Source organism: Sturnira hondurensis, unplaced genomic scaffold (assembly GCF_014824575.4).
Source record: "Sturnira hondurensis isolate 20B ecotype Veracruz unplaced genomic scaffold, ASM1482457v3 Scaffold0004136, whole genome shotgun sequence".
In the NCBI taxonomy this organism is placed as follows: domain Eukaryota; kingdom Metazoa; phylum Chordata; class Mammalia; order Chiroptera; family Phyllostomidae; genus Sturnira; species Sturnira hondurensis.
The window spans coordinates 27,309,728-27,435,843 of NW_028076767.1; the positions used below are offsets into that span (position 1 = coordinate 27,309,728).

Below are 126,116 nucleotides of genomic sequence, written 5' to 3' on the forward strand. Positions count from 1 at the left end.
AAAGAGAAAAGAGCTACAAGAGCCTCAAATGGGCTTAACCTGGGGGAGGGGGTGCACAGGGTAGATCCCCAAGGCTCTGGGGGCAAAAGGAGGGCAATGGGCTTGCAGCCTGGGCCTAGGGCTATTCTCCACCAGCCTGTGACCTTGAAAAGCCTAAGCCCAGATGTCTGGACGTTGGGCTCCAGCCTTGCTCTCATGGGACCAGCTCAGCCTGCTGGGGCAAGGTACTGCCCCCGGGCAGCTTCAACTTTGAAGGGGAAGGACACTTGAGCCCCAGATCTCATCCCAGGACATGGGGTCCTGTTCCTTGTCCTTGGGTCTTGAGCCCACTCCAGAACCAGGGGGCCATCAGGACCGCCTTCAGGGCCGGGTCCATGCTGCTTGCTAACCTTTGAACCACCCATCAGCTCACCCAGTGCTGCAAGAGTCGCCATTTTCATAACCCAGTTGGGGAGATTGAATTAAGATTGGGAGCCTCCTCTCTCTTCCAGGGAGGCCTCACAAGGGGCGTTTTCTTCTGCAAGCCAATGAGTGGGGCCCTTTGCAGGGCTTTTGTACAGCAAGCGGCACAGCAAGAGAAAAAGAAGAAAACAACTTTGGCTCAAAGATGCCAGTAATAGGGGACTTCTTTTCCCTGTTTCCCCATGGAAGGTTGTCAACAGTGCGGGCGTGATGGGGCGGCCGGCCGCCCTGCTCAGAGAGTGAGACGTGTGCTCCTTTGTTGCGAGGGGCTGAATAGGATGTCCCTGCACCCAGACCTGGCCTCCCAGCTAACAAAGGGCCCCTTTGTCACCCCAGCTGCAGAGGTTGCCACAGCAACTCAGGGACACAGACTTAACGCGCAACTGACATTTCAGATGGGAAGCGGGCTTTCAAAAATTCAAATGTCTTTATGGATAATGGTTTCCTTCTCTGGATATTTTAAAGGAACCGTAAGGCAGACAAAAGAAAAAAAATAAGCCAACGATAAACACATAGCCAAGCGAACAAGCATCATGGCAAGTCGGCAGGCTGGCTCTCCTCCCCACCCCGTGATGAAAAACTTGGGTGAAAAGCCTTATCAAGGGCATCGCTGAGGCCCCTGGGTGACCTGTGGGTTCTTCCTTTCCAAAAGAAAATCGGACCTCATGAAAGGAAGTTTGGAAAAAAATCTGTAATTCCACCTGCTGGACACAGGACACTTGTCCATCTCTGTGTTTTTTCTAGACAGTCCTGGAAGGTCCACTGCACGCCAGGCCAGGAGCTGAGGCAGGGGACACAGGTAAATCAAATTCTTCCTCTCCAGGGTGACTGTATAGTGGGGCTCTTGTGCCCGTGTGCTCCCCACACAAGGTTGCGCAGCTTTCAGGTGAGGTCTCCGCAGTTGCCCACCAGGAGGAGTAACCCATCCTACATGGGGCAGGGAGGGGCTGAGCCGTGCTTGATGGAGTGAAGCGGGGGTTGGTAGAACCCGAGGGATTTGCTAGCCACCCAGTGTTGGCACTTTGTTGCTTTTTGCTGGATGAAATGAGGGAGAAAGGCAGAAAAAGGAAGAAAGGATTATTTTAAAGGGAAAAGCATCATAAATAGGATGCAGGCAGAAGTGTCAGGCACAAATGTTTGTACACCACAAGATTCAAAATACTTCCCTTCGACACTGTAATGATAGCTGAGTAAACAATGGTGAAAGAATGTGACAGGGAGCACCTGCATATCCACCACCTGGATTCAGCATTAACATTTTCCTCTCCTGGCTTTATCGCATTTAGCCACTCAGCCATTTCTCTACCCATCCATCAGTCCATCTTTTTTTGTTTTTTTGATAAATTTAAAAGGCAGATGTCCTTTAACTCCCCCTAAAATACATCAGCCCACGTTCAATGTTTGTTTACATTTTTCCTTTTGATTTGAAATTTATATGCAATGAAATGTACCAATCTTACATGTACATTTGCTGAGTTTTGACGGCTCCATCTGCCTGTGTAACCCACAACTTTATCAACCTTAGGATCACTCCAGAAAGTTCCCTCATCATCCTTCCTGGTCAGTCCCAGACATACATAAGCACACACACACACACACACACAAGTACACACCATTTTGTCATTTGCTTTTCACTTAGCTTTATAGTAAAATAATTTTCCTATGTTGCTTTATATATAGATAGCCATTGAGATTATATATTTTCTTATATATATTAATTAATATTTAGATATTATGTGAATATGTAATATATATTATATATATTTCTCAATGTGTAGGAATACTAATACAGTTTCAAATGTTTATTTTACATCCAGGGAGCTTATTAAACTCTGTTATTTTTAACAGTTTTCTGTAGATTCTCTTGGATTTTCTGCATGGATGATTATGTTATCTGTAAAGAAAGTGTATGTGTGAGAGAGAGAAATAGGGAGGGAGGGAGGGAGAGAGAGAAAGATTCTGCTCTTCTTTTCCAATCATCTTAGTATTTCTTTGTCTTTTCTTATTGCAGTGTCCAGCACCTCTAGAATCAATGTGAAATAGAAGTATTAAAATCAACCATTCCTATCTTGTTTTTTTACTTCATTAGATATACTGCTTACATAGCACCATTAAGCCATTTAGTAGAATACATATTGTAAATTTTTGGTAATACTCTTTATGATTTAATAGAGTTCATTTTTATTCCTAGTTTGCTAAGAGATTGTTTTCCTGCATAAATTAGTTATAGTTTACAATGCTTTTTTAGCATCGATTCAAATAATCTGTATTTTATCTTCTAACTTATTGATATTGCATATGATGTTAATAGGTATTAGGTTGAACCATCCTTGAATTCCTGAGATAATTGTCAGAATTTCTAATGGGTCTACTTTTTGTTTTAATATGCTGCAAATCCATGTGTAATTATCTCATTAAGAATTTTTTTGTGTCTATGTTAATGATTAAAGTCAGTCTTGAAGTTTTGTCCTGCTGTTGCCAAGGTTTGTATGTCAAAGTTATATGGATTTTTGCCTGAGTTGGGGAAGAACAAGTTTGACAACTGATTCAACTTCTTAAAGTATAATTGGATTATTATGTCTTATGTTTTTCTTCAGCAACTTTTGGTAAATTATACTTTTCTGGAAAGTTGCTCATTTCCTCTAACTTCTCAAATATATCAATGTGAAGATGTTTGTAGTGTTATCTTATGGTTTTTAAAACTCTCCTGTATCTATTAACTAAGCCTTTTCTCTTCTTTTATAATTAATCATACCCAAGTTTTATCTATTTCATTCGGCTATACTTTTCTATATTCTATATTTTCCTTGGTTTTCCAAATTGTTTTACAGTGACTGGCTAAAAAAATAATTGACATTATCTTTGAACAAAGATAATGTATATAAAGTACCTGGCACTTAAAAGTGTTTGGCAAATATTGGTTAAAGTAATATATAAAAAACATTTTTGAGACTAGAGATTCAACTATGATCAAGGCATAATTTGGGCTCTCAGGGAGCTCACACCTGAACTGGGGAGACAGGTAAGTAAATAACCAACTAGATAGAGTGTAATAAACATAATAGAAGTGAGTGCAAAGTGGAATGGGAAGACGGAAGGGAGCTTTCTGGAGGAGGTGATGTTGAGCTGGTCCCTGGAGGGTGAGTGGTAGGAGGTAGGTAGGTGAAAGAGCTGGGTGCCTCTTGGCCCTACCCTTGGGTCAGGTTGGAGTGCTGCTGGAGGGGAGTGAAATGGACAGGGCCCCACAACTGTCCACCCACTGCCCAAGGCAGTAGCCACACACTCAACCGAGTACCCGAGGGAGATGCATGCATGCATGTGTGAGGCGAGACTGCCTAAGAAAAGCAGAGTTCCAGTCTGTTATTAGATGGAACTGAGCCCTGTTGCAGATACTACCGGTGCTCCATCCACATTCACACAAACCTCACCATTTCGGCCCATTAAACCCCAACCTCTGACTGTTGTTACCTGCTCCTCTGTGTCTAATGCCTTCTGGTGGACAGGGTCCTGATCGGCCAAGCAGGCTGAATTGTCAGGGAATTAGTGTCCTCTGGGAGCAGTCTTAGGAGCTGGTGGGTAAAGACCCCAACTCCTTGCCCTTCAAGTGGGATAACTCTGGGTGTGTGTTTCACCTTGTTTTCCAGAATTCCCCAGTGGAGTTAAGCTCTAATTGTCCACAGTAGTAATTGTTGGCAGTTTTCCTTTCCCTGTCTCACTTGCCCACTCCCCTACCTATGTCTTGGGTATCACTCTCCAATACGCTATTTGCAATAAGATCCTTGTCTCAGGATTGGCTTTTGGAGGGCCCCAACTAAGAGAGCTGAGGACCCCCAATTTCTGCACACTGATCTAACTTACTATACCATACCTCGACTTAACCTGAGTCAGCTCTTAGGCACACTAGCTACTAGGAAAGAGGAGACAGAGGGGAAGATGTGCTTGGCTTCACTGGCTAATTTATGACTACTCTCACCAAACGGGCCCATCTGTGCCCTGAACTGTTCAGAGGCTCCTTCTTCCTGAGCTTGTGTGTGTGTGTGTGTGTGTGTAGATAGGAAGGTCCTTGAAAGTTCCACCTCCTCTGGAGGAGGGCATGAAGTATCCATGTGGTATTAGCTCCTGTGCTAGTCACTGGAGGCACCAAGATGAGTGAGCCATTGTCCCTTCCCTGGAGCTACTCATAGGGCAAATGTGTTGTTATGGTTTGGTGGAATTGACACTCATAGTCCAGTATACAGATGGTCATTGAGGCAACAAATAAGAGTACTGAGCTGGAGTCTTGGAGAAGTCTCCACCAAAGAGGTGTTATTTGAATCGGGACTTAAAGAATGTGTTGGAATTTACTAGCATTAAAAGAAAAGAGAACAGGGTTAAGTACACCCAGACCCTTAAGCTCCCACCTGGAAGTGACCATACCTCTGCTGCTCATGTTCCCTTGGCTAAAACAAGTCACGCAGCCACATCTAAGTTCAAATGGGAGAAGCACATCTCTACCAGGAGGCAGAGTATTCACGATCAGACCTAGGGACTCTCACAGTAGGGTGTTTAGCTCTTCTGCCACAGCTGTTCTTTAGGAGCTGGTCGTTTGGTTTAAAGCCAAGACTTTGCCCAGGTAAGGGGCCATAGTGGATGGAGGACCCATGGGTAAGTGGGTACCTCTTGTATTAACCATATCTTTTCTGTATTTGATGCTTTGACATCTGGGGTCTTACAGACTCTGGAAGGACTGCCCCTCCTAGGTTAGCCAACCCTAGAGAAAGTAACCTGTGCACTGGCTTTTCAAATGCAAATGAACCCATCCAGAGCCCACACCACCAACCACTTCCTTGACCCACCTCTCACACTCCAAGCCACCTGCCCTAGCCACCCAGGGTCAAGGGCCAGATAACTATCGACAGCCCCTAGGCCTTGGAGTGTGCTGGAGTTCTTCAAACCAGCCAACCCTATGTCTGCTTACTCTGCCTCATCCATTCTTCCCTGCCGAAACCACAGCAAATGTTCCTTCCCACAATTCTGCTCTCTCTGTCCAGACTGACCCTGGGGCCCTGCTGGTGTGGCATGCCCCTCCTCATTGGGACTCTAACAAACTAGCTGTTCCATGGCCATTGTCTCCCGATCTGTTTGCCTTGCCATCCTAAACAATAATAGAACATATTAAGCTATCTCTATATTTTGATACCTCAGCTATTTATGATACCAGAAGATGAGAGCTGGAAAGATGAGCAAGCAGATATTTCAGGTCCCGTCACACTGCAAGGTTGCTGCAAGGAAGGGCATGACCAAGCTGTCCCAAGTCTGCTGGTCACTGGCTGAGACCTGAGACTCCCCTCTCACAGATTCTGCCTTTGGTCAAGAGGAAGAGAGAAAGGCTTAAGCCCTACTCCTCATCCTGAGGACAATAAATGTGGCTGGGTGTGTGTTTGGGAGAACTGAGTCATAACTTCCTATCTGATCAACTGTCCCCAAGATTTGAGATCTGCATGGCTTCCCTAATGAGCTTCACTGCCGGGCTTCCCAGAGACCTCCTTGGTGCTAGGCTCCAGGTGGGATTTTCAGATGTAGCTACTGCTAATTAGTCCTGATGTTGTGCATTCCTCCCTGGGCCTTCTTGATCTCATCTGTAAAATGGCTACAGTGCTCCTATTTCCTAACACAGAGGATTGCAGTGAATATTGAACTCCCCAACTCACAAGAGAGGCGACATCTACAGAAAACAAAAAGAAATGAAATGGTCCCCCCCACACACAAAAATAAAGACCTCACAAGTTACAGCAAGGATTATAATTATGGTGATAAATATGATAAATATTGATAGCTTTTCTCTGAGACCAGGAGTGAGACAAGGATGCCTGCTACCATTCCTTCTTTCCAAAATCGTACTAGCAATACTAGCCAGTGCCACAAGCCAAGAAAAACAAATAAAATGTTTAAGGGCAGAAAGGGAAAAATTAAAACTCTCATTTTTACAGATGAGATACAATATGGTATATATTTTATTTACTTATTTAACTGTTGTTCAAAGTACAGTTGCCTGTGGTATATATTTTTCAAAAGCCAAAGAATCTGCAGATTGTTAGAATAACTGAGTTTGGCAATGTTGCCAGATACACGGGCATATACAAAAATATACTTCGACATGTGTTCCAGACCTATATTGCTGAGTAATAAATCACTCCAAATGTCCTGGATTAAAATAACAATAATTCTTTATCATCGCTCATGATTTCTGTGCTTTTGGATTCAGGAAGGGCTCAACTGGATGCTTCTAGGTTTTCCATGAAGTTGCATTCAGAAAGTAGGTGGAGCTAGAACGGCAGGGGACTGGCTCCCAATCATTTTCCTCTTTATTTTTTCTCAGGGTCTCTGCGTAGTGACTTAGAGTTTCAAAGACAAATGTCCCAAGAAGATGTATCAACTTTCTTGACCTTGAGTCAGAAGTCACGTCTGCCACACATGGACTACTTGATTTGTGACACACTTGACCATCACTTCTGCCACATTCTACTTGTTAAAGGAAAAAGAAGACATTCACTAAGACCAACCTGTTTTAAAGGGAAAGGGTATTAGACTCTAGCCCTGGAAAGGAGCATCAGAGAATTTGTCAGCTTTATTTTTAAAGCCATGATGCAGTACTGGCAACAGAGAAAACACCATGTAAGAAAACCGTGTGTAATAGTACCAACCCCAGAAAACCCAGGACTAAATCTAATAAAAGATGCACAAGGTCTCTACATAGAAAACTACAAAACATTTCTGAGAGAACTTAAAAATAAAACCCCTAAACCAATGAAGGGACATACCGTGTTTATGGGTAGAAAGACAATATTGAAAATGTCAATTTTACCCAAATTGACCTACAAATTCAATGTGATAGCAATAAAATTCCAGCAGGATAGTGTGTGCGTGTGTGTGTGTGTGTGTGTGTGTGTAAACAGACACGCTGATCTTAAAACTTCTATGGAAATGCAAAGATCAAAAACAGCCAAGGCACTTTTGAAGAAAAAAGCAGGTAGACTTTTCTACAGGATATTAAAACATCCAAAAGATACAGTGATCCCAGCAGCGTGAAAATGGCACAAGGAGAGAAAAACAGGCTGTGGGAGCAGAGGGGAGCATGCATAACAGCCCCATGTGCGTGCAGACTACTTGATTTATGACAAAGTTAACACTGCAGAGAAATTGCAAGGGGCGTGATCTTTTCAATAAATAGTGCTGGGTCAGTTGGAAAAAGAGGAAAGGGGCCAGTGGGAAATTCCTTCTGATGAGATATGGCACTGTATTTCTAGAAACAATGACTGCTGACATTTATTTAGAAGTTCTTTCCTTTCTGAGCTGTAATTTCCCTCTGTTGTTCTCAAATCTTTAGTGAAAGCGTTTCTCACACTTATCTTGTATTAATGGATCCTTATGGTCACTGTTGACAAAGTAAAGTCCAAACCTACAGAAAAATCTTGGAAGAGTTTCTTTGAGCCAAATCTGAGGTCCGACCCAGAAGCGAAATCTCAAAGTATTAAGAAACTGCTTTGGAGAATGGCAGTTTTGCAGTTGTTTTGTTTGTTTACTTGTTTGGTTTTTGTTTTTAGAATCAAAGGAGAGAATGTAAGGAAAATTACGTAAAGTCTCTTGGTAGTATAATAATAGCTTAAGGAAGTGGAAGAAAGCAAAGAGGGGGAAACTCTAGGACTGGTTAAAAAGTAAAATGGAGAGATACATGCTTCTTTTACATTGCTGGGTATAGGATAGTTTACAGTCAACAATTACAGTAACTAGACATGGTGTGTGGGCAAGATCACCCTGAGGAGTCTCACCTGGTTTTGTGCCCTGGCGCTGGTGGCTGTGCCTCTGAGAGATCTGGAAACGGAAATTGCACCGGCATATCAAAGGCGTGCTATCCTAGCTGCATAACAAGGGACAGGGCTTGCTGAAGGTAAAGACTGGCCTTGCTAAGGAAGCTATGGGCCCTGAAACGTGACTACCCACCATAACCTGATCAGTTAGGAATTTATAATCGTACCGTCCTGCGTCGTTACGTTCTGTCACCGAGCTTCTCAGGCCGGCCATGGAGCCCCCTGAGCCTGTTGGGTCTCCTCTGTAGCCCCTTTCTATGTGCACATCACAAACAGTGGTTTTTAGCGCAAGCCCAGCACAACGCACGGAGCGAGCGGCTGGGAGCTAAGTTCCAGGCAGGCTCCTGAGTGAGCAAAAGGCTCATTCCCTTCTCTCCGAGCGGCATACCAGGTTCCACCCTGACCCACTTCTGCCTCCTGGCCACTTGGCCCTGCCCAGCCAGGCATCCTGGGTGTGGGAGAGCCAGGAGCCAGAGAACAGTGGGGGCGCAGTCAGCAGGAGGTGAAGGAGTAGAGAGACTGCTGGTGTAGACAATTCTTGGGTGGAAAGGGGAGGGGCAACAGACCAGGAGTGAGGGGGCTTTTCTGTGCTGCGCGGCAGAGGCAGTCTGTTCAGTCACCTCTCTGCCCCACCATGGCAGCCATCCCATTTCTGTCTAGGATACCATGGGGTGGGCAGATTCTGGACCCCTCCTCAGAGCCCCAGGTTATAGGCCATTCCTATGGCCCTCCCTCTCCCTCTCATTAAAGAGGGCAGAGTCCTGCTTTCTCCCAGTGGTTTCAGTCCTGGAAACTCTGGGAGCAGCGGAGCCCGCGCATCTGGAGCTCCAAAAGTGACCACACAAGTTCTTGCCTCAGTTTCCTTTTATGTAAAGTGAGAGTTTAAGCGCAGCCTTCTCCCAGGTACTTGGTTCAGTGGGACTAGCAGGGAGGAGGTCCCTCCCCTCCCCTCCCCACAACCCGTAGGACAGCACCCAGGAACTCCGAAAGAGTTCCTGTCACCACTTTCCTTTCTCTTCTCGGACGCTGCGTGGGGCTTATTGTCAGCCTAAATGTTCAGGACGAGGAGTGTCCCACTTCTGGGGGGAGGTGTCGTACAGGCTTCTTCCTCTCACCCTTGGTGGCGAAACGTGGGACAGGAAAGGGTCTCCTGGACAGGCGCAGGACCCTCCCGGGCTCCCAGGGGCGGACAGCCTGGCCCGGAACCCAGGGACGACCCGGCCTGAAGGAGGGACCTCCTCCCCTGGGCCAGGGCCCCGGGCCCAAGGCTGCGCCCGCGGCCGGAACAATAGCGCGTGAGGGCGGGGCGGGGGCGGGGGCGGGGCGCTCCGCCGGGCGCCGCCCCCGGCCCGCCCCCCGCGCTCGCACACCGGCTCTCACACTGACTCCCACCCGCCGCCCGCCCAGGCACTGCCCGCGGGAGCCGCCGCCGCCGCGCCCGCCATGGACGTCCGCTTGTACCCCTCGGCGCCCGCGGTGGGAGCGCGGCCCGGGGCCGAGCCGGCCGGCCTGGCGCACCTGGACTATTACCACTGCGGCAAGGTAGGCGGGGGCCGGGTGGGGGCCTAGGCGGGCGGGGCCGGCCCGCGCCTTCGGACCCCGCGCGGAGGCCAGAGCGTCTCGGGCTGGAGCGCAGGCGGAAGGAGTCACCCGGGGGCGCAGGACGCCGGCACTCTCGGGGGCACCCGGGGGGAGATACCGGCGGCGCCCAAGCTCGGGGACACGCACGCCTCAGCCCCGCCGACGGGCACACGCCACTCACACAGATGTGCTTGCTGCTACACTCCTGCCCCGAGTTGCTCGCATCCCAGGCAGAAGTCACCCCGACAGTCACTCACACGATGTCACAGTGACACTCACCCTCACCCGCGTCCCTCTGACAGCCACTCACAAGCTGACCCACTGTTACACACAGCCACGCAGCTACTCACACTGTCTTATCGTCCCACACCAGTCACCGTGACAGTCGTTTATACACAATGACACGCAGGCACTCGCCCACGCACCCTGTCACACCGCCGCAGACAAGTCACCCATTCACACACCGCTGTGTCACACACCCGGTTACAAGCCCCCATCCGCTGTCACACCCAGTCACAACTGGGGGCAGCCACACAAAGAAGTCCCTCTGACAGTCACAAGCTCGCACTCAAAATGACTCACACAGGCGCACACTGCCACTCACAGCCACCCGTGGACCGTGAACCTCAGACACACTAATCACTCTGACGGCCACGCAGTCACACTCGGTCACCCAGGGGCAACCGCAGCCCCCGCGCCGCCCCTCCCCCATCTGGGTCATCCCCACTCGTGCGTCGGGGTTTAACTTCTCAGGCGTCGCCGCGCACTAATTGGGCCGTTTACTAATTGGCCGTCACTACCCGGCTGGGCCTCGGATTTCGAGTTTGCAATGGCCAATCCAGGCTTGTTCCTCCAGCCCGGGCTGCCGTGAGGGACACCGCCTTCCCTCTCCCGGAGCGCCATTCTCACCCGCAGCCAGGTTCCCGCTGCGCTGCGCTGCGCGGGTCGAGACCGAAGCTCGCGTGCTTGGAACCCAGGACAGCCGGCTCCCAGGACTCCAGCTCCCCACGCCGAGCGGAGCCCGGACCGTTAGGTGCACCTGCCCTGCGCCTCTCCTCCTTCGCCCTGGGGGGAACTTTCAAACTTTGTTAGGAGAGAGACTGTCCGCGTGTCCCCTGGTCGGTGCGTCCGTCCCGGGGCGCCTGGAGCCGAGAGGGGCTTTTCGTCACTCGGAGCCCGGATTGAACGGCGCGCGTGGGTTTCCCCGCGGCCCTGGCGCAGACGCGAGGGCTCGGTGGCGCTGCCTGGTGAGTGCGCATCCGGTGGTTGGATCGGCTGCCTGCCCCCGCCCCCCCCCTCCCCCGCCGCAGGGTCTCGACCTCACCCCGCCCCGTTGGCTTTTCGTCGTGCCCCTTGCTGTGGGGATGGGCAAAGGGGCGTCCCCGCACAAAACGCTGGGCTTCCGGGGCTGGGCCTCTGAGTTCGTCCTCAGGCCCTGGGGGGCGGCTCCTGGAGTGGCCTCTGCAGAGCTCTCTACATTCTGCCCCGGGCGAAGCGTGGGCTTTGGGGCTTTGGGGCTACGGGCCTGGGGCGCCGTGGGGGCGGTGGTGGGCTGCAATTGGGGTCTCCCGGAGAATGGGGATGATTATCTTTTGTCCCGTGCCCAGCAAAGTTGGAAGCCAAGGAGGGGGATGGTGCATGTCCTCCAGAGAAGGCTGGTTCTCTGGCTGTTTCTAGTCTGTTGGAGGGAAAATTGATTAAAAGTAGCAAGTGGAGTCTTCGGGGATGAAAAGACCATTAGGTGTGGGAGCAGCTGGTCTGTCTTTTGCCCTGCTTTTTTTTTTAAATATGAAGTTGGCAAGGCTCCAGGCTCTGGTTTGGGGACATGTCTGGACCTTGGGAATTTGTGCCTCAAAGTCTGGGGGGATGGGTTCCCTCAGTCCAGGGAGTGCTCTTTTTGGGGCCGTGTTGCTGTAGATCTCTCCAGAGTGGGGCAGTCCCAGATGGGGGCCTTCGGGTGGTGGCATTCGGCCAAGGGCCCTGCCTTATTCTGATGCTCTGTAAAGCTCTGAGTCAGCATCGGGAGTCAGAGAGAAAGCGGGGCCCAGGGGGGACAGGCACAGGGATTGAGAAACTGGTGGAGCTGGGGGTGCATCCAGGTGGAGGAGGGTGGTTGTCTGAGGATGGTTGAAAGAAAGGTCTGACCTTGCACTTGGATGTGGGACAAGCTTTTCAGTCCTTCAGGTTGTGGCATGGTGAGACAGAGTCACTGAGCTCAGCTAGGGGTGGGGGAAAGGCCTGCGAGAAGCGGATCCTAAGTGGAGAGTGGCCTTTAATAGTGGTGGTTGGGAGATGGGGCACGTTATGACCAGAAGCCGACAGTGAGGGCCTGGGGAGGAAGATGCCCAGGCTCCGTCCTGCAGCTGGTCACTGTCAGAAGTGGGGGGAAGCCAAGGTACAGCAGTCACCACACTTAAGGCCTGGAGGCTGGGCTGTAGAGCTAGGGCGGGCCTGTGCATCGGGGGGTGGGTCTCTGGAGTCCAGGCAACAGGCTCGTCCCCACAGGGACCCAGGCCTGAGAAACACAGGGCAAGCATTAGCCCAAGTGATGAGGGACAACCACTGTGCGGTTGACCTGGAAGGGCCCTTGGCGACCGTTCCCTTGGTGACTGTCCCCTTAGCGATCCTCTCCACAGAGATTCCAGCCTCTTTAAAGCAAAGTCACGAGCAGTGGCTGTCCTTTTGGTGTCTTTTGTTTGAGGAAACACACAATGGCGAGAAGCTGCTGTGGTTTCATTTCTGCTTTGAAATAGATGTGTGTTTTATCAATCACACTAACATTACCACACATCTGAGGAACAGCTTACCAGGGGTGAAGCAGGCACGCGACTCATTTTGTGTAACAGTGGTGCGTGATGAGTGCAGGTGCCTGTGGCCCTGTGGCCCCAGGGTCTGTGGCACCATGCTGGGAACCACTGACCCCTCCTTCCCTGTTTCACAGAAGGGGAAACTGAGTCACAGAGTCATGCCCTCGGAGGTTATATAGGAAGCAAGGAACAGAGCTGAGGCCTGAACCCAAGTTTCTTGACACTCATCTGGGCTCCTCACAAGTCTCTGTTGTGGCTTGGGGGGTGGGGGGCTGTGACACCCTTCCTAGGGTAACTGTGAATACCTTTCGCTTAGATTTGGGCAGGGCACTTTACCACGCCGGGGCATTACCCGTGGCTCCCTGCTCCACTCTGGTAGCCTTGTGTAAACTGGCTGTTGGTTTGGGCAAACCCGGGTTCAGATCTCCATTTGTGGCTTTGGGAACCCAGGGCAAATGATTCCCTAGCTCCTTTTTTATTGGGATATGATTTACATATAATAAAATGCACATTTTAAGTTCAGAGTGGTTTTGATGGTAACCAGCATCCCACTCCAGATATAGAGATATTCCCACCACTCTCGAAAGTTCCCTCGTGCTCCTTTCTAGTCAATACCCATTTTCCCCCCTCCAGAGGAAACTGCTGATTGGATTTCTACTATCAAGCTTTGTGCAAGTTCAGTTTAAGTGCATTAAATATATTTAAGTTTTAGAACTTCATATGCAGAAGATATATTTTTGTCCGCTTCTTTTTGCTCAACACAGTGTCTTTTAGATTCATTGTGTTGTGTATATCCATGGTGTGTTCCGTTTTATTGCTCAGTTATATTACATTGTATGATGTAGCACCCTTGGTTCGTCTATTCACTTGCCGATAGATGTCGGGTTTGTTTCCAGACTGGAGCTGTTATAAATAAGCTGCAGTCGACATTCCTATACAAGTCTTTTTGTGGGTGGGACAGATAATCTAATGTCTCTGAGCCTCAGCGCCCTCTTGAAGACAGCACTGCCTACCTCGGAGGTTTGGGAGTGCTCACTGAGGTGAGGTAGGCTGGGATAGTTCTGGAAACATACCAGCTATGAACATAGTGATCACCTCAACCATCTGGAACCTCTCCTGGTAAGAGGCTTAGCATCTCTGTGTTTCAAGCATCCTTCATCACTGGTCCAAATACCCTTCAAGGCCAACCTGGGTCTCGGTTTCTCCATGCAGTGCTCCAAGGCCAGCCACCTTCTTTCTTCCTCCAGGCCACACCCAAACTGGTACTGCATGGGATTTGGCATGTTCCACCATCCGTCAATCAATCAACACTTACTGAGCCTCTCTTTATGGGGGAAATATATGGAATTGTTCCCAATGGCAATACAACTATGGAGAAATGAAGCCAGGAAGAGGGTTAGGGCCGTCAAGGCCAGGCGCTGGTTTGCAGATTTAAGTGGGGAGTTTGGGGAAGGCCTTATGGTCTAGACCAGTGGTTCTCAAATGTCTGTACACATGAAGAATCATCTGGCAAGATTTTAAAAACAGATCTCTGGGCTCCGCCCCCAGAGATTCTGATTCAGTTGGACCAGAGCCCTGAGAACTCGCATGTCCAATGAGCTCCCGACGGATGCTACTGTGGGTCCAGCAACCACACAGTGTGTGGCAGTGGTTTGGCTGTTTGTGTACAGGTTTTGTGGGCTCCCAGCAGGCAGGAACCATGCCCAGCACCTGGCACAGTGCCTGATCCGTAATTACTCCGGAAATGTGTGTTGGAGCGTGAATGATTCAACTCCGTACCCACCCACCCAGCTCTGGACGCAGCATCTGGTACCTGGCTGGGGTTTAGACGAGCTTGGTTATGAACAATTGGAGTCTCCTTGTGATGGAGACCCATGAGGTAGGAATTGCTGTGCCCACCTCTCCTGCTGGGGGAGGTCCCCACAGCTCCTTTCTGCAGAGCACAGATGGGTGTGGGCAGATCCTGGGGAAAGAGCCTGGGCCAGGTGAGCTCCGAGCTGAGATGGCTGGTCCCGGGGAACTCCGGAAGGATGCCTGCACCTGTGTCAGGGACTTCTTTTTGCTTTCCATCTAAATGTGTTCCTTATACACCCTCCCTGTCCTGAAGCATCCTCTAGGACCACGTCTCTGTACCTTACCAATCTCAGGAGGGACAGCTAAGGCCTGGCACTGCTGCCCCCAGTCTACTGGGTGACCTTGAGCATGGGAGTGGCCTTTCTTTGAGCAAATCAGTGACCAGCGGCCTAGAGCGACAGGGAGCTGTGGTATGGGAATATAAGGCCATAAGGCTGAGCATTTCCTTTGTAATTGTAGAGTGTTGTGCACCCAGCAAGGAAGAGCATGATGCTTTTTTTTTTATCCTCACCCAAGGACGTTTTTTCATTGCTTTTCTTAGATAAAGAGGAAGAGAGAGAGAGAAATATCTATGTGAGAGAGGCATTGACTGGTTGCCTCCCGTACAGGGGGATTGTACGTGCCAAGACCAGAGATCGAATCCACAACCTAGGTATATGCCCTGGCCGGGAATCGAACCCGCAATCCTTCGGTTATGGGACGATGCTCCAACCAACTGAACCACACCGGCCAGGGCGAGGATGATGCCTTTTGAGGAGATGGACCCTCACAGGGCAGTCACCACTGTCTCTTCCTTCGCTTTCCTGTTTCCAGAGCAGGTCTGGTGCACAGGTGCTTGGTGAGTACAGTGTGGGGCAAACACAGGTGCACAGTCATCTGTAGGGAGAGTAATGCAATCATTAATAAGTACCAATACAAGGATAAACTTTGTGTTTGCATACTCACAACTGTAAACCTGCATTTGCCCCACCCTGTATTGACTGAACGAGTGAATTCGGGGTGGCCTGTCGTACCCCGTGGCTTGAGGAGCTTAGCATCTGCCTGGACACAGTCTGGTCACCTTGTGGTGAGCACGTCAATCCCACGGCAGGGCAAGGGCCAGGCGTGTTTTGGCTGATGGGTCACTGCTAGAGGGCCGTCCCTCACAGAGAAGGCCCGAGACAGAGCCCAGCACAGGGAGTCGGGGAGAGCAGGTTCGAGTTTGTGCACCCAGGACAAGGCCCTGGCTACCTCCTTGTCCCAAGGACTCGCCCACAGTGTGACTGTCAGCTCTCTGTGATTCTGTAGGGCCACCTGTTTTGCTTCTCCGATTTATTAGAACTGGTCACGGGATATGAAGGCAGCACAGAGCCTGGAACCCGGCAGACCTGGCTTCGAATGCTGCCTCACCATCCTCAGCACAAGCAGGTTGATAACTTCCCTGAGCTTTAGTCTCCCCGTCTGCAGAGTGGGCACATCAACCCCCCTGTCTATCCCCAACTCCTCCACGGGGTGGCCTGCAGGAGGGTTAAAATCAGGCATATACAGCACTCAGCCCCAGCAGAAAAGGTGTTCATTTCTATTTACAAAGAGCAGCACGATTCAAAGGTAAAATGTGGGGGGAACCCAGTTTCAGCAGGGGGTGCTGGAGGATTGGCCATCTCCGCAACACCTGGGGGGGTCTTTCTAATTCAGGTGCTTCCGTGCCATGGGCTCTGGATCGGACTTTCCTGAGCCTCCGATTTGGACTGTTCAGGATTATGAATTGACAGAGAGCTGCTCATTTCCTCTGCAACTTTCTCTTTCCTTCTTGAATCTGTGTGGGAGGGGAGGTGGCTTTAGGCACCGAGAAGGCCGGTGCACATCGCAGCCGCACCATTCACTGGCGTGGGCTGGTGACCTCGTGCACCTCGTCTAAACTAACCGCTCCGGGGGGGTCTCAGTGGCCTTATCTGACCAAGGGGACCTCGTGCCTTTGTCACATTATTACTAGGAAGCTCAGACTAAAGTACCAGGTACGAAAGTTCCCTTTAATTTAGAATAGTGCTTCCCCACCTTGACGCGCCGGCAGTTGAGACCCGATCACTCCTTGTGGTGGCGGTTGTCACACGCAGGGTAGGATGTTTTGCGGCTGCACCCTGGCCTTTACCAGCTGGATTACCAGTGACAGCCCCTCTCTGGTCATGAAAGCCAAAAACGTCTCCAGACTGTGTGAAGTGTTCCCCGGGGGAGAAAACTACTTGAGAACCACGGACCTAGCAGGGGTGGTGCAGGCTAACTAGGCAGGGGTGGTGAAGAGAGCGGACCTTCAGGGGTCATGCCTTTCCATCCCATCGTTTAGTTCTCTGTGTCCCTGTCCGTAAATCCTGCAGCCGTGTGGTGGGCAGGCCTCCGCTTCATGTGGACCAAAACCCTTCACAGTGATTTCCCAGCCTGGTTTGGGTGCAGTGGTAAAAGCATATGGTAAGTAATTATTAACTTAATGAGTCATGGTAAACTGTAATTTTATGTCTTAGTGAAAATGTGTTGTATAACACTGGACAATAAATTCCAATCAATTGTCCTGAAGCTTAAACTTGCTACTGTACAATTGTGATTTCTGATGCCTGCTAGTTACGAAGATGCAGTTTCTCCGCATGTAATTACCTGTTTGCTGCTGGTTTATAGACGCTCAGCAGGTTTTTAGTGAGCGCCTGTTGTGTGCTGGCCAGGGTTCCAGCCCTGACCTGAAGGCTCAGGGACTCCGTGGGAAACTGGCCTTCACTGCATGAGAAAGACTGTGAGTCTGTAACATGTTGACTCAAAATGTAATTCATAATTAAATATATAATCGTCTGGGGAAGTGACAGCGCCAGGCTGTGACATGGCTTCACATGGCAGAGTCTTGTAGGAAATTCCCGGTGGCTGCCTGGGGAGAGGGGGGGGCAGGTGTCGAGTAGAGGGAGGACATTCAAGATAGAAGAGGAGGCTTAGAGGGTGGTTTGGGGCTCCTATCAGCCTAGGGTGGGGAGGCCTGCCTGTGGGGGAGCTGGGACACCCGCAGAGATAGTCGGAAGGAGTGTCGCAGACCAGCCTGTTGGGCTTTGAGCAGTGGAGTGCCTTGGAGCCCGAAGGGTGGTGGAGAGCAGGGAGTGTTTCCCGCTGCTGGAGTCGGACCTGCGTCAGCAAGGGCATCTCTGTCTTCCGCTGATGGGAAGGTTTCGCGACTTGTGCTTGATTTTCCCCAGTAGCTGGGGATGCTCTGCTTCTCAAAGTCAAGTGTAACAGAATCAGCTGGAGGGCAGTTACAACACGGATTGCTGGGGGTTCTCTTGGAGCTCTCTGCATGTGCTCTGCTAAGAAGTCAGTGACGCCAGGGCTGCTGGTCTGGGACGCCCACTTAGAGAACACAGCTCTAGCTCGATTCCGGGAGGGTTTTCCCTCCTTGGCGCAGGACCATGGGGATGCACTGCTGGCTTGGGGCATGCCGCTCTGGCTGGACATGGCCAGGTGTCCTAGAGTCCTGCCTTCTTCAGGCCCCCTGTAGGTTATGGGGGAGTCTCCTTCACCTTGGAGAGAGTCTTACCTTGGGTTCCCTGGACACAGACTCAGTTGGAGAATGGCTTGTGGGAAGTTTCTTTGGGGAGATGTTCTCAGGTGGTTGACCGTGAAGGGGGTGAGGGTGCATAACTGGGCAGAGGGAGGGGCTGGCCTGGAGCACAGTTACTGAGGAAAGCGTCTCCCAGGGAGCTCTGCACCCGGACTGGCTCTTCAGACGTGTGCAGGGGGATGCCCATGCCTTTGATTTTTGCCCCGCCCCGACATTGGCTGTGGTAGTTCCCTGTGGAGGCTATAGCCGTGAGCCCAGCAACGGATATCCCAGCACTTGGGGGATGAATGTGTAGAAAGGGAGAAACGCACCGTGTCCATTTCAGGGAGGTGCATCTGGGGGAGAAAACTCATCTTCCTCTTGTTCCCAGGACAAGGCCAGCATGACTTTCAGCAACTGCAAGTCACTCACTGAGGGTTCTTTATCTCATGATATGAGTGAGAGCTGCAGGTAATTGCTTCTTAGCGCCAAGCGGAGGGAAGAAAAGTCGGAATTAATGGAATTTTCTGGGGCCTAAGGAGATTCTCCTGCACATCCCCCAGTAGGACTCGAAAGTTCTTGGGCTGTGATGTCACACAGTTTCCTGTGTGGTGGGGAGGACTCCAGACTGATCTCCGAGGACCTTCTGAAACATGCCTCCTGGAGTCACCTCTGGGCCGGGGGGCCATGCGTTTCTCCTGGAGTCCTGTCATGTTCTTCGACGAGAGGCCCTGTGCCCTGCCTTCACCTTGATGTAGGTCAGTGACCATGGCTTTGCTCTTCACCATCTCTTCACCTTCTCTGAGCTCCCAGGAAGCTCAGAGGCAAAAGAGGTCACTTGCAGCCATCACGTAAGAGTATCATAATGTCCTTTGCTCATTTACTCACTCCCAATTTTATTTCTATCATTTCCTCCCTTTATCTTTAGTACCCCCATTCTTTATTTTTAAAATTATTTTTTGTTCTCTGTAAGATATACGGAGATATATTAGACTGTGAAGGAGAAAAGTAGGGATCCAGAGAGAGAAGTAAAAAGTGTGTGCTCTCTCTGCCATCTTGAGCAAAAAGTCCCCTCTGACGGACTTTTATTTTTAAAATGTTATCTTTTAGCCCTGGCTGCTGTGGCTCAGTGGATTGAGTGCTGTCCTGCAAACCAAAGGGTCACCAGTTCGGTTTCCTGGGTTTCAGGCCAGGTACCCAGTAGGCAGCACGTGACAGGCAACCACACAGTGATGTTTCTCTCCCTCTCTTTCTTCCTCCCTTCCCCTCTCTCTAAAAATAAATAAATAAAATCTTTAAGAAACTTAAAATGTTCTATTTTATGGAGAAAAGTGGGATAGAAATAAGCATAAATTATTCTCTGAACTCTTACCACGATCTCAGGTGCATTCACTCATATCATCTCATTGAGTCTTCACAGGAACCATGCTAGGCACCCGCGTCCCCATTTTATAGGTGAGATGCCAACAGGTCAACTTACACAAGACGGCAGAGGAGTGAGTCGGCAGAGCTGGGCTTGGACTGTGCTGCTCTCTCTGCCCCTCTGTCCCGAGGCCTCCACCTGCCAGGGGCCAGGAGCTCCGCCCTCTGCAGGGGCAGAAGGGTGGGGTCAGCTTGCCCTTGTTTTTCCTGTTAATGCATTGGCTCTTTTGGGGGCCAGGGGGCTCCTAGCTGGGCCTCCTGCCTTGGTTTTCAACTTCAATAATAGAATGCCCTCACATTGTAGCTAATTAATGCACGCTTATCTCAAAGTAGGGCCTAATTTGCACAAATGATTCAGAGACTTGCTGGAAATGAACCCAGCTCAGTAGCATCACTCAGGATCAACCTCATGCATAAATTCTGTTGCTTCATTGTGCTGCATTTTGACTTGAACTGAACTTGATCATGTGGAAGATGGACCCTGGGCCTTTTGTTGCTTATTTATTCTGCAAATATTTACTGAGTGCCTATTAGGGGCTACCCACAGTCTTTAAAAAGGTCCCTCCACCGCCCCCATGCTTTCTCTGTTCTATAAGATCTCCTGAGCTCTAAGTTGGTTTTTATGCAAAACCAGATAGTGGATTCAGATATGACTTTTGAGTTCAATGGAAGGCCTGGGTTCCTGTCCTGGCAGGTATAAGCTGCATGACTTTGAACTTGTCACTCAACCTCCTTGAGCCCCTGTTTTCTCACATAAGCTACACTCGTGTCTCAGGTTGTGGCAAGGCCTCTGGGAGACCCAATGAGTCATCCCCTCCCTCCTTCTAGCTGCCAGGTGTTCTTCTGGTCCTCGGGGCCCCTTGTAGGGCCGGGCGCGCAGGCGCCCACCCAGTTTTTAAATGCCTTTCATAAACAATAGGGTCTAAGGTGCTTTCTAGTCCAGAACAGGTGTAGTGGTTCTGGTTGGGAAGGTCTCTTTTCTCTCCCGTATCAGTTCTCTTTGCCTCATTGTAGCTCCCACAGGGACTCTTTAAGCTTCCATTAAACATTCAGACTCACAAGACTCACACAGGTGACACTTGGTACCTGTCTTCTGGAAGGAGCAGGGACAGGAATCACAACCTGCTAGCAGAGCACATGATCTGTCCCTTCATTTCCACAGAACGCTCCTGTTTTCCGGACCGGCCAACCCCACCCCAGGTTTTAGTTAAAGTGCCAGGGAGTGAGATTCACAGAGGGTGAGTTTGAAAGCCACCCTGGTTTAGAAGACTTATTCCCGAAAGAACTCATATTGCTGGTGGCAATTTCATACTCTTCGCTTCAAGGGTCCCCGCTAGGGGACCTGGTAACCATGTTAGTTACCAGAGTCAATGTACTCAGGGAAATGTAAAGCATGGCTTCTTTATCAGATATTTATAATTTATTTATGGTTTCTTCCAGTCTAGATGCAACTTACCAATCAGGGGTCATTTTCACCATGAACAGAGTTGCTTAGGAACAGTTAACATCCTAACTTCTTCAGCTTTCCAGGGGAAACATACTCAACAGTTCACAAAGGTGAAATTCTCATGCAAAAGGGAAAAGGGTTTGGTTAACTCTATTCATATTCACTTTCTGTTTCCCCTGAGGGAAATAGAAAAGAATGGAGGAGAGACTGAATCCCACAGTATGTTTTGTGGTGTAGTTCGTGTTTCTGTGTCTTCTCTGATTGATCTGGATAAGACACACATATACACTCTGGCCAAGAATATGCCTTGGAATCGAGAGCTATGCCAATGCCTGGGCTCCAATCCTGGCTTCTCAACTCATTAAGAGTTCATTCATTCATTCATTCATTCAGCCATCCAAAGAGCATTCACCGCCCGCTGTCTGCAGGGCTTTGGGGGCATGCCAGGCACAGACAGGTGATTACGACCTTGTCCTTGCCCTTGTGGAGCCACTGTCTTAATAGAGATACAGGCACAAGCGAATAATTCCAAATGGGTGTGGGACCATCAGGCCAGGCCACAGGCAGTCAGGGAAGTCTTCTCAGAGGAGGAGGCACCAGGCCTGTGTTCAAAGGTGAATTTGCCACATAAAGAAGGGAAAGAAGAACATTCCAGGTAGAAGGAACGTCAAGGGCAAAGGCAGAGGGAGAGATGACAGTGTGATGTGACGAGGCTGGAGAGAGGAGCACAGGCATTGGGAAAGCTACTTCGTACCACTGGACCTCAGTTTCCTCAGCTACAAAATGGGATGAACAGTGCTTACCTGGTTACGAAATTAAATGAGCTAATAATGCATGTTCAAGCACCTGGGACAATTCACTTTAATTTCCTTTAGAAATCTGTCTAAGAGCCAGGCTTTGATTTTATTTTTATTTTTTTAGTCCTCGCCCAAGGACATGCTTATTGATTTTAGAGAGAGGGGAAGGGAGGAAGAGAGAGTGAGAGAGAAACATCTTTGTGAGAAACACCGATTGGTTGCCTCTCATACACCCCAACTGGGAACCAAACCTGCAACCTAGGCCTATGCCCTGACCAGGAATTGAACCCATGACCATTTGGTTCATGGGACGATGCTCCAGCCAAAGGAACCACAGCGACTGGGGCCAGGCTTTGATTTTAAATGAGACAAGAAAAAACAATACTCGAAGGGCCTGGCCTCCCCCTTGTCAGTGTGTGCACTGCCCCCTGTGGCCTCTCCCGGCCACCCCCAACCTCTGGGCACTGTCCCGGGCTCTGTCTTACCGTACTGGGGACGCACATAATTGTGTTTTCCTAACGGCGTGACATTAACCACACAGCGCGACCCTGGTGAGGCGCTCTCCTCTCGAAGGTGGTCCCTTCCCGCGTACCAGCTGCGGATGCTTAGCTTTGGGGGACATTTACTCCTAGCGACTGCGAGTCACACATCAGCATGAGCTGAGGGGCCACCCCGGCCATGACTGAGATTCTTCTGATATGTGAATTGGATCCTGTCATTTCTCTGGGCAAAACCACTCCGGGGCCTCCCTTGTAGCTTGGTGAACTCTTACCGACCTATCAGACCTCTGTTTAAAGCTTCAGTGGCTTTCCCTAGTGTGTAGATAACATCAGATGCCTTTTTTGGCTTCTGGGTTCTCATGTGGTCTAGCCCCGGCCCGCTTTTCCAGCCTGTCAGGCTTTGGGCTGGGGACGCGGTGCTCAGCAAAGCCAGCCTCCCCGTTATTGATTCCAATCTAGCACCGCCCCCCCCCGCCCACTTTGTCATTTCCCAGGTCCTCCCCCCAGCCCCCACCCCTGCTCTTTTTTGCCTGAGGGCTTTGCACCTGTTCTTCCCATGGCCTGGAATGTTCTTGCCTTCATTCTTCACATGGCTGGCTGCGGCTCATCCTTCTGGTCTCAGCTTTATCCTTGGGTTCTCCAAGACTCTGGCCCCTAATCCGTGTAGTTACCCCAACACTGGTTATTGTTACAGCCTCTGGCGTATTTTTCCCCATGGCATGACGCGTCCCTGAGATTCCTGGAGTGTCTGTCCCGCCTGGAGGACGGTGAGCTCCCAAACCGGTGGAGTCGAGTTTGCTTCCTTCCCCCGAGTCCTGGCACCCTAGCACGGTGGCCGCCGGGCCATGCGTGTTCAGCCAAAAGTCGTTGAAAGGGTGAAGCAGTCAGTGTGGCGGTGATGTTTTCCAGAAGTGGCCACCACACCATATCTCGGGCTGCGTTTCCGGGAGTCATTCACTCCCCTCTCTGCACCTCTCTTATTTGGCCATCGTTGCCAGAGACTTAAACACACGTGTGTGACGAACACAGTGCCTGCGGGCTGCAAGTGCTAATCACTTGTTGTTCCAGTGGGATCAACATGCCACTGGAACAACACGCCACCCTCCCCTCCCCCCCAGCCCTAGGAGGAAAGTCGAGATGGCAGTGGGGGGTTGCTGTTCAAAGTCCTCCTCATTACGGTTCCAGGGTGACCAGCGAGGGCTGGCGGACCCCAGCGCAGCCACCCTGCTTTGTCCTCTGCCTGGCTCCGTGTGGCGGCGACCGTGCCATTGCAGGAGAAAGGTGGCACTCCCCGTTGCTTGGGTGGGGACATCAGGCACAGCCAGCATGGCCTTCAGAGGTAACAAACCTCTCTCTGGTCAGTGGGGCTGTTTCTACCGAGGAAGCAGGACTTCGGGGTGACTTCTCCCCTGGAGTTATCACCCCTTCCTTTCTACGAAGCTGTAAATTGTGAAGACTATGTTTGGGAGATGGGGAGAAATCACCTGCTACTCTCCCCTCATGGGGCCTCAAGAACCGTGTTTATTTGGGCACTTGCCTTCCTTAGTATTTACCGCTGCAAACCGCTCCACCCCGGCCTGGGTCCCCAGAAGATCCTAACTCGTCTTTCTCTTTTCCCTTCTAACACGTGTAACTTACCTTTTCGTACGTTCGGGGTTTTGTCCCACCTCCGCCTGTGGGTGTTCCGCTTCCTGAGGACAGGGGCTCTGCTGATTGCTCGTGGATGTGTCTATCTGCCATGCCTCTGGTTTTGGCATTTCCCACCTACCTGGAAAACTCCTACATATGTGTCTTAAATTTCTGCTCAGGGGCCACCCCCTCCAGGAGGCCTTCACCGCTCTCCTCTGTGCCCTCTCCTCACCCTCACCCCAGCACCTGGGGCATCGTAGGCTCCCTGGGAGCTGCAGTGCCCCCTGCCCCCAGGAGAGGGGGCCTTGAGGGTCATATCTGGGAGTTGAGGTGTACTGCATTTCAGAAGAATCTTTGTGGCTGTCTTATGGGGAAAACACTGGGTGGGCTAAGAGTGGATGTGGGAAGACAGTTGGACGGTTTAGGAGCGGCTTGAGGCTGCCCTATCCAATATGGAAGCCACTAGCCACACACAGTGATTTAAGTTGAAAACCAAATCAAATCGAATTGTATTCCTCAGTCACACAAGCTATATTTCCAGTGTTCTGTAGCCTCCATTGGGCAGTGGAGGGTAGAACTTTCCCACCATTGCAGAAAGCTCTGCTGGCCCATCCCACCTTGGAATGTAGTGGTGGGGTGGGAATGGGGAGAAGTGGAGGGGCTTGGGAGGTGTTAGGAGGTAGAAGGTATGAGATTTGGGGATGGGCTGGCTGTGGGGTATCATAGAGAAGGGGTGTCAAAGGCAAGACCCACGCTGTTGTCGTGGCCAAAGTAGAACTCCTTTGTCGAAGGAGTGAGTGTTTTTCTGACTCTTACTAAGGTTGTCATGTCATATTCTGAAAGGGTCACACCTGTTCACCAACAGCACAAGAAAGCGCCCGATTTATTGCACCTTCCTGGCACGGTTTACCGTCTTTCGAAAAACCTTCACTTGTGTATATACTTCTTGCCAAATCTGCCTTCATCTGGGGTCTGACACATGGACCGTGAGGTCTTTGTGATCAGGGAATTACATGTGTATTAATGCAGATATTAATGCAGATTTCAATAAAAAGAGTTATGTTTGCCATTGTGGTATGGTCTGGTGCTGTTTAAATGCCTTCGGTAATATCTTCAATCAGATGGCAAATAGAAAACAGGAAAGCTCATAATAAAAAATGAATTAGGGCGATTAGCAAAAGGTGAACCACTTCCCTCCTTGGGCGACAGGCAGAGTTGACCGAGCTTTGTAGGGTGCCCCTTGTCCAAACACATGTCTGGATTATTGCAGGCTCTGAGGCTGGCCCTGGGGCATGCTCGGCACGTAGGACTTGGTTATTACATTTGGATTTGCAAAGGTCATGAGCAACCCCTTGGAGGGGGCTCTGAGGGGCTCCCACCCTGGGGTAAGCTGGAGTAAGGTCTCTTGAAGAGGAGTTTCTGGCTCCAGGCAGGCCAGGAGCTGCTTCTTCCAAGGTGGAGACACCAGTGGCCTTGCTGTCCCTCCCTGCGTCCTCCAGGGCTGTGGAGAATCCCATCTGCCCCTCTTGCTGGTATCTTCCCCTGGGGTGCCCTTGGGGAACATTTCCCAGTTATTTGGTGTTGGGGGTGGGGTCCTTTAAGAAGGAGGCAGAGGCAAAGGCTTTGACAGATGAATGCAAAGGTGAGGACTGGTTTCCATGGCATCAAAGAGAAACAGAATTCTCCTGACCAAGTGAGGCGAGCAGGGTTGGGGCTCAGACCAGAAGGACACAGAGCTGCCACCTCGGTGATGTTGGAACTGGTGCTTACGCGGAGCTGGACTGCGGAGACAGTACCACTGGAGGTTGTGTCCATCTCAGCTGGCTCAACTCCACAGTCCATGGTTGGGATTGATTGACAATGACGTTAGCTACTGGATTCTGCCATGTATAGTGTGCACTGTTTTGCCTAAATTTTTAAGGGAAAAATAAGGATGCACATTATGCATGGGTACACATGGGTATAACATACCATGGGTATAATAATCCTGTGTATAATGTGCACAAAAATCAGGTGCGCATTATACACGGCACAATACGGTATCCGGTGGATGGGTTAGTACCATCCTAGTGAATAAGCACCACAGTGGGCTGGTAACAACCTGCTTTGTGTCGGAGCTTCTCAAGCTTTGATGCGCATCAGAAGCACACGAGGTCTTGTTGAAATGTGGATTCTGGTGCAGTAGGTCTGGGGTGGGGCCAGGGATTTTGCATTGCTAATAAGGTCCAGGTGATGCGGAGCCGCCAGTCAGTCAGTGGGTCAGTCAGTGGGGCGCAGCTTGGGAACCAAGGCCTTTGTGTCCTGTCTGTGTGCAGTCGAGGACAGTGTGGGGACCTCAGTGACTGCACAGTCAGAGTGCAGCAAACACTCCTCTCTACCCTGAATATCCGGGAAGCTGTCTTCCTCAAAATAAACAGAAACCATGGCAACCGGGGTGTATCACGTGGGTCTGGCAGCCCATCCCGCTGGCCAGGAGAAGGGCCTTGACAGATGCCTACCAGTGGTGGGACCACCCACGGGGGCAACCTTAGTCCTCCCACCCTGCCTGAGGCGGAGCTGAGAAATTCCAGAAAAATGACTTCGGGTTTCTATTCACCCTCAAATTTCCTCAAATTTTATTAGTTAATTTTATTTTTCAGTCCTGTCCCAGAAAGCGTGTCCTGAAAGAGATAAGTTAGAGCAAACCTCCCTGTCCTCTGCGTTCCTCTGTCGTCTCCTGATTGACACCTGGAGGGAGCTGCCAGGACGCTGCTGGAGGCAGGCTGTGAAAGGCGGGGAACCTGTGGAAGGGAGGTCACGAAGCTGGTGGGCTCTCTGCAGTCTCCACAGATGTGCAGACAGGTGGTGGCATTAATGCCCCACTTTACAGAGACACTCACCCTTACCTAAGGGTCAGGGTTCGTAACTGGCAGAGCTGGGATTTGAACCAGGGTCTTCATGCTTCAGAACGCCTTTGCACGTTCCCTTTGGCGGAAGCGCTACTGTGGCAGGGAAGAGTGAGGGTGGAAGGAAGGAAATGGTACTGGTGGGGAAAGCACCGGAGAGAGCCCTGGGCTGGCCGGGGGACCTTGGGACGCCCACTGAACTTCCTGCCTTTGGCAGTTGCTTGTTTATTTGTGGTCACTCATTCACAAGAACACGTCTGAAGACATGAAAGTATATATAATGCATTACAAAACTAGAGCCAAAGAAAATATAAAATTGAACAAATTCTAGGTGGGAAAAGAAAACCTATAGGTTGGCTCTGGGATCTACAGTTGTTGAAACGGGCCTGCAGATCTCTCTGAGCTTCCTGGCGGCTAAGTGAAAAGGGAAAATAGATTTACGCCGTGGTTTGTTCATTTGGGAGAAGAAGCTTGGCAGCTTCGCATAGGAAGCAGCCTTAAGTGGCATTTGGAGCTAAATTTAAGAAATTTTTCTCACCAGCCTCCAAGAAGTTCTCAGACCTCAGTGTCCCCGAATGTAAAAGAGGGGATGAGACCCGGGCCTCTGGCCTCTCCGGCTGATCCGGGGGATTGCGTGAGTGTGAAGTGCCTGGTGCGTGCCTGCTGTGTAGTGGGTACCGCAGGGCACAGTTCTCGCCCTTCTGCCCCATCATAGCTAGTTCCCGTCGGGTTCTGGGTAAAAGCCGAGGTCAGCACAAAGTCAGCCCAGACATACCCAGCCATGCCCAGGGCGCAGTTCGGCTGTCAGAACCCAGGCAGGGGGAGGGTTATGTGTGCGTTGGCGGGAGGTGGGGGGAGGGCTGGAAGCTGCTTAGTGATAGGACAGATGCCAAGGCCAGTGGGGCAGTTTGACAAAATGCAGCTGAAGCTGGCACATGGCATGGGGCAACGCCCAACAGAGTAGTGGGGTGGGAGGATGAGTGGGGGCCCCTTTGGTGTGGCCGCCTACGCAGTCCCATGTGAATTCAGATTCTGGGAGGGTTGTGGGGATGGGGTGGGACGGGGGGGGGGGCAAGTGACCAGGGAGGGAGAAGAGGGGTGAGGCTCCTCACGTCCTCAGGTCTGCGGGTGGTCCTGTGGTGCGCAGCATTTTCAGCGAGGGGGCGCATGGGATCAAGCAACCACCCAGTCCCAGTGGGCACAAGATCCCCTTGGGGCACCTCAGCAGCGCCCAGTGGCTTCATTCGCTTTCACTTCCCCCGGGTGAGAGTTGTTTAATAGGAGCTCCTAGCTTCTCAGCACTTACAGGTGCTGACGGGGGCATCACAATATTGTGAAATTAAGCAGCAACGCCGACTTCATTACCAGCTTACTTGGCAAGGAAGCAGCCACCTTAGTTAGCACCGCTGGTTGGGTATGACAGAGCTAAAATTGAACTTGGCAATTACCGCCCGAGAGCAGTTCTCGGGGCTGTGAAAGGAAGGTTCCATGGAAATCAACCCTGGTAATCACAGGGTTTAAAATTAGTCAGTTACTATTAAGGTGGCTCTGTCAGTGTATGCTTCAGGGTGTGCAGGGGGTGGGGAGGGAAACGGGTTTTGACTGTCTTGGGTTCCCTTGTGTTCATCTGCACCAGCTCCTTTTAAAAAAGAATTGCATTCGTTGCAGGACAAAGGTTTGAGAGACCCTGTGTTAGTGTCATGGTGCGGGGTGGTTTTTCAGTGATGTCTCATTATAAAGTCCTTTTTATTTACGTGAGCTCGCACCTCTGCCTCAGCCTTCCGGTTTTAGGCTTGTGAGGGGTTTTCCACACAGCAGCGTCGTGCCTCCCCTTAGGTTGTTTAAGGTGAGGAACTCAGCTTTTGGTTGACTCTTCCTTGTCCCAGAGGAAAGGATGGTGTGGTATTATTGAAGGTTTCTGAGCCTGTCAGGGAATTATTTTTTAAAAGATTTTATTTATTTATTTTAGAGAGATGGGGAAGGGAGGGAGAAAGAGAAGGAGTGAAACATCAATGTGTAGTTGCCTCTAGCACACCCCATACTGGGGACCTGGCCTGCAACCCAGGTACGTGTCCTAACTGGGAATCAAACCGGTGATGCTTTGGTTCGCAGGCCTGTGCTCAATCCACTGAGCTACGCCAGCCAGGGCTGGAATTATTTTCATTGAGCCTTCACTAGAATTTTTTTGAAGATTTTTAAAATTTATTTTTAGAGGGGGGGAAAGGAGGGAGAAAGCCGGAGAGAAAAACATCAATGTGTGTTTGCCTCTCACGCGGCCCCTGTTGGGAACCTGGCCTGAAACCCAGGCATGTCCCCTGATCTGGGAATCGAATTGGCGACCCTTTGGTTCACAGGCTGGCGTTCAGTTCACTGAGCCACACCAGCCACGACTGACTAGAATATTTCAACGGCTTCAGAATATTGTCCCTATTTTGCAGAAAGGCAGTGAGAGCCTGGCGTGCCCTTGGCTGCTGGTGCAGAGAGGGTCAGCCACGAAAGAACAGCTTGCACAGATTCAATGCTAAGTTGGCCTGGGGTGCATGCATGGGCCTCGTGAACAGGGAGCTGGAAATGCAAGTCAGCTCACTGCTTTGAGCCTCCATTTCCTTACCTGTAAAATGGGAACTGGTGCTGGGCAGAGGGAGGGTTGAATGAGATGGTCCAGGCACAGGAGAACCTTAGCACAAGTGGCCGTGGTTACTGAGAGTGGTTATTTATTGTCCATCGACTCTGGGCCAGGCACCCAACCAGGCAGAAGCAGACCCCCTGCTTCACACGGAGACCCTACAAGGAAGCCTTGAGCTAAGTCAACGCAGGCTCAGAGAGAGCATACCTTTGTCCAGATCCCCAGTGGGTAAGGAATAGGGCCAGGGTTCCAGCGCAGGCAGGCTGCCACCCCAAGCCCGGCTGCCGCCCCCACCCCTCCCCTCTCTCTGCGAGCAGAGGACATCCAGAAGACGTGCAGCCTGGATGAGCGGTCTCTATGGCCGAGAAGAGAGAAGCATTAGAACAGAAACATCTTTTCCAAATGGCTGTGGCTCCTCCTCAGGAAGCTGAGTCATCGCTCTTTGTTTTGAACCATAACCAGCAAGCTGCCTCGAAGCCCAAAAAATAAAAATAAAAGTAAAAAATGCCGAGTTCCGACAGGGTGCTGTGGCCCCTCCCCACCTTGTCTCCAGAAAGGGCTGAGCAGGGAGGGTCCATGGCGCTGAGACCCCCTCCACGCAGCAGCAGCGGGCACCTTGGCCCAAATAATGCAAAATGAAGAACCCCCCACACCGGGGCTGGCCCTGCTGCCTCAGTCACCCAGCCTGGCAAGTGGGTGCACCTGCCCCCCCCCGCCCCCCGCCTGCCCCATGGGGCTGTCACTATCCGGGGGAGTGGCTCCTGGTCAGGAGACACTGCTCCATCACTGCACACTGGTGACAGCATGGTCACAACCCCAGGATGCCTCCTTCCAGCCTGTGTGGCAGAATCACATCCAGAATCCTCTGTTCTCAGACTCAGCTCCCATGAACTCCCTTTCCTGCACATGGTAGCATTTAGTGAGTGATGGAGAATGCAGGGACTTCTTGCACTTGTCCCAAATTGTCCCACCTCTGCCTCTGAACGTGCTTCCTTCCTGCTCTATATCCTCAAACTCTGCCGCTCCTTTGAATCCCAGCATCAGTGACCCCGGGGCCCATGGCTGTGGGCACTTCTCCCTTCCATCACAATTTCTCACCTGCATACATGACTGGAGATGTCCCTGGGGGCAAGGGCCGTTCACATGTTGCCCCAGCACATACGAACCCTGCCCTACGGAGTAGGGAGTCGGCAGAAGGAAGAGGAGATACTTGTTGAGTGAATGAATAAATGATAATTGAAGGAAGGTTACCTTCACAGTTTCTCTGTGACTATCAGTTATATCTTTACTTGTCAGTTTGTGGTTCCCAGTGAGCACGTTTAGCATTGAGCACTATGGGCTTCCTTCTATATCAGCAAAGGCTGGTCATTTTTTGTGGCTGCATAGTATTCCATTGTAAAGAGAGCTGTGATTTGTTTAACCAGTCCCCATCAATGGGTCTTATTTTCATTTCAGGTTTCTTATAAATAATGTTGCAATGAAGAAGTAAATGTCCTTGTCCATACAAATGTACACCTAGAACATCTTTTCCCATCTTAAGCTGATGTGAGTATTCGTAGATGGTTTCTTCCAGCAGCCTTGCAGCTGTGTGTGTCTGTGTGTTCGTCCAAATCCCCACTACGTCTGACATTTCCATCCATCTTCCTATCCGTGCAGAATTCTCCCTCTCCTTTAGACAGGCTCCACGTGCCTGCGTCTTGGCCTCAGATTGATGGATTATGTGTCCTTCCCATTCATTGAGCATCTGCTGTGTGTTGTGCTCTGTGCTCAGAGGCAGGACCTGAAGGTGAACTAGGAAGGTTCCCCGGGCCAGCAAGGAGCTCACTGCCTCGTGAGGAAGATGAGCAGCAGACACAGAACTAAAAACCATCCAAACAACCCACTAGAAACCACCTGCTGGAAGTGTGTGCCATGGGGAAAGTAACTCAGGTGTGGGTGAAATCGGAGAGCCCTCTCTGGGGAGGGCGGAGATCTTTGAGCAAGGAGCAAAGCTGGAAAGAGTCAGTGGTGCGAAGGTCTAGGCAACTGCGTTCCAGGCAGAGGGAACAGCATGAGAAAAGCGCAGAGGCACCGAAGCAAGACTTCTTCCTTTCTGGAGCGTTTTCTAATTCCCACCACGACCCCCTCACACAGACGCGCTGGGGGTCAGCTTTTCTCACTTGGCGTTTGCTGTTCGCCAGGCCCTTCTCTCTGTCACTTCATGTATTATTGTTACGAGTGCTCAGTGACGAGATGATCCCCCAGATCTATCACCCAGTCCTGACTGCTGGCAGATCTGCGAGGCTTTTGCATCTGCTGTTTCTGAAATATCCAGAGAAATAAAATTGGTTCGGTGGTGCCCGGCACAATACCTGGCGCTTCATAGGTACTGTCATCCACATCTTACAGGCGAAGAAACTGAGGCGCAGGGAAACAAACTGGTCCGGCAGGCAGGTTGAACCTGGCAGGATTAAGCCAAGTTCTGTCTTCTTCCAAAATCGGCCTTTGCCGGCACCATCCCAAGACCAATCCAGCCTTGGGTAGGTGACCTTGGCTCTTGGCCGACCGACTTCAGAGGAGTGGGAATGAACCAAGGGAGGCTTTTAAGTTTTTCTTTTCAATTACAAATGTAATACATGCTTGCGGGAAAACTGTTAAAAATGAAACAAGAGAGAAAGGAATAGCCTCTGAAGATACCACCTTCTCCTACTCCCCAGGGGAGCTGCTACTAACAGTTTGGAATCTTTTATGGTGCATATCCAAACACACAGCTACTGTTTTTATACAGATGGGATCATGCCCTTGACTGTCTTCCAGGTGGTTCCAAGTAAGCAGCTACAGACCTTCCTCATTCTATCATATTCCACAGGATGGATGTATTTCAGTCCATTCCACCTGACCCGGTTTTCAACACGTAGCTTGCCTTTATTTCTTCTCTATAAAAGTATGTGGGCGTGCACCGTGCACACAAATGCAGGTATTTCTGCGGGAAGGATGCTCAGAAGTCTGGTTGCCAAATGAAAAGGCACACAAGTTTCACACATTGACAGGTGGTACCAAATTGCCTTCTGGAAGCCTTTCCAGTTCAACACCCACTCGCAAGACGGTGGGTGAGTGGGGCAGGCTCGGAACCACCAGCGATGATGCCAAGCTGGGCTGCGTGTACAGGCTGCCTCCCCTTCCACCGCCAGGGGCTCTGAACACACGGGCCCAAACTCGGATAGAAGATGGATTTTATAAGAGAGGTTAAATAACAGGTTCTTCCATTTCACCTTACAGGAATGGGATGGAGGGTGGGGGTGCTGGGCCTTCAGCCAATAGAGGACCAAGAGTTGTCAGGAGGCTTATAAAGCTTGCTATTTCTGGCATTTTTTCTCTTTCTCTGCTGATTATGCAGCAGAATTGCACAGAGGCTGTCGTGGGTGCGTTCTCTGGCTGCCTGGGCTTCTGTGGAATGAGACTCGGGCTCCTTCCGTTTGCAAGACGCTGGTGCATTGCAGGTGTGTTTCCGCAGAAGGTAATCAGGGGATGCCTACCACCTCCTGGCGTGGAGGTGGCGAGGGCATGGCTGTGGGGTGGGACCTGGACTGGGCACATGGTAGAGAGAACTTGCTTTGGAAGGTCTGGGAGGGCCTGTACTTGGCAGCTCCTTCCTGAAGGTCCGGAAGGCCTTCAGTTGCCCCTGGACAGCAGTGTGTTGATGGTCAGAGCATCACAGGTGCCCAGGGTGCTCAGAAAGCATTGGATTGTTCATTCATTCATTTATGCATTCACTCACCCGTTCAGCATACCCTGCAGTGGGCCTGGCCAAGTGAGGGTAGGGAGTCTGGCCCACTCAGAAGCAACCATGGGGACAGCCCATGACATGGTAGGAGCCCAGCAAATACCTGGGCTGAGGACCAGAAAGAGCACTTTCTTAGGAGGCACGAGGAGTCGCTGGGGGCTCGGCCAGGAAAAAAGTTCGAGCTGCTTCTCCTATTGGATTTTGGAGTTTGTGGAATCAATAAAAATTGTCCACAAGGTTTGGTTAGTGCCCCTTTTTCCCTTTGTCCCTTAAGGATATTGAAAAACAACCTGGTGAGATCGCCAGTCACCATTTTTGTAGAAGAAAGGACAGCCAAAAATGAGGAAGGACATTGGCACGTATTTGAGGAACAAACACATCCACCCATCACAGGAGACAGATTTTGAATGCCGGGACCCAGCACGAATGGCATTTTCCAGCTGTCCCCTGTGGGAGATTGTCTTTGTGACAGGACTGGCCTGCGTTGGGGGTGGGGCTTCTCGCAGTGGACAGGGCTGCACCCAGCCCAGCAGGAGGCCCGACCTCTTCTGGCAGTCTGCTGTATCACAGTGCTTGTCGGGAATCGGCTTTGCGCCTGTGTGTCCCAGAAACGGGAACTGCCTGCTCAGGTCTGCTTTTCCTCCGTTGGACTCTCCCAGGTGAACCGAGAGACACCGAGAACAGGAGTTTCTTGCCCCTGTGTGATCTCTACTTTCTCCACCCTGGGTCTTGGAGCAAGAGGCTGCAGGTCCCCAGGTCTGCTGGGGATGGCTTTGGAGCCAGCCAACCAGCCAGCAGGGAAACAGTGACTGAGTGCCTGCTGGGTACCAGGTCTGGGTTAGGTTTCAAACCTCTGTGACCCAAGTACCTGTAGTGACAAAGGGCAAGATTCTTGAGCCTTGCAAGTCTCATCCTCTTCATCCATAAATGGGGACATGGATACCCTCTTCCCTCTGTTGTGATGACTGTGTGTGTGAGTGTGCATGCTTGTACACACATGCACATGCAACCTAACACGTTGCCTGATCAGTGGTAGGACCTCTGTAAATGTTGAGGGAATGAATGAATGAACAGATGACCCAGAACATCCAGCTCTTCTCAGGAGGATTCCATGGCTCACATTGTGTGTGCACGTGTGTTCTTGGGGACTTCCTCTTGTGCGTTTAGCTGGAGACCTCGAGTTCTGGTTCTTCCCTTAGGGAGCTTGACTCTAAAGTCACAGTCTGCTTCCCAGCCCTGGCTGATGTGATTTTCCCTGCTCACTTTCACAGGCACCTGACTGGGAGAGGGATCATTAACAGGGACTTACTGGCTGCCTTGAAACAAAACTAACTTTAGCTTGCGTAATACTGGTCACCTGCGTGGTGTTGATGGGGGTCTTGGGAGAACAGCCAGCCAGCAAAGCTGTGTTTGCTGAGAGCCCTGGGCTGGCCAGGGAGGAAGGCCTTCCAAGGTGGTGGTCTTGGAAGGGAGGACATGGAGTCTCACCACCCCTTCACACCCCCCTGAACATGGTGATCAGAGGCCGAACCCAAGCTTAAGGCTTTCTTGGCTCTGTTCCTGGAGTTCAGTGTGACCTTGGCAGGTCACCTTACCTCTCTGAGCCACAGTTTCCTTGCCTACAAAATGGCAGATTGTTGGGCGGATTAAGTGGGAAAAGATATCGAAAGCATGCCCACCAGCGGGGTGCTTGCTCCGTAAAGATGCCCACACTCGTTGTGAAGGGGCCCAGGGTGTCTGCTGGCACACAGGGTCTGGCACTCAGCAGGCATCCTGGAATGTGGAAAGCATGAAGGTGCCCAGGGAAGCTGGAGTTATGTGTGTGTCCTGCTAAGTAACTGCTTTGTGATCCTGGGCAAGTTCCTTACCTTCCTTTGGTCCCTGATTCTCTCAGGAAAGTGATTCAGGCTGTTCCCACCAGCCCCGACTATTCTACTCCATGTTGGAAATCAGGGCTGTGGGTGGGACCTCTGGAGGATGGGGAGCGTCCTGTTTGAAATGAACTTCCTTTCGAGGTCAGTGGTATCTGCAAATACTTTCTTCTCCCGGCTGCCCCGGGCATTCACAAGCCAGTAATTAGTGCAATGGTGAGCAGAGGGAGGGAGGCGGTCTCCCGAGGGGGCAGCTCTGACACAGCTGTGACGGCCTCAGAGGGGTCCGAGGGCTGCCCGGCCTGGCACCTGTTCCACGTGTGGACAACCACAAACGAAGCCCTGGCATATCGTAGATGGGGGGTGGATGCCAGCTTCTCCCAGACCCCGAAGGCCAGTTCCCAGGGAGGGCTTGGGGTCCCCTGCTGTTGTGGGTGTTGCGATGGGCCCTGGAGTGGGAATTGGGGGGTGTGGACCGGCAGACTTCACCTGCTTGATTTCCAGCTGTGAGACTTCCAGCCATGTACCCACCTGTCCGGGTCTTACTCGCCGCGCAGGACAGCGGAGCACAGGAGCAGCAGCCCCTTAAGAGTGGGGGAGTCATGTAGAAAGACAGCTTTGATTGGCACGTCCCTGCCCTAGAGGGTTCATCGGAGGAGACAGTGGCTTTAACTGGTCCTTGTCTTGATTCACACTTCCTCCCCCGACATGCCCTCCACCGCCATGCCCTGTCTCAGTAAACACCACGACTGTCCCCTCCTTGGTTTAAGTCATCCTTGACTCCCCTCTCTGCCTCATTCCCTGCAGGTTGTCTCACTCCCCACTGGCTCCACCTTCAGGGCACAACCATTAACTCCCTAATTCGCCTGGGTGACTACGGGTGGGGCAGGGGGCACTCTCCTAGCCCCGCCCACCCCACCTTCCCCCTTAGAACCTGCTCTCCTCACAGCAGCCAGTGGGATCTCTGAACCACGGCCCTGCTCAAAGCCTTTTATTGGCTCTCCCAGGTAGCCTGGTGGATCTGTTTGGATACCCTCAGCATGCCCACCGGAGGGGCCAAGGCACATGTCCGATTTCAGTTTCTGCAGCCAGCAAGCCAGCTTCTGCCTCCTGCCTCCCAGGCAGAACCACTGCCCTCCCGCTTTCAAAGCCCCCTTCGCCACTGACCAAGTTACCATGCTTCTTTTTGTTGCATAGGCAGCCCCTTCTGTCTAGAAGCAGGAGTTTCCTCTACCTACCAAGTTCCTACTAATTCTTGTAGACAGAGATGGCATCATTGCTTTCCAGAAGCCACGGTCTGAGCCAGGGACTCTTGCATGTGCCCACTCTGTCAGTCCTGTGATGCCCTTGAGGGGCTACACCCGTGTACAGTGCAGCATTATCCTCCCGCCTTCTGGAAGTCTGGAGAGCACAGAGTATTTGCTTGGGAAACAGTAATTTAGGCAGTAAGTGCAAAGATCCTTGCAAATTACGTACAATACCTTCAGACCTAGACAGACTGGATTAGAATCCTCAGCCTGTGGTTTCATTTGGCTGTGTGATCTTGGACAAGCCGCCTAACCTCTCTGAGCTTGGAGGGCCATGAGGAGTGATAAGATGACACCTATAACCAGTGCCTTTTTTCCCCTCACTTGCTGGGCAATAAATGTCTCCAAAGACACTTGGGACACTTAAATGGCCCCTCCCCAAGAAGAGCAAACCCAAAGAGGGGCCACGCTCAGTGCCCTCCCCGCCACCCAGTACTGTCCACAGTGGAGCCCTGCATAGAACCCCAAACAGGAGCAAAAATAGCAGCCTTCGGGCAACCAGAGACGTGGAAACCACAGGAAGAAGCCGCAGGCCGAGCGGATGTCAACAGCTCTGAAGCCCCGCTGAGGTTCTTCCCGTGAGCAGGGCCGTGCGGCCCTCACCCGTGCCCTCGCGGGCTCCTCTCGCCACAGCATCAGATAAGGTCTCGGAAAAAGTGCTAGCTTCCTCTCTCTGGGGAGAGGGGGTGGTAATCACAGTGCCATCCGTGGGGTGTGCTCCATGCCCGCTGCCTCTCTGGCTTCTCCTCCCCCTGCCCCTTGCTTGTTCTGCCCACCCTACTGGTCTCCACCGGCACACTCCCACCCGAGGGCCTGTCCACAGGTTGTTCCTCCCCCACATACCTGCCTGGCCCACTCCCTCACCTCCTTCTAGCCTTGGCTCAACTGTCACTTTCTTAATGAGCCTCCCTTGACCGCCCTATTGAGTGCCCTATGAGTGCCCTATGAGTGCCCTCCGCCCTGGCACTGTGGTCCACTTCCGCTGCTTTCTGTGGTTCTTAGAACCTTCTACCCTACTACGTAAGTGACTTATTCACCACGCTCCTTGTTTGTTTTCTGTCTCCAATGCGAGAGGGAAGCTCCAGGGATCTCTGGTCACTACTGTCTCCTGGGGGCCTGGAGCAGAGCCTAGCACCAAGCAGATGCACAATGAGCCTTCCTCTAGGCCACAATGCACGAGTGAAGGGAGAAGAGTGGGCCCAGCGGGAGAAGGTCAGGCTAAGGTTGTTTGGTTCTTGTTTCGTGTGTCTGCACACACCTGGGCCCATGCACACGTGTATGCACATGCTGTCAGGCATGTTTTGAGCCTCTAAGAGTTCAGGACAAGGCCAGCCCAGGGCTGATGGTCATCCAGTAGCTTGTAGGAAGAACCGATGGCAATGCCAGGTTACAGGAGACCTGTGCCCCAGGCCAAGGGCCTTAGCAAATCCAAGAGTGTTCCAACCGACAGGAGAGGAGTGGTCTGATGGGAGCGGTGGGGCTGGAGACATCAGCAGGACCTGGAGACCAGGGGGAAAACGTGGGCCTTCACCCCGAGGACAGCAGGAACCTTGAGAGGGTTTTCAGCAGGGGAGTGATTACATGGTTTAGGACAGGCTTCTCTGGGTTTGTAAGTAGGCGCCAAAACCCCATCTTTGTGCTCCTACCTTCTGAGAGTCCACTCTGTGGCAGGAACCCCTTGGCAATGCTTTCTACAAGGTTTCTTATGAACCCATTACATAGATGAGAAAACTGAGACTCACGGAATGGAGTCCCACAGAATCCATTCTTCATAGGGCAGCCTGAGTCACTTTTAAACAAAAAATCAGAGCATGTTTCTCCTCTGCAAAAAACTCTCCAAGGGCTTCCTGTTTGGGATAAAATCCAAGTGCCTGTGGTGGCCCTCGGACCCACGTGCTTTGACCCCTGCTGACCACTCCGCTCTCCTCCTTGCCCCACCCCTCTGCTTCCTATGCTCCAGTCACATGATTCCCAGATGAGGGCTACTTGCTCACTGACCCCCAGGACATGGCACTCGCTGACCCTTCTGCCCACAGTGCTCCACCCCTAGTCAGCTCGCAGCAGGTTCCTTCTCCTCCCTCACAGCACCCTTGGTTTAACTGCCCTCTCAGAAGACACACCTTGCCAAGCATGTTTCTCCCCGTCTTCTATCTCTGCAGTCTCTCGGTTTGCTCTGTGGCATTGAACAGAATTATAGCCGTTTCGGTGTGCTTGCTTGTCTGCTACCTGCCTCCCCCTGTGGAGTCTGCGGCCTGTGGGGGCTGGGGCCATGCCCCCACAGGCTGGGGGGAGCTCTGGGCCTGCCGGTGCTTCTGGACCTGTCCAGCGCCTGAGGAGGAGCAGCCCAATTGCTGTCACACCGGCTCTTGGTCCAGTCCCAGTGTGGTCCACGTCCCCTCTAACGTGCAGCGCTCTGCCTGCGTGTCAGCAGGCTGGGGGATCCACACGTGCTCGTGGAAAGATGTCCGATCTGGACTCGATCCCAGCTCAGCCACCCAATAACTATGAGACCCTGGGCAGTTTTCTTTACGTTTCTTAGCCCGAGTCTCCTCATCTGTAAAATGGGCGTATAGAAGGATGGTCTCTCAAGGGCCTAGCCCAGGTGCGCCCAGCCCTTGATGTAGCTCTGAACTCCCCCATCTGAAACCCCATGCGTCCTGGCTGGTGGGCTGCAGACCATGTCTGCTGATGCTGAAGACACTCGCGGGACCCACGAGCAGAGCCAGAAACCTCCCGTTTCCTCTGGGTTCCTCAGCAGCCAGCACCCTCCAAGTCACCTGGGGTTAAGTTGGGTTTTGTTGGCCGAGGGACAGAGGTTAAAGCTTGGGCAGAATGAGCCCAGGTGCACAAGCATTTTTGGTTTGATTTAAAAGGCAAAACTTTTTCATATGAATCATCAGAAGAAGAAATCAGAAGGAAGTGTGTGACCAAGGAGAGGAAATTAGGGTTTACATGCGATGTGAGTCACCCCTTTTCTGACTCTCTGGGGATCCCTTGTTCTTGGCAGTTTTCATTCACCTCTGACACTCTCAGTTCTGCATTTTGGAAAACATACTGGGGACTGTCGCGGTTTTACTCTGGCTCCTGCCCTGCTTCCCTTTCTACCACCAATGTAGATTTCTCTTTTTGAGTCACTGCCACACTGTTTTAGTTCTTATTGCTTTATTGAATGTTTTCCCTACCCAGGTTCTGCTCAGAGTCCCGCTCCCTGGTCCTGCCCAGACTATTATGGTGGCTTCTGCCTGGTCTCCAGGATAGGCTCCAGTTTTACCTTCCCCAACCAATTCTGTTATTTTTTAAGATTCTATTTATTTTCAGAGAAAAGGGATGGGAGAGAGAAAGAAAGGAAGAGAAACATTGCTTTGAGAGAGAAACATCCATCAGTTGCCTCTCGAACATGCCTCCACTGGGGACCGAACCCACAACCCAGCATGGGCCCTGACCAGGATTCAAACCGCTAACCTTTCCGTTTGCAGGACAATGCCCAACCAACTGAGCCACACTGGTCAGGGGCTCAACCCAGTCTTCATTCTGAAGCCAGAGGCCAGCTTCTAAAAGGCAGCTCACATTCCGGGGTTCAGCCTCACCCCCCGGTGCAGCCCTGAGCTCTGTCGGGGTACGGTCCTGCTTGCCTTTGGGTCTCAGCTCTCACTGCCTTCCTCTGCAATGAATGCGCCCTCCTCTCCAGCTCTCTGCCTTGGCAGATGCTCTTCCCGCTGCCCTCTCCCTTCCGTTCCGGGCCTTCTCCCCTCACCTGGCTAATTCTGTTCAGCCAGCAGGTAGATCTGCCTGGAAGCCACCCACCTGCTCTGAGCAGGCTATCGGCTCCCATGTACGCTGGTTCCCAGTATACTTATCACCCGCATCTTAATCCTGTTCCCCTCACCACGCCACCCCTTCTTCGGGAGGACAGACTGTCCCTTCCATCACGGGTATCCTCCCCAGCACTCAGAACAGGAGGCTGTTTTAAACAAGACAGAGTGGATAGCCCTGCTTCATGGCCATTGTGGTGAGGGGGTGACAAATGGGCAGTGTGGTGAGGGGGCAGTAGGCAGGGGTCTCCTGGGTCCTCGTCTACCCTGCTTCTGTCCGGCTCTCTGCCTGGGGTGGGGGTGGGGCAGGGAGGATGGGGGGGCGGCCACCATATTGCTTTTCAGTAGACTGGAAACTGTTTTCACGGACAGCGGTGGTCGGAAATATCACACTTTCATTATAATAGGTGTATTTTATGTACATTTCTCCCTTTGTCATCAAATCCAGTGCATATTTTTCTTTCTGTGTGTTTGTTTCCGGGCAGATCGCCTCCCGTGTGACTTTCCTGCTTCTGTGCCGTGTCTTTCTGTCTTTCAACATCTTGCTGCCTCTTTAATTTGACTGAGCCATTTCTACACCGTATATATTAACTGTCTCATCGTGGGTGCTATTTTCTTAGGCTGATGTCCTTTTCATTTTGGTTTTATTATGCTTCCTTCTGCAGGAGATATTAATGCATATATATTTGAATCTGTCAATCTCTCTTCCTCCGTGATTGCTTTGAGGGCTGAGGAAGTTATCCTGCCACCGCACATCTGATAAACATTCTGTTCTGTTTTCTGATATTTCCCTAAAACATGACTTTTTAATCTTAACTCTTTAATCTGTTTCGAGTACATTCTGGTGGGCGGCTTGCAGTGGGTGTCTAGCTCAGTGTTCCTAAGTAGGAACAGGCCACCCCTGCCACCCCCGTTCTGTTTATTCAATCGTTGGTCTGTGTCTCTTTGTTTCCAAAAGGAGAGACCAAACAGGGTCGTTGTGTGGGCGTGAGCTGGCACGGCCAAGCCTGTGGCGTCGCCGCTGCCTAGCCCTGTGACCCTGGAGCTCATCGCCTGAACTGAACTTTTCATCTCTATTAAACGGGGTCATCAGACCTCCCTCGTAGGCTTGTGGCAAAGACTGAGCGAAATACCAGGTGTGACGTGTGTCCCACGGCCCTGGGTGTGTGGTAGGTGCCCTCCTTAGCCGTGGCATGATTCCACACACGGAGGAGTCGAAGTCTGCACCTTCTCCTTTGTTTCACTGACTTCAAGTTCTCCTGCGACGTCACTACCACACGGCTTTGCTTAATTGTTGGTTCACAGAATGCTTTGCTGTCTGGCCACACTAGGCACCCGATCGTGACCCTCCTTTTAGAAATGTTGCTTCAAACTCTGACCATTTTTTTCTTCAGTGAATGTGGATTCCCACCCCCAATCCCCATCCACTCTGCACTGTAGCCCCTCTTCTCCCTTAAACAACCCCCCCACCAGCTTTTCCACCCCTCCAGCTGCCTAGCCTTTGCTCACTCTGGTCCCTCTACCCAACAGGTGTGCAAACGCCCTTACCTGGCCTATGGCCTTGTCACCGTCATGTGTCATCCTCGCTGATGCCTATACTCCCTGTGAACCCCAAGCTTCCCTGGGGATCCATTCTGTGTCCCCGGGCCCTTCAGAGACTGGCAAGTGGCCAAGTGCATTGATTGTAGCGGGTCAGATCAGGGCTTAGCAAAGGCAGGGATGCTCCCTGCAACCTTGCACTAGAAAGTGGCTTCTTCTGGGGTCACAAGCTCAGCAGGCCTGGTAATGTGGCAGCCACAACCCTCCGCGTGCTGTTGCCAGTAACTCTGGGCTGTCTACCAGCCCCAGCCTCGGCTTCCCCAGTGGGATCATGAGAAGGTCTCTGAGGTCCTATCAGCCTGAGTCCTTATGACTTACTTACACTGGGTGGCCCTATAGCACAGGGGGCAAACACAAGGCCCGTGGGCCAAAACCAGCCCTCCACCTTGTTTTATTTGGCCTGGCACCTGGTTTCTACCCGGCAGCAGCCCAGAGCTCTCACTTCACTGTTAAGGAGTAGTTACATTTATACAGTCCTAAAATTACATTCGGCCCTTTGACGGCAACCACACAGCTGATGTGGCCCCCAGTGAAAATGAGTTTGACAGCTTTGCTCTATAGTAAAGATGAACTAGAAGACCTCATTGGCATCTGCTGGGCCTTGGAGCATGGTTTGCTCTCTTTCTGTTTCCTGGGGAGAAAAGTCTGTTAGAACAGAGCCCTCCACCCTACCCCACTGCCCTCCTGGCTGCTGAGCTGGGTGCCCAGGGAGAGCCCAGACCCAGAGCAGAGCAGAGGTCCCAGAGTGGGACCCCCCCCACCACAGCCCACAGCGGCTGGGAGTGTGGAGCTGGCCCTGAACCCAGGTCTGCGGGTTTCCAGAACTGCCCCAGTGTCCTCTAGGCTCCCAAGTCCAAGGCTGGCTTTAATACAGCACCAGAGAGCACAGCTGCCAAGGTTACAAATGTCATTTCCTGTGTTATCTGGTCCTGACAGAAGGAAGTGAACGGGGTACTTTGTCTGTGTTAGGTTTTGGGGTTAGATGCAAAAATGCCAAGTTCATATGACCTAGAAAACCTTTCTAGGTCAAATTACACGTTCAAAAGGTTCCCCCCCCTTCTTTTCTTCTTTTTTTAACCACCCCACGATTGAATGCTGTTGTTGACATATTTCCCTTCCAACAATACAAGCCCTTTGTGGCATGATTGAGGCTTGTTTTGTAGGAGCGGGGAGAAAATATCTTCCAGATCATCTGCTGCTCATTGTCGCAGCCACACTCGCTCCCTCCCCACCCCCCGCCCCCCCATCGCCACAGTCCTACCCGACATACGCTCCTTTGGCTGTTAGTTAATTGTTTTTGGCAAGGATCTGCTTTGGGACTTGGTCCCAACTGCTCAGATGGGAGGTAACTGTGAGGCATGCATNCCCTTCCAACAATACAAGCCCTTTGTGGCATGATTGAGGCTTGTTTTGTAGGAGCGGGGAGAAAATATCTTCCAGATCATCTGCTGCTCATTGTCGCAGCCACACTCGCTCCCTCCCCACCCCCCGCCCCCCCATCGCCACAGTCCTACCCGACATACGCTCCTTTGGCTGTTAGTTAATTGTCTTTGGCAAGGATCTGCTTTGGGACTTGTTCCCAAATGCTTGGATGGGAGGTAACTGTCAGGCATGCATGCAAGCAGCGCCGGGCGACCCGAAGCTCTGGACCACTGACCACTGACCGTAGCTCAGTCTCTGCGTCTTTGTGAGGTGGCAGGGCGAGGCCACGGGGGTGGCCTGGCCTCAGCGTTCGAGCCCGGGCTCTGGAGTTCCAGTTCCTGGGTTTGAATCCTGGCTCTGCCCCTGAGCAGCCATGTGACCTTGGGCAAACCACTTACCCTTGCTTGTCCTCAGTTTCTTCATTGGTAAAATGGGAGAGTAGGAGTGGAACTTGCCTCCGAGGGTTGTGAGGGTTACCGGTTAAAATTCATGAGTCAATTGAAAGAGTGCCTGGCCGATGGTGAGCACCACGGACGTGCTGGCCCTGTTAGAGTGAGGGATCCTCGCCGTAGGGGATGCTGCCGTAAGTCACCAGATCTCTTCCCGAGTGAGACACGCATGTCGCCAGCTGTTGAGAATGTTGACTGCAGCGGGCTCACAGCTGAGTCTCTCCCTGGGTGTGGGCCTTGGTGGAAAGAGGGGGTACCCTCCCCCGGGCAGCCTGGATGTGACAACTGGGAATGCAGTGGCCGGGCTCCCTGCCGCAATTGGGGTCTTCACTGCAGAGCCATCCCGGCTCCAGACTTGGGACCGGCCGAGGCTTCAGATGGTACCTTGTTACGGTTCACCCTGTGCACCTGCCCCGTCCTGCTTCCTCACTGTCCTACACGGCTCCCCTGTGGGCTCCTGCCTCACTCTCAGGGCGTGTTATCCTGGGTCCTGTCCTAAAACCACAGGTGACCACCAGATGCCGAATGGGTCTTGAAGTCCATTTAAAAACACACGTTCCTTTCACTTGCTTGCATTTCCAGAAGCTCTTCGAGGTGTGGCCTGAGGGGTTCCCACAGTCCCTGTGCCTTCTCTGGGCTTGTGCCATGTATGCGCGAGACGCGCCTCGGTGAGCTCCCTGCCCTGGAGGGTCCTGGCCAGACGTGTGTGGGCAGGGTGTGGCGTCAGGACCCTGTTCATGCGGGAAGAGGAAGGTCTGGTTCCTGGAGACACCACAAAACTTTAAACTGACTGAACTTGCCCATTCACCCCGTCCACATGCAGATGAGGAAACTGAGGCCCAGAGACAGGAAGGCCTTGTTCAAGGCCACACACCGAGCAAGCGCTTCTCTTCAGCTTCTGGACGGAGAAATAGTGGGATTGGCTGGTCTTAGAAGTGGACATGGGGCAGCTGGTTATGGCGTTATGGTCCAGTCAGTGCTTTTGTAGATGCTTCCGAGCAGAGGGACAGCCCCTCTGGTCTGGGAGCCGATGTCAGCGGTGGCTTTCTGGAGGGGGACGGCGTCGGGACAAATGGGAGTCAGCTGCAAGGAGAGGAAAGAGAAGGGCGTTCAGGTGGAGGGTGCAGAGCCGCAGAGGCCTAGGTGTGTGTGGTGGGATGCATGCACAGCACCGGAGGCATCTCAGAGATGCAGAGCAGGGCACAGGCATGAGAGGCACGGGAGGCCAGCCTGGACGGCCGGGTTGGTAGGGTGTAGGTCCCCACGTGCTTCAAATGGCACAGAAAAGAACTTGGACTTCTCCCCAGCAAGGAAGTTGGGGCTCGAAGGAGAGGGACCTGACAGGACAGAACCAGAAAGCAGTCTTTTCTATCATGATCCCCACTGGCCCCTCACTGTGGGATTGAGTCTGTGCTCAGTAAACAGTTGTGGAATGAATGAATGAATGAATGAATAATGGAAGATTGTTCAGGAGAAAGATGGCTTCACCTGCAGTGGGGGTGGGGCAGGTGGGAGTAGGGAAGAGCCCTAGGCTTTCAAAAAGCCAACTCCCCGGGGGTGTGGGTCCCTGTCCTCTCTCCTTCCCACCCCAGAGGATCCCAGTGGTGCCAGTTAGATGAGACTCTGGGCAACGGGGGGCGCAGGTGGGACGAGCTGAGTACACACTTGGTGGCATCTTCTGCAGCAGAAGCCACGGGGTAGAAGGTCGGTAGAGTCACGGGCCCAGTCTGACCGGGCCTGGCCCTGCCTATTGGTCAGCCTCCTCGACCACGCCCTGACCCGCTTTCCCCGCCCCAGCTCCCCCCCGAGCCGCAGGCAGCGTCTGCAGCCCCCTTGGAACCATTCCTCCTTGGAGCGGCCAAATGAAAATGTTTGTTGAAAACAACATGTGCATAATTAAAGCTTAATGAGCGCTTGTCTGTTTGGAATGTGCAATTAGATTTATAATCCGGGATGGGAGCAAGCTCCAAATGGCTTTCAATGGAACTGAGAGAGAGGATAATTTTTGCCATAAATCTGCGGTAATGCGGACACCGTGTAAGCTACCATCAATGGCAGGGATACAGGCATGCCAGGCAGCCATGCGCTGCCCACTGGGCCGACCTGCCCGTCAGTCCCTTTTGGCAGCTGCAGCTGGATCACACCTTGTGCTGGGAGCCACCAATGGTCTCTGAGGTGTGTCTGCCCTGGGCTGGGGCTGGAGCTCCTGCCTGCGGTCTGTGAGCTCTGTGAAGCAGGCTGACTGTCGGGAGATGGGGCGGTGCCGAGTCCAGCTGCTCTGATCCCCGGGGGGCATGACCAGGTGAGGAAGGCTGCACTGTGACCCTGATCACCCCTGGGCTGGGTTGTGGCTCCCTATTTTGTTCTCTGCTGGATCCCAGCACCCAGCACTCGGTGAACATTGTTGAATGAGTGAAAGTCTCTGTATGAGACTCTTGCCTTGGACAAGACAATCTCCCTCTCTGGGCCTCTGGTTCCTGGTGTCTCTCAGGTGAATTGCATTGAGGTATTGCTGCTGTGGACTCCTCCATCTCCGTGGTTCTGAGTCTGGAGCAGAGGGTGGCTGGGACAGCACCTCGATCAGCACAGCCTGGCAGAAATATAATGCAAATTACATATTTAATGTTAAATTCTCTAGTAGCCACATTTTTAAAAGTAAAAAGAAACAGGTGAAATTTATTTTAATGATATATATTACTTAACCTCCTATAACCAAAGTCTTGTCATTTCAAAATATAATTGATAGAAATATACCAATGAGGCATTTTACATTCTTTGTGGGGTTGTTGCTATAGTAAGTCTTTGAGACCCATGTGTGTGTCTTACACTCACTACACATCTGAATCTCGACCAGCCTCTTCTACGTGCTCTCTCAAAGCCACACATGTCAGTGGCCACCGCCCTGGACGGCGCAGGTCTGGAAGGAGCATGTTCTGAGGCCGGTGGGAGGCCTCTGCTTCCTCGTCTGTAATCTGGGGGCAGTGATGCCCACGGCCCGGAGCAGCCAGGTGCCTGGTGGCGCTCCAGCACCAGAGCTGTAGTGGTTACTGGGTTTCCCACAGCCTCTCAATGTTTTTCCTTGATTAAAGCACGCGGCACCGTTCAAACCAGCTCCCCTCAGCAACAGGGAAGAGGGACCTGCGGCGGCCACAGCACCGGGCTTGTACGCGAGGCATGCTCCCAGACCCTCTGGCAGTCTGTGCCAAAGGCGATGTCCCCTCACGGGTACATAAGGCCCCAGGCCTAGAGTCGTGACATCACCAGCTTACAAATGGTGAGAGTGAGAAGCCAGTGTGGGCTTTTGAAGGACCAGCAGCCTGGACTGCAGACTCTGCTTGGGTACATCCTGGCTGTGTGGCCCCGGGCAGATCCCCTAACCTCTCTGGTCCTCATTCATCACACTGGATTGTATTTCTCAGCAGGTGGAATAAGAATGTGTGTTATGCCTGGCAAAGCAGGACGACCAATAAAGAGAAAGCCTCTTTGGGGGCGGGAGGTAAAAACTGATATCTGATGTTTCAGGAGGAAGCATGAAAGTCATCATTGTGGGAAAAATCAGCCCTAGTTGGAGTCTCCTATGAAGATTTTAATTTATGAATTTTATTTCAAATTAGACATGGCGGCTAGAGGCATCAGAGGCCTTTGACCTTAAAGGTTCGCATGGAGCCCCACTCAATTTCCTCCTTCACTGAAGAGAGACAATGATAACACCCTTGTAGAATTGTTGAGAGGATTAACTGAGAGCGTAAGTAATAGTGAATGGTTATTAGTGCCTTCACTGTACCAGCCAATGTTTTGAGCACTTTCTGTATATTAATTTATTTAATCCAAATGATAGTCATACCCATTTTCCAGACGAGAAAACTGAGGCAGAGTAGCTTAGCTAAAAAGTCTCACAGCTTGAAAAGAAAGCCAGGGATTTGAACTCAGGCAGCCTGACATCAGGGCCCACGTTTGTAACCACGGTGCTATCACCCTTCCCTAGGTGGCAGTGAGCCTGGGCTTCAGCAGACAGGGCTGGGTCAGACTTTGAGCCTGGGACTCTGTCCCTGTCCCGTCCCATCTGTGGGGTGCCTTTCTGCCCACCTCCCCCAGCATCTTCTGGTCCTGATGTGTATCTCTCTGAGAGACTTCCACCTAAAACCGCACTCCCGGCAGGGCCCAGGGTGCAGCTGCCTCATTTGCCGCCTCTGTCTTTTGAACCGTGTTTTATCTGTGTCGAGTGAGTGTTCTCACGGCCCGATGTGGGGGCTGGAGAGAGCAGTATGTGCGGCTTTGATTGTTTCCTCTTTAGATCTTCTCGAGGCTCCTGTCTCGTGTCTGTGATGGGATGGGCTGAGGGCCGTGCATCCTTGGTTTTTGATCTGCATCTCTGTGCAGAGGGGAGGGGCAGCAACTTCTACAGAACAACTGTTCTTTGATGTTTGGCATCAAGTTCAGGTCCATGACGGACTGGGTGGCTTTGGGCAATCTTCCCACTCACCTGGAGCCTTGCTTTGTCCATCTCTAGAATGGGTCTCTAGTCATGCAAACTTGGAATTTCTGGGAGGGTTCCAGTGAGACCCCAGACACAGCTCTGGGATGAGGTATGGTGCAAAGGAGCTGGTCACAGCAACCTTGGGTGTCGTGTTTCCTGCGCTCCACCTGGCCAGCTCCTGGGTGCTCTCCAAGCCTCCCCATGGGGCTTCCAGGCCACCTTTGTTGGATGCCTCTCCTGAAAGACCCTCCTCCCTGCTTCCACTTTCCTGTGACGACCTTGTCCTGCCATGGGCACATTGTCAAAGAAGAGTCCATCACTCGAGATCTGATGCTGAATTCATTCATTGCCGTGCTTTGCAAAGCAAGTCTCTCCAAATCAAACAAGGGCTGGTCTTCACAGGGTTTGGAGAGGTGTGGAGTCCTGGGATGCAAGGGCTTTCAGCCTGGCTGACCCATGGCCACAGACCTGTAGCTATTTAAGACTGTTACTGACTACTTGACTTGAAGAGGCTGAGTGAACGTAAAGCTATCACGGACCAGTTGGGACGGGCTTCACATGAGTGTTGTGGTCACTTCTTCCTGTATTGGGCCTATGGGCACAGAATGGCCAGTGTTCCTTTCTCAGACTTGGAGAACAGGAACGTTTTATTCTCCCGAGCTTATCTGGAGGACGGGAGTCCCCCGTCGGCAGGGGTTGTGCCGGGATCAGTCCAGTGTGCCCAGTCTCAGTGCAGTGTCGGCACAGGGTGAGCACTCGCTAGACACAGCCAATGACAGATGCCTGTTGTCCCCTCTGTAACCTCATAGGGTAAGCACTCACTAGACACAGCCAATGCCAAATCCCCTCTGTAACCTCGTATTCCCTTTGCTTTTACCACTTTCCATTGCCTAGTGACAAGCTTTATTTATTGTAAATCCCCAGTGGTGGGGAGCATGTTACTAAGCGCACTGTAGGGCCCTGTACCTGATACAACAGCACCAACTGATTTCGTATTCCTCCAGGTCTCAGACCCAGGACCGAGAGTGGGAATGAGTGGGAGGAAGACGTGGAAGGGACAGGGTCAAGGTAAAAGGGCCGACTTTGAACAGGAGGGAGACACTTTACCTTTTCAGACTAAAGAGAAAAGGTCAGGGTGAGTGTGACGCGATGTGGGGAAGAGCAGAGACGGGGGTGGGCTCAGTGACAGAGGAGACGGGGTCCTCTGCTAGAGGACGCGGGTGAGTGTGGTTGGGGAGGGGATGAGAGTTTAGCATATAATAACAATAATAGATAACATTTATTAAGCACCTGTCAAAAATTATTACCAGTATTAAGCATTATGTTCCAGATATTACTTCATATCTAATATCTGATAACAGATATAAAAAACTTTATGAGGTAGGAATTAATAACTCCCATCATTACCATTTTATAGGTGAGGAAATTAAGGCAGAGAGAAGTTAAATTCAAGGTCATACCCAGCTAGTGAGCAGTGGGACCGACACTCTGATTCAGCAATCAGTGGCCTTGCCCAGGATATCACATTACACATAGAAGTTAAATTTAGTCCAAAGCTAATTTGGGATGGAGGCCTTAAGTTTGGGCCTGAGAGTATGGGTTTAGAGAAGCAAGCAAGACAGTTAGGATTGGAGTGCATTGCCAGGAGAAAAAAAAAGACCTGGGAAGAGTTAGATTATAGTGGGTTGAGGAAGATGGGGAGGAAGGATGGGATAATGTGTGCAAAGGCAGGGGTGCTGGGGGTTCCTGCAACATTGGGGGTGCTTGGGAGCTGAGAGCCAGGGCCAGTGGTCCTGGGGCATCTTGGATGCCAGGGTTCATGATATTCGTGGAGCCGCCGCAGGGCTTTGGTCTGAGCAGCGGAGTGATCGCCAAAATATCACTAGTGAGAGCTGGGGTGGAAAGTGGATCGGGTTGGGGAAGCTGAGCAGAAATCTTCTGCGGGTGGTTGGATCAGGAGGGCACAGAAGGCAAGGGGTCCAGAGTCACCCTGGGGGGACTGACCTTGGCGCTGTGTGGAAGGCGACGCCGTCTCTTACGATGGTGGAGCTCTGCAGAGTGCGCAGGGCTGCACATGTGTTGGGAGCTCAGAGCTGGGTGTGCTGAATTTAGGGTGCTCGCGGACCAAACGGGGAGACATCCAGGGGAAAACTGAATATTGGAACTTGGAGGTAACTTGGCTGAAGTTGAACATGGGAGAGTCAGTGAGATGTTGTCACCCTGAGAGGCCATGACATTGTCCAGGAAAAGCATGACTAGAGTTAGGAGGAAGTGTCAGACCAACTTACCTACCCACCAATTTACCCTACTCTTTCATTCACCCCGGCATCCCAGCTATCAGGCCTCTCTCCAGGCATCTTACCGCACCCCCCCCCCGACCAACCATCTATTTGATTGTCTCACCTACCATCTCAATCATCTTCCTATTCACCTGTCCCTCTGTACCCACCCAGCCCTCCCATCTCGTCCATCCATCCATCCATCCATCCATTAATCTCTCTCATCCCACCGTCCAATCCAGACATCCCGACCACCTACGTGCCCCTCCATCCCTTCATCCCACCTACCCATCTCACCTTCCGATTCCATCAATTCAGCCATGGTATCATCTGTGTATCCCCTTACTGGCCCATCTTTTCCACGCATTCCCCAAACCACTCAGCTTTCCCCTCGTCCATCCATCCATCCATCCTATTCATCCATCCTCCCTTCCTTCCATCTATTCATCCGCCCCCTTACCACATTTGTTCACCCCACAGATATTTAATGTATGCCTATTGTGAATAGGTGACTCTGTGGCTCATAAGAATGAGGAAACTGAGGCTTCGAGCAGTTGAGGAGCTTGCCCGAGGGGCTCAGATAAAGCCAGTAGCATTTGACTAAGATCAGAGCACCTCACCTTTCACCTTGGCTGCCTATCTGCTATGTTTCCTTAAAGGTAAGAAAGGAGCCCTGGCTGGTGTGTTGCTCAGTGGATTCAGCATCAGCCTGCAAACCGAAGCATGGCTGGTTCAATTCCCAGAAAGGGCGCATGCCTGGGTTTCGGGTCAGGTCCCCAGTAGGAGGGAGCGCAAGCGGCAACCACTCGTGGATGTTTCTCTCCTTCCCTTTCTCCCTCCCTTCCCCTTTCTCTAAAAATAAGTAAATAAAATCTTTTTTAAAAGATATAAAAGGATCTAGGGTGGGGGTGCTGTTGAAATAGGGGCGAGGAGCCCCCCTGGCCAAGGGGACCCCAGAGCATGGGGACCGACAGCCCCTTTAGAAGTCTCTGTGAGCCGAGTCCCTGGTGGCCGTCACGAAAGGGTTATCCCCATACATTCGATGTTTGCAAAAATGTGAGTTCTTTCAGATTCCAAAACTCATTTCCATGACAAAACTCTTGGGAAGAGAAGATGAAGGCCTGGCTTTTGCAGAACAATCTTCCAGCTGTAATGAGGACCGAAGATGGCGATGGGAAAAGGAATTATAATTAGAATATGAAATGGGGAAAATTAATCTATTCCAGTCAGTGGTAAGAGGATGTTCTGGCGTTTCACGGAAATTCTTAGGCCGTTGTTTCCCCCTGCATTTCTCTTTTCACGTTTTAAAGCATACGGAAGGTTGTGTGATGTGAAAAGAGATTTTTGACGGGAGGACGGCTAAGCTGTGAACTGTGCACAGAATCCGAGTTCATGAGCATCGTTTGCGTTGCAGGTCTCTGGGCTCTCGCCGTATGTGTCTGTGTGCACATTGATGTGAGTTACGTTTGTACAGTTGCAGATGGTGTATCGATACACACCTGAGCCTCCCCTCCACTCTCCGCGTGTGCACACTGTGTATTGTGCAGCCAGGCCCGTAAAGGGGCTGATACGTGCCTACTCACACTCGTGCTGTGGACACACTTGTTTGTGTTGGTTTCTGCAACCCCTGGATGTGGTACATGCGTGACTGAGCGCTGTCTCGAATGCTGTGTTGTGTGTGACATGGGTCCGCACTGGTTTGTGGTGCATGTGTGGTCACCATGCTGGGGCACACCGCATATGTCACATGTCTTTGCGGTCACATACACTCTCAGCATCCATTGTGCAGTGGGCATTGATGTGGGCATTTCAGTCGTGTCTGTGCTCACAGAGAAGGAGGTGGCCCCGCTGTGGCGGAGCGCAGAGGCTGGCTTAGTGACATCTCCCCCTTGCCTCTAAGTTCTTTCCTCCAGAAGGGCCCTTCCAGAAGAGGGCTGAGGGGAAGCCCCGGGCCTTAGTGTCCTGGAGGCTACCCCAGGGGAAGCCTGGGAGCCCTCAGGGTGCCCCTCTCTCCCTCCTTTCTTCTCTGCTCCAAGGGCTGTGATGTGGTGGAACCCTAGACATAGATGGGCAGAGAGCAGATGCCTCCACCACCTCAGGGGTTCTGTTCAGGGCTGCTCAGTAGCCAGGCCCTGAGCCTGGTGTGCTCCCAGGGCCCGACCAGGTGCCTGGGGGTAACCGTATGGAGGCTGGCCCGGGCCCTGCCCGGAGAACTGCCACCACCTTCTCAGGTACCTTCCTGAAAGCAGGAGACAGGTTTTACTCCTGCACTTGGCAGCTCTCTCTTGGTTGAACGGATGACTGAAGGAATAAGCCCCCTGGAGGCAGGCTCTGGTGATGTCAGGGGAGACCTACTGCCTGACCCCCTTCCTCCCCGCAGCGCACACACATCAAAACGCAGGGTCTCTTTCCTCACGTCCCCCATGCCATTCCCCACTGCTCACTGCAGAGAAGTCCTCCCTCCCTGGGCCACTAACATGTATGCATCAAACACCTATTATGTGCCAGGGCCAGGGTAATTATTGGTTATACAGTGTGGGGTGCAGCAAAGCATTGATCCCCACTGTCAAGGAGCTTTCAGCCAGGAGACCAAGCCGAAGAGGCAAACGGACCCCTCGGAAGCCCATTCTCCCCCTAACGGTGCCACCCCGGGCAACTGCTGGTCCTCCCGACAGACGTCCTTGGTTTTCAGCAGGGAAAATCATACCTGCTTCTTTAGGTTGTTGTGAGGTTTAAATGAGCCCTTTTACTTACAGAGAGTGTTTTCAGCTCTGGGTACAGTCATTCACCCATCCTCCAGGAATCTGTTGAATGCCCTCTGTGTGCATTGCGGGGAGAAAGCGCACAGCATCCCTCCTTTCCTGCTGGCTCCGTACTGGCCAGCATTGAATAAGTGGCCGTGACACAGTCACGTAGTGCCTGGGCATCAAGTAGTGCCCAGGAGCTTTCTTTGAAGGTTCCCCACCCTGCCCATCTCATCATCCCAGTCCTGATGCCGGCCCTTGTCAGGCGCCGGGGGGTTTGGAGATGACCAGGACACTGTTCCAGCCACATTACTCCCACTCAGGGGCAGGAGACAGATGTGGAGACAATCTGTGTTGTAAGCCAAAGGAAGCGACAGCGTGGCAGGCCTCCTGGAGGAGGTGGTTTCTGAACAAGGCCTTGTGTGCAGTGTGGTGGATGGAGGCCTCCATTTGGGGGTCAGTGCCCAGATCCTAGCCATGACCTAGCCTTGTCTTTTGCTAATGCAGCAGTCAGTGAAGGATCCTGCCTGTCCCTGTGCTGGAAGGGCACTTGGGAATAGCCATCAATTCCACTGCCTTCTGTGGGAAGACCCGAAAAGCCCTGTAAAGACCATGGGAATGGTGCAGTGCTGGCCCCATCCATCCATCCATCCATCCATCTATCTGTCTATCCCTCCATCCCTCCATCCCTCCATCCCTCCATCCATCCGAGAGCATTTATTGAGTATCTAGTCTGTGCCAGGCACTATTTTCAGTGCTTGGGAGCCTCCGTTTTAGCGGTGGGGGGCATCCAACAATAAGCCGTGAACTTGGTAAATTATATAGATCCTTGGAGGTAAAGGGGACTACAGAGCAAAGAACAAGGACGAGCAGGGACCTGGGAATGGTGGCGGGGACTCCCTGGGCCCTCAGAGGTGGGAGGCTGGCCTCCAGGCCAAGCCCCAGTGAGTGAAGTGGGTCTGTGTGAACCACTTGTGCCTTAAAACGGACAATCTTGTGCCCGATTGTGGGAGTGTGGATTTTTACAGTTTCTATGAGAGCGCCTTGGCGATGTCTATCAAAGTTACACGTGCACGCACAGCTGGACCCCACAATCTTACAGACTAACCCGACAGTCAGCTCACAGCCCTGTGCAATGACGAATGGAGAAAACCATTCATGGGAGCAATGCCGGGTTAGCACAGGACTAGAAACAGCTCAGTTACCACGTGCTCAGCTCCTTCCTTACACATGTTGTGTCTGTCTCGTGGAATACTAGGTACCGGAAGACAGAATTATGTCCTGATATAAAAGGCTTTCCCAGAGCGTTGCTAGGGGAAAAATAAGGTGCAAAACAGTGTGTATAATGTGCTGTCATTTAGGTAAAAGAAATGGCGGTGAAACATACGTATGCAGACCATCTCTGAAGGGAAGTAAAGGAAGCTAGTAGACACAGCAGTTGGGTCTGGAGAGAGGCCACGGATAGCTGGGAGGTCGGGTGGGAAGAGATTTTTCACTCTGTTGGTTTTTGTACTTTGCGGAATTTTGAAGCCTGTACATATAGCCTAAATTTTTTTTAAATTTTTCAATTAAAATGGCCAGCTGGTCTGCCGTTGGTGCCCCACCCAGATCCCTGCATAGCCACTAACAGGGCCACCTCCCACCTACTGTGAGCGCTGGCCGAACCAGGGTGGCTCACGGCTGGCAAGATGACTCTCTGGAGAGCTGTCCTGTGGTCAGATGGGGGCTGCCCTGTTCAGAAGTTACGCCTCCCCCTGTCTCCTAGGGCAGCCCACCACCAAGCAAAAGGCTGTCCCCTTGCTTCTCGGGGACTTACTCTGTGGTGCAGTTCACACCCAGAGCTCCCCACGGGACCAGGCTGTGTGACAAGTCTCTAGCAGAAACCATATCTCTGCAGAGTTCCCACCACGGCCCTGTCCCGTGTCCCTCCCTCCCTGTAAGGTTGTTCCTAAAGAGCACTTCTCAGGGACCACAAGCATTTGAATTCTTGATTCAGCTCTGCTTCTAGGGAACCTGTCACCTGTCTTAAGGGAAGGGAACGACCTGGAGCTGAGCCATGTGCTCTTCTGGTGTCAGCGAGACATCTCGTGAAGAGGGGACTCTGTCATTATCCCCATCTGACAGACGAGGAGCCTCAGAAGTCCTGTCACTGGCTCAAGATCACACTTCAGGGAAAAGGACAGCCGGTGGCCCCAGAGCCCACACGTCTGCCACTACACCTGCTCCCTCTTACACGGAAATCTTTCTGACTCCAGACCTGGCAGCGCCTCAGAACACAGGACTGTAGTTTCTGTACTCGGTTCCTACAGTCCCCACTGCCCGTGGCCGGAGGTGGCCTAGGGGGCAAATGCGAGGGGCAGAGCCACTTAGGATGAGAAGACCTGGAGGGCACATCCAAGGCAAGCTGTCATGACCCCAGATCTCTGGAGATCTCAGCCTCCCTCCATCATGCGGAATCCCAACTCTAGCTGACAGCCTGATGTCCTTTTGGCCAAGAGAGATATTTGCATACTTCCAGCGATGGGGAGCTCAGTATCTGACAAGGCAGGGTGCCACACCTGTGAACAATGTATAAAGGGCAGAAGGGTTTCCCCTGCTGTATCCTAAGGGTGATGGATGACGCTCACCCTCAGGGAGTGAGGCTGCTCCTCCACCCCGGAGGGAGCCCTGCCGAAATGGGGACTCGGGCTTCCTGGGCTCCATCGTGCTTCTCCTTTCCCCCCAGTGCACTCAGGCCCCCGACCACTCTGGCTTCTTCTCCTGGGCCTTCCTGAGCACATGTTATTCAGAGCTTCTCCTCTCTCTCTCTGTTCCAGTTTGATGGTGACAGTGCCTACGGGGGGATGAGTGACGGCAACCCAGAGCTCCTATCAGCCAGCCAGGTGGGTGCCCCGTCCTTCCTGAGTGTGTGTTGGGGGGGTATCTAGCCTTGAGCTGGCTGGAGCCAAGCTGCTTCTGGGGTCGGCGTGGGAGGGGTGCAGAGTCGGGCACACGGCCCGTCACTGTCCTCTTTCAGAATGATCAAGAATATCAGTTGAATTGCCTTGAAAGGGACCGTCAAACTAGGACTACAGTGTTTCCTGTAAATCCCCTGCCTGGCTGCAGGGGCATCATTAAAAACAGAGGCTTAAAGGGGCATCATTAAAAACTGGATGCACTCCAGCTGTGTTGTGCTCCTTCCCCATGCAGGGTTGGGGAGACTTTCGGCAGCAGTGAGGACAGATGTCACATGTTCCCTGGTGCTGCCGGCCCCTTGCCACCATGCAGCACCCATGGGGGCATGCACTGGTGTGGAGGCACCCCCGTCCCCTGCAAAGGCGCGCAGGCCTCTCCTGCTGATACCACTGGGGAGGGTTGTGGACGTGGCCATCCTCCCTGGTGGTGAAGGAGACGAGTCATCTCAGGGTACGGCTGCCCCGTCTCCAGCCCCAGCCTGGCCGTCTGGGAGTCCCAGAGGTCATCCGGAGTCTGATTTTCCCCTGAGAGCCTGGTCTGCAAAAAGTAAGGTTCTTTCAGCTGGGAACATCCTCACTGACACTGTGGTGCCAAGGAGGGTCCTCACCAAAGGCTGTGGCAACCGGGAGGACGGTTCCCTAAGGCAATGGTGCCTGCGGGTGGCAGCAGCTCGGGGAGGAGAGCCAAGGGGGTTCCAAGCTGCTGAGAAACTTGGGGAGGGGAGGGCTAGCCTGTTCCTGGAGCTGACCTCTGCACTCCGTCTCTGTGGCCGTGGTCATTGTGGGGATCCAAGTTGGGCGGCTGGGGTCAGACCCAGTGTTTTCCAGCTGGGGAAACAGAAGCCTATTAATTCCCAAACATGTACGTGTCTTACTGTACGGCAGGTCCTGTGAGGGGCATAGATGAGCCAGATGTGGGCCTGTGGCCTTAGGGAGTACTGCCAGGGAGGGAAGGCAGGCGTGAAGCCACACGCCCACCTGACACCGCTGGGTGCTCATGCGGGGGCCACCGTGTCGTGCCCTTCTCTGGCCTGTGACCGTGTGAACAGCATGGCGCTGTGGCATAGCTGTCTTTATTGATTGGCTTGTGCCAGTCTGCATGACACTGGTGGGCCAGACTCCAGGTCCTGGAAACGCCACTCACATTGGAAGAGACCACCAGAGTTATTCAACTGTCTGTAATCAGCCCTGGCTCGCAGAACCACCCAGTGCAGGGGAGGGCTCGGCTCAAGCCCTGCTGGAGGGAGTGTTGGCGCTGTGCTTCCACCAAGAAGGGACAGTGGGATTCTGTGTCCACTCTAGGCTGGGGCAGAGGGGAGCACAGTCCTTTGGAGGGGACATGCAGGGCAAATAAAGTCCCCCACCCTCGCCAATGCAAGCTGTTAGCAGCAACAAGCTCATCTGTTTCCCCAACACCTCACAGTTTGCAAAGTCCTTTTCTCAGTGGTTATTTCAGCTGATCTTCACAACAGTCACGAAGAGTAGTAGGTGTTATTGTTAACCCTATTTTATAATGAGGTGCCTGGGGCTCGAGGATGTTGACGGACTCATCCAAGGAGCAGTGCAGCTGGGATTTGAACCTGCACAGCTGGGACCCAGTGCTGCACACGTTACCTTGCTATGCGTGTAGAGAGCTCCCTTCTCACCTCAGGGCAGCCACCAACTTGTTTCAGCCTAAATGTCATTCTTCAGAGAGCTCTTAGTGACCCCCAAATCCAAATTAGGTCCCCTCCCTGTGATTCTTTCTCATGATACTGTGTTTGTTTAATTCATGACATTTATCACTGTTCGAGGTCATCTGCTTACTTATGTAATGACTTGGTTAACATCTGACGCCCACTCCAGGCTGTGATCTCCGTGAGAGCAGGATCTGGTCTCTTTTTCCCTGTTGTGTCTCCCATTTCAGCACAAAGCCTGGCCCCTAGAAGGCACTCAAGAACTATTTGTGTAATGAGTGAATGTAGCTCCTTCTCTTCTCTGACTTCAGTTTTCCTGACAGTGGGATGAGGTGGTTAGACTCACAAGGATCTTTCCAAGTCTCTTGTGCCATCACTCAGAGATACTTCCTAACTTAGAACTTTCTCAAGAAGACACCAGGACCCCCTGAGATTGGCTAAGTCCTCCCGGTGGCATGAGCCAACCTTGTTGTAAACAAATTTAGTGAGTACAATCTAGACTTCTTACGGTGTATCAGTTAGCTCTTGCTGCCTAACAAGCACCCCCAAACTTCGTTTCCTAAAACAATAAATATTCACTTACTTGGTAACTCTATAGGATGGCGGTTTGGTTGGGTTCAGCCAGGCGGCTCTTCTGGTAATAGCTAGGATCATTTAAGTGACCGCAGAAAGCTGCCAGGTCAGCTGTAGGCTGATTAGCATCGGGGACTGCCTTCTACTGCAGATGGTCTTTTGTCCTCCAGCGGGCTGGCCCGAGGTTGTTCACACAGTGGGACAAGGGGTCCCAGAGCAGTGGGAGCAGAAGTGGCAAGATGTGTTCATTAAAGCGAGTCATAGGGCCAGTCTGGATTCAAGGAATGGGGAAATGGAGACTCCACCTGTTAATGGGGGGAGCTACAAAGTGTCGTGGGCTTTCAATAAATTAGCACATGTGGGAAATGTGGCCTGTGGTTTGTGCCGGTTTTGTACAAGAGTAACAGACTCTTCTGGGACCTACATCTCCCCATGGTGTGGTTGGACTCCACTGGCCTCTAGCTCTTAATGGCAAAAATTCTGTATGTTTCCTTCCGGTATTGTTCCCTGGAGTGTTTGCTTGAACTCACACATGCACATTTGCACACACACACACTCTATCACGGTGTGGTTGCCTCATCAACTGCAGGAAACACGTTGCTCCGATTATTGAAGGGTTGACCTAAGCATGTGGGCAAAATGAAGGTCTTGTAGCCAATAGAGGATTCAGAGGATCAACACTGTAAGTGGCATAAAGTACAGCTTATAAATACAGTTAAATACAAGGTGTACCCATTCAGCAAATGTTTACTGAGCACCTAGTATGTACAAAGCTCTGGATGTATGCCAAAAGCCATTTCTGGGAGATGCTTGCTTCCAGAACATCCATTTTCATCATGTTCAAAACCTGCTCTTCCTGAAACTTCATGTTCTTTGTTTAGAAACTGCAGCCGAGGCAGAGGTCCCCTGCAGGATGTATATGTATCAGCCAACTGTGTCCCCTTTCAAAAGCTTTCAAACCAGTTCTTTTGGGCATGAAGCTTCTTTTGCAAATGCTCCATTGCTTGGTTTTTGTGAGTCTCCACGACATTCCTGCCTTAGCTTTCACGCACGATCACTTTCCCCACCCCCCACCCCAGACCTTGCATTTCTTCTGTACTAAACTTGCCTGGGTGGCCTGAGCTCCAGTACAGTTCTCAGCCATGGCTTCTGGTCCATCAGCATCTTCTGAGGGCGGAAAGGCTGGTAGAGATCAGCTCTTCCCCTATTAGGGGGCAGACCCTGCCCAGGTGTTACAGGGGCTGATATTTCCTGGTTATAGGGCCCGGGAAGAGTCTCCCTCTTCCTGGGATGAAGGCAAAGAGGAAAGGAACTGGGCTGGGAGCTCAGCAGACCTGGGTTCAAATCCCAGCTCTTCCACATCCCCGCCATGATCCCTTAGGTGCGTTATGCCAGCTTCCTGTCCAGTGGGAAGAGTAACATCTGCTCCTGGGGGTGCTGTGAGGGGTACAGGAGGTGTGTGTTGTAGGGTCTGTGAGTGCCTCCCCCAGTTTCCCTTCAAGGGAGTCTGACCTGAGATAGGATGGAAAGTGCCCGTGTTCCGTAAAACCCACTATGACTTACTTCTGTTGTTGTTTCTTTTAATTTGCAACTTGATGTGCTATCTTTTACAAATTATTTGAGAAAGTGATTTTATTTACTTTGTAAAATTTTTAAATCACAGTTTGTGTTCAATAGTATTTTGCGTTGGTTTCAGGTGTGCAGTGTAGCAGTCAGACAATCGTGTACATTACACACTGTTCCCTTCCACACACCGTTATTACGTCACTGACTCTATTTCCTAGGCTGCACTTTGTCGTTTCTATTGTTCTGTTACCGTAAATAACGCTTTGGTTGCACGAGACGAATCTGTGGCCACCCCTCTGCGCCATGGCGGGCACACGTTCCTCCGGTCAGCAAGCCCCTCCATTTCCCCCAACACAGGCCTGTTTGCTCTTTCAAGGGTGAGGCGAATGTCACCTCCTCAGTACCGCCTTCCTGGCTGTGGCTGGAGTTTTCCATTCTTCAAGGCTGTAAATGCTACTTCTGCTGGGGATCTCTGAGTTTGTCCTAAGAGTTTGGGAAAGAACCGTGTGTGTGTGTGTGTGTGTGTGTGTGTGTGTGTGTGAGAGAGAGACAGAGAGACAGAGAGAGAAACAGAGAGAGACAGAGATAGACAGAGAGATAGAGAGACAGAGAAGAATGAAATGTGACTATTTCTAGCAAGTCACCGGGCTTTGTTAGTGAGGAGAAAAGAGAGAGAATGGTATTGAATGACATGATCAAATTTGTGGTTTTAAAAACCCTCACTGGTGAGGGCGGATACAGGGAGACCACAGAAGAGGGTGTGTAATGGGCCAAGTGAAAGGCTGATGTGTCCTCAGTTGTGGTGGCGGAGATGGAAAGAAGCAGATAATCGATCTGAGAGATGTTTTGGAAATCCAGTTGGTAGGGCTTGCCGATGACGGATCTGGAGGGACAGAGAAACGGAGGAGTAAAGGGTGACTCCCAGGCGTCGAGCATGGGCCCATTTTCCAGCACGATGGTACCATTCTCTGAGTTGGGGACCTGCGGTTTCATGAAGTCAGACTTGGGTGTGTTGAATGGAGATGCTCGCCCAGGCAGGCGGACAGTTGTCAGAGTCTGGAGCACCTGCAGAAAGTGAACTTAGAAGTCCTCAGCCTCTGGTGTTAAAATCTTGAGAGGATGAAACTTGCAAAGATGGAGAAGAATTTGAAGAGCAGAAGACCCACGACTCTTCCATTTTGAGCTCCAACATTTACAAAGAAGGCAGAGGAAGGAGAGAAGAACGTGCATCGGTGGAGAAGCAGTGGCCGGAGAAGTGGGGGAGCGTGCGGTCTCAGGAGCCAAGGGCGGAGTGTCCCCAGGAGAAGCGAGGGAGCCTGGGGGGAAATGATGCTGGAGCCATAGCCCCTTCCCTGTCATGTAATAAACTTGAACTACCAAAAGATTTATATGTACTCAGAGAAACCATAAAGACACCAGAGAAAACCCTCTGAGTTATACTGTACCACTTTGGAGTGGGAAAGACATTTTTATGCCTCAAAGTCTTAGAGGAAATGACTTAAAAATTTGACCATAAATTAAAATGAAAAACAACTTTTGCATGGCCAAATCAGCATAAGTGAAGTCAAAAGACAAATGACAAACTGGGCAAGAATATTTTCAACTCACAATGTAGTCAAAGGACTAATTTCTTTAATATATAAAGAGTCCCTAGAAATCAATTCACAAACTTGGTAGTAAAATAGGCAGGAGATATGAACCCAGAGTTTACAGGAAAAGAAATACAACTAGATCTTAAATATATGAAAAAAATGCGAAAAATAGCTCCTATGAGAAACACAATAAAATTACCGTTTTTACCTATTAGACTGGCAAAAACCCGAAGGCGTGATAACACACTCACTCAGTTGGAGCACCGTAGGGAAACAGCAACCAACACATAACGGAGGGAAGGGAAACTGCTGTGACCCCCGCGGAGGGCAAATTGGAAACATCTATCAAACTTACAAACGCATTAACCTCTAACCCAGCAATTTCCCTTCGTGAAATACATCCTACAGACATATTTGCACACATGAGAAATGGCATATTCATAAGTATCATTTGGTATTAATGGTGGCAAAGGATTGGAAACAGCCTCATGTGCAATAATATGGGACTGATGAAAGAAACTGCGTACATCTATAAAGTGGAATACAGTGTGGCTGGAAGAAGGAATGAAGAAACTGAAGCCGCGTGGAAGTTCCTTAGATGTATTATTTTGATTAAAGTGACTCTAGGAGAATATATGGACATTAATAATACTGGATTTGTACATTGCGTGTGTGTTTGTGCGTGCACATGTCTGTGTGTGTGTTATGGAGACCAGGCAGGTGGACGGGGGTAGAAAAGAGAATTTTTCACTGTACCTTTTTGCATTTTGGGTGTTTTAAACCATGGGGATTTATTGTAATTTCAAGAAGTTCAACAACATACAAACAAGGAGGAGAGAGGGTCAGATGTTTCTGAGGGGTCGGTTGAGACAAGAGTTGAAATGTGTCTAACAGTCTGAGGAAAAGGAGCCCACTCTAGGCCACAGCAGAAGCAGTTTTGGTGTGGAGGGGAGGTTGGACGGGCCCCGGGGAGGACCGAGGAGTGTGTGGCGAGGCTGTAGTAAGCATAGACCACCCGTGAGAAGTCTGGCCGTGTGGTACATGGGCGAGGGCCTTCGCTCAGTGACATGAGGACTCCTTAGACAAGATTTTTTTTTAAGACAAGAAAGTTTTTAGAATGTTTAATCACGGACAGAAGCAGTCCAGAAGAGAGGGTGAAATTCTGGGTTCAAGAGGGGGAAGGGTAAATGGATGGTCTAAGTTTTGGGAGAAGGTGGGAGGCAGTGGGTCCTGCCCAGACCTGGGCAGAAGGGTAATGGAGTGTGCTAGCTTTGCAGATGGGACGGCTGGGAGCCGAGGCAGAGCAAGTGTCTTTTCTGAGAGCTTGGTGGGCAGGCCACCTGCTGAGAGTCGGGGCATGCAGGGTGCAGGTCTGAGGGTGGAGGAGTTCTGGGGTATTTGTTGTGGCACCTGAGAGACTGAGCTGTGGATGCAGGTGTGGTGGGTGCAGACAGCTAGTTGCCTCCAGGGTGGGAATTTGCCAGGCATGGGTACCAAAAGAGCACTCAAGCTTTCTCAAGTTTTTTGTTTTTTTGTTTATTTTCCCCAAAGAGAGACTGAAGTGAAGGATCAGGGGATCTAGGATGGGAAAGAAGAGAAAGAGGAGGGTGCTGGGGTCAGAGGGTGTTGGAGGGAGGAGCTGGATGGTGAGAACATGTCAATCAGAGTCAGAAGTGGGGTGGCAATTCAAAGGTGAGCAGCTGTGGCTGGGCGTTGGTGGGGTTCAGGTCTGTCCAGGGAGTGGGGAACTGACAGAGTGGAGCAGGAGCCCCTGGGAGGTGAGGAACCAGGAGCCCATCATCAGTGCGGTGGCTGCTGAAGGGACCCAGGATGACGCTAGGGTGGGGTGGAGGAGAAGCTGGAGCCTAAAACCAAATGCTGTGGGCACGATGGGGAAAGGGGTTACTCAGGAGATGCATGGGCACCCCGAAGTGGCTGGATGCTGACGGAGCAGAGTGGGGTGGGGGTGGGTTGGTAGGAAAGGAGAACACTGTCTAGTTGGGGCAGTGGAGAGGGAGGCGGATGCCAGTCCCGCCTTCCAACCTGAAATGGGTGGGCAGTGGGAGAATGGGCAGCTCATCCCAGAACACGTGGAGAAGGCAGGCTGCCACTGAGGCAGGAGGTGGAGGCGAAGGTGTGTTCTGAGAAGCATCGGGAGAAATAGGGGGCATTGTTTTTCTTAGAGTGGGAGTCCCAGTGGGCCCCGTGGCTGCTTGCTAGGGGAGAGAGCCTGTGCAATAGGGCAGATTCAGGGGGCTTTCACCTGAGATGCTCCCTGGGGACCTTCAGGGCCTATGGAGCGGACACCTCCAACTGTGAGCACTGCCGGTGTGAGCAGTGCCTGGTGGGGACCTTTCCTAGACGGGCCAGCAGAGCACATACTGAGGTGGAGTGTCCACATCGTAAAGACCAAGAGTGACATACTAGACAGTGCGGCCACCCAGGGCCTCGTAGCACACCTGGCACGCAGCAGGCTCACAAGGATTTTAAGTGGATTCTTGCTCTTGGTTCTGAGCACCACTGTGTTTGTGTGGCAGCCTTTTTTTGTAGGTTCCCAGGGATGCCTGGTCCGACTTCCTTACCACTTGGATCAGACATAAGACTAGAGTGGGTCAATGATATCCCCAGGAGGCCAGAAGACCAGGGGCTGGTCAGGGTCAGACCTGCAGTTCCTGGGCACTGTCCTTACAGCCTTGAGGGTGCAGCCTCCTCCCAGCAGGGGGCAGTGCAGGATGCCCAGAATGGGGAAAGAGCCAGGAATGCTGAGTTCCAGGTTCAGCTCTGCTCTGGACCCTCCTCCTGTGTTGGTATCTCCCTGAGCCTCAGTTTCTTCGTGTAAACAATGAGGACGGATGGCCTGTTGGCTTTTTCTAGCCCTAAATTGTGGATGATAAGAACATTCACTGTGCAATCCCTTAGGCTCCGGCACTGGGGCTAAATGGTTTCCATAGCTGGTCTCATTTCATCCTCAGGTGAACTCTGCCAGGTGAATACTGTTGCTATCCCATTCCACAAATGAGGAAACTGCAACACAGAAAGACGGGTTAATGACTGAGTCTTTCCGAAGCAAACAAACAAAAAAACACTTCCCATTAAGTGCACTGGAAGACAGAGGGCTCTCCTACCATTGTCGAGATAGATCTGTAAGATTCGAGGCTTCGTAACTCCGGCCTCCGCGTCTGTGTACCTCAGAAAGGGCAAAGACGACGTGGCTTTTATTGCTTTAATTAAAACCCGGGTGAAGAGCTTGCGATTCATATTGAAATGAAACCGTGTTTCGCCCGCTGTGGTGCGGAGGAGGGAACAGCAGCGATTACTGCTAAGATTACAAACAATCAAAGAGAAAAGGCCTTTTGCAAGCATTTCCTATTAAAGCCACAAACATAACACTTTAAAAATAATTATGGTTGTGTTATCGGAACATGATTCATGAATTCTGAATAAATATGAGGGGCCTTAAAGGAACTGGTTTCAAGACCATAGATTTTGTTCAAATCTGATGAAATTTAATATCGAGGCGCAGCTGGAGAATAAAGTGCAAGGAGGAGGGGGAAACCCATCCTGTGTATACGGAAAGAATTGAGTGTGTGTCAGACAGAACTAATGAGCTTTCCCACATCAAGCCTTACACACCTGTTCGGAAGAATGGAATGGCTTCCCTCATTTTCGTGGAGAGAAACCACTGAGAAGGGGTTGGTACTCACACCTCACCAATCCTAATTTTGCATTCCAATGGCTAAAAATATGTTTATTGTAAAGCTCTAGATTATGGGCTGTGAGACGTTTAAATATTTGAGGGCCCAGGCCCAGAGGCATTGGGGGGGTGGGCAGATTTGGGGGAGGGTAGTCTTTGTCTGCATTTATTGCATCTCCCCTGTAATGTATTTTTCATACAATGTAGTGAATGTTTACAGCGTATAGCTTTGTTTCCTTCCAACTATTATGAGAGAAATTGAATCCCTGGAAACACTCTCTCTCTCTAAATGGGATGGAAACAATGAAAATGGCACAGAACATTTATGGCTTGGGGGAGGAGGAGCAGTGGGGTGGACATGGGATTTCGGGGATTTTCTTTAAAACAGCACTCCTCTCCCCTTCCTAGCCACCTTGGACTTAGCATTTTCTATATGGCCTGGGTCTCTGCTGGGAAGGATGGGAGAGTCCCTGATTTAACACATTGATTTATCACTGCATGCATGACCAAGAATGGAAGGGAAGCCAGAGGTGGGAACTTTTTGGAACAGTGCTGGGTCCCTAGCTTCTGGAGGATCAGGGACCTGGGTCTGGCCCTTTTCAGCCTCTCTCACTGTGTGTCCTTGGGTGCGTCGTTTGCCCTCTCTGAGTCCTGTTTTTTTTGCAACTGTGGATGGGGCCTAAATTGGTATCTCTGAAGGACCTTCTTGGTTATGTCTTGTGGCCAAGGGACTGACCCCTTCCACCTGCCTGAGTCCCTACGAGGGACAGTGGTCTGTCCAGCAGACCAGAGACTGATCTCCCCAATCTGTAATGAGTGGTCATGGTGTGGCCAGGGCCCGAGGCTCTGCACGGGGTTTCAAAGAGGCGCTGTTGGTCGGATGTATGAAGATACAGAAGACAGAGAGACCTGAGCTCAAGTTCCGACCTTGACATTTCATGGCTGGGTGACCTTAGACCAGCCTTCCCAAGTTTCAGTTTTGTCTTTAGAACCTCCTCAGAGTGATGTGGGGAGGAGCCAGGAAGATACACTTACACCCAAAGTTATGATAGTGCTCGGCACATGGCAAGGGGCGGTCAGCGTGCAGGGCTATGAAAGTATCCACTTCATAGACGAGAGAGTGCTTTCAGGAAGGCAAAGCAGCTCGCCAATGTCACCCATCCACGACGTGGTGGGTGCAGGAGTCAGGAACCTCAGCGGAGGGGAGGCCGCTTGGCTGTTTTATCTAATGAAAACCAAATTATACTGAGGGTTAAAATGGAAAAGATGGTATTGGAATGATCTTGCTTTTAAGATGTGCCAAGAAACACACCCTCTGCCCAAATAACAAAATTAGTGAAAGAGGCTTCCTGATCGTTTTCAGCCTCTTGGAGATGCAGGACCCCCACCCCAGCCCCCTGTGCCCATTTGCCCACCTTCCAGCCCAGACCTCAGGCCACAGCTGGGTTTGCCAAGAAACCTCCTTGATTCATGTCTCATTAATATTAAAAGGCCTTCGTGGGGTCCAGACAGCCAATTTCCTGTCTCTTATCTACTCAAAGCCCAGGCCTCTGAGGGGAACAGAGGTCTGGGGTGAGGTGGTTGCCCCCGCCAGACCTGGCAGCCTTCATCTTGCCAGCTCCCGTGAGAGAGTGTCGTGCGCAGGGCTCAGGGTGGCAGGCCTGTGCCCCAGGGGACTCTGGCTTTTGCCTTGTTCTCACTGTGTAACATGGACCAAATTACTTAACCTCTCTTGGCCTCACTTTGCACCTCCGTAAAATGGGGCTGTTACTACCTCTCTTGCAGGTCGGCTAAGAAAACCAGAAGTGGGTGTAGTTAAGTAGTGTAGTTAGACTAGTCAAGTGGGTATAGGTTAGTTAAACGGACTAGTTAAGTGGGTATAAGGTAACCACTTATGATAGGAGCCTGATAAAATTTTTGTTGCCGTTGTTCAAATTTGCAGTTTAGAGAAGAGGAGCCAACTCACAGAGGAGCTAGGAGAATGTCAGGTAGCTCCTGTTTCCCGTGACTGTTTTCTGCATAAGACTGAGGGTGAAATAAATACAATGGGGCTAGTATTTCAGGTAAACAGAAATCCGAGTGGGAGCTCCAGCCAGGCCAGTGCTGGGGATCCCTGAGGTGCAGCTCTTTGCCTGGTGGCAGAGTCAGAACGCCCACCCGGGAGCACCGACCTGGGTGCCCAGCTCGCTGGAGCCCAAGGGAGCTGGGGTGCATGGCCTTGAAGCGAGGCTGTGCCAGTTGGGGAAGGGCAGGGAGGGGGACCACGGCAATGACTGGTGGCTTTGCAGAGGGAGATGGGGAAGGAGGGCCTTGCTCTGCACGGTGAGCCGCGCTCATCTTCGTCCAAGTCCCCCCCCCGCCCCCCCGAGAACACCTTAGGTCAAGTTCTCTGTGACAGCTCAGGCCTTTGCAGTGGGTCTGTGCTACATGCGGTTACTCATTGCTGGGGTGGCCCACAGGGCAGGTGGGTTGTGGCCGGGGGCGGGGTGTCTGGGAACAGTTGTCATTTTGCTCCTACAGCTGGCCTCCATCATCCATGGCCAGAGGTAGCAATGGGAGAGGAAGGGCAGGAGGAGGGGAGGGCAGGCATGTTGACATGTGAAACACTGCCCCACAATGTAGGGAATGGGAAAGAGGGGAAACACCCCATTGGCCAGGAAGTGGAAGAACTGGCCCCTCATCCATTGCTGTGTAAATTGGTACAGCCACTTCAGAAGCCGCATTGCAGCGTCTAAAGTTCTGCGACCCGGTAATTCAGCTCCCAGGGGCTCACTCAAGTCATCCGTTCACCAAAGGACACAAATGAAATGTTCAAAGCAGCTTTTTTCATAAAAGCCCCAAACTGAAAACAATCCAGGTGTCCATCAACGGTGCGCTGGATCAATGAGTGGGAAATATTCTGACACCGTGGAATACTATGCAGCCGTGAGTGTGAATGAATTATAACCACATACAAACAGCAGGTTGAATGGAAGGAGCCAGGCCCCAGCGCAGGACATTCCGTGTGGTTCTGTCTTCATTTGGGTGCTGTCTGCACACGTATGTTCACTTAGGGAAGATCCGTCATTGGGCTGCACACAAATGACTTGTGCACTTTCTGTTGGCAAGGTAGCTGTGCGGGTGTCTCCATCTTCCGAGATGTGGCAGGACGGGAAAGGGGACCTAGCCGGATTCGGTCGTTTGTGTGCTGTGTCAGTCAGCTCACATGGGTACTGTGTTCCCCTGGGAACAGCCTGAGCGTTTACTTCACGTCCTGCGGGGGCAGAATTCTTTCAGCCTCTCTGGGGAAGATGACCTGTGCAGTGGCTCAGCCTCGGCTGCCCCCGGGGGAGGCAGGTGGTGTGGGCTTCCCTGGGTTCGCTCAGCTCTGCCGGCTCCGACCTTCACTCCCATTCCCTGTGCACGGAGTTTCAGGGGAAATTTGGAACCACAAGTTCCAAACTTGTGGAAAAAAGTGTGTGTGCTGGATCAAAAGTGTGTGTGCGTTGGGGATGCAGCACTGTGGTGCCAGAATATCTTGATTATGGAATATTTGAAGATGTCCGTGGGAAAGTGCCCCCAGGCACATACATGCACATACTTGTACACAGCACATTCATGCACAAGTATGAGCACCTGTGTATGTCATGCATATGCAGGCGTGCGTGCTGATGTGCATCTTTTCACATGTGAGCGTCGTTCTGTGACTGGGCAACCTTGGTTCCCTCAGGAATGGAGATGATGATAGCGCCGGGGTGTCAGGGCTGTTGTGAGCTACACACACAGGTGAGATTTTTGTGTTTATGTTTTTAAAAGCTTCTCCCTCCTAGACTGTTGGTTTCATAGGAGCAGGGACCTGGTACATAGTAGGAGCTGAGTTCGTGCCTGGTGAGGGAGGGGGTAGTGAATGAATGAACAAACAGCTCTCACAAATTCGCTGGCACACACACCGACATTCAGACACATTCACACACATGTCTGTACAGGCGAGTCTGCACTCTCTGCAGACACCTCCATTCACAAGTACTGATGCATACAGGGATACACATGTGCACACACCCAAGCAGATGGGTCCAGGCCCAGAACTCAGGAGGATGGATTTAGCTGCAATTTCAAGACTCTGGATGGAAAGTCAGAACATAGAGTTCTGTTTGTGGCTCCAGGTGACCAATTTAATATGTGACTTTGGTAAGTCTTTTTGCCACTCAGAGGTCAAGGTTGCCTAGCCGGGATGGGACAGAGCTGGAATCTGAGCCTTGGTCTGTCTGGGTCAAAGTCTGCTTTTAAGGCTGGAGAACTGGCTGGCCACAGTGTGACCCATGGGCCAGCAGTATCACCTGGAGCGTGTTGGACATGCCGCCTCTCGGGCCCCCTCCTCACCTCCTAAGTTAGAACGAGCAGTGTAACAAGGACCCCAAGTGGTTTGTGTGCCCATTACAGACTAAGCAGCATGGCCCAGGGGATACGGCCTCCCCTAAGCATTGAGAGGAGCCAGGCTCCATGCTCAAGGGGTTCAGAAGGTAGGTGGGGTGCCGGCAGATGCCAGCCAGAGGGTCACTACAGGGGGTCAGTTAGAGAACAGGAGAGGTGGCAGCCCAGCGCTGCTCGGGAAGACAGAACTATGTGGAAACTCAGCGCTGCGCACCAGAATCCCAGTGCTTCCGGTCCTAAACAGGCAGAGTCATGTCGTCATTATACCAGGAGTGCCAGTTCATGAGTAGACTCTTAATTTAAAAACTACAGGTATTAATTATCCTGTAGTCCCTGAGGGTCCGAAATCCAGGCATAGCTTAGCTGGGAGCCTCTGGCTCAAGCTCTCCCTCGAGGCCGTGGTCAGTGTGTTCATCGGGGCCATGGTCTAATCTGCAGCTTGACTGATGGAGGGTTCGCTTCCAAGCTCCTGTGGGGGCTGTTGGCAGGATGCACATCCCTCGAGCCAGAGACTCAGACTGGGAGTCCTGGCTCTATCCCTTCCTGGCTGGGCGACTTTCAGCAGGTTTCATGTCTTAGAGCCTCTGTTTCTTCCTCCATGAAATGGATATCACAATAGCACCTGCCTCACAGAGCGACTGTAAAGACTGATGAATCCATGATGAAACATACATAAGGCGGGATTGTCCCTAGCATATGGAAAGTGCTATATAAATCCTCAGTGTTGTTATCACTGTTGGAACAAGCTGCACAGAAGCAGGGCAGCACAAGCCTGGCTCTCGGAGGGGGTCAGTAAACCTTAGGGACGCGTGGCATCTGGGTTGCCGTCTCCTGATGGAACTTCCAGGGCCGTGTTGATTGGGTCGTGGGGTCCAGGCTGTAGCAGGAGGCTTTGCTCCATTCAGCTCAGAGCAGGCTCTGAGTCCTGGGCCCAGCCCTTGGTGCTGCCACCTGGGAAGGCGAATGTGGTGGGGCGGCAGTCCTGAGGATGAATGGGTGTCACCCAGGGGCACAGTGACACCAGAGCAGGCAGTGTCTGGGGGCTGCAGTGGGCTCCCTGTGCCTTGTGTCAGGCGGTGTCACAGGATCTGGCCCGGGAGGCCTCAGTTGCCAGACAGATGCTGGAGTCCCACACTGAAGGCAGAAAGCCTTGGAAAGGTTCGAGCTGGGTGATAAGCCTGGAGCAGCGCCAACTGGGGGGTTCTCCCACCCAGCCTGGAATCCCAGGACCCCCATGCCCGCACAAAAGCTGGTCTCTGAGAACTTCAGTGCCTTTGTCCCCAGGCAGCTGGCTTGGCATATTTTTAGGCGATGCTACTTTTATCATTTTCAAAAGGTGGAAATGCAAAAGAAAAAAAAAGCTGCAAATAGGCATAATTTTTGTCCCAGAAGGTATTTTAACACAGAAACAACTGGAGAGCCTACTCATCACTTTAAAATGCTTTTAAAATGCTTTTAAAATCACTGCTGCCTCATGTCTGGCTGTTTACCTGAAAACCAGTGGCACGGGCCACTGGTGATGAATTTAAAATCCCTTAGTCCAACTCCTTCTTTTCCCAGGTGGTGTAACCGAGGCCCAGAGAGTGGCAATGACTTTCCCAACGTCATACAGACTGCCACGGACAGAGTTGGGATGCCAACTTTCACGGGGAGATGATTTCCATGAGGAGGACAGGGAACCAGGAGACGCTCAGGGGTCAAGTTAGAGTTTTTTTCTATAGCGAGCAGCGTCTCTAAGGGGAAGCCCACTTCATACCTTCACTGACTTCTTAGAGCGTCCAGGGAAGGAGGCACAAAGCCCGCCTGGCCCTGTGCTGCAGCAGCCGTCAGTAAATTCTCCTGTGTATTTGTTCACTCAAAACCACTTACTGAGCACCCACTGTGTGCTGGGCAGTGCTTTGGAGGCCGGGGACAAAACCTGTATTCTTATTGATTTGTGTATTATTTCATTTAGCAAATGTTTATTGAGGGTCCATTCTGTACAAGACACTGTCTTTGGCCCTTGAGATAACCAGTGACTGAACGGTGAATATATTCTAGTGAAGAGAAAGGGCAATAAGTGTACTTTTAAAAGCAAATATATTACATGTTAGATGATAAAAGTTCTATGGGGAAGGAAAACCACCCTTAGGGCAGGGATCAGCAGACTATGGCCTATAGGCCAAATCTGGCCCTCTACTTGTTTGTAAATAAAGCTTTATTGGAAGCACAGTGACACTTGCTAGTTTAAATATTGTCTATGGCTATGTTCATGCTACAGGCAGACACTGTAGCTCACAAAGCCAAAGAGATTTATTATCTGGATCTTTGCAGAAAAAGCTTGCTGACCTCTCTTCTAGGACATCTAAGGGAAAGTGTCGGAGAGGCAGTTGGAAAAGTGAGCTTCGTTGTCTGTAAAACAGAGCCCTGCCTGGCACTCGCGCCACCCCCTCCCTCGAATGCTGTGGCTCCAGGCTGCCCCGGCCTTATTCTATCAGTTCTGCAGGGATTGCCTCTTTCTGAAGAAGGAAACCCATCACCGATCACTCGTTTTTCTAGACTTCCCCCTACCACAGTGTATCAGACAGAAAGCTGCCTGAACCTTAAAGTGGCTCCAATTCTTTTCTGAGCAAGAAAACACGGGGCTTATCATGTTTGTCCCAGATACAGTTTTAGTAAACAAAGCTCGTGTCTAAAGGGACTGTCTGGCCTCATCCCATTAGGGTGCCTCTTTCTGCTCTGATCTAAGTCTGTCAGGGCCCTCTCAGCACCTGGACGATGGAACACACCCTCCTCCATCCCTCTTGCCACAGCTGGGAGGTTCTGCCCGTAAATAAAGGCTTCACAAGGTATTACATTCCCCACCCCCACCTCCTCCAGCATCCATATGTAATTTTTAACAGTATGGCTTTTTTCACTCCTGTTTCATTTATGTAGGTTATGGACTTTCATTTTTTTATTTTTGTAAAGAAGCATTTTTTAGTCCAGGAAAATGATAGCCCAACAAGAAGGCATAATTGTACTGATTTTCCGAATGCAGCAAGATTCCAGTGCTGATGCGCGGTGAGACGTGAATCAGAAAGATTCTATTAAACATCCCTGGGACGGGTGACACAGGGGTATTATCCGAGATGATTAATTTGACTTGGTCATCATGGATACAGACAAGCCCGACAAAATCGCATTTCATTCCCCACTGAATTCGTAAAATCACTGCGTCCATAGTAAGTCACAGCTGCTGGGTGCCCTGCTCCAGGGAGCCGGGTTTCAGGTTTGGGTAAGGTACCATGGTCCTTGTTTTGAAATGGAGTCAGGGAACGCTGAATTGAAGGAGGGTTCTTCCGCTGAGTCGTTCTCACAGGGCGTGGGTGTTACATGGTCAAATGGCAGGATGGTAGGGGAACCATAGCATTTATTGCCCAAACCAGCATGATTTGGAAGCACTATTAAAAACTGCAGTGGGGGGAAACTGGGACAACTGTAATAGAATAGCAATAAAAAAAATCAAGCCCTTACTGGTGTGGTTCAGTGGATTGAGTGTTGGCTTGTGAACCAAAAGGTCGCTGGTTCAATTCCCAGTCAGGGCACATGTCTGGGTTGTGGGCCAGGTCCCCAGTTGGGGGTATGTGAGAGGCAACCAGTTGATGTTTCTCTCCTTCTCTTTCTTCCTCTTTCCTCTTTCTCTAAAAATAAATAAATAAAATCTAAAAAAAATAAAATATATCCTCGGGTGACAATTTTTTTAAAAAGAGATAATAAAAAAGAACAAAGTACCTTTGTTGTAGGGCAGGCCATAAAAAACACACTCAAAACAAATGCTTTCACAAATTAACAGTAAAGAGACTGGAGATTGAGATAAACTCATTGTTTAAAATAAAGAGCTATAAAATAATCACTATATTTTCTAAAGCATCCCCAAAATGTGAGTGCATTTAAATATTTTTGTAAAAAAATTCCAAATATTTTTAAATCAGTATTATCTTTTTTCACCTAGTCAGAACTAGAAAAGAATGTTAATTAAATGCTCTCTATTCATTATTTGTCAAGAAAAAAAAATTGCCCAGGATAAGAGGTGAAAAACCAGGACAGTCCTAGGCTGATGAGGACTGATAGGTGTGAACAGTGGTAGGGGTCTCTTGGCTTCAGATGGTCAGGGCTTCTCTCCTTGTTTTCACACCTCTTCCTGCTGAGGCCCCTACCCATCAGGCTACTTTCTCGGGTGGGACCCTTTAAATGCCTTCAGCTGGCTGCCTTCCTTCAAGGTCAGCTGCCCCCCAGCCACTCACACGTGCTTGCTTGAGAACCCAGGTACGTGCAGATTGCGTGTGCTCTCCCTCTCCCTCTCCCCGCCCACCCCTCGTTCTCTCAATCTCTTCATTTCCAGGGGGCTCCAGTTATCCTCCTACCTTCCAAAACCTTCCAGCGACAGTGCCCTCCTAAGCCTCTCAACTCTGGGGACACCGATTGGCTTCTCCTGAGAGCTCTTTGTCACCAAGCTTTGCCAGGGAGTGAGGTGCCTCTTCCCCTTATGCACTGAGCTCAGAGTCCCAACAAGCCGGGCCCCTGGGGCCTTCTCACTTGGCTTGGAGGTCAGGGGCCTGGATGGGAGAAAAGTCTAATCTCCCTCCTCTAGTTCCCTCTCCGTGAATCTTCTGCCTTTCCTCTCCTACCGTGCTGGGGTGGGTGATGGAAATGGGTAGTCCTGGTGTTGGCTAGAGAACGTTGTAGCAACCATTACTGGGGATGAAGTAGGAACCATCGACTCACGGAAGGTACCTTTCCCCAAGAAGATATGATAATCATTCATTTGTAAATGCTCAGTGACACTGGTCTGAACTATTGTGTATGGAGAAAAAACAGAAAACAAACAAACAAAAAGAAATACAAGAAGAAATTGATAAAACCACAGTCGTGGAGGAAATTTTTAACATGCCTCTCTCAGAAACCAATGGATCAAAACAGAAAAAGGAAACCAAGTCATTTAGAAGATTTAAAACAACCGAATTTAGCTGGAAATAATAAACATTTATGCAAATTAGGCTGTACTGTGTTACAAAGCAATTGTCAATGGCTTTTAAAGAAGCAATATATTTTTCATTCCTTTTAAGTACCTACTTTTTTCTCTTCTTAGTGGTTTACTATTTTGTTAGACTTTTTTTAAAAAACCCAGCTTGTCCTTATATTATCTAAAATGTGTTTTCTGTTTTATTACTCTTTCTTCTACAGAATTTTGGTTTATTTTTCTTATTCTATTTCTAGCTTCTTGAGTGCTAAGCTCATTTATTTTGTATTTCTTGTCTCCTAAGAAGCATGTGTAGGTGAAAATCTATGCATTTCCCATTATCCATCTCTCACAGGTTCTTCCAGGCCTTGCTTTCCTTGTCTGTAGCTTCAGTTGTGATTCCCTCTTTAACCCAAAAGCTACGTAGGAGATTGCTCTTGGAGCTCCTAAGTCTTTAGAAATCTCTGCCTCCACTTTTTTCTGTTCCTTCCATTCTCTACCTTCTTTGTTTTTTGTTAAAAAACGAGGCTAGTACATTTAGATCCTCGAGTGTGGTCCCCATTGCTTCAGCCTTTTGAAAAGTTTGAAAAGATCTATGTGTCTAGATCACATTCATGTGTTTTAAGTGTTCCATGCACACTTGAAAATAATGTATATTCTTCATATATTGGGACAAAGCAAGAAGGTAAATTGTGTTATTCAACTCTTCTGCCCTTCCTCATTTTTATCTGGTTCATTTGTCCATTTTTGCAGAGATATGGTAGTGTCTTGTGTTTATGGTTTTGTTAAATTCCAATCATTTTTTTACATTTTATATTTCTATGGTTTATCGGTCTACAGAAAAATGATGCCTGTCAGTTCTTCTTAGTGAATTTTATCATTTATCAAAATAAGCATTCCTCTTGGTCTCTTTAATGCTTTTATGCCCTGAAATGTACTGAATTTGTTATTAAATTTTCCACTTTTGGTTTTTATTTGCCTGATATATTTACTAATTTTTAACCTTTTGTGTCATTTTATTTTTAGGCATTATTATTCTAAATGTCATATGCTGGATTCATTTATTTTAATCAAAATATTAATTTTTAACTCATAAAAGAGAGTTAAAATTATTAATGTTTTGTGGTCACTAGTATTTAGTATTAGTATTCTCATTTTATGGAGGTTATTTATAATTTTGCTTCATAGCTCATTTCTGGGGTTTTTTTCAGATTTTTGTTAGTTGAGTAGGTTCTATTTTTTTTGTTCCTCCAATGGTGTGTAATTTCTGCTTTTCCTTAAAATTTTAATAAATAGCTAATTTAAAAAATCAGCAAAGTTTCAGGATATAAGATCAATGCACAAAAATCACTTGTATTACTATACACCAGCAGTGAATAATCCCAAAAGGAAACTAAGAAAACAATCCCATGTACATAACAGCATCTGAAAGAAGAAAATATGTCAGAATAAATGTGACCGACAAGGTAAAAGACTTGAACGCTGAAAACCACAACACTTCTTTAAAATAAATTAAAGAAGACCTAAATAAATGAAAAGACATCTGGTCTTTTCATTCCAAGACACACAGAAAAAGATACTCAACATTATTAGTCATTAAGGAAATACAGCTCAAAGCTATAACAAGCTGTTTGTTGATTGAAAAACCTATGGTCGGTGAGCTGGGAATACTACCCAAGTGATCTACAGTGCAGTTCCTACCAAATTTCCACCAGCCTTTGGGGGCAGAAACGGAATAGCTGGTGCTCAGACTCCTCTGACATTGAAAGGGGCCCTGAGTAGTCACGACAATCTTGGAAGAGAAGAGCAAAGTCGGCTGGCTTTCCGCAGAGCGACAGTAGTCCGAACAGTGTGGCATGGGCGTAAGGAGAGACGCACAGAGCGATGGAACAGAACTAACGGTCCGGAAATAAATCCCTGGGTCTACGGCCAACTGGTGTTCAACCAGGGTGCCATGGCCATCGAGTAGGAAAAGAACAGTCTCTTTACCACATCCGGGGTGCTGACCCAACTGGGCAGCCACAGGCGAAAATAGTTAAGCCGGACTCTGCCTCATGCCACAGTCAAAAGGGAATTTCACCTGGGCCCATGACCTAAGTCTCAGGGCTAAAATCATAAAATTCTTAGAATAAAACATAGCGGTGATTCCTCACGACCTTGGATTTGGTTATGGATTTCGATATGGCATCAAAAGCATGAGCAATGGAAGGAAAAAACAAGTGAACTGGACTTTGGTGCACTGAAGGACATTATCAAAAGTCAAAAGGCAACCTAGAGGATGAGAGAAACGTATTTGCAAATCCTGTGTCTTATAAGGGTCTAGTAGCTCTAATATATAAAGAACTCTTATAATACAACAACAAAAAGACAGACAACCCAATTTAAAAATGGGCAAAAGTCTTAAATATACATTTCCCCAAAGACGATATGCAGATAGATGGCCAAGACACACAGGAAAAGATACTCAATGTTATTAGTCATTAGGGAAATACAGCTCAAAGCTACAATAAGCTGCCACCTCATACCCACTGGGATGGCTAAAATGAAAACGGTGGAATCTAAGTGTCGGCTGAGAATGTGGAGCAATTGGAACCCTCACGCACTGCTGGTGGGAACGTAAACGTAGATGGTTCCTCCAGAAGTTAAACACACCGCTGCGATGCGACCCAGCAATTCCACTTCTTACACCCCCAAAAGAATTGAGAACAGGCCAAAACGAATATATGTATATACTCATTCAACGCAGCACTATTCACAATAGGTGAACGACGGAAAGATCTCAGATGTCTACGAGTGGGTGAGTGGATAAACAAAATGCGGTGTCTGTGTACAATGGAATATTACTTCACCATAAGGAGGAATGAAGCCCTGGCGCACGCCACCGCGTGGATGAGCCTTGAAAGCACTGTGCTCCATGAAGGAAGCCGGACACAAAAGGGCACATGTTGCATGGTTCCATGTAAGACCCAGAATAGGTAAACTGCCCAGAGCAGGTGACCTCACAGAAACAGGATGCACATCGGTGGTTCCCAGGGGCCGGGGGAGCCAGGGGAATAGGGAGAAATTGCTTAATGGGTGAAGGGCTTCCTTTGGGGAAAAGGACATGTTTTGGAATTAGAGGGAGGTGATGATCGTAAAACATTATGAATGTGCTAAATGCCACCGAAGTGACCATTTTCAAATGGGAAATTTTATTTTATGTAAATTGTACCTTAGTAAGTTTTAAGAAGTTATAACAAATGTATTTAAGCTGACATTTCCCTTGCAACGTAAATCGCTGATCAGTATCTGTAATTCCCTCCCTTACGAAAGGCGCAGCTTCCAGCAGAAATCCTCTAGCGTCTTCGCTCGTGATCATTATTAAAGTTGTAATCCTGCACGTCTTCTGTTTTAGGAATCTTTATAAAGTTGTCACATGAAATCTTGCGGTCACCTTAGGAAAAGCTTTTTCGAATTAATATAAATTGTAGTGGGTGTTCGGCTCACCACTTCTAGAAATCCCTTGGGTTTGCTTTTTATCCTTGAGGTTCAAGCTTTGTGTATTTGTTTCAGAAAGGATTATTCAAGTAAATTTATATGTATATATTTTTTACTGCCTGTGGTTGACTTTTCAATTCTTTTGTCATTTTATTTTTTTGTGGTAAGTGTATGAATTTATTTATTCTGATAATCCCATGGAACATAAGCTTATCTCTGCAACAGGCTTCTGGTCCATTGGCTGTTCTCAGAATTCTTCCTCTCCACTACTTCCTCAAGGAACAGGGTGAGGGCTCCCATTTACTCCCCTGACTTGAGGGGTCATTGCCTTCAATATTTTATTAACACCCTTCCCCATAGGAATTCCAGGAGAAGGCGTACCCTCCTCTGACCCAGAGGGAAAGCCTGAGGCCATTTGAATCAGTGCAGTCTTCCTTCCTGGGCTGGTGTGGGAAAAGCCCCCTCTGGATTCCCCTTCTATCCCAGCCATGACCACGCTTCGCTCTGAATTCCCGTCCCTTTAGTTGATTTGGAAAGAGAAGCATGAAAGGAGGAACTGGGGAACGAGGTGATTCTGGCAGCCTCATAGCCCGTGTCTGGAGCGGAGTTCTACCTCCTGGCTTGTTGGTAACCACCCTGCTCCTGGCTCTGCCATTTGCCTTCATGCCTCCTCCCCCCGACTCACTCCCCACAAAGGACAGTCAGCTATGGAGGTTCATGCCCCAGTTCCACGAAGGGAGGAAAGCTGGCCTGAATTAATCTGTGCCTTACCCTTGGGTCAGAGTCAAAATTAAGCCCTCTCTTAGAAGGGGGGATCTTCACAGGCTCCTGGTCCATTCATTGTCCTGCCACTATTTCTTCTCGCATTTGGAAAGTAGATCATTTGTTTGTTCATTTGTTCTTTCATTCATCCAACAAATACTATTTGAGCTCTTGTTACCTGCCAGGAAGAAACTGGAGATAATAGCAGTGAACAAACCGTATGGCAATCTCCTCCTTTATGGAGCAGATGTTCTAGTGGTGTGAGAAGGGTAATAATCAATAAACACAATAAATAGATACAATATATTGGACGTTAGAAGATGGCAATTGATTAAAAGGAAGCAATAGAGCACGGCAGATGGTTCGCGATTTTAAATTGAGCAGTGAGCAAAGACATCGGTGAAAAGGAGACGTTTAAGACCTGAGGGGGCGAAGGAGTGAGTTGTGTGGATGTTTGAGGGAAGTGTGTTCTAGAGAGAGGGAACAGCCAGTGCAAAGGCTCAGAGGCAGAAGCATGCCTAGTTAGCCAGAGCAACCTGAACAAGGAGAACGGGGGCGGGGGGGGGTGATGGGAAGGAAGTGAAAGGCATGGAAGTGGAATGGGGGGGCTGGACCCTGTGGCCATTCTAAAGACCCTGCTCTTACTCTGAGTGAGAAGGGGACCACTGCAGGGCGGCGAGCAGAGGAAGGACATGATCTTACATTTTAACCCCTTCCGGCCCCTGAGTGAAAATAGACCTCAGCAAGGGTCAGGCAGGAACACCAGCCAGGAGACTACTGCAGTCATCCAGTGTAAAGAAGATGATGGCTTGGACCAGAGTGGTCACATCTTGTATTTATCCTGACGAGGGAGCCAATAGGATTTCCTGGCAGAATCGGTGTAGGATATGAGGAAGGAGGGAATCCAGCATAGCTGCAAGGAGTTTGGTCTGAGCGACCAGAAGGCCGGACTTGCCATTCATTGAGGAAGAGAGGACCATGGGTGGACAAGTTCTCTGCACATTAAGTCTGAGATGTCCATTAAAATCCGAGCAGCGGAGTCAGGTAGCAGTGGGCTATTGAGCCTGCAGCTCAGTGGAGAGGTTCAGGCTGCAGATATGAGCTGGGAGTCAGCACAGAGGTGGGACTGGAAGCCACAAAGATCACAAAGGAGTGAGGGTGTTTGGGGGAGAGGCTTGGAGTACGAGCTTCGTGACACATCCTCATTCATTGAGGGGCGGGGAGGGGGCGGGAGGGGGCGTGGGGCAGAGAATGGGAACCACAAAGCACATGGAGGGGAAATGGCCTGCGGTTTCGGAGGATCAACAATCGTGGTGTCCCAGAAGCCAGTGGAGAAGTCTGTTCCCAGGAGGAGGGGGGTGGCCAACTCTGTCGAATGCTGCTGAGAAGGTCAAGATGGTCAGGTGAAGACTGAGGTCTGACCGTTGGATGAGTAAAGGGCAGAGGTGATCGGCAACCTTGCCAAGCAGCTTTGGTGGAAGAGGGGGAGAAAATGGGATTGGAGTGGGTTTGTGAGAAAGTGGGTGCAAAGCAACAGGCAACTCTTCCAGAAGTTTTCCTGTAAGGTTTTGCTACCAGCTGTAGCTTCTAGAACTCCTACAACTTGGCGTCTCTTTCCACATTCTCATGAGGATGCTGGTGCCAGAGAGCAAGTTTGGCACCCGTGAGTGCCCTGCCTCTTACTCAGGGGAAAGAGAGGAATCGGAACCTTGAAGGGGCCTCTGACCAGTGTGGGCAAATGCTGGATTCAGAGTCACGAGACCTCGGTTTGAATCCCACCCAAGACTTTCTAGCTGTGTGACGCCTCCACTCTCTAAGCTTCATCTACTTTGGCTGAGAAAATGGAGAGAATAGTCACAACTTTGCAGAACTCATACAGATTAAAAGGACAATGAGTGTGGAAAAGTGGGGTCTAGTGCTCGGCACACAGTAGGTGCTTAGTATGAGTTAGTTGCAGGATGGGTTGGTATTCAGGTGTCGTGCATTTAGGATTTGATTGCATCCAAAGGAGGCATGTGCATGTTTGCATGTTTAGTTATTTTTAAGTATGCTAATTGCCTCTTTAAATGAATTGTCACAATTGTGTTAGTCTAATATTTTGATATAGCATATGTTTATATTTGCAAAACGCTTCTGGCTGATTGGGCTGGTTCCAACGTGTTGAGGTTTGGGTTTTTAAGTGAAAGGAATGGACTTGTGCAGTCATTTAGTGCTCCCTGGGCACATGCTATGTGCAAGCACCTGTTCTGGGGGCTGGTGGGCAGAGAGGAAGGTGGCGGTTGACAGACATGGACAGTAGGTCACTTAGGGACATGCTATCTGTCATGGGGCATAGCTGTGGAAACACCTGGGTGAGGTCTAAACCTAAAGCCTGCACACTCCCCCATTCCACGTACTCATTCAGCTCCTTCTAACTGAGCACCTGCCGTGTGCCAGGCACTGATGACAACACAGTCTTAACCCCTGTCCCCAGGGAGCCTGGGGTCTGGGGAAGGGACACAGCAGAAGGTGAGCAAAGAACCAGAAATAATTGCAGGGGGTCATGCTACTAGGGGGAGCACATACACAAGGGCTGTGGAGGGGGAATGAGAGAAGGGAGTCCTGTTGCAGGATGGGCAGGGTGGGGGGCGGCTTCCTGGGACTCTGCGTTCTGAGTTATATGACGCCGGTGGCTGGGTCCCATCTAAGGAAAATCAGCCCCAGCCCGTCTCCGTGGTCAGCTGAAGACAGACACCCTCACCGTGGTGCACAGACCTGTGTGGTGAGGAGTCGGGGAAAACACGTGAGGATATTGAGTGCATGCACTGCTGTTCCCTTGCTTTGTGTCCTTGGAAATGATCCTTGACATCCCTGAAACTCCGGGCCGGGACAACAACGGCAATACTGGCCAACACCGAGGGCGCTGGCTGTGTGCCAGCACCCGAGCAATTTGCCCGCATTGATTCATTTGCTTTTTACAGCAGTTCCGTACTATGTACTGTTATCACCCTCTCTTCACATATGAAGAAACAGGCACAGAGAGGTTAAGTGGTGTGCCCAAAGTCACACAGCTAGTACACAAAAGAGCCAGAATTCAAACCCAGGCTCTGTGGCTCTCAGCCTTCAGCACCATACTGCCGCCTGGACAGTAGGGGCAGGACCACCTGCCTCCAGGGCAGTTGAGGAGGTTGAGTGAGATGCTGAGATGCACACTTATGGCACCTGCCCTAGGACCTGGCTCATTCATCCATTCAGTCAATTGGTTTTGAGTTCTTAACTTCGTGCCAGGTTCTAGGAAACAGGACACACAGGGCAGTTCTGGCAGGACTCACATTAAAGCATTAAGCAAATAATTATACAAGAAGTTAGTTAGCTATGAGGTTCATGAGTGCTTTTAAGGAGGACCTGGGAGGGGATAGTGGGGTCGACCTACTCTAGGGCGTATCAGAGAAGACATTTAAACGGAACTTGTTGCTGAGGGAGGAGTAAGGATGAGAGCATGTGGGACAGAGAACTCCAGGAGAGGAAATGCTCACCATTTCTAGTCAACATTGTAGTGGAGCATCTTGGTCAGAACAGCGAGGTGGGAGAAATGAACTAATCAGGCAGCTCCTAGCCTGTGCTCCTGGGGGGATGTTTGTACCACTTACCAGATAAGGAAGACCAGGAGCGGAGCCAGTGGGCCGGGTGTAGGGAGCATGGGAGGGAAAGTCGTCCAGCTGCCCCGGAAAACCACCAGGCAGGGAGTCAGGATACTTGAGCTCTAGTCCCAGCTTTTCTACAAACCCAGGATGGGCCACTTTCCTCTTGGCTCTGAGCAGCTCTCCCACCTGCAAGGTGGCTGAGTGCTGGGTGATGGATTCACGGTGGGCCACACTGGCCAGGTCTGGGGGGAGGGCAGAGAACAGGTGATGGGGAGCTGGCCGCTCTACGGGAGAGCAGGTGTTTGTTTGCAGACCCTCTGGTAGGAGGAAGCACCCATTTGGGGGTGGGGCAGGAGTCCGACTGGGTCCCGGGGCCATCTTGACCACCTGCCTTGCAGGGGGATGGCCCCTTCTCCTTCGCCAAGCATCTGTTATCACTGTTGATGTCATGTTATAGCTGCTGTCTGTCGTCATATCCTGCAATTGTGAGACACTGCCCCTTGACAGCATGCCCTCTTGCTGTTTTAGACCTACAACAGCCAGAGTGAGAGCAATGAGGACTATGAGATCCCCCCAATAACACCTCCCAACCTGCCAGAACCGTCCCTCCTGCACCTGGGGGACCACGAAGCCGGCTACCACTCGCTGTGCCACAGCCTCGCACCCAACGGCCTGCTCCCTGCCTACTCCTACCAGGCCATGGACCTCCCGGCCATCATGGTGTCCAACATGCTGGCCCAGGACAGCCACCTGCTATCGGGCCAGCTGCCCACGGTGAGTTCCTGTCACCCACCATGGTTCCCGCCAGTCCCAGCAGGGAAGGGGGTTGGAAGGGAAGCAGAATGTTAATGCTTGAATGAGGGCCTTCTGCGTGACCGCAGGGTCTGGGCTCAGCTGGTTACGTGCATGGGGGTCTGCAGAATATGGGGGTGGGCATGGAGGGACGTTTACGTCTTCACACTGCTTGTTTCAATACTCTATCATATCTCGGTGTTATTTGGTTTAGTGTTATTTTTTAATAGTATAATCTCATCTGAGTTTTTATTTTTAACAGCTTTATTGGGATCTAATTCATAGGCCATACAATTCACCCACTTAAAGTGCAATTCAGTAGCTTTTACTATATTCCCAGAGTTGTGCAAACATCAACACAATCCATTTTAGAATCTTTTGTCACCCGAAAAGGGAAACCTGTAGCCACGCCCCACAAATAGCCCCTAGCCTTGGGCAACCACCAATCTACTTTCTGTCTCTCTATATTTGCCTATTCTGGACATTTCACATAAATAGAACCATATTATTTTTAAAATCTTGCCTCTTGTTTTTGCTGCCGGGAGAGGGTGATTGCTGAGTTACAGTTTGCAGGCCAGGTAGAAATTGGGCAGACAGACAAGGGCAGGGAAGGACCTTCTAGGCTGGGGGAACAGCGTGTGCAAAAGCAGGAGGTAGGAAGGCACCTGTCACACTTGGGAACCGCATGTGGTTTATTCGTTTTCATTGGGCTGGAGAAAAAGGCCCTGGAGCCAAGGAGGGAGAGAGGAGGTAAAACAGTTCCCAGAGCCTGGATCATAAGGGTCCTGAATCCCATGCTAAAAAATAGTGTATGATTTTTTTTAAGCGTAATGGCTGATTTGAACAATCAAGACCTACAGAAAACCAGTAGAGCATTTTTTGTATAATAGAAAAGGCCCCTTAAAGGATTTCCAGCATTTCTCCTGAATAACTATGATTTATTTTTGCTTTTTTCTTCATAGTTAATATCATATACTAGTCACAACTCTTGAGTTCATTCCTAAGTGACAGGAACCAAACTCAAACTAGCTTAAGCAAAAAAAGAGCCCTGGCTGGCATAGCTCAATGGATTGAGTGTGGGACTGCAAACCAAAGGATCACAGTTTGATTCCCAGTCAGGGCATGTGCCTGGGTTGCAGGCCAGTTCCCAGCAGGGGACGTATGTGAGGCAACCACACATTGATATTTCTCTCCTCTCTCCTTTCCTTCCCCTCTAAAGATAAATAAATAAGATCTTTAAAAAAAAAGACATAAATCTTCAAGGATAGACAAAGGGCGTCAGGCATGGCTGGATCCAGGAAGTCCAGCAGTGTCATTAGGACCCCATCCCATCTTTATTTCTATGCAGCAGGAGGGAGAGATGGGGTGTCTTCCCCAGCATGTCTGGCGGGCAATAGTTTGGCTTTTTCAGGAAGGACCATGGTGAAGCGTGGCTGGACCGGTCACTGTGTCCAGGAGGACTCAGTCCTCAATTCTGTTAGCTGGGGTCACCAACACACCTATGACAGGGAAGGGGGTGCTGCTTCATTGATGTCCTACGAGCCTCACGTGGTATCGGGGGGTCACATTTACCTTTGCAGGCCGAGTTTGTAGGCCGTGGACTCTGTCTAGCAGACGGTTGGGATTCAGGCAGACAGTTAGTATTGTAACAATGTCGATTGTATTTTATTTATCTATTTTTTACTCTAATTACTACCAAATTTTCTTACTTAGAAAGGAAATCTGTATACCCAATGTATTTTTTTGTAAGCTACATTGCAATTTTTTTTTTTGACTCTAGGTGAGAAATAAGAGGAAAGAAGGAAGGAGGGAGGGAGGAAGCCAATTCAAGACCCACATTCTATAATGTTCGGGGTCTGGCTAAAGAGCTCCATGGAAATGGATGCTCCGTTCCTTGAGGAGCAGTTTCCTTTGGGCCCATCAATAATGCAGGGCCCACACCTCCTCTTCTCTCCCTAGGAGAACTAAAGATAGCACAGCTGTACGGTTTTCATTCCACTTTGTCGGAGTGCTTGCCCCTTAGCTGCTTGCCAGCCAATTCCCTAACAAAAGCTTCTGCATACCAGACTGTCCTGGTTCGAGCCAGGTCAGGGCTGTGAATGTCAGGTGAGCATGGCTGTGGCTCCCGGCTGCAGTGTCATGGGCCTTAGGTGCTGGGGACTGGTGGCGGCCAGCTGCAGTGGCATCCCACAGACCTGCCCTAGGCCTTGGCTCCCCTCTCGAAGTTTAGTTCCCTTGTCTCTGAAGCATCTCGGTCCCACCCTCCAGTTTGCCATGAAATGTATCTGAGATAATGTACGTGAAGTCTTTGCGAATGCCTGGCACTGAGTAAACCATTCTCAGTGTTAGTAATAAAACGAATTCCCACTGTGACCAAATGGCAGTGCTTTCCCATCATTTAGCTGAAGGGACACGCGGCAGAGGCTCCCAGGTACTTCTGTGGGGCCACCTGGTTGTAATATCCCTGATAATTACAAAGGATGCTCTCTGTTTATCAAGGATGACCCCCCAGGTTTCTCCGCCCAGGAAATGCTTTTGTTGGGCTCGGTCCAAATAGGCACTTGGCAGTCATTTTCCAGATTTCTTTAAAGTGAGCTCATGTTAAAGATGCTTCGCAAATTCAGATTGCTTTAATTCTTCCATTAGGCAGAGTTTTCAAGGGCCCATTGAGTTTTATATTCCCTTGTTATGTAATGAAAGATAAGCCACAACACTTTATCCAGGGAAGGGCTGCCGGGCCAATTAGGAAGCCATGTAAGAACATGTCCACCCATTGGGACGGTCTGGCAAAGAGAGAGAGGCAAGGGGCCGTGAAGACACCTTTGTAAAATCTCCCGAGCTGCAGGGCACAGGTGTGTGCAGGGATGTGCGTGCTCTGTGGGTGATGCTGGACTCTGTGCCATGGCCTGTCAGGAATCAAGCCCCGTGCAGAGGGCTTCACAGATGTTTTCTCACATAGTCCTGCCCAAACCGAGTGAGACAGGGATTCCTGTGAGGAGGAGAAGGGGGCTCAGAGCAGGTAGGTGACTATTCGTTTTCCTGTGGCTGTTCTAACAGATTGCCACACACTCGATGGCTTAAAACAGCCAGAAGTGGACTCACAGTTCAGAGGCCAGCGGCTGAGATCAGCATCACTGGGCCCAGGTCAGAGTGTCGGGAGGGGTGAGCTTCTTTCGGAAGCTCTGCTGAGGGTCTGTCCCTTGCTGCTTCTAGCTTCCAGGAGCTTGTGGCTGCATTATTCTAACCTGTCTTCACATCACTGTCACCTTCTCTTCCGTCAGTGAAATCTCCCTGTCTTTCTCTTCTTGTTTTTTATCCTCACCCGAGGATATGTTTTATTGATATTAGAGAGAGAAGGAAGGAGGGAAAGAGAGAGCAAGAGAGTGAGAGAGAGAGAAAAAAATATTGGTGTGAGAAACTTCGATTGGTTTCTTCCATATCTTTCCTTCCCATCAGGGGATCGAACCTGCAACCTAGGTGTGTTCCCTGACTGGGAATTGAACCACAGCATTCTGATGTATGAGACAACACGCCAATCAACTGAGCCACCCAACCAGGGCTCTCTCTGCCTTTCGTATAAGGATCCTTTTTTCTTATAAGAATACTTGTGATGGCATTAACAACAATTCAGGATAATCTCCTTATCTTAAGAGCCTTAACTCTTCAACGAAGTGACATTTCCCCCTCAATACAGTGACATTTACAGTTCCAGGGGTCAGGGCCTGATGTTTTTAAGGAGCCATTTTTCAACCTACGTGTGATCAGCTGTGCAGCAGGCTTTATTGAGCAGCTACTAGAGACCGAGTGTTGTTCTGAGCTCTGGATCTACGAGATGCCCTTAAAGAACCCCTCGTGCATGCAGGAAGAGAGACAGGTGAAAACTCCGTTTCTGAAAATGTAGGAAGTGATCTGATAAGATCAGTGTGTGGAGCTATGTGCACCCAGGAGAGGCACCTTTAGGAAATGATGGCCTGACACATAGTAGGTTCTAGAAGTGCTTTATGAATGAATGAATGTCACACAGCTATTAAGTAAAAATAAATAAATAAATAAATAACTTCAAGTCCAGCTCCGGCCCCTGCCACGCACCTCTCAGTTTTACCAGGCGCTTGAGGGCAGAGCAGCTGGGCTGCAGGGCCAAAGGGGGCACAGAGGGTGCCCTGCTGGCCAGGATGCCACAGACGATGTTTGCACAGACTGAGATGCGTTAGAATATTGTCCCTGGAGAGGAGGGTGAGGCCAAGGCGTTTGACAGCCATCTGGTTAATGCATTATTGCCAAGCCCCTGGGGCTCTGATCCCAGAGGCTGGTGATCCCTCGGGGTCCCCTGCCCTGGCCCTCGTGGCCGCCTGACATGCATGGGAGTTGGCCCTTCGGTTTTAAAGGTGTGGCTGCTGGCAGGAACGCTACATGGTCGTGGAATCGGGTCCCTTAACAAAATTAAATATGCTTAAGGCTTCTCCCTCGACTTCAGTGTCTTAACTGATTAAACATTCATTTCCAAGACAAAAAGAGTCAATTTAGTATGAAAGATATATTTTGCTGGTTTAATTTAAAGCACTGCACCTCCATCTGACCCCTATTTTCATAACTCAATAATTTTACCCTGTGTTGATTGTCTCATTTTGAGAGAGATATTGTATGTATAAATCAGCTTCTAAAATACCCAAAGAAACTAGAAGAGTGGAATTTATTAAGCAGCGTCTGGTAAGTCTGAAATAATTTATTTTGGAGCTGTCCTTGGAAAATGTTTGAGCTTATGGTCCTGGTTTACCCGGGAGAGGAATTATCCTGGGAAGGGACAAAGCTCAGTGCTCTGAGACAAGTTCCCCGGGGAACATACAGGTTCAGTGAGACCAGAGAAGCTCCGGGGAGAGCCCCAGGCTGATAGAGACAGGGCCTGATGGGAAATGAATTCTGGCAACGGTCTCCCTGCCCTGACCATGGATTCTGGTGGTTCCCGAAATAAGGATCTCACTCGGTGGAGCTGTGCGGTCCCATTCCTGGCCTTAGTTAGTACAGGGAAGGGGGGCACATAGTTGTCCCTCAAACATTCTCCTCCAGCTTTGACTCTTGTCCCCTTTCTCTAGGACCTTAGACAAATCACATCTCTCCCAGCCTCCGTTTTCCTATTTAGGGAATGGGACTTGGGATTCCCTCTCTGGCAAACTTACCAATAGGAAAATGGCAATGATGGCGTCGTCAGCTATGACACACTGGACGAGTGTGTGAATCTGAGGTCTCATAAACCTTGCACTGTCATCCCTGCACATGCCTGTGGTGGGGGCACTCAAATCTTACTAACTTGGATCAAGACCCTGAGTGCTCGATTGGTACTTTCAGACCCTCTGTGCTGGGTTCCCGTCTGAAAGCATCTTGCCAGGACTAGTCCTTTGGAGAGGGCAAGGGGCCATGGACCAGGGACTCCCACGCCATGTGAAGGGTCTTGGCAGGCTGGTTGCTGGTTGGGGAGAGGGCTGGGCAGTGCCTTAGTTGTCATTGCAGTTGTCATTGCACCCTTGCTTTAGAGATGGTCCCCATGAGAGAGCCTGCAGCCCTGGGTTAGGGCTCGGCGCCCGAGGCCAGGGCTCAGGGACACAGCCTGTGTACTGGTTCTGGGAGTTCTTTCATAGCCCCTAAAACCTCCGCCCTTCTATTCCTGTTCTCTGCTTGGTGGAGCTGGGTTCCATCTCCAATCTCCTCTCCTCCTCCTTTCTGCCCAGCCTCAGCTCTCTTGCGCCCCAGAGACTCGGTGTACCCTTGATTCTCACAGTGGAGATGCAGGGGAATCCCCTTCCAAATCTGAGGAAAGGGACCACTGACCCCCACCCCTTGGGGGTGGTAGAGGTCCCCCAGCCAACCTATTCATTTTACTGAATAATTATTTGTTTTTTTAATGATTATATCAGTTAGTTATTGCTGCATAATAAACCACCTCAACACTTAGTGGCTGGAAGCAAACCATGTACTTTGGCTGTTTCTTGTGATTCTGGGGACCAACAAGGCAGCTCTTGTCCACTGGGCCGGCTTGGCTGATTTCTGGAGTTGGCTTGGGGCTGCAAGGCCGAGACTGACCCTGTTCACATCTGGGCAGTTGACCCCGTGCAAGCCAGGGCCGATGGGGGTGACTTGGCCACAGGTCTGTCATCACATGGTGGCCCAGCCTTGTTCACCTGGCTGCGGTCACAGGATTTCCAAGAGCATCAGGAAAGGACAGGCCCCAGTGTGCAAGCCCTTTGCAAACCCCTACCTGCTACTGTTACGTTGGCCGAGTCGCACGCCCAAGCCCAGATTCAGGGGGCAGTGACACGGTCCCCAGCTATTGAAGGGAGATGTGGAAGAGGCACGCCGCAGAAGGGCACGGCAGGGGACGCAGGGCTGGTGGCCATATCTGCAATCCACTGTGATAACATTTTGCTGTTTTTGCTTTCTTGATGTATAGCATCCCCTAGTAGTTAGGCACGTGAGCTCTAGGGCTAGACTGACCCCGGTCCAAACCCAGCTCTACCATTTGTTACCCTCCACCTTGTGGCTCAGAGCAAGGGGTTCATCTCACCTGAGCCTCAGTTTCTTCATCTGTAAAATGGAAGTGCTATGATTGCCTCATAGGAACTGAGGAAGATTCAATGATCAGGTAGAGGAAAAATACTCAGCCCAGTGCTGGGCACACAGTAGGTGTTGAGTAAATGTAAGCTACTCTATCTGTTAATTGGTTCATTTTACTGCTAGAGTTTGGGCAGCTTCAGCCTCGTAGCTCTGTTTGTCCAATCTGACCCGCTGGGGTGGCCTTTCTGGGCGGTGGTCAGGCTGGCTTTCCAATGGGGGTCGGTCCATGGCGGGGTGTCAGAGGTGGGCCAGGCCCTGAGGTGGCTGGAGTTGGAGAAGGGGCCCCTTCTGGGGGACTAGTGTAAAGGCATGTTAATTACTCCAGGATCTCAGTCAGGGCTCAAAGCTTGAGAGCAGCAGCAAAGTGACAGTCCCACTGCTTGTGAGGGAGAGAAGGTCCCTAACCCAACTCTTCCTGGTGTGTGACTGAAGGGCAGGCTCCATCTTGGTAAAAGCAGGGGGTCTACAGAAGACCTCCAGCATGGGCTTCTCCCAGGTGCCATATTTTTTCTCATTTCCCTCTGGGGTTGAGACTGGGGGGTGCTTATCCCCCAGCTGGGCCTCTGAGGATCCTAAATGGGGGTAACCAGAGGCCTAGAGGTCTCTTCATATTTAGCAGAGTCCAGATGAAAGCCCCTCCCCCTAGCCCATTTTTCAGAGGCAGTAAGCGAAGGAAATATGTCTTTTTATATTTTATAAAACTCAGAAAAATGGCTTTAAACAGCTTTTGCTCCCCTGCTATAATTATTTATTTTCAAACACTCCTTCGGGGGACTGCTCCGTTTTCTTATCCTACACTCCTCTTTCTCATAAATGAACCATCACTTCAATAAATCATTATGAAAACAGAGACTAACACCAGCTCTGAAAGGTTGAAAGATTTATGTAACACATTTATGTTTCCCATTTTCTCATTCTGGTACTCGGCTGCAAAAGCTAAGCTAATAAAAGCTGCTATTAATATTTCTTGTTGCCTAGCAACCCCAGAGCGGGAGTAATAGCTTCAGCTAGAAAAATAGATGACCGATAAGGAAAAATTCAATTCTTTTATTATCTCAGGGGGAAATGGCCTTTTACTGGAACATTATGATGTACGAGTGTGAAGTTGAACACAAAAGGGTTTTTTTGTGTGTTTGTTTTTCTATTTTTAATGAACATTATTTTACCTCCACTAACTCTTTTAGGGCTCTTTTGTTTTCTTTTGCACGCCGCCCCCCGCCCCCGCCATTACCCCATCCCTCATGCTTAATTTAGCAGCTATAGTAGTTAAGAACCTGTCAGCAGGTTTTTTTTTTTTTTTTTAGTTTAAAAATGGTTTTTGCAAAGGTTTAGAACTCGGTCATAAAAATTCACTCCCTGTTAAAACTCAAGCCAGAGATAAGCCAGCACACAGGCTAGCTCTCTGTGAACAGCCTTACGTGTGCCGAGAGATAAGACTCATGGTTTTCACTAAGAGAAAGGTCAAAAAAGAACAAAGTGTGTCCTTTGGAACTCTGGGATGCTGTCTCTTTTGAGAACTGTTTGCTCTAAAGTTTGAAGTGTGTTCAAAGGGGGAAAGGAGGGGGCGTGGACATTGATTGAGCTCCTGCTGTGTACAGACTTGGTACCATCGCCTCCTTTCAACCACCGTCCCCTGTAGGCACCGTTATTATCCCCATTTTTCAGATGTGGAAACTGAGGCTTAGGCCAAGGCATCATCCCAAGGGGGCCTGACGCCATGAGGTTTCTCACCATTGTGCTTCGGTGTGGGGCATCCCCACTTCGCGTTACCAACGTTTAGGTGGGATAATTCTCTGTTGTGGGATGTCCCATGCATTGCAGGGTGTCTAACAGTGTCCTGGGCCTCTACCCTCTAATAGCAGGCCCCCTGTCAAAATCAAAGTTAAAAATGTCTCCTGTCATTGCCAAACGTGCCCTGGAGGACAAAACACCCCTGGTTGGGAACCACTGTCTGCAGTTCCCTCTGCCCAGAAGGCTCGTCCCCCTTGGTGACCTGGTGAGCATCAGAACCTAGTTCAGAAGTTGTCTGCTCTCTGTGGCCGTCTGGCCCCTCTGGGCCAGGAGCAGAGTGAGGCAAGTGAGATGCTAGCTAGCCTTGATCACAAAATTTAAGGGAGTACCAAAAAACTCAGTAATCAAGACAATACTTTCATGTACTATTTTTATAAATCAGAACTACCACACACACAAAATAAAACCCATGATGAACAATAAGTCAAAAATTTAAATAGAGCCTTGGCTGGTGTGGCTTAGTGGGTTGGGTGTTGTCCTGCAAACCAAAAGGTCACAGATTTGATTCTCGGTCAGGGTACATGCCTGGGTTGTCAGTTCAGTCCACTGTCAGGGTGCATGCAAGAGGCAACTGATGGATGATTCTCCCTCTCTTTCTCCCTTCCCTTCCCTCTCTCTAGAATCAGTAAAAGAATATTTAAATAGAGGTGTGATCAGCCTGAATTTATGACAAGAGTTGGCCATCCAGGTAGATGCCTGTCTGCGCCACCAGCCTGGGACAGCCTGAAGGCCAGGTCTGTGCCCTGTGCCTGTCTCTGGCACTGGCACCTAGCAGAGGGCCCACCTAGCAGATAACCCTCAGTGTCTGTTTACAGACTGAATGGATGGGAGACTTGTCCAAGGTCCCATAGCAAGAAAAAGTTTGGAGCCAGAACTTGAACCAGGGCCTCTGACTCCAAGCCCGGTGCTCCCTGTATCCTTCAGGCTGTGAAGATGTCCTGGGGTGCTCACAGCCTGGGGGAGGGGGACAGGTGACAGAGGCCGTGACTTTAGCTTGGCGCCCACTAGGCTCCTTTCAGCCCCACAGCCCTAGTGCCGGGCAAGAGCTGGCAGCTCCCTGAACATCCAAGAACAGAGCTGGGAGGTCAACCCCTTGGAGCACTGCCCATGCTCACTGTGGTCACAGTTTCCTGATCTTGACCTTTGGAGGGCAAGGACCACACCTTGTTTGAGCTCATATCCTCTTGGTACACTTTTCCCAAAGGAAGGGATGAATTACACTTGCACTTGTAATCTGCTCACACTCACTTAGAACTCATTATGTGCTTGGCATCCACGTAAACCCATTGTATTTGTATCTCATTTAATCCTTCACCCTGAGAAGGAGGTACCATCATCATCACCATTTCACGGGTGAGAAATTGGAGGCACGGGGCAGTAAACCACGTGGCTACATAACTCTCATGGTGGTGCCAAAATTCAAACCCAGGCAGGCTGACTCCCCAGCCTGCCTACTCAATATCTAACCTGCGTAGCCTTCAAGTGAATGAGTGGATGAATGCATGAACAAGCAAGGGGATGATCAAGCCAGGATTGGGACCCACTTTATCTCTCTGACTCTGAGTCAAGACGTTTAAGTTCCTAAGTAACCCTTGCATAAAGCGTAAGGTGCTAGTTTAGAATGAGGAACAGATGAGTACTGAGGGACTCAGAGGAGAGTCATAGCAGGGAGGGCTTCCTGGAGGGGGTAGCCTTGGGGCTGGGCCTTAGAAGCCAGAGAACAGCAGCAGAAGCCTGAGATGAGGAAACTGCACACCTGCTCGGACTTTCTTGTTCAGACCCAATCGCCACTCTCTCTGCAGGGATTCACAGGACAGTCGCTGATATGATGACTATTATTGACTAGTCATCAATAGTCATCTATGATTAGTTATATGGTGGCTTAGGCGCCCTCTGGTGCCCATCCTCTCACCCCCTGCCAGGCTCCTAGTAGGAGTCCTGACCCTCTGGCTGTGACAGGTGCAAAGGCCAGACATTTGACTTCCTTCCAGGCAAGGTGCCAGGCAGGGAGCCTGTCCCTCTGAGACCTGCTCCTAAGTCATGAGGGAGAATTCAGGAAAAATCATGGCTACATTCGTCAGGGGCAGCTTCGATATTACCCAGCATAATGGCTCTTGGCTCCGACTGCATATTCAGTACCACGTTGGGGGAAATGAGCTTTTAATGTACCGCCAGCATTGCTGAGAAACCATCTCTGGCTCCACGGAGTGTCTGGAGCACATAAAACTTGAGATCTATTGGAGTCATTTCGCCCCTGCTCTGGCTGGATAATAAAAAGTCCGTCTTGGTGCTCTTTCTCTCGTCTTGAGGCTTTGTCCATTTAGAATTCGGTGTCTTCATAAAAGCCAACGAGACAAATAAAACTCATCTAAATGTTAAAGCTCCAGAAGAGACTGTCAATATGCCAGGGGGGCGGCGGGAGCACTTCACAGAGGGGAGCGTCCTGAGGGACATTTTAGCGCGCCAGCTGGGCTGGGCTGTGACCAGGTGTGGGGTGGCAGCCTGGTGTCCGAGCCACAGCACATGCCTGGGAGTCTGGAGTCCCGGGGCATCTATTCTGCCATGGTGGGTGATCTTGGGTGTTACCGCCCCTCTGAGCCTCCAGTAAGATGCTGCCTGACCCACAGGGCAGTTGTGAGCAGCAAATGTGCTAGTGAATTAGTGCTGGTGCGTAGCTTTGTGTAAGGATGTAGCAGGCGCCTGATGAGTTTGCTGACTGACCGAGTGAATGAATGAATGAATGAATGAAAAGTAAATGCTGCCTCTGCAGACACTTCACGAACTGCAGAGTGCAGTTACATCCTTGTTGGTGAGTAAGCCGGCGGGGGGACTCCGAAGACTATTCTGTCTTGTAGTATCGTCCGCCTTCTGTGCTCTAACCCTCCTGTTGACTTGGGAGGGACCCGGAACCANTGTCCGAGCCACAGCACATGCCTGGGAGTCTGGAGTCCCGGGGCATCTATTCTGCCATGGTGGGTGATCTTGGGTGTTACCGCCCCTCGGAGCCTCCAGTAAGATGCTGCCTGACCCACAGGGCAGTTGTGAGCAGCAAATGTGCTAGTGAATTAGTGCTGGTGCGTAGCTTTGTGTAAGGATGTAGCAGGCGCCTGATGAGTTTGCTGACTGACCGAGTGAATGAATGAATGAATGAATGAAAAGTAAATGCTGCCTCTGCAGACACTTCACGAACTGCAGAGTGCAGTTACATCCTTGTTGGTGAGTAAGCCGGGGGGGGGACTCCGAAGACTATTCTGTCTTGTAGTATCGTCCGCCTTCTGTGCTCTAACCCTCCTGTTGACTTGGGAGGGACCCGGAACCATCCTTAGTCACAATGTGTGCCTGAGACTCAGAGGGCGAGTGGCTTGTCCAGAGATGCACAGCCAGGAAGTTGTGGAGGCAGGAGGAGGACTTTGTTCTCTTGACTTGGAGTATTTCATGCTTGAAGTATTTCATGCCTCCTCATAATACAGAAGCACCTCTCACCCAGTCCCCGGCCCCGGGCCTCTGAACTGGGAGGGGAGACTCTCATCCCTGCCCCTCCATCCATTGGTGGGGGGGTGGGGTGGTTGGAGCTCTCACCGAGAGAGAGTTAGGCAGGAGAGGCAAAAACAGTTAGCCTCAATGGCTATTTTTCCAAACTTGGTGGCAAGGAAGAGGGAGAGGAGTTTGGGGTGAGTAGTTAGGACCTGTCACTGGGCCCATGCAGCTGTGGGCCTGGCATGCTGGGGCCCCCAAAACACTGTCCTGGATAAGCTGTTGCTTGTTCTTCCCTGTCACCCCAGAGACTGATGGAGAGACCGGAGGCAGGAAACCTGGGTTCACGTCCTGTCTCTGCCACCACTAACGAACGGTGTGGGGCAAGTCACTTTCTTCCCAGCCTCACCTCATCATGCATTGATTGGCCCAGATTACTAGCAGGAGTTGTGGAGATGAAGCGAGAGAGGTCTCCAGAGCATTTCATGGGTGGGCCCTGCAGGGGGTGCTTGTCACTGGAGTGGCAGAGCAGAGCCCCAGGCCAGCAAAGAGCCCAATGGGTTGGGACGGAGTGCACTGGGGCCAGACAGCTGCCTGTGTAACCAGCTGTGTGACCTCGGCCACACTGCTTAACCTCTCTGTGCCACAGTTTCCTCATGGCATTGTGGTGAGGAGTGAATGAGATATTCCAGATGGTATTCAGATCTGCGCAAGAGGGAGATCGTCCTGGTCCCACAGGGCGCTCTGAGGCATAAGTTAGACCACAGCGTGGCTGGCTGTGGTACCCCAGTGTGAAGTGTGAGTTAATCGTGGGTGACAGTCTGGGTTGGGAGTGTGGCTTCTGTGTAACTCTCTAGGCAAGACAGCTCCCATTGGCCAAGGGCAATTCTTGGAGAGGGAGGCAGCTGTAAGCCTTTGACAGCCAGCCCTCCCAGGAATTGATCTGAGTGGGGGACTTGGGGGGGTCCCAGCTGCATTTGCACCTAAAATGAGGTCCTGAGGCCAGCAGGATCAGCATCACCTGGGAAGCTGGGACTGATGCAGGTTCTTACACTCCACCCTAGACTATCACCAGTGTTTAACCCAGGCCCCAGAGCGTTCTCGTCCTGCTCAGGTCCACTGGGCGGCCATCACCCTCAGCGGAGCCCTGGATTCTCCGATGTCTTCAGGACACACAGAACAGTCCCTTGGTTTCTGTTTGCCTTGAGGACTTCATCACATCTGGGGTACTTGCGAACCCTTCTCCCAGAGAAACCAGAGGGTCCACACCTCTGCCGGTGCTTCCTGACTCTTCCCATCCCCTCATGCCTCCCATGGGCTCAGGCGTTGAAACAGACAGCCCGGCTTGGGGACTGTCCCCAGCCCACGATGAGAAGGGCATCAGGCCAGATCTCCCTAGACTGCAGAATATCTCCTCCTTGTGAAGGGTCGTGGGCAATCGAGCACCAAGGGCCTAGGCAGAGTTGGGAACAGTGTGACGGAAGAAAAGAAAGAACACCCAGGATGGGGAGGACCGTGGGAATCTCTGTGTGCCCCGAAAAGTGCGGGGCCCCACCTGACAGTGGGGGCACAAAGGGTCAGCCTGAGACGGTCACTCCTCATCCCGCAGGCCTCCTCTTCTCCCTTGGGAACCTGTACTCAGGCCCCCAGGCCCTTGCGCATGAGAACCCCCTCCCCTGCTCCCTTTCATCTGCCTTATGAACGTGACGTGGTCTTCCTTGCTAGGAGAAGTGGATTACCAGTAACTCCAGCCAGCAAACTGGCCACACCCTTCGCTATTTCCCACCACTGGGACCTGATCACACTACCCTGGAACTGTGTCTTCCCATAATCTCTTGCCAGATGACTCCCAGACGTGGTAGGGACCATGTTCACTGTGCCCAGCACAGGGCAGAAAGCTGCCATCCAATCAGTATTCACAGCGCCAGTGACCAGGGTCCAACCAATGACAGGCTTGACTGCTGCTGTGGCCCCTTCATGTGATCGCTTCTCTGTGCCCACTGCCCCGCTGAGAGGGGTCAGCACTTTGCCAGAATTGATGTCACTGGCACTGGACTTTGAGAGGCCTGAGTTCCTCCAGCTCCTTGCCATTTCAAGCATCTTCTCTGCCCCTCTGAACTTCAGTTTCCTTATGTGTAAAACAGACTGTGAGTAATCCTTATGGGGTGGTTCTGAAAATTAAATGCTATGATGCTTAGAACATGCTCAGCATGGTAGCCACAGCAATGTGATTATTTGTCTCTAAGCACTTCGTGTATGAGCTGCCTTTGTTTTTCTTCCCTGTCCACCCACGTGGGAAACTCTGTCTGCTTTCTAGTTTCCCCCAAGAAATCCACCTGCCAAAGTATTGGTGGACAAGGTCAATTCCCTGGGGGCCTTCAAGGGTGCCCACCACCAGCAGGCGCTCTATGCTCCCAAGTCCCCTTTTGGGCACACTGGCTGCGATGCGTGTTCCTGACCGGTGCCCATGTATCGTGGGCCCAGGGCCTTTTGAATCTGCTGTAGCACTGACTTCACACCCAGCACAGTAGCTGGACGTTTTCATCATTCCCCTTGTGATTGCTCTTTTCTTTCACACTGACCTGTCTTCCATGGGGCACTCGTGAATTTTTATTGATTTAGCATAGCTCTTTGTATATGAAGAATGTTATCCCTTTTGACATATACATTGTAAATATTTATTCTCAGCTTATTTCCTTCTCATGTAGTTAATAGGTTTTTTTAAATTTTTAAACCTTTTCCATATTATCTAAGTACCTAAATTTGTCTTCTTTTTTATGGTTTCCACTTTCAGTGGGAAACTTAGAAAAAATCTCCTCCAACAAAATATCACATTGATTCCAATATTATTTTTTCAAATACTGAATGGTTACCAACGTCTTTTATTTAAAATTCATCACTTCTCCCACTGACTTAATTTGTTACTAAATAGTTATGCTACAAAAATACACTTGAAACTATATGGATTTTCTTCTCCATTCCATTATTTTATCTGCCTTTTCTCATGTCCTTACCACACTTTCTAAATCCTTCTGGATTTGAAGTATGTTTTAATGCAATACAATTTTTCCAAAGTCCTTGCTCTTCAACTATTTTCTGACAAATCTTACTCATTTGTTTTTCCAGGTGAATTTTTAAGTCACTTTGACAAAACCCTTCCTTTTTCATATTGAAATTTCATTAAATCCACAAAATAAAGTGATTTTATATCATTATACTAGTGATTTGTCCCATTCAGAAACACAATGTAACTCTCCACTCGTTTAGTTTACCTCTGTAGTTATATGGGTCCAACATATTTTTAATAAATTTTAATTCTTGGAATTTTAGGCTTTAGCATTGCTTTATGGCTAGAACTTTCCAACTGTGCTTGCTAACGTGTTCAGGGTAAATAAGAAATCAGTGTGTTTCTCAGACTTATTTTTATCTGACCGTCTCAAATGCTAACTGGTGGAGGTTTGGGGGCTTCTCAAAATGTTGTCACCTCTGTAACAAAGATGCTTCCAGCGGCTCGTTTCCTGTTGCTCCGTTGCGCTGGGCAGACTTCCATCCACTAAACAGTGAAGATTAGTTGCCAGTGACCTTTGCTTCTCCCCCCACTTCACAGGAATCAAATTCACCTTTGGCATGAAGTTAGTTTTCTTTAGCACACTTTAAAAAAATTTTAATCTTCTAGTTTACTTAAAATTTTTGTTGAGTTTTGGCAAATGCCTGTTAAGTCTGTTTTAAGCTGATTATACAGTTTTTCTTCTTTAGCATACCGAAGTGATGAATTTTAGTAACAGATTCCCCAGTATTAATATATTCTACTTGATTATGGTATACACATATACCTACATATTGAAATATATATACACATATATACTTTTTAATGAGGCTGGATTTACCATTAGTTAATTTAATGTTTTTCTTTTTCATTTTTATAGTGAAATGGATCTGACGTTTTCCTTTCATAAGATAGCTTTCTCATGATTCTGTATGAAAATCCAGATTGTACTCTCAGCTAGATAACCACTTATGGGTTACACCATCTTCATAAAATGAGTCGTCCATTGTACCAGATCCATGTTATCACCATTGAAATGTATTAGCTTATAATTTTCATAGTCTTTTGCCCCATTCAGAGTCCTAAAGTTGCATAATTTCTCTCTTTTTTCATGTTTATCTTTACCAGAGCATCCTCCAGGTTATTGGTTTATCCACTTTGTTTTACTAATTTTATTCGGGGAACCAGACATCAGAGTTATGTTTCAGTCCTACCACTTCCCTTCTTTCTTAATTTATTCGTTCTCCTTTTATGTTTATTCATCTCCTCTGTAGTTGTTTAAAATTTTCATTTTAGGTTCTTTAGGCTCATTTACTTTTATTGTTTATTGTTTAATAATAAAAAGTTTATGGCTGTACGTCTTTTCTGAGTGCAGCTTTCACCGCATTCTATAAATTTTGAAATGAAGTGTTCTTACATCTTTCACTTTTTCTTCCCAAAACATACGTTATTGATTTTTCTAAAACGGTGTCTATTCATTGTAAAAAATAAATAAATAAACACAAGCAAATACAAAGAAGAAATACAAGATCATTAAAACTGACCATCCATGATAACTAGGATCAACCTGACCGTTTGCTAAGTGCCTTGGCCGCCCCCTTTCTGTGCCTCATACACACGTGATTCACATACCTGGGACCCTGACATGGCGCCTTCTCCTGTGCCTTCTAGTCTGTTCTATACCTGCCTAGCTCCTGCAACAGTCGTACTGGATGTACATTTCCGTGTCCCGAAATTCTAGGTCATGCCCTCATTGTTATCTGCATAACACTCTGTTGTCACGATGGCGATTCACTGTACGTGTAACCAGCCTTCTGTTGACAGACATCTGGGCTGTTTCTGGGTTTCCTCTGTTATAAAACTCTCTCGGGACAGGTTCCTGAAGAGTTGTGAAAGTAATTTTTTTCCTCTTTTTTTTCTTTTTAATATAATTGATTATGCTATTACAGTTGTCCCATTTCCCCCCCTCATTCCCCTCCACCCTGCACACCCCCTCTCCCACCAGCCCCCCTTTAGTTTATGTCCATGTGTCACAAGTTCTTTAGATTCTATATTTCCCATACTATTCTTGCCCTCCCCCCATCTATTTTCTACCCACCGCCTATGCTACTTATTCTCTGTACCTTCTCTCCCCTTCTCCTCCTCCCACTCCCCTGTTGCTAACCCTCCATGTGATCTCCATTTCTATGGTTCTGGCTCCTGATCTAGCTGTCCTCTTAGTTTGCTTTTGTTTTAGGTGTGGTTGTTAGTAACTGTGAGTTTGCTGTCCTTTCGCTGTTCATATTCTTTATCTTCTTTTTCTTAGATAAGTCCCTTTAACATTTCATATAATAAGGGCTTTTTCCAGGGTGGGGTGTCAGGGGAGGGAAGAGAGGCGAGCTCTGCCCTGGGCCAGCTTCTTACCCTCTGAGCCTCAGTCTTCTCAGCTGGGACAGTGGGCGTCGCCCCAGGGCCTCGTGGGACAGGTGTGAGAATCCATGAAGAGCTACTTGGGGAGCCTTCAAAATGATTCACAGCTTGCAGGGGCCCCCAAGCTCAGAGCTGCGCAGAGGTGGGAAGTCTGACTTTTAAGGGTGGACTCAGCCTGGATTCTGAAATGACCTGTTGCCCCAAATAGCCTGCTCTGGTGACACCTGGCTGCGGCCCTTAAATGGCTGGACCACGGAATGCCTGACTTCCTCTAGGTTGCTAGCTTTGTCTCAGAGGCCCATGTCCCCAGCCCCCTGCACCAGTTAACTTGTGGCAGATTAGGCAGCAGGAACCACAGCAGAACTCTGAATCCTGTCTGGGCCTTGGATCCACTGTGTGACCTCAGGCCTGTCCTTGCCCTCTCTGGGCCTCCTTTCCCAGACCCTCTCAGCCCGACTACCCGCAGCTCTTCTGAGAAAGGCTATCGGACAGTTGCTTGTAACCTCCGACCTTCTCCTGGGCATGGCAACCTCGGCATAACCAGGAACTTCAACAGGCAAGGTTTTTCTCCGGAGCTCATGAAAACATGTAAACACGGGTGAAGATACAAAATATTGAGTGTCAGGGCAGTAAAACACACCAGTGTTTGTTGTAGTAATTGACTATGCATGAGCTGACTGTTTAAATTACAGTTCACAACTGTTGCAGGGCCTGATGAATAATTTAAACGAGGGTGGCCAAAGAGATTTCAACACCGCATTAGCCAACTGCTCAGGATCAGCCACAGAGAATTTATAATTAGCCTGGAATATCCTATAATAAATTCCTTGGAAAGATGGTTTTAATTAGCACATGTGCTAATTCAAAATGGAGAATGCTAAGCATTAAGAGGGAGGGGGTGAGTAACCCTTCCATTTCCTTGTGTCTCCCTCTCAAGTTGGGGTCCCAACACCTGCCAGGAACCTCTGAGCCACGCCAAGCCTGCCTCCTGAATCCTTCCCTGCTCCACTGTCCCCAACCCAGGCCCACTGTCCCATCCCAGCTCAAATACCCCCGTCACTTTGGCTGGTGCAGAAGTCTCTGACATGGGTTCACCAGCTGCTTCATTCCCACGCAGCAGCCAGCTAGCTTTCTGAAACGCAAACCTGACTCCACTTGTGCCCTGTGTAGAGCCCCTCAAAGTGAGGAAGCCCAGAAGATGGAGCGGTTGGGGGAGGACATTCAGGTCCCCAGAGGCACAGCAGGGCCTGCTGGCTTCAGCCCATCTCTGGGCATGTGGGGACGGGAGAGGCATCCTTGGTAGAAGGAACAGTGAAAGCAACGGCAAAGAGACAGGAACACTCAGTGTGGGCACCACCAGTGAGGAGCGGGAGGAGGAGAGGCTGGAAGGATGCGGGAACCCGGCCATGCCACGCTTCAAAGGCTTGGAGTTTGATGGGGAGCTGGGCGGGCAGGTCCCACTTACGAGCTCGAATCCATGTGCCTGGCCTGGAGCTTGGGGAGGTTGCTTCTCTGGGGCCCAGAGCTCCCAGGTCTACCTGGCCCATTCCTTTGACACTTACTGAGTGCCCCCTGTATGCCAGGTGTGGGGCGGGACACGGAGGAGATGGCTCTGAGCAGAGCAGGTCCTCCCCTTCACAGGTGGAGCACACAACTGGAACCATTCACACCAGAGGGTGAATGTGAAATTGCAATGATAACAAGGTCAGTGAAAATAATAATAACGAGGTGCCATGAGAGGCAATAACTGGGGACCCTGGTTTAGGTAGGGGTGCCAGCAAAGGCTTCCTGGAGGTGGTGGCTTGGAGCTGAGTTCTGAAAAGTGAGTAGGGGTCTAGGAGAGCCCCTGGCAGTGGCCTTGGGTGGGGCACTAGGCTGGTAATAGGAAAGAGGGACCTGGGTATGGGGAGCTAGAGGAGAAATCCTCTCTCTGAGCCCAAGCCCTGGCTCTGGCACTTAAAGGTGCTCTTGAGCCAGACATGAAGTTCCCGGGCTTCGTTTCATCAGGATTCATTCATCTACTTTTTCGTTTATTCTATCAACATTTATTGAGCCCCTACTCTGTACCAGGTACTCTCCTGAGCTCTAAGCTGATGACAGACCCTGATGCCTGGGCTTAAGTTCCAGTGAGGTAGACAGACAGACAATGAGGTTCCTGGTGCCTTGTCATTGTTTTTGTCGCAGGGTTCCCCAAGAGTTCAGCAGTAGTCAAAACAGGACAGCTAGGCTGTGCCGACTCCCCGTGTGGCGATAACAACCTTTCCTCCCAGGCACTCTGTCCCCTGGGCCTGCCCAGCCCACACCGTGCCTGCTGCCCTCAGTAATGCAAAGAGCTCAGACTCTGGGGTCGGGCAGGCAGGCCCTGGGGTTGGGACCCTGGCACTGCTCCGAATGAGCTGCAGACGGGGAGCAACGGGCTTCACCCCTGGGACTGCATTTGCTCATCTGTCAAGTGGAAGGACAGCATCTGCCTCCCGGGACTGTGGAAAAGGTTGCCTGAGATCAAAGCTGAGAACGTGGCCCATGGGTGTCACAGCCAGGCTGTGGCCCATCAGCTCTGCAGTTAAGGTCCCTGTGGGGGCATGACTGAGACCGGAACACCCACCCTCCGCCACTGCACTTTCCCCTTAGCCTCTGAATAGAAAGTTATCCTTTGACACCTGCCTACTGTCCCACCTGTCCCCTCATGGTCCCGGGGGAGCTTCCAGGAGAGGTCATCGACCTGGTTGTGTCTGTTACTCCCCTGCTCCTGTTCATTCTGGCCTCTGCCCCTCACCCCCTCCCCCATCTATGAAACTGCTCCCCTCAGGGCCCTGGTGGCCTCCTCATTGCCAAATCCTTGGGGCACGTGCTGCCCTTATCATACTTGACATTTGGCCGTGTCAGACCTGCCTTCTTCCTGAAACTCTTCCTCTTCTGCTCCCTTGATGTGACTGTGACTTTAATGCTCCTGGTGTCCCCCACTGCTCAGACCACCTCTTCCTGGTCCCCTTGCAGGCCCCTCCTGCACCTGTCTCTCTACCCAATTCCCAGTGTTGTGGCTGGGTACCCCTGGGGGCTCCAGGTCAGTTTCTGCTGCATGTCCCCTCCTCCAAGTACCAGACCATGCAATGGACCATCCCCACCTGCAAAGCCCCAGCTCATCCTGTTCACAGCTGACCACTCCTCCCACCTGGCTGGACACGTCTCTTCATCCCTGTGACCAGCCTGTGACCATCATCAATGATCCGGTGTCCTCCTTGACCACCAGTTCTAAATCCTGACTCTCCCAGGGCACCTCTCAGGCTCACCTCTTACTTTCCATCTACCTGAATCTCCAACAATGGCTGCGTCACTTCTCACCCGGGAGCTGCCACCTACCACACAGCAGCCAAGCTGGCCTTTCTAAAATTCAAGTCTCCACTCTGCCTAAAACCCTTGTGGATTCCCCGTGACCCTCAGAATAAAGTCCAGATGTCTTCACCCGGCGCTCAAGGTCCTGCCCAGCCTGCCTCGTGCCTAGTTCTCTAAGCTCACCTTCCCCCTTCCTGCCCCGGTCTCTTACCCGTCATGCCAGCCAGGCAGAGGCCTGTCTGGATCCCCAGTCTGCTTGGAACCACCTCACGGTGGCCTGTGGCTTCCCTTCCAGCTCTCATCACCACCGTGGCTACAGGGTGATTGCAATGAGCTAGGGAAGGGCCCCAAAGTGGCAGCATGCTTGGTTTCAGGGCTGGAAAGGAAGTGAGTGAACTGGTGTGGAGTGGAGGAGCAGAGGGGGAGAAGGCCAGAGAGATACCAGTCGGGGGTGGGCCAGGGGATGGTGCTAGGGGTCTGTGGTTTAGTAACAACTCAGGCTTCTCCACAAAGTGAAGTAGGGAGCTAGTGCAGGCTCTGAGCAGAGAAGTGAGAGCATGCCAGGGATGGGAAGCATAAGGGCCACAGCCCCTACCCCAACCTGAACAGAAATTTCCATGTCTATGTGCTTAGTGTTTGCAAACCTCCCTTCAAACACACCACCAACCAGAAGGGGACAAACAGTTTTGCATTTCCAGCTTTCCCTGCTGGCACCTTTGTGCTCGTAACAAGATGATCAGTGTAACCAGGAGCGGGGCTGTAGCTTTAAAGGATAAATTAGTCTGACGCTTAACTCAATAATTAAAACTGGGGATGGCGCTTGGCCTGCAGGGATAATGTGCTATTATTATAGTCGTTTGTTTCAATTAAATGCTTGCCGATCTTGCTCTAGCAGCTGGGCACCTGTGCACTGTAGCTATTACTCTGAACAAGACATCTCAGATTTCAGGAGGAATTTGTCAGCGTGCAAAGGATGTCTCGCCAGGCATGAAAGTTCATTAGAAATACTTACTGACAAGGAGTCCGGACGAGGGACCGGCGCTGGGGAAAGCTTCCTATTGGCTTTCTTTTCTCCTCTTTTGCGCTGGAATTTTTCTTCCTAAAAGGAAATACTTTTCATATAGTGGCCTCTGAAAGCCCAGGGAAACCTCAGAGAGCAGTTTGGGGGGAGGGGCACCTGGGGTGCAGTGGACTGAATAAGCCCCCCAAGATGTCCCCCACGTCCTAACCCCCCGAGTCTATGGGTTTGTTACCTTACATAGCAGAAGGGGTTTTGCAGATGAGATTAAGTTGAAAATCTTGCGTTGGGGAGATAGTCTTGGGTCATTTGGGTGGCTCGGTCACGTAACCACAGCTCCTTATATGAGGGCAATTGGAGAGCCCAGCACCTGGAGAAGCTGACGGGATAATGGGAGCAGAGAAGGAAAAGGCCATGTAAGGCAGAGCCACGAGACAACATGTGAGAACAGCATCCATGCCCGGCCTCCAAAAAATACAGGGGGAGAGAGCTTCCCTAGGAGCCCCGTGAGACTGAATTTGGACTTCTGGCCTGCAGAGCTGGAACATAACGTGTCTGTGTTCTTTTTTACCACACTTTGTGCTACAGCAGCCAGAGGAAACCGACCCACGGGGCCTCCGCTGCTTCTCAGAGTCCAGGGACTCTCCTTAGGGCCCTGAGGCAACTTTCTCCAGGGAGGCGGTTCTGCTGCGATCCCAGAGCTGCCCTCAGCTTCCTCATCTGCCTAAAGCCTGCGGCCAGCCGCTTCACACCGTCCCTCCGGGTCCTAACACCCTCTGATGGCCCTTCGACCTCATCTCCCACTCCCCCTGACACTCCAGCTGCACCAGGCTGTGACCAGCAGCGCGCAGAGCTCATCATGTGATTGTGGTGGTCAGTGTTCTTCACAGAAACAGAACTGGTAGGATGGATGGATGGATAGAGAGACAGATAGGCAGACATGAGAAGGAATTGGCTCATGTGGTCATGGAGGCTGAGAAGTCCCAAGATCTCCAGTCAGCTCCTCCCGGAGCTGGAGACCCAGGAGAGCTGACACTGTAGGTCCAGGCTGAGGGCAGGAGAAGACCAAGGTCCCACAGTCAGGCAGAAGAAGTTCCCTCTTACGCTGCTTGTTCTTCATTCTAGTCAAGTCTTCAACTGATTTGATGAGGCCCACCCACACAGGGGAGGGCAATCTGCTTTACCCAGTCCCTTGATTCAAATGTTAAACTCACCCAGAAACGCCCTCGCAGACACACCCAAAATAGTGTTTGACCATGTGTCGGCAACGGTGGCCCGGTCGAGTCAACACAGAAAATTAACCATCACATTGCTCCAGGCCTCTCTGCCCTTGCAGGTGCTCCTGCTCCAGGGAATGCCCTCCACTCTCCCACCTGTCTTCTGCAACCTTCTCCCCCAAGAGTCCGCACAGAGTGTTCTCCCAGGGAAAGGCTTTCTGGCTCTCCAGGCCTCGGAAGGGCCCTTTCCGCCTGGCCCAGGTCCCTCCGATCACCTGTGCTACGGCACTGGTTCAAACTACCGTCGGACTGCGCACTCAGATCTGGCGCCTTCGGTCTAATCTTGGTCTCCTCCGTCTAGCCCAGGATCTCAGGCGAAACCTTCCCTCAGGGAAGGGTTTTGGAATGAATGAGGGAGTGAATGAGTAGCAGGAGCCATCTTAAGGACCCGGGAGGATCAGAGAAGGGAAACAACCTGGGTGGTTCTGATGTGGGCAGTGCAAGGCAGAGGCCCCATCAAGGACACAAGAGGGGGACAGCAGTGGGTGCTCAAATTTGGAGGACAGTGGCCAACCGCCCAATCTCTGTCACCTCTCTGTCACCGGTCCGGGCCTCTCTGATTTTAAAGGGAGGCTGCAGTCTGAGTCCCAGGCAGATCCCAGCTGGTGGCCAGGGCGGGCACGGCCAGGGACAGCACACCTGGTGATAGAGTGAGTGCCTGAGGACTCGGGCAGGCGAGGGGCTCAGACCTTGATTTGAATCCCAGCTCTACAGACCCAGGGCATGCCACTTGCCTTTCTGAACCCCAGCTTCCTCCTCTGTGAGATGTTGATACTAAACCCATCTTCCTCCAGTGCCTGGGTGAGAATGGAAGTGGTCAGAGGTCAGTGTCCAGCAGGTGGTCACTGCCCAATAAAGGGTGGTACTTCTACCAGTCTTTCCATTCAATAGCATTAGACTGGCATGAGATGGCAATCCATGTCCATGGGCCAAATCTGGCCCTCTGCTTGTGTTTGTAAATAAAGCTTTATTGGCACACAGCTGCACCAATTCATTTATGTGTTGCCTATGGCTGAGTTTTGTGTTACAACAGCAGAGTTGAGTAGTTATGACAGAGACCATCTGGACCTCAAAGCCTAAAATACTGTATTTTATACGTGGCCCTTTATAGAAGTTTGTCAGTAATTAACTGACTTAATAAATGCAACTGATGTTTGTGAAGCACCCCTGTAATTTTTATTGCCATTGGAGCTTTCCTCTTTTCCTCTTCTCTCATATTCCAGAAACTTCCATTGTTTGTGGAAGTTTAGCCTATTTAGCCTTCTTAGCCTATTTGAGATTCGGTTCAAGCTCATACCTTCAGCAAGTTCATGAGTGAGTGGAGGAAAGGAAACCTTCTTGCATCAAACACCTACTATGTGCCAGGCTCTGTGTCAAGTTATCTCCTCCTCGGACCATCATAGCTGCCCTGTGAGAGCAGGTTCATGACCTTTCACCCATCTCAGAGCCAGTAAGATCCATGTGGGTGCAGTGAAAAGATCTGTCTTGAGAAAGAGCCAGGGCTCTGATTTGTTCACCTCCTAGCTGTGTGACCTTGGGAAAGTCACTTAACCTCTCTGAGTTTTAGTGTCTGTACTGTAAAATGGGGGCAGTGGTAGTGTTATGCCAGATTTGTTCCGGAAGTGCCTAGCACATAGTGAGTCTCACTAAGTATAATAGCGAGTGTTATTATTACAATTTTTAGCATCCTCTATACGACAGGGCTGTTACCTCTTAGAAACAGCTACTCTGAGACGGGAAGGGATTATAAAGTGCTGGTCCTTAGCTCCATGATTTTCCCATGGGATGTGGTTGTGCTGGGAGATTAAGAGGAAGGTTCTGGACCCTCTGGAACTCTGAGGCAGGGGCTTCAATGAGGGAACGCAGTGGGCCTCCAGGAGAGGCATTCGGCGCCATGGGCCAAGTGTGAGGGGTGCTCAGTGACATCTCGCCCCTGCCTCAGAGGAAGCAGGCAGGTGTGAGAAATGCCTGGTATACGAGCCCGTGGTGTGAGCAAATCTAGACTTAATGTCTAAGTACCATTGTTATCGCGGTACGAAACTTACTGCAACTGTCAAAATGATGATTGAAATAAGTTATTTAATGAAAAAAATCTGAGACATAAACCACTGATGGGAGAAAAATTAAAAGCTTATTTTTTTGTTTTTGCTTAAGGACTCAGAGATATAGCACAATGGCATAAACATCACTAGATAAAAACTTGATCAGTAAAGGGAAAACGTGGGGAGTCAAGGAAGCAAGAAAAAATAAGCTGCAAAATCTATGAACAAACACTATCTTTAAAATAAATATGAATGGATTCATTTTCCTGATTTTTAAACAATGTTGTTGCACATACTTTGACAGCTATTTTCCTTACTTATCCTTATTTATTCTTCTATCATTTTATTCTGTGCTTTCTGTTGGTTTTCTGTTTGTGTGTGTGTGTTTATGCTATCTTTGCTATGAGTTAAAGGAAACTCGAGAAAAAAACAGATGCAGCCAAGACTGAGTCCCTCTGGCTCATAAACTCTTCGGAGGTTGTCGACCCCATAGGGAGAACGGCTGTGTTCTGTCCCGAGTCTGATTCAAAGAAGGAAGCAAATGAGCCAACAGCACCACACCCACTTCGGTCGGTCCTCCCGGACTCCGCCCCGTTCTGTTGCCGTAAACGCCTCGCATTCCCCCATATTTTCAGGAAAAGAGGCAGCTGGGGAGTTTTTCCTACCAGGAGTGGCATCCTCTCCTCCCTTCCTTTTTCCATCCTTTAGCAAACATTTTTAAAATGCTGACTTTCTGTGTCCCAGGCACTACTTAAGACACTCGGAATACAATAGTGAATGAGCTGTCTACTCACAGAGGGGAAGGGAGACGGTAAACAAACAAAATAATTGCAGCTTGAAAGAATGATGGGAACCAACTATGATGATAGAAAGTAAGGGTCAGGGGTCGGGATTTTTAGACAGAGTGGTCTGGGAAGGTGTCTCTGAGGAAGCGGCATTCAAGTTAAGACCTGAAAGATGAGGAGCCCCGTGTAGAGAGCTGAATTAAAACTACAACTCAAAATTAACGGGGAAGCAACAATAATAAATCTTTAAAAATCAGAGAAAGAAATCAATAGAGATTACAATGATATTAAAGAAATAGAAAACAGAGAAGGAGTAGGGTGAACAAGAAATTTCAGATTTGCCCTGGCTGGCGTGGCAAAGTGGACTGAGTGCTGGCCTGTTAACCAAAAGGTTGCTAGTTCGATTCCCAGTCCAGGCATCTGCCTGGGTTACAGGCCAGGCCCCCATTTGGGAGTGTGTGAGAGACAACCAGTCCATGCATCCCTCACACACTGGTGTTTCTCCCTCCCTTCCCCTCTCTCTCTGAGTAAATAAATAAATCTTTTAAAAATATTCAGATTTGATTCTTTTGAGGAGAAAAACATATCCCACATCATAAAATAGAAAACCTATGAGCTTGCCTAATGAAGAAAAAGTGAGAGAAAAACACAAGTACTTGACATGAGAAATTAGAAAGAGAAAATAACCACAGATGCAGAGAAAATAAAAATAATTGAAAGAATATGCAAAGTGGTATGCCTTGCTGAACAGTGTATCTATATATAGCATTTAAGTAAAAAGTATGCACTATTCTAAATACGTACTTAGTATGAGAAATGCCTATATGTAAAAATCAGTAGCTTTCTTATGTTCCAGAAATAACCAGTTAGAAAATATCCTAGAGAACAGTTAATAAGAAAACTACTGAGCTACAGGAAGAAAAATGCGAAACTTTATTAAAGAATTTATTTACTCTCTCTGTATTTGACAAACCCTTATACCACACAGGACTGCCTATGTGCTAAGCACATTTAGTCTTTAACAGTCTCAGAAGGTAGGTTTAACTGTTATCCACATGTTGCAGATGAAGAACCCAGGCACAGAGAGGTTAAGTAACTTGGCCGAAGTCGCCCAGCTTGTAAGTGGCTGCACCAGGGTTCCAAACACAGTTGGCTTCCCGCATCTGTGCTCTTTGCTCTCACGCTACCTAGTGAATAAAAGCAGAGACATACATTCCAGGAGGGAAGACTCAGTGTTGTGAAGGGATTCATTCTCAGCTGGCCTGAGCTGTCCAGCCAGGGATGAAATCCTGACCGTCTGTCCATGTTGAATGTCAACAGAACAGCAAACTCCCAAGATGCCTGGTCTCCCCACAGGCGCACTGGACCCTGCAGGGCTCAGAGTGGTGGGGGCACTCACCTGTCAGGGATACAGGGGGCAGCCACAGCTCGGGATAAAGGAGCCGTCACCTTCTGCTTCTCACCAACACGCCCTCATTCCCTGGGGCCCTGCAATGTGCATGTGATGGGGCACCGGATGGGTCCTTTCTAACTGCAAATGCCCTGCCCTCCTCTCTCAGATCCAGGAGATGGTCCACTCGGAGGTTGCTGCCTACGATTCGGGCCGCCCAGGGCCCCTGCTGGGCCGCCCCGCGATGCTGGCCAGCCACATGAGCGCCCTCAGCCAGTCCCCGCTCATCTCTCAGATGGGCCTCCGGGGTGGCCTTGCCCATGGCTCCCCGTCGCCCCCAGGGAGCAAGTCTGCGACCCCTTCTCCCTCCAGCTCTACTCAGGAGGAGGAGTCAGAAGCGCATTTCAAGGTAGGTGTGAGAGCAGAGATGCAAAGCCTTAGGATGCCCTCCTGTCAGCAGGGTGACGGGCCCTGCATGGAAAGGGCATCACCTACCTCTAGAGAAGACTCACAGGGTATGACCGTACCCTTTGCTAGAAAACACTGGAGAAGGAAATTCTGGAAAAGAATGAAGTCTTATTCCTGAATGGCCAGTGGGTCATTCCAGTGACATTCATGGTGTGGGCAACCTCAGGGGTCATGTCCTTTCTCCTATGGCCTTTTAGGAGAAAATATTCTGACAAAAATGCATGGTCCAGCAGAGGGCACCCCTGGGCAGCACCGACCTCAGTTGGGGCTCTAAAAATGACCCCTTCACTGGAGGCAGGGGTGGACCAGCCTCTTCAATTGCCATCAGGGTGAGCTCTCCAGGCTCTGGCCCTTTCTTGACACTGACCAAATCTCCCTTTCTGTTGGAGAGCACCCCCCATAACTGGGGTGGAAAACGGAGGCCCAGGAGGGCCTGGGATGGATGTGCTGATTGGGAATCTCCCAATGAGCTGGCGGCAGAATCAAATCTTGAGTCCACACCTCCTAGCCCTCTTCCCTCTTCATGGGGGCCTCCCACCCCTTCCACGTGGTGGCCCCTGCAGAGGCCTGGACAGTGGCCATAGCACCCATGCCATCTATCAGAGACCCTGACTGGGGTGGGCACCCCTGGGTCCTGGTCCTGCCCCATCACCAGGGTGACTTGGTCTCCACCACAGACCAGGCAGGGGTGGTTTTTATTTTATTTTTCATGTAGAAAACACTTCTATAACCATCCCCATGGGCCGGTGTTCTAAGCACATAATAATATTAACGCATGTAATCCTCACCACAACTCTCCAGGGAAGGTACCCTTATCATCTCCCACAGGCAGATGGGGAAACTGAGGCAGGGAGCAGTTAAGTGACTTTATTCTGATTCATTCTTTATTGGTCAGGAGATTTTTATACTCCATAAAGATTAACTTGGGGAAAAGGTGATAGAGATGTAAACGACTTTTGCCTGATTAGAAGGTGGATTAATTTTTCCCTGAAGAGGTACAAATGACTTGTGTCCAGCAGAAGGGATAAAATTAAGCCCTAAAAGTGATAGTTTTATTACTCTATGGGGCATTAACCAGTTTCTCTATCTATTTCTTTGGATCGGCTTTACTATCATGCTGATTGTCATTAATGAGTTAAACGAAAAAACCCAGGGCTCCTATCCAGGATGTGTATGTGTTTGTCTGTCTGTCCGGTCTGCCTGTCCTCTGCCTCCCCTACCTAGGGAGTGTGGTTAGCCCAACAGTGTGGCCACAGCTACCCGTGCTCCTGGCATGGCCAGTGCCCGTGTGTGAGCAGGGCCCGACCAGCAGGGGGCAGGCCTGCTGGGGAGAGTTCAACACTGCCTGAGGCTGTGGGGGGTGGGTTCCACATTGGCAGGGGTCCCTGGGCATCTCAGGTTTTCTGCCTCCTGTCACCCGGGCAGATGTCAGGAGAGAAGAGACCCTCCGCTGACCCAGGAAAAAAGGCCAAGAACCCAAAGAAGAAGAAGAAGAAGGACCCCAATGAGCCACAAAAGCCGGTGTCAGCCTACGCACTCTTCTTCAGAGACACTCAGGCCGCCATCAAGGGACAGAACCCCAGCGCCACCTTCGGGGACGTGTCCAAAATCGTGGCCTCCATGTGGGACAGCTTGGGAGAGGAGCAGAAGCAGGTGAGTCTCCATCCCTTTCTGGGCTACCCACCCCCACCAATGCTTTGGGGTCCCGGAGCCAGCGACAGACTTGGAAGGTCGAGAACCGGGCCCAGCCTCTACAACTGGAGGCTCTTGCAGAGGTCTTTGCTGGGCTCAGTTTGCCCATCTGTGAGATGGGAAGTCAGGTTCCTTGTGATTCTGCTGTTCTCCAGCTGCATTTACCAGTGACTTAACAAATCTGGGCCTCTGCATCCTCATTTGTTTGTTAAACAGGAACATCTCAGTCCGTCTTGTCCCCCACCCAACCCTCCAAGTCTGGGTCCCAGACCAGAGCTTTCCTATCCCACTGACCGTACGCCTGCGGCCCTGTCTTGGTGGCCTTCTGGGGAAATAGGGAGTAGAAACAGCTCACAGGCAAAGGCCAGCTCGCAGTGGTGTGACCTCCAGCTGACCACGTAAGCTCTCCCCAAGCTGCTCACATCTTGGATCTTTCAGGCCTACAAGAGGAAGACCGAAGCGGCGAAAAAGGAATACCTGAAGGCTCTGGCAGCCTACAGGGCCAGCCTGGTCTCCAAGGTAACCCCTGGACTCCCAGGCACGGTGGGACCACTGAGGGGCGGAGCAGGCACTGAGACCCACGGGAAAGGACAGATACTGTGGTCATTTCTCCAGTGCACCTACTGTGTGCTGGCCTCTTTACATGTATCTTGTTTCATTTCATTCTTCTAACAAGAATCCAAGACTCAGAGAGGTTAAGCATCTTCCCTCCAATTATCCAGCATGTTAGGTGGCTGTACAAGGAGTCAAACCCAGTCTGACCACTCTTCAAATCTGACCCCACTACCTGCCTCATTCATCAACACCAGCAGCGAGGAGGCTCAGGGTGGCAGCGGCCAGGCAGCCCCAGTGGTACAGGGGTGTTGTCTGGGCTGTTACAGAGGACACGGCATCTGCATCAGACTATAAAGGGCCAGGCAGAGAGGGCACTGCAAGTCACAGGCGCCGCACATGCAAAGGCACAGAGGCTGGGGGGGAGCAAGAATAGAGGGCCAGGGGCCCTGTCCGTGGGTTGCAGAACTGCCCAGCCCCATAGTCCAGGTTCTGGCTTCGCCATTTTCTCCAGAGTAACTGGTGTCTGTCTCCTTCCAGAGCTCCCCGGACCAGGGCGAGACCAAGAGCTCTCAGGCCAACCCACCAGCCAAAATGCTGCCGCCCAAACAGCCCATGTACGCCATGCCAGGCCTGGCCTCCTTCCTGACGCCCTCGGACCTGCAGGCCTTCCGCAGCGGGGCCACCCCTGCCAGCCTCGCCCGGACACTGGGCTCCAAGTCGCTGCTGCCAGGCCTCAGTGCATCCCCCCCGCCACCACCCTCCTTCCCGCTCAGCCCCCCACTGCACCAGCAGCTGCCACTGCCCTCCCATGCCCAGGGCGCCCTCCTCAGCCCACCTGTCAGCATGTCCCCAGCCCCTCAGCCTCCTGTTCTGCCCACTCCCATGGCACTCCAGGTGCAGCTGGCTATGAGCCCTTCGCCTCCAGGGCCACAGGTGAGCAAGGCTGAGTAGGCACAGCCCATCTGGGACCCCTTGTGGAGAGGGAGGGCCCTTGAGCTTTTAAATTCAGTTCCTGCTACTCGCCAGCTCTGTGGCCTCAGCCCAGATGCCTGACCTCTCTGAGCTTCAGCTGCCGCATCAGCAAACTGGGTCTGGAACACCTTGCCTGAGACGTCCTGGCTGCAGCCGAGAGTCAACAAGTTGCCGACAGATTGTTCAGATTCTTAGCATATTCCAGGCCCTCTGTCTCTCACTCTCTGTCTGCTGTGTGGTCCAGCCTGCTCAGTCAGGCCGTCCCCAGCTGTCCCCAGAGCCCTTGAGGCTTGACCCCGCTAATGCTCCCCCAGACACTCTTCCGGGACTTCCCTGAGGTCACTCAGCCCAGTACCTCCATTTTACAGATTGGGCAACTGAGTCTCCAGAAAGCAAAGGCCCTGAGAGCACTTTCACCCCCTGGTGCAGCTAGGACAGGGTAGAATTTTTCAAACGGGGCAAAGGAAGAAGCATTTCAGGCCGAGTAGAGATCATGCATGAGCCTGAAGATGCGCCTCCATGATCGCCTAGGGCACACACAGTCCCCATCCCCTCTCTCTGCCTGAGACCTGCGCCCAGTTCGGTCTCCTTTGCTCACCTGCCTCCTCCTTCCCCTGGGCAGGACTTCCCTCACCTCTCCGAGTTCCCCAGCGGCTCCGGATCCCGCTCTCCCGGCCCGTCCAACCCCACGAACGGCGGAGACTGGGACAGCAGTTACCCCAGCGGGGAGTGTGGCATCAGCACTTGCAGGTCAGTCGTCACCCCAGCCACGTGGGCGGTGGACTAGCCGTGGGAGGAGGGGTGGGAAAGAGACGGGAGGGATAATTAGGTGGACACGGGGCCACGTCCACTGCCGGTGCCCGCTGCTCCCACCCCAGCTGTTAGCCTCCCTGCTCCCCGCCCTGCTAAGCCAACCGTGACAGTGAGCGAGCAGGCATGGCATGCACCCCCCTTCTGACGGGCCTGGGGAGAGGGCAGACTCAGCTGGGCAGGGCCGCCCGAGCCGGTTCAGAGTTTCCACTGCAGCCCTTCCCCAAAGTCAGGGCCCCTGGGGGGTCTCCAATGGACCATCACGGCAGGTCCGAGCTTGCCCTCCAGGGAGCCCAGACCGCAGCGGCACCCTGTTCTATGCGTTAGTTTTTGAGACGTCACCGACACAGAACGTGTTAGTTTCACGGGTACGGCATCCTGATTCGATACGCGTACATATACCAAAGCGGTCACCATACTGAGTCCAGCTAACACTGTCTCTGCCCATAGTGCTGTTTTGTTTCCCTTGGTGAGAACTGTCAGGATTTACTCTCTTAGCGACGTTCAAGCACGCAATATGGTATTGTCCACCGTGGCCACCGTGCTGGACGTCACACCCGAGGACCCACGGTGCCTTTTGCAGCAGGGAGTTTGTGCCCTTTCCCCCCTCCATCAGTTCGCCCATCACCGGCCCCTGCCTCAGGCAGCCACCAGCCTGTTCTCTGTAGTTTTGAACTGGGGCTTTTCGTCTTGGTTGGGGGAGGGGGTGTGTTTAGATTTCACATAGAAGTGAGATCGTATCTTACCTGTGTTTCCCTGTCCGACTCATTTCACTACGTGTAAGACCTTCAGGGGCCATCCGTGTTTTCACAAATGAGTGCCCTATTTTAAAAACATAAAAGGAAGCAACCACCCTCCCTTAATTCTGTTTGAAATTTACAAAAGAAACACTGACTAAAAAAAAAATTTACCAGAGAGGGGAAGGGGGTAGATGGAGGTGGAGGAGGATATGGGGGGAATAAGTGGTGATGTAAAAAATAAAATAAAACAGATTTTTAAAATGTATTTAGACAAAAAAAATTAATAAATGAAATTCGCATTTAAAAACTGAAAAAAGAAGAAAACAGTGCCCTGAGAGTGACAGCAGTTAGAAAGATGGACACACTGCTGCCACCTTTGGTGGCACTGAGGACACCGTGGCCCCTGGCTGGGACCCCAGAAGAGGTGTTTGGTTCCGCCTACTGGGGGGAGACAGGGAGGGACCCGCGCAGGCCCTCATTCCTCCTCGGGGGCAGCCACGTCCAGGGTGGGGGCGAAGGGCCCGTGGGCAGCTGTCCCGCTGCTCCTGGGGCCCTGTGTCCAGGCCCCTGAGAGCCCGTGAAGCCGGTGAGGCCACATCAGCCCTGACAGCCCCTCCTCTCTCCCGCAGCCTGCTCCCCCGGGATAAATCGCTCTACCTCACCTAATCCCGCCTCCCCTCTCCTCCCTGAGGCTGCTGGAGGGGCCCAGAGCAGAAAAGAAGAAACCTTGGCAGGAAGCAGGGTGCCCACGAAGAGAGAGCAGTGACACGCTAATGCCCCACGGCTGAGTCCCTCCCGAGACCTCTCGCCGGACTCTGCAGAGGCAGCCCAGTGCCCACCGCCAGCCCAAAGACCCTGCAGCAAACTGCTGCCCCCTGACCTGCTTGCTCCAGGGTTCCTGTGGCCCCTGCTCCTCGTCCTGCACACCGAACCCTGCGTCTGGACCTCTGGCCTCAGCCCAGACTCACGTGGGCTGCTCCTCCTGGAAGGGTTGCTTAGCAACGGAGACCCACCCCCAGAGGCATGGGGCGGGGACCGGCCCAGCCACAGATGTGCAAATGTGGTTGTACGGTGTGAACGAGAGATTATGAAACCTTGAACTGTTGGCTCCGTGTAAGTAGTTGACTCCGTGTTTTAGAACTGTGCTGAAGACATCTGTAAGATTATTTTGTGGGGGAAAGAAGTAGTTTCCTTTAAGGTAAAAAAGCATTTTATATGACCCCTAGCACATGTTTTTTAAGTTTGATCTGAAGGGAGACGCGCGCAGAGCTGGCGGCTGCCGAACCGCCCTGTCGTCCGCACAGCCGGGAACTGGACAGTCTCGGCCACACTGGGGGGCTTTTTTCCCCCACCACCTGCCCGTCTGTCTAAAGTAGCCAACGACGACCTCCGTCTGTCCGTGCAGAGCACCTGAGGACAGAGTGCAGAGTGCATCAGAGTGTGCGTGGTGTGGGTTTCGGTTTGGGTTTGGGTTCTTCGTGTTGTCTGCAGCTGCTTCCCGGCCCTGGCAAGCGTCTGGCTCAGTGCCCAGTGCTTCTCTCACACGTCTTTATAATAAAACTTCTGAAAAGTTGGAAACATGTCAGCCTCTTATCGTGCTTTGTAAGCTGGGGCCCGGCCTCCCAAGGAAGGGCATTTGGGGGTGGCTTTGCCAGGAGAGCACTCCTGATGTCACTTGGGTGCAGGTCAAGTCTCGCCTGCCATTGGGCCACCCCCGGGGGCGGGGTGCCGGTGAGGGGACATCTCTGGCCTCGGAGTTACCCTCTGTGAAGGAGGAAAACAAGGGCGCAGACACTTAGGGTTGTTGTGACGGTGGGAGAGGGCACGACATGGGTGCTGGCCACACAGGGAGTGATGCTTTTTTTTAAAAAAGGAGAAACGATTTTGTCCCTCTTGACTGTACCTGGAAAAAGTAACAATTTCCTGGCATGGAGGAGCTGGAAGGAGGCTGCCGCTGCCAAGCCCACGATGCAGCTATTTTGAGGTGACCTAGGAGCCCCCACCTGTCAGGCAGCTCTTAGGGCCTTTGGTCCTCCAGTCATGCAACCCCCACCCACTTCAGCCCCGAACGGAAGGGGGTACACTTTCTCTGTGAGCAGTTTCCTCACTGGGGGGCATTTTGTGATCCACGCTGGAAAAAGAAAGATGAAAACCAAACCAACAGGCGAAAGCAACACACCCTCCTGTTGGGAGCATCGTTCCAACCTGAGGAGTAAATATTTCATGGGGTGACAGTCTCCTTCCCACAAGGAGCTTGTCAGGAGCACAGTGACAACCCAGACAGTGTGATGCTCGGCCCCTGTTCCTACGCTGGAGAAAACAGCATGGCCGGGGTCCCTCCCCACCCCCCAGCAGCTCAAAGTAACAAGACATGAGGCGAGGCCATGGGTTCCTGCATTGGAGGCAGCCGCCCCACCTCCTCCCTCGGCCCAGCACCAGGAGCTGCGGAGTCCGGTGGAAATGTCCACGCTCCAAAGCTGGCCTCTCGGCCACAGAGATGCTCAGAGATGTCCACGCAGTCTAAATACTTTGCCTCGAGAAGCAGGGGATTGCCTAGTGGGTGCCTCCAGTGGTCAGTAGAAGGTACAGGAAGGCTGATTTCGGGGCCACGGTGTAAACATTGCCACTATAGTGGGTGCTGCTGGCTCCTCACCCAGACCCCTTTGTCGGCCAGCGTCTAGCCCCCAGCTCCTGAGTGCTGTGTTCACAGCTGCCCACTTTGTCCCGGTCATTGCCTCTTGACAGGGAGGTGACGCCCCATCCCCCCAGAGCTGCCCCTGACTAGTGACCGAATAAGGGAGCAGCCAGCTCTGTGGCTCTAAACACGCTGCAGAGCCCCCCAGGGCCAGGCACTGGCTGGCCTGCAGCTGCAACAGCGTCCTCGGTCAGCGTCCTCGGTCAGCCCCCACTGCGTCACCTCCCTGCCCTCTGAGTGCACCCCTCCCCATAAATCATGTGAACGAATCCCCACCTTGGGCGGGCCCTGCCTGTTTCTAGGGAGACAAACTTGTGATGCCCGCTGAGCAGGGTGGGGCCCCATGGGCAGTGTTCCTCTTTCACTGGCTCCGCCCAACCTGCAAATGCAAGACCTGCAGCCCCTGAAACAGACCCAAAGCTGGCCCAAGGGGCGGTCAGGGTTCCCGTGTGTTCACCAAGGAGTCCCGTCCTTGGGGACCGTCTGCAGCTTGCTTTCTAGGCCATCCTGCGATGGCGATGGCCACAGCCCAAGGAGCCACAGCAGGCCCAGTGCCACAGCTGCTGTGGAGGTACCGAGACCTCTGTCACAGCTGCCCCACCCAGCCCCGAAGCTGCTCCTGAAGCTGTTGCCCTGGGTTCCACAAGCTTGTCAAGGGCTGGGTACCGTTGCCACCACAGCACCCCCATCTGCCAAGGCCAGGCTGTGGTCTGGGCCCCCCACACCTGAAGCCATGTGGTGGCCCCCCGGACCCTAGGCAGAGCCCTGGCATTGGGAGGAGCCGGCCCAGGGACCAGAACCCCCCGCCCTTCCAGGCTAAAGGACACCTGCTTCAATTCTCCATCTCACAGGTCCCCCCACAACCGCACTGGGGTCCTCGCAGGAGGCACAGCTGGGCAAAGGCCGAGCTGCCCACTCCGGAAGGAAGGCCTGCGAATCCTAACACCACCCAGCCATAATCGCGCCCACGCAAACTTCCACGACCAGAAAGTTTGAAAGGACTCACACGCAGGAAAGATCTGACATGCTACTACAGATTCAGAATATTTTTTAATTGCCCAACACATCGGTTGTTACTCAGCTCCGGTCCCCAAATTGCCTGAAACTAATAACCCCAAACCCAGCAGATGCTGGAGGGCAAGCTCTCACTCACAGGGGCTTGTGTGGGTGGTGGTGGGAAGGGAAGAAAGGAGGAAGGGGGGCTTCGGGCACAGCCCGCCCTGGAGAATATCAACTCTGCTGCCTGCACGTTGGATGACCTTGGGCAGGTTTCCTACTTCTCTGCCTCCTTGTATGTAACGTGGGGTAGTAAGAGTCCCCTTTTCAAAGGGGTGTTGTAACCATGAGTTAACACGCATAAAAAGGGCTCAGAACAGTAACTATTACTGTTGTTATTTAACCTCCACACCAGAAGGGAAAGTTTCTTGTCTGACGTACTAGTCAGGATGTGCTAGGGTCTGCTGCAGTAACAACGCCTGCCATCTCAGCAGCTCTAACACGAGGTTTACTTCTGGCTTACTCTATCCAACCGCACAGGCACTGGGTGCCCCCAGGGGACCATGAATGTAACACAGCCTCTGAGGGACAGGATGGGGTCTGGCGGAGTACCAGGCAGGAGGCCAGTCAAGAGAGAAGGGACATGGAGGTCAGCTGGGATCTGGCTGTTCCCCTCGGCTGTGGACTGAATTGTGTCCCCCTCAGAATTCATATGTTGAAGTCGTCTCCCCCAAAGGGATGGGATTTGGAGATGGGGCCTTTGGGAGGTGACTGGGTTTAGATGAAGTCATGACTGTGGGTCCTCATGATGGCTTTGATACTCTTATAAAAAGAGAGACCAGGCAGCTTGTCTCTGTCTGTCTGTCTGTCTCTCTCTCCATCTGTCTCCCTGCCAAGTGAGGACACAGGGAGAAGACAGCCACCTGCGACCTGAGCTCTCACCAGGAACCGGTGGCACCTCGACCTTGGACACCCAGCCTCCAGAACTGTGAGGCATTTTCTGTCGGGGAAGCCCCGGTCAGGGCTGTCTTTTCAGGCCTCCCTGAGCTGACTAGTGTCCCTTCAGAATGAGCACAGCTCGGAGGGGACAGGGAGAAGGAGGCAGGACCCCAGGAGCCAGAGCCCCAGGGCCCAGCAGGGCTCGGCAGTGAGAAAGCCTGCCCGTGGGGCCCGACACAGCGGTTTCATGCTGCTTGATGACAGCAATTAGCATGGACACGGGAGGAAGAACATTAATGTGCAAGGTCCCTGACATCAATTTTAAAACTTCAGGGTGGCATGTGCAGAGTTTAAAAAGTCAACTAACTGGACCATGCGGCTCACCGTGACAGGGCCCCGACTCCCACCAGCTCCCACCACACACTCAGCTCTTTTAGCTCTTTCCTCTTATTTAACAAATAAATCTGCATGTACTGCCATTGCTTGACTTACTCATTTTTAAATATTACTCATGCGCTTCCTTTATCCCCCAGCTACCAAGCACCTGGAACACTTCCCTAGGGCCTCCGCTGGGTCAGGCATTTCGAGGGTCAATTCCGTTTCACTTCTCACACCCATGCTGTGGACTAGCTGCCACAAGCCCCACTGCACAGGTGGGAAGACAGAGGCACAGGGAGATGGGACAAGTGACCCCAGAACAAGTCAGGCGCAGAGTCAGACTCTGCCCCCAAGTCTGCCGACCTCCTCGCTCCCACCCTCGGCTCACACACGGACCCTCGGGCTCCTCATTCTTGGCACTACACACATCTGGGCCTGGGTAACTCTTTCCGGTGGGGCGAGGGTGCGGGGGAGGCCCTATCGGGTGCACTGTGGAGAATTTAATGACATTGAGGACCCATACCTGCTAGATGACAGTGGCACCCCTGCCTCCCAGGTATGACAATCAAAAACCTCCCCGGACATTGCCAAATGACCTCCAGAAGGGAAAGCCGCCCCAGCTGAGAACCACTGATGCATCAGAAGCTTTGGGCTTTCGGTTGCTGCATTGACTGGGAAACAGGGCTTTGCCTTTCAGGGCCCGGCTCTGGCTGATGCTCTCCCTACAGGGTTAGGGGTCCGGGGAGCCAAGCAGACACACCACCTGGAGCGCTCCACCTTTCTGCACCACACTGCACTTTCCAGGGCCCGTGTGGGCCTGTGGCCAGTGCTCGTGGCTGCTGGAGTGTGCGTTCCCACCCCTGAGAGATGGCCGAGGGTGTCGTCCAGGGCAGAGGGAGGTGGACAGAGCTGGACGTGCAAACTAGGTGGACCCAAGGCCCTGCCACTGCAGGAGGGTTGGTGCAGGGGGTGGGGAAAGGAAGGCCCTGCTGCTTCAGGAGGGTCGTCAGAGGGGGGAAGGAAGGATGGTGGGCTCTGGGCAGAGGCCTCCCTTTGAATCTCGACTCACCTGCAGATGTTAGGGCCGGCCTGGCCCAGCCCCCCGCTGCAGCCGTCATGGGGTGGAGGGGGGATATGGTTATATGTCACACATCAGTCTGAAGAATCTAGTCACTTCTTTTTGTGGAAAAAACGGTACTGAGCGCTCATACGCCTCTCTCTCTGCTTCCTCTTCCCCTGATCTCCCGAGGAAGCTGCGGAATAAGTGCGGCCACATCCATACTCCACGTTTTACATCATCACCATGGAAACGAATGTTTACTGACAGGCACGTTGTGTTCTTTCCTTATATCGTCCCTTGAATAAATGTTTGTGTCTTGTTCTTCATGGATTTAATTTCCCCTTGTCCCTCATTTGTCCCCAAACCTCACAAAACTAGGGACTCGCTCTGCCTACGCAGACACTCAGTGCCCCGGTCGGCACTTACTCTCTCTCCCCGCCCCCCTCTCTCTCCCTCTCTCCCCCCACCCCACACCCCCCTCCGCAGCGTTACAGCAGCAGGTGAGGCCTCCTCTCCAGGTTCCTTAGCAAACCCCCTTGCTCTTCCCCACAGAAGGGCCTTCTTCTTTCTGGATCCCATCCCTTCCCCTGTCCTGTTTTGCTCCTTTGTTGTGGCAGAATGCATTTTTGCCAGGAGCTTTCTAAGAAAACGTAGACGGGAAATTCGTGGATCTGCCGACGTTTTTATTCTCCTCTCACCGTTGGTTGACAGTTTGACCGGGGGAGGTGTCGGAGTCTTTTTCTGCCGGTCCTGAAGGCACAGCCTCACTACCTTCTAGCTTCCAGCATGGCGGCTGAAAAATCCAATTTGGGGGGATTTTCCACTTTTTTGTATGTCGCTTCGATTCTCCCCTTTTCTCGGGTAGCTTTGAGGTTTTCTTTGTCGGTTACGTCTTGAAATTGCACGGTGGTGTCCATTTAAGTGGGTCTTTTTCATGATGTTGACCTTGGGTAGACCCTTCCAATCTTGAAGAGTGCCAGGTGGCTCTTCCACCAACTTCTCTCTTACTCCCAGGCCGATGTGCTGAGGACTGTGGGTAAGTGGAGAGTGTCTGCTCAGCCTACCAGCATTCAAGTTCAATGTGTTTTAAAGCTCCATGCTGGCCGAAACAAGTTTGCCAGCCAAGCGCAGCCTCTGAGCCCTCCACGGAAGATATGGTTGAGAGTACGGGCTTTGAAGCCAGATGGGCAGACATATGTGGCTTTGAAGCCTAGCTTCTTTTCTGTAAAATGCAGTTTCAAATGACAGAAATGTTGTAAGGAATATATGAAATAATGCAACAAAAGCTCTTAGCGCAGGACAGGTTGCAAGTGTTTAATTTATAACAGCTGTCATTATTGTGGTGAATCAGGAGTGATGGTGACCAATTTTTTTAAAAGCACCCTCTTAAGCCGATTTATAAGATCACTCACTTGTGGAGCAGTGGCGCCCCCTGGGGGTCATAATTAAGAACTGCAGTGTAGCACATCCAACAGAATGATTAGCAGCCAAGTTGGGCTTTAAGGGTCAAACAGGAAACGGTCTTCATCATCCTGAAGAAGGAAGTCAAGGAGGTTTGAGGTGTTAAGGGGAAGAGACAGGATTCGAACTGGCGAGTCACAGCTATTGCCCCGAACCGTACTGCTGTTACGCCACCACATCAGTGTCTGACTCACAGCCACCTGACTCCGCCAGGTTCGGGGCTTCCCTTCTCTTGGAGGGCCAGCAAGACAGGGACAGAGGGGGGCGGAGGGTGGGGAGTCAGCCTCCACAGAATTTTTGCAAAGAAAAAAACTGAAAGTCCATTTCAATTTCAGCACACGTGCAAGTGTGGTGTTGGACAGCTTAGGTATTGTTTTTATTTTGAGTTACATATTCGAAGTGCACCATGTAATTTCTGCGCGCTTGAAAACGGCAAAGGTCTTGATCAGGCTGGTTTTCAGTTACCTGCAGCCCAAAGCACCTCTCGCAGCACAGCCAGATCCTCTGTGGGCCCATTGGAGGTCATGAAATCCCCTTCTTGCTACAAATCCCAAATCTGTATCCCACAGGTCCAGGGCCCCCTCCTTTTGTCTTGCCAGGAAGTATCCTACTGAGACCCCAAGCCAGTGGTCAGTGACCACAGGCCCCGGCAAGGCCCACATGGTGGTTTTAAGTTCTGCTGTGGCAGAAGACACCTCACAGGAAGCCAGACTTGGCAGAGGACCAGACAAAATGCCTGGAGCTGCTATTGGCCTGGAGGGGAAGAGACAGGAGCCAGGCTGTGTTGCACCTGAACCACTAGGGGGCGCCCGATTCCAGCCAATCCTACCTGACTCCCAGGTTCCCACAGGGAGTCAGGAATGAGCCTTCTTGTCAAACCATCCAAAGTGATTCTGATATAGCCACCCTGCTGTCCCTATCCCCTCACTCCTATTTTACACCCACACATGTGCGCACACCCACCAGCGAAATGGGCTGGCTGCTCACCCACTTCTTTGTGAAGNTTGGCCTGGAGGGGAAGAGACAGGAGCCAGGCTGTGTTGCACCTGAACCACTAGGGGGCGCCCGATTCCAGCCAATCCTACCTGACTCCCAGGTTCCCACAGGGAGTCAGGAATGAGCCTTCTTGTCAAACCATCCAAAGTGATTCTGATATAGCCACCCTGCTGTCCCTATCCCCTCACTCCTATTTTACACCCACACATGTGCTCACATCCACCAGCGAAATGGGCTGGCTGCTCACCCACTTCTTTGTGAAGTATATTATCAAAGCCCTGGGGGTTAGAACTCTCTCCTCAGCCCCACACCCCCGAGCCCTCCAGGGGTCCCTCCAACCCATCCTTCTTCCTGGTGATCTTTTGGATCATTCTGGGGGTTGGAAAACCTCTTTATCACAAGTCTCCGTTCTCAACTGCACTCAACAGCTGGGCTTTACATAAGCTTCAGCATTAATGTAATCCTTGCCACCACCCCAGGAGCTACCGGGTTCTACCTCCTTCCCCATTTTACAGATGAGGAAACTGAGGCTCAGAGAAGTAAAATAGGTGGGTGAGAAAGACCGGAGCCCAGGAGGACCCAACCTCAAAGGATGGGCTCTTTATTTTACCATATTCTGCTCAGGGAAGCTTCTGGGAGTCAGCTTTAGAGATTTGGGGTCAGCCCGACAAGGTTCGTGGCCTTTGAGCCGCCCCTCACAAGAAACTATGAGAGAAGTGGAGCCTGGGCCAGCACCGCCCAGGGGCCCCCAGCCCCTCCCACTCTCCCATATTAGTCCAGCATCCTGGACCCACAAGCAGACACCACAGCCCCATCAGAGCCTGTGAGCAGATGCAGGTTTATTAATGCACAGACCGCAGCTTCCTGAGTCCTTGCCCCAAACATGAGCCCCCAAACCAGGCCCAGGAGCTGATGGCCCTGGGTCAGACCAAGAAACCTGGACCATGACCCCAGAGCTGAAGCCTGGAGCCGATCAGCCCTGAGCGGTGCCTCCAACCGGCCCCCCTCATTCCCTAGGAGTCCAGAAAAGCCGAAATGCTGATGCAGAGCTGAGGGCCTCGGCCAGTGGAGGATGGGAGAATCCACAAGCTTCTGTCCACGGAAATGCAGTCCACGAGGTCCCAGCAGGGCTTGAAACAGCAAGTGTGACGCTGGACCCAAGTATTCAGGGGGGAGGAAAAGCAGACCCCATCAGAAGTGAACTTCCAGTTGCAGAGCTGGCTTGGGGAGGCCAAGTCACAAGTTCAAGGCCCCCAGGTCCATGGAAATAAAGGCAGGAGAGTGGCAGCCCTTCCAGCTCTGTCTGGATGTCATTGCCAAGTCCTTCCCCAACCTGGAGGGGTCTGGAACACTCTCTTCATCCTCCCAGGGGCAGGAGGCCACCAACCCTCAGCTTCGACCCTCCCCCTGCCAGCATGCGGGCCCAGAGACCCAGTGTGGTACCAAACATCTGTCAGGAGCTACATGCAAACCTCTCCTGCCACACAAGCTGAGGGGCTTATTATCATGCAGACCGCCCCAGGTGGGGGAGCACTGGACTCCCTCCTCTCGCCCTGGGAAATGCCTGGTGACCGGCAGCCTCTCTTCAGCACCCGCCTGAATGTCGGCCCCGGGGAAATCTGCTCGGTCTTCCCGAGGCTTCCATGTTCAATGTCCCCTGAGCCTGTGGTGGGCCCTGGTGGGGTAAGCAGCCAAACCAACCCACAGGGCATAGCAGCAGCTTTGTCTCGCCAGCCCCAGGGCTCCCTCACAGTGACCCGTCTCACCCCGAGTACACCGCAAGCCCTAAATGCAATGCCAGCCCAGGCTCAGGCACACACACATTCAAGGGCCGTCCTAACTCCTCTCAGCCCTTCTCCCCACCCCCACCCCTGGCCACCTGGTCAGTGGCTTCCCCACCAAACGCTCCAGTCCCTCCGGTGTCCTCCTCTTCTCTTGGTCAGGAAGGGAAGGGAG

At 51.0% G+C, this 126,116-nt stretch overlaps 1 protein-coding gene across 3 annotated transcripts; it reads left to right on the forward strand.

The window, feature by feature from the left end:
* The first annotated feature begins 9,683 nt into the window (after nucleotides 1-9,683).
* Nucleotides 9,684-117,205, forward strand: TOX2 (TOX high mobility group box family member 2). 3 transcript variants are annotated; one of them, XM_037044110.1, is made up of 9 exons: nucleotides 9,684-9,851; nucleotides 55,944-56,009; nucleotides 82,964-83,209; nucleotides 110,568-110,807; nucleotides 112,292-112,519; nucleotides 112,997-113,077; nucleotides 113,651-114,046; nucleotides 114,708-114,835; nucleotides 116,327-117,205. In XM_037044110.1, the coding sequence occupies exons 1-9, from the start codon at nucleotides 9,753-9,755 to the stop codon at nucleotides 116,421-116,423; spliced, it is 1,581 nt and encodes a 526-aa protein (XP_036900005.1). In that variant the 5' UTR covers nucleotides 9,684-9,752; the 3' UTR covers nucleotides 116,424-117,205. The 3 variants fall into 3 exon arrangements, with proteins under 3 accessions (XP_036900005.1, XP_036900006.1, XP_036900007.1); XM_037044111.1 differs by having other exon boundaries at nucleotides 9,685-9,851; nucleotides 116,265-116,418; XM_037044112.1 differs by lacking the exon at nucleotides 55,944-56,009 and having other exon boundaries at nucleotides 9,685-9,851.
* Nucleotides 117,206-126,116: the final 8,911 nt, after the last annotated feature.

Bases quoted from the DNA above. Each gene is read 5' to 3' on its own strand.
- TOX2 (XM_037044110.1), top strand. From the start codon at position 9,753: ATGGACGTCCGCTTGTACCCCTCGGCGCCCGCGGTGGGAGCGCGGCCC. The intron at 83,210-110,567 runs GTGAGTTCCTGT...CTCCTCTCTCAG, and splicing joins TATCGGGCCAGCTGCCCACG to ATCCAGGAGATGGTCCACTC. The intron at 114,836-116,326 runs GTCAGTCGTCAC...CTCCTCCCTGAG, and splicing joins TGTGGCATCAGCACTTGCAG to GCTGCTGGAGGGGCCCAGAG.